Source organism: Anolis sagrei, chromosome 1, assembly GCF_037176765.1.
Source record: "Anolis sagrei isolate rAnoSag1 chromosome 1, rAnoSag1.mat, whole genome shotgun sequence".
Classification (NCBI taxonomy): Eukaryota; Metazoa; Chordata; class Lepidosauria; order Squamata; family Dactyloidae; genus Anolis; species Anolis sagrei.
The window spans coordinates 168,641,789-168,785,967 of record NC_090021.1 but is presented as its reverse complement, the minus strand read 5'-3'; the positions used below and the strand labels follow the sequence as shown (position 1 = coordinate 168,785,967).

Below are 144,179 nucleotides of genomic sequence, written 5' to 3'. Positions count from 1 at the left end.
TGTATATAATTTTTGTAGATTTGATTATTTGCAGATTTGATTAAAATGTTTTTTTTCTCCATGAATCTCTAAATCTTTAGCATAACTCTATAAGTAACGTCCACTGGACAATCTTATTATGATGGGGGACGTAGGCCCCTTTGATACTGTCATATAAAATCCAGATTATCTGCTTTGAACTGGATTATATGACTGTGTAGACTCATATAATCCAATTCTAAGAAGATAATGTGGATTTTTTGGTTTAATAATCTGGATTTTATGCAGTGTATAAGGGGCCTTAGAGATTCCTAGAAAAAAAACCCCTCTCTAGAAATCTTAGGCCCCATCTACAATTCATATTATCTGCTTTGAACTGGATTATATGGCAGTGTAGCCTCATATAATCCAGTTCCAACCAAATAATATGGATTATCTGATTTGATAATCTGGATTATATGGAAGTGTAGACTCATATATTCCAGTTCCAACCAAATAACATGGATTATCTGATTTGATAATCTGGATTATATGGCAGTGTAGACTCATATAATCCAGTTCCAACCAAATAATATGGATTATCTGATTTGATAATCTGGATTATATGGCAGTGTAGACTCATATATTCCAGTTCCAACCAAATAATATGGATTATCTGATTTGATCATTTGGATTATATGGCAGTGTAGACTCATATAATCAAGTTCCAACCAAATAATAACGGATTATCTGATTTGATAATCTGGATTATATGGCAGTGTAGACTCATATAATCAAGTTCCAACCAAATAATAACGGATTATCTGATTTGATAATCTGGATTATATGGCAGTGTATACTCATATAATCAAGTTCCAATCAAACAATATGGATTATCTGATTTGATAATCTGGATTATATGTCAGTGTAGACTCATATATTCCAGTTCCAACCAAATAATATGGATTATCTAATTTGATAATCTGGATTATATTGCAGTGTAGATCCATCTTAAATCCACAAGTGTGATTCTATGGTCAGCTTCTGCCCCCTAACCCCATTGAATGTGATGAGCTGACTGTAAATAAATCAGGCTTAGGGATCTATATGTATGGAAAGAATGTTCATTCACACAGATATACTATAATTATAATGAGATTTTTTTTGTATTATAAAGGACCTGGGGAAACTGCAAACCACATGTCACTAATGATATATTTGCTCACTTCCTCATATCTGATATATGGAGATCTGGAAAAGTTTGTTCCACAGGAAACTGATACAAGTTTGCCGTTAATATCAGCTTGTCATATTTGTGATACAGCAGTGAAATATTTCCAGCTTCCCAACAGTTTTTTCTTTCATTATACCACTAGGGAATTATCATCTTTTCTTTTAAAAAACAAAACAGCAAAAAACAACACACTGTGTTGTCATAACTTGTTAAAGAAGACCAGCTTTTCAAGGTGATCTGAAGCTCTTCCTGGGGTTTCCTTGGCCAGCCTGCAGCAAGATTGTGACTCTTTGATATGAGTTTCTTCTTTCTGAGACACAGTAGTTGGATGTTTTTAAGTATAAAGGTTTCTTATCTCTAGCCATATTCATTCTAATCCTGCTGCTGTATTTGCAAATATTTTGGATTCCTTTCACATTATACAATCATAGTACAATTATAGTATTGGTGCTGTTGTTTTTGTCGTATGACTTTAAATAATTTCTGATCCATGGCAATCTATATAAATAAAAATGTAATGTTCGTTTGCGGGATTATCAGAACTCAAAAACCACTGGACTGTCTGGACAAATTGACATCAAATTTGGACACAAGACACCTAACAATCCAATATATGTCCTTCACTCAAAAATTTATTTTGTCATTTGGAAGTTGTAGTTGCTGGGATTTATAGTTCACCTACAATCAAAGAGCATTCTGAACCCCTCCAACGATGGAATTGAACCAAACTTGGCACACAGAACCCCCATGACCAACAGAAAATACTGGGAGGGGTTGGTGGGCAGTGTCTTTTAGTTTTGGAGTTGTTGTTCACCTGTGGACTCAAACAATGATGGATCTGGACCAAGCTCTACACGAATACTCAATAGGCCCAAATGTGAACACTGGTGGAATTTGGGGAAAATAGAATTTTGACATTTGGGAGTTGTAGTTGCTGGGATTTATAGTTCACCTACAATCAAAGAGCATTCTGAACCCCACCAACGATAGAATTGGGCCAAACCTCCCACACAGAATCCACAGAACCATCAGAGTGGGCCACAGCAAGGCGTGGCAGGGGATGGCTAATAATAATAATAATAATAATAATAATAATAATAATAATAATAAATACCATTTATTATTATTAAGTGCTTTCATTTTAACTGCATCCTATGTACATTTGAGATTTGTAATTTGAGAATGTACCAAATGAGTTATCTCATTGAGAATTCCAAGTATAATAGGTCCTTGGTATTTATTGGGGTTTGGCGTCTCCTAAATAAAAGCATTGTCCAGTTGCGTCGTCAGTCATTCCATATATTCGTTTATGTCTAATTATGCTCCAGTCGAAAAAGCTTGCTCAAAGAGCCAGGTCTTAACCATTTTGTGGAATGTTAAAAGGGAGGGAGCCGATCTTATATCCCTGGGGAGGGCGTTCCATAGCTGAGGGGCCACCACTGAGAAGGCCCTGTCTCTTGTCCCCAACAAATGCATCTGCGAGGAAAGTGGGATCGAGAGCTGGGCCTCCCCAGACGATCTTAAAGTCCTAGCTGGTTTATAAGGAGAAGTACGTTTGGATAAATGGCAAACTGTATTAATGAGGAAGAATGCACAGGCCAGGTAAAACTGCAGCGGTTTGCTTTTCCCGGACCTTAGTTAATTTTGTTCACTTTGAACTCAGTTTGCAGTAATTCCAGCAAGCCAAGACACAGCCGAGAGAAAGCTCTGGCGTGGGCTGGTCCATGAGGTCACGAAGAGTCAGAAGCGACTGAACAAATAAACAGCAAAAGGACAAAGGGAAGAAATATGGATGGGGAGTATTGAGGAATTGGGTCATTATAAAATCAGGTTTAAAAATGGGACAACAAAGATTAATTGGGCTCTCCTTGCCAAGTCAAGACAGTTGGAGGATATGAGGTCCACCAAAACAAATGTTGTGTGTATATATACAGTATATCTTTGAAAAAAATGCATGAAGCGGCCTTAATGAATCCTTGACTTCTTCTATCTGTTTTGGTGTATCTTATATTGCCTGGTGAGGTGTCATGTGACCTGTGGCCATTTACAAAACAGAAAGTGTAATTCAGAATATAATAGCTGTCTACTGAATTTCTCTTTGCAAATGCAACCAAAATCATGGACAGCATTTTTTAAGGTATCTATTACCAGTAACAGTGGCCCACATGGCCCAAAGGCACCAGATCTCATCTGATCCTGGAAACTACACAGGATCAGCCCTGGTTAGTACTTGGATGAAAGACCGCCAATGAATTCTAAGTGCTGCTGGCTATACTTCAGAAGAAAAAACTGGCAAAAGAAACTCTTGACTAAGAAACGCCTCCATAATGGAATGGGTTGACATAAATTGACAGGAGACTTGAAGGCGCACACACATGCACACGTTGCCAGCATACTGCAAAAGCATTAATCATTGTTTCAAAGTTTTTCACATGTGCAAGCCTAGTATCAAGAAAGCTCAACTTTGGATGACCATATTTATGCCAACCAGTCCTTTCCAAAAGAAAGACCCGTCTAATGTGAAGGCATGGCACAAAGGGCTTTTGTGGGGAGGGGAATCTCATATTCTGAAGCATCCCCGGCTAGCAGGACGTGAAAAGTGTGATTTGAGTTATTGGCAACCAACCTGCCTTTTTGTACAAACCCAGGTCTGAGCGAGGCATGTAGCGAGGCATTATTCCAACGCTGCAGAATGAAAAAGTAGGTCATGGGAAGAAGGTCTGAGAGAACAGAGAATTGAACTTGTCACCTCAGAATCCATTGGAGTAGAAATTGAAAACTGCCAGCATGATCTAGTGAGTGGAGTTAGGAGATCTGCATTGAAAATATAGCCGTCAAGAAGCCAGACAGACCTTTACGTCTCCACAGGCTCTTTTACAGAGAGGTGAAGGGGTGAAGAAGCTGTATTTGGTCTTCTGAGATGCTTTTTGAAAGGTTTTCTGTTTTGAATGTTGGATTGTCATCTCCTGTGAATTTGTTCATGTTTCAATCCAAGGGAGCTGAAAGCGGTGAGGACAGAGATGCTGATATGTACGAAAAGGCATTATTTAATGCTTTTATGTTAAGCCACTTTGAGTTCCCTTCAGGAGAGATAAAACACAGTATAAATAAATAAAATACACTTTATTTATATTCTGCTTTATCTCCCTGCAGTGACTCAGAGCGGATTACAGTATACACATATAAGGCAAACATTCAATGCCTTTTTTACACAGTGAGCAACAATGACAAACAATACACATATGAAGGTAAAAACCTTCCCCTTCTATCTCTGGCATCTGGAGGCAATGCCCAATCCTGGCCATGAGGAGGTGGTCTTGTTCCATTTCTCCATGCCAAGGAGCCTATTTTCCATAGACATCTCCAGTCATGTTGCCAACATATCTGCATGTCTGCATGGAGTACCCTTTTGTCTTCTCGCTGAGGTGGTACTTATTGATCTACTAACATTACATGCTTTCAAAGTGCTAGGTTGACAGAAGCTAAGGCTGACAGTGGGAGCTCACCCCAACTTGTGGCCTCAAACCGCCAACTCCCTGGTCAGCAGATTTCTTGCAGCTAGTAGTTTAACCCACTGTGCTACCCTGGCCCCTAATAAATAATAATAATAATAATAATAATAATAATAATAATAATAATAATTTTGTTGATATTAGGAATAACAAAACCCTATATGTAATTCTCCAGAATTAAGTAAGATTTCTTGATCAAGAAAAACAATTGTTTTGAAGGATGGTATCAGGGCACTGAAGTGGGCTGAAACTTACAGTTGGATTCCAGCCTAATAGCTATAAATTAGAAGTTCAAATCTATTTTGGTTTGGAGGAGGACAGAATGCAGTTTTCAAACACTGCATCTCATTCTGCTCTGAGCTGTGGCAGATCTGAATTATACACGCTCGCTGCAATCCTTCCCAATTTATTTTACGGTAAACCAAAGAAAGGTCAGAAGTCTCAAGATGTAGAAATGAGCATTGGAGAGCAAAACGGTGCCATGTCTCCCTTTCCTTATTTCTCCCTGCCTGCCCTTTGTGCAAAGCTACTGTAAATGCAGCCGACTGGCATTGGCTGAAAGACGGGTACACAGACACAACAGCCTTCAAAGTCACCCGTGAGGCTGGTGACTAGAGCAGACAGGAAAACGCAGAAGGAGCCTGGTGCCAGTTTCAAAAACCAAGTCCATCCACCCGCATGCCCTCCAGCCTTCAAGCACACAGCTGCTGCACTTTCATCTCCAAAACTTCTCACTCTGTTTCTTTGCTTGCAAATAACATGCCTTGTTGGTGACACAGGGCTAGTGTAGTTCAGCCAGGAAGCCCTTAATCTGGTGACTTTTGCTTTGCTTTGAGATTAAATGTGGTGCCCCTTTCTCTCCCCGCTCCCTCCCTGCTCACCTCCCAATTCTCTCTCTTTCATGGTTTTTCTTCTGGCTAATAGCTTTAATGTGCCCTGAACAGATCTGGGCTGCCTCCCTCTACCCAGTGGGTCATCATTTATTCACACAATTGGAGACCCCAAAGCAGCCTTCTGCTGGCTGTCGCTCCGCAGGGGGTTCACGCAGCATGGCCACCTGCCAATCACTTCAGGAGATGACATCATTCTCATGTCAGGAAGCAAGGATCCACTGCAGCATTCAGGACCAGGAGCAAAGCACTGCACCGTCTGCTCCTAGATGTGTACAAAGCTTGGGAAAGCCACTTAAATAGGCTGGTTGTGGGAGGATATAGGGAGTTGCATTCACCCAGAATTCATAGCAACAAAACATATTTCTTTTCCATGTATTGGTTTGTTACTGTACTGTGAGCCTTGGATATCCTCTTGGGTTTAGTTCCAGGAATCCTCATGGATTCCAAAAACTATAGATATTCAAATCCCATTATGCCAGGTGGTGTAGGAAAATGACATCCCTTTTTTAGGGAAGAGGAGGCATATTTTCAAACCATGGATGGTTGAATCCATGAATACAGGATCTGTGGATATGAAGGGCTGAGTGTATTGTGCTACCAGCCAGGGCCGGGCTGGTAGCACAACTGGTTGATCAGCTGCAATAAATCACTGCCAACTGAAAGGTGACAAGTTCGAAGCCTGAGTCGGGGTTGAGCACCCGACTGTTAATAGCTGTTGAAAGAAATAGCTGTTAAAAAAATGTCCAGCTCACTGTCAACCTAAGCAGTTCGAAAACAGCTGTGAGCTGTGAGTAGAGGAATTAGGGACCGCTTAAAATGGGGAGACTCATTTATGATACCATAAAAATGCTGGAGAGCAAGGAGGAAATACTACGATCAAATAGGCTCGACATCATAGTGGATGAAGCGACGGCTCCCCCTGTGGCCGAATCGAGCAACCTCCAGGATCTGACATGGAAGAACTGCTGAATGGCCTCTATCTGTCTGTATGTATGTCTTGTATGTCAAAAATGGCATTGAATGTTTGCCGTGTATATGTACATTGTGAGTCCCCATCAGGGTGAGAAGGGCAGAATATAAAAATACTGTAAACTGTATTATATTAAAGAAACTACAGTCACCCTTCCACAATTGCGAGAGACTATTGCAGATTTTATTATTCACAGATTTAATTAAAATTTCTCTCTAGGGACTTCTTCACATGGGACAAATTTAAGCAGCAACTCCAGTTCCGCAGCAGCTTTGTCACAGAGCCTGTTGGCTCCCATCATACACTGGAGAAAGTACTTCCAGGGCAACTCTGTGGCAAAACTGCTGCAGAACTGGAGTTGCTATCAGAAAAAAAAGCAACACAGGAGGCTTCCCATGGTTGCATTGCCCTCAACAGGGCAAGCCGGCCAGTGGGTGCTTCCCCCCATATGATAAGGTAGGGGGAAGCTGGGATGGTTCGAGACATGGGGTGTCAGGTTCCCAAACCCCTGGATATGTTCCGTCAGAATCGCCATAATCCATGTCAATTCCAGCAGCACATCTGAAGAGGTCGGGGGAATCTCTAACTCTTCCAGTGTGATTCTATGGTCAGCATGCTTTAGAAGTGAATATACACTCGTTTTCACCTCTTTGAGAGGCTCTAGGCCTTCTAATGAGATTCTATGGTCAGTTTCCAGCAAAATTCATGGCAATGTTGTACTGGAGTAGAGGTGTTTTCTTGGATTTAAAAAAGGGATTTTTTAATTTGTAGGTTTTCACCAAATTTGCAGGGTATGTTTGGAACAATCTGTCTATAGGCCATGAAATATGTATAAAAATAACACGAGGGGTTTGGGAGTTATTATTTGCATTAAGAATAGTATACTCAGCAGCAGATCAGAAGAGGGCTGCTCTCTCTAGGGCAGTGGTTTCCAACCCGTGGTCTATGAACCACCAGTGGTCCACAAGAACGAAAATAGGCAAAGGAAGACTCAGAGGTGGTTTTGCCAGTTCCTTCCTCTGAAATATAGTTTTTAGCACCTCATATTGGTTGGGAGTCTCTCATCCAAGTACTAACTTGGGTTGACCCTGGTTAGCTTGTCACGATGAAAATGAATGTAGACACTCACAAACATGGAAGCCTTTTGCTTTTGACCAAGAAACAAAGTCAGTCATTGTCTTTTGCAGAGTTTATAAAAGAACATATATACATACGGAGTCCAAATGTTCTCTTTGAGACGTTAGCCTTGTAGAATAGGCTTGGGCGGTTTCATTCGTTAATTTTGTAATTCGTTATTAATTCGTATTTAAATTAGCTTACGATCCAATATTGAGCCATGCAGGAATTGTGTGAGGAGTAATAAAGATTTGAAACAATTTTTTCAATTTATTTTGTAATTATTTCGAAATTATTTCGTAATTATTTTGTAATTATTTTCGCATGTCTGGTGCAAGTCTTATAGTTGTTGTTTGTTTTATCACACAACAGTCAACAACAGAGGGAGAGGGAAGCTTCAGAAGTTCCTCCTGTCCCATTTGGAGGTTTTTTTAGCATATTGCGCAATCCCGTCCGCCATTAACGAATCGATTCGTAATTTTATGAAATTTTGTAAAATTCGAAATTTTTTAAAGGAAAATTTCGGAATTATTAATAAAAAAACGAAACGCAAGGGCCCCCTAAAAACAAAACGAGTTTAGAACCAATTTTTTCCGTGGTTACCCAAGCCTAGTAGAACTCTAAACTCCTTCCAGCGAACTCCTCCAAATGCACCGTCCTTCTCCACACTCCTCCAGCAATCCACTCCAGCAATCACCTCCAGCAAACCACTTCCACCAACACACACACAAAGGAGTTGTACTTTGGTTCCTTTATTCTGGAACTCTCTCCCCAAGGACATCAGACAAGCCCCAAGGTTGGCAGTCTTTAGGAAGAGTTTGAAGACCTAGCTGTTCCAGTGTGCCTTTCCAGAATAGGAAACTCCCAGCATCATGTCTCAAACGCACTTTATTAGAGATTTAAGATTGCCTGCACATCGCACCTACCCTAAAATCCTTATATTTCACCTGTCATGTCCAGGACTCTTAATTTTATTCATTACATTTGGCCCGGCCCTTTGCTTTAATGTTTATTGGTTTGCTTTATGAGTTTTATTGTTGTATTTGCTATGCTGTTGTTTTACTGAGGGCCTTGGCCTTTGTAAGCTGCACCGAGTCCTTTGGGAGATGTTAGTGGGGTATAAATAAAGTTAATAATAAGTTAATAATAACATAGTTTCCATGATCTGATGCCTTTAAATGCATATATCTGTGTATACTGGGATATATTTCCTTTATGTGGCAATGGTACATATTTCCTGCACATAAGATATGGTAAACTAGCTAAGAATACAAGTAATGAGTACTGAAGGCTCTGAGAATCTTTGGGTTGTATTCTTTTTTTGAAAGAATATAGTGTTGTCAACTGCTTTGAACTTTTCAAGCACAGGAAGCGCATTCACAGAGAGTGACCATTACATTCATGTCTTGCCAGACTTCCCATAGGTAACTAGATGGCAAGTGTGTCAACAGAAAGCTTCAGTCTATTCTGAAATGGCTCTTTTTATGTACTTACCCTATGAAAAAAAACAAAAACTTCTGAAAATACCAAAATGATAAAACCTTATTCTTGAAAAGAACAGTTCACATCGCTAATGGCAGTGTTTCAGGGTGCTGTTGACAAAAAGAGGAGCAGATGAACCAAGCAAAATAGTGAAAATGTCAAATAATCACCTACACGCACACAGCATGTGTGTACAGCCACACTTTCTTCTCAAAATCCATTGTCCAGTCCTATGCTTTGTCTTAACAAACACTATCCTTTGTCTATTTCAAATCTAACATCCTGTGCTCATGATGTTAGAGAAGGGTGGCTGTAAATACATCAGAGATTCTTTGGAGATTGATTTGTGAGTAATAAAAAGGCAGTGGCACCGAGAGATTAAGAGCTCCCTCTTCCTTTGTTTTGCAGACTCCCAAAATAACAGCCTCAAGGCTTTGTGATCAGAGGCTGAATTGAGACTCATAAGCTGAGTGAGTACCTATGTAGCTGCTCATCATGTAATAGATGTATTGGGGGGAGGAGGAGGGGAGTGGGAGAAGTCCAAATAAATGGAGAAAACATTGCTCTAAAAATGAAACCTGCTCAATCCAGACTTTGCTCAGAAGATACAGGGCTTTGAAACTGGCTGAAGTTAAGCTGATGTTGGTCTTTAGCTAGGTAGCATACAACAAGAGGAAGTCACAGAAAAAAAGGAAATTATAAGTTAAAAGTTACTAATCTCAAGAGTAAAATTTACAACACTCTCACAAAAGAATGCACCAGGGTCAGGCCCGTAGCCAGGATTTCGATTCCGGGGGGGGGGGGGGGGGGGCTGAGTTTTTTCAGGGGGGGGGTTCGGGGGGCTGAGTTTCGGGGGGGGGCTGAGTCTGAGTGAAAGAGGGTCTACCCTAGCAAACTTTTTGTATCGTTACCCCAATACCCCCATGCATATCGTTACCCCAATACCCCCCCCCCCCGGCTACATGCCTGACCAGAGTTGTTCAGAAGATGTGGGATTTTATAGCTAGGTAGTACTGGTATGGCTGAGAGTCTATGAGGCTACAACTCAAGAAAACAGGGATTGATTGCTTGCTTGGCCATGGAAACACATAGGTGACCTTGGGCAAGCTACACTCTCTCACCCTCAGGGGAAGGCTCCTGAGAACTGAAAAAAAAAGCAGGCAGATATATGGATCTGTGCATATGTATGTTTGAATTAGTGCAAGCATGATATATGTCTCCTATAAGGTTTTCTTTTATAAAACTAATGAGCTTTAATTACCCATTCAAGACTAAGCCACCAGTCTTGAATGGTCGATTAGTTAAGAATGAGTAATTAAACTCACCTTCTGAGTTTGCAGATACTCTACTGCATGGGCACTATAGTTTTGGGCTCCTTTTGCATCACCAAAAGGGAAAGCTAAAAAAGGGGGATGGTGTAGCTCTATAGCTTCCAAGAATCCCTCCTACACTAGGAAACAAGTTTGCTTATCAGCTGCCAAATGATTTGCCTATTTGGGTTTACAGATGGAGAGCAATACTCAGGAGGAAGCAGTTGCTAAAGTTTATTTAGGCTGCTTCTACACTGCCATATAATCCAGCTCAAAGCAGATAATCTGGATTTTATATGACAGTGTAGAAGGGGCCTCAGGTAAAATGAAACAGAGGTATTGGTGTTGGAATTTGAATGTGGAATTCACAGCTCTTGGTCCAGAAGTCTTTTCATAGGATATTGCAAATTATGTCATCATAGTATAATATAGCAAAGTATAATATAGTGTAGATCATGGGATATTGAACTGATAATCGTTAGTGACCACCTTCTCGCCTGTGGAATTCACCCCCCAGTGAAATTAGACTATCGACGTCCCTCTTTTACTTTAGAAAGAAGTTAAAAATGTGGATGTGGGACCAGGCCTTTGGGTAATCTTGCTCACAATGACAGTGAGAATGATGACAATCACTATGGAAATGGACATGCTTGATGGAGTCTCTAACTACAGAATTCAGCTCAGATAAGGCCACCAGGCTGTTACTGAAACAGAAACCGATTTTAATTCCTTAATGTGATTTAATGTTTTAAATGTATGCAATTATTGGATTCTATTATGTATTTTATTATGTGTACATTGGAGGCATTGAATTGTTGCTGGCTAGAATCTTCCACTTAGGCAGAAAAAACGAAATGCAAAGATACAGAATGGGGGGAAATGCCTGGCTTGAGAGCAGTACGTGTGAAAAGGATCTTGGAGTCCTCGTGGACAACAAGTTAAACATGAGCCAACAATGTGATGTGGCGGCAAAAAAGCCAATGGGATTTTGACCTGCATCAATAGGAGCATAGTGTCTAGGTCTAGGGAAGTAATGCTACCCCTCTATTCCACCTTGGTTAGACCACACCTGGAAGATTGTGTTCAATTCTGGGCACCACAATTCAAGAGAGATATTGACAAGCTGGAATGTGTCCAGAGGAGAGCGACTAAAATGATCAAGGGTCTGGAGAACAAGCCCTATGAGGAGCGGCTTAAGGAGCTGGGCATGTTTAGCCTGAAGAAGAGAAGGCTGAGAGGAGATATGATAGCCATGTATAAATATGTGAGAGGAAGCCACAGGGAGGAGGGAGCAAGCTTGTTTTCTGCTTCCTTGGAGACTAGGACGCGGAACAATGGCTTCAAACTACAAGAGAGGAGATTCCATCTGAACATGAGAAAGAACTTCTGACTGTGAGAGCCATTCAGCAGTGGAACTCTCTGCCCTGGAGTGTGGTGGAGGCTCCTTCTTTGTAAGCTTTTAAACAGAGGCTGGATGGCCATCTGTCAGGGGTTATTTGAATGCAACATTCCTGCTTCTTGGCAGGGGGTTGGATTGGATGGCCCATGAGGTCTCTTCCAACTCTTTGATTCTATGATTCTATGATTCCCTGAGTCCCCCCCCCCCCCCCCCGGGTTGAGAAGGGCGGGGTACAAATATCTTAAATCAATAAATCAATAAATAATGGTAAGAAATCATAGAATCATAGAATCACAGAGTTGGAAGAGACCTCATGGGCCATCCAGTCCAACCCCCTGCCAAGAAGCAGGAATATTGCATTCAAAGCACCCCTGACAGATGGCCATCCAGCCTCTGTTTAAAAGCTTACAAAGAAGGAGCCTCCAGAAATGCTGAGAACACAAGTGCAAAATATTTTGGGAATGCTACAGAATTCCTACACTTAGCATAGTTGTAACTAATTTAGATAAAATCAAGAAAAAGTATTAGTACCCTGTGGAGCAAGTGCTTCTGAGTTGGTTAGGGTGATGATAAATTCACTCCATGCTTTGGTATGCTTTTGAAGGAGCTGTTGAATCCCATTCTGCAAATACATTCAGGACCTGGGACAGCTCCAAAGGGCAAGCTGAAACCCATGCTCTGTTTTCCATATAAAAGAGTGGACCTAGAACTAATGTACTTTGACCCCACTTTATCAGCCATGGTCCAATACTATGGAAACATAGGATTTGGAGTTTTATAAGTGCTTTAAGCATCCTCTGCCAAAGAGTGCTGATTCAATAGCAATGAACCATGGCAGGTAAAGTGATGCCAAACTACATTAATTCTATGTATTGTCGAAGGCTTTCATGGCTGGAATCACTCAGTTCTTGTGGGTTTTTTCGGGTTATATGGCCATGTTCTAGAGGCATTCTCTCCTGACGTTTCGCCTGCATCTATGGCAAGCATCTTCAGAGGTGAGGTCTGCTGGAACTGGGAAAAAAAGGGGTTTATATATCTGTGGATACACCTTGACCATACCTGCAGCTGAATCATGCTTCAGCTTTAAGAAGTTCTCTGACAGTTGTGTAGATAGTCAAATAATTCAGGGAGAGATCTGTCCTTTGAGAAAGGGGATCACTGGAAGCATAAGAAGAGTGGGAAGGGGCTGCCACCCCACTCAGTATCTGCTACCTGAAGTAGATGCATTCGATAAAAGGCAACCTGATACTGCTCCTGCAACTAACAAGTGTGATTGAATCTGGACTTTCACAGTGAATAATAACCCAGGTTCATTAAACCGTTTCTGATATCTGGGTCCAGGAATAAATTAACCTCCTTTTTAGTTAAAGGAAACTTTTCAGGGAAAAGGCACCTGCCAGTTACGCTAAGCCTTTATGAGTGCTGCAGCAGGGAATGAGTAGTTAATTAACATATGTCACTGTTGTTAACCTCTACAAATAAGTCTCATTATAACAGATTAATGAAAAGAGCTTTTGGGCACATGGAAAAGAAGTTTCACCGAGGGGTTTCTTTCTGCTTAGCCATGTTTCATTATCTTCATATTCACCTTCACTCCGAACACATGCTGTTAAACATTCAGCTAAATATTGCCTTGCACTGGGCCAGAAAAACAAACAACCCAGCAAAGGCCTAGGCATAGTATGCAAAAAAGTTGAAGCCTTGTTGGATCTCATTTCATATCTGGCTCTTGCCAAATTTGCATGCTATAGTAGTAAATATTAAAATGTATAGCAGGAACAACACTGGCCAGTCAAATTACATAACCCGTGCTCAGCTAAGGAAGCAAGAGAATCAGGTTGGAAAGTTATTTTTCATGATAATAAATATCATGAATTGCCAAAACGCCATCCATAAATTGAGTATACAGAAGAGAAAATTCTGAAAGGCATCTGTAAACTCAGTTGGAGATTATGTATAATCCATCTCCTTCTTAACAGGAAAGGGTTCCCTGTTTGGGAAAGACAGAGCTGGAAGGGAAGAATTGGGGAGGTTATACATACCCACCTACCTTCGTGACGGTATCTCGCTCCACGTACCAGCCTGGGCCCTTCGTTCCTCAGGGGAGGTCCTCCTTTCGCCCCTACCAATCTCACAAACTCACCCCTACCAATCTCACAAGGGAGAGAGCCTTCTCTTCTGTGGCCCCCCGATTTTGGAACTCTTTACCTGGAAAGATCAGGAAAGCCCGTTCACTGGAAACATTTTTAAAAAACCCTCAAAACCTGGCTTTTCTGCTGCGCCTTTGTTGAGTAGGTGCTCAGCATGATTTTTTATACCCCCTCAACGTTTTTGGCTAATGGAGTCCGTGCCCTCCAAATAGGATGTTCTGCCCCACAATTCTGTGTGTTTTATGCGTTCCATTTAAACTTCATGCTCCTATTTTATCTCATCATAGTCTGTTAATTGTTTTTTATTTGGAATATGTGGCCCACCCATTGTCATCTCTATTGTGATTGTGTCTATTGGAATTTTATTTTATTTTATTTTATTTTTATTATTACTATTATTATTTTATTATTATTTTAATGTCATTTTGATAATGTTGTTGTTGTCTGATGTATATGCTTTGATTTTATTGCTGTATTATGTTATCCGGGCTTGGCCCCATGTAAGCCGCTCCGAGTCCCCATTGGGGAGATGGTGGTGGGGTAGAAATAAAGATTATTATTATTATTCGTCTTTTCAGGGTATATTGTATCCACGCTGTACAATTACAGCGCTTTCATACCATTTTAATTGCCTTGAGTTCATTCTCTGGAATGAACACACTCTGGTTACATCCCAAATAGACTACTGCCATGCACTCTATGTGGGGTTGCCTCTGAAGACAGCTTGGAAGCTTCAGCTAGACCAACGCTTGGCAGCCAGGTTCCTCACAGGAGTGGGGTACAGAGAGCATACAACTCCTTTGCTACACCAGCCCCGCTGGCTGCCTATTAGCTTCCGGGCTCAATTCAAAGTGCTGCTGCTCACCTATAAAACCCTAAACGGTTCCGACCCAGTTTACCTGTCTGAATGTATCTCCCCCTGAAAACTATCTAGGATGGTGGTTCTCAACCTGTGGGTCCCCAGGTATTTTGGCCTACAATTCCCAGAAAGCCCAGCAAGTTTACCAGCTGTTAGGATTTCTGGGAGTTGAAGGCCAAAACATCTGGGGACCCACAAGTTGAGAACCACTGATCTAGGACCTTAAGATCATCCGGGGACACCCTGCTCTCGGTCCCACTGCCATCACAGTCACGTTTGGTGGGGACGAGATACAGGGACTTCTCTCACGTTTGGTGGTGGCGCTTTGGTTGTGGAACTCCCTCCCCAATGAGGTTAGATCTGCTCCCTCCCTCCTGACCTTCAAGAAGAAGCTTAAATCCTGGTTATGGGATCAGGCTTTCACAGAATAGTTTGCTTACTGGGATAGACATGATTTATTGGACTGGACTTGGACTGCTTTGGATGATGATTTTAATTCTGGTGATTTCGATCTGGCGAGTGGGTTCTTATTGTATATTTAATTTTGTGGATGTATTTATTATGTGTTTTATATTATATTTGGCATCAAATTGTTGCCTGTTTGGAAGCCATTCTGAGTCCCTCCACGGAGGTCGAAAAAGACGGGGTATAAATGTTTTAAATAAATTAATAAATAAATATTGGGATCAGAGGTTTGGCAAAGGATTTGGAATTCTCCGCCAGAGAGCAGAAGTCTGCTACTTTAAACTACTATTCCAAGGTACTTTGAATGCTTGTCTTTGCTACAGAATTAAGCTGATAGCCTTCTCAGTCCTTTTCTTTTCAAGGTCTCTCCTGAATAGCTCATCCAACTCCAAATCCTGGAATTGTAGTATCAAACTGCTATAATTGTGCAATGCATTTAAGCTCTTCTGAGGACTTGATCCATCACAGTGTTTAAGCTCCACACTCTACCGCTCTATATATAGCTCTTCCCTTTTTGTTATCAGCTGGAATAAAGACAAAAAAGTATTTGTTACAGCTTCCAACTATGCAACCTTAATGAGCGGCAAATGAGGGGGAGCAACACAGTTTCAACCTCCAGTCCCAGAATTACTTTGTGCCCATTCTGAAATTGCTCTCTTGTGTTTATTTAGGGAAATTGTTTGCTTGTTTTCAAAGCTGTGCTTTGGAGACCTCCAGGAAGAAAAAGGTCCCTGGTATTCTGGAGTGCTAATATCTGGCGGGGGTTGTGTTTAAAGGGCAGCCCCTACATTATCCCTTCAAATCAATACCTGACAGCTGCTGTGGGGATGGCTGTTGCTATGGGTTATGGAGAGGCACATGGCAACTGTGGCCTTTAACGTCACATCCTCCACTGAGAGAGGACCTCCCAGGAGAGATGACCTTTTCTTTCTTCCCCCTCTTCTATTAAATTATATGTATGGATTCACTGTGGCATAGAATTGCCCTGCCACACTTTACATGCCCAAGCGGATGCATTTTGCAGTTAAAAGTACCCTGTTTGTTGACATACAACATGGCACAAGGATCAGCTTTACCTTACTCAACAAGGTATTTTGGGCAAGTATAAAGAGCATATTGTTCCTAAATAAAGAAACCAGATACTAGATAAGGCGATGCAACATTTATAGATGTTCTCTGTTTGTCACAGTTGTTTCCTTCCTTAGAGTTTAATGATACAGCTACATATGTTGTCCAAAATTATCTCCTAACATTTATTTATTTATTATTTATTTATTTGCTGCATTTGTTAACAGCCGCTCTCAGCCCTAGGGCGACTCGCGGCGGTGTACAACATATAAAAAACATGTTATTACAATAAACTACAACGACAAAAACAACATCCCTAATACACTATCATCTAATTACACTAAAATAATCCGCTACGTCTTATCATAGAATCATAACCAATCTCGTAGTCTATATTCCGTTCCAGTTGTCATTTCCAGTTACTGTAGCATTTAATTAAATGCCTTCTCGAATAGCCATGTCTTCAAGCTCTTCCGGAAGGACATAAGGGAGGGCGCCTGTCTGATGTCAACAGGGAGGGTGTTCCACAGCCGGGGGGCCACCACTGAGAAGGCCCTATCCCTCGTCCCCGCCAGGCGTGCCTGTGAGGCAGGCGGGATCGAGAGAAGGGCCTCCCCAGACGATCTCAAGGTCCTCGTGGGCTCATAGGCCGAGATGCGGTCCGCAAGGTATTTTGGGCCGGAACCGTTTAGGGCTTTGTAGGAAAGCACCAGCACCTTAAATTGGGCCCGGTAGCAGATCGGCAGCCAGTGGAGCTGGAACAACAAGGGCGTTGTATGCTCCCTGCGTCCTGCTCCTGTTAGTAACATGGCTGCCGCGCGCTGGACTAGCTGAAGCTTCCGGGCCGTCTTCAAGGGTAGCCCCATGTAGAGAGCGTTGCAGTAGTCAAGGCGGGATGTGACCAGAGCATGTACCACCGTGGCCAAGTCAGACTTCCCAAGGTACGGGCGCAGCTGGCGCACGAGCCTAAGCTGTGCAAATGCTCCCCTGGTCACCGCTGAAACCTGGGGATCCAGGCTCAACGATGAATCCAGGATCACACCCAAGCTGCGAACCTGCGCCTTCAAGGGGAGTGCGACCCCATCCAGCACAGGCTGTAACCCTATACCCTGCTCGGCCTTGCGACTGACTAGGAGTACCTCTGTCTTGTCTGGATTTAATTTCAGTTTGTTCGCCCTCATCCAGTCCATTACAGCGGCCAGGCACCGGTTCAGGACCTCGACAGCCTCCTTAGTAGCAGGTGGGAAGGAGTGACAGAGTTGGACATCATCTGCGTACAGATGACACCGCATCCCGAAACTCCGGATGATCTCACCCAGCGCTTCATGTAGATGTTAAACAGCATGGGGGACAATATAGAGCCCTGAGGAACCCCACAGGTCAAAGGCTGTGGTGTTGAACAGGAGTCCCCCAATAACACTTTCTGGGTACGGCCCTCCAGAAATGACTGGAGCCACTGCAAAGCAGTGCCCCCAAGACCCATTTCCGCAAGGCGCCCCAGAAGGATACCGTGGTCGACGGTATCGAAGGCCGCTGAGAGTTCCAAGAGCACCAACAGGGACACACTCCCCCTGTCTAGCTCCCGGCGCAGATCATCCACTAAGGCGACCAAGACCGTCTCGGTACCATGCCCTGGTCTGAAACCAGACTGTGCCGGATCCAGATAATCCGTGTCTCTCAAGAATACCTGGAGTTGTGAGGCCACCACGCTTTCCATGACTTTGCCCAAAAAGGGGAGATTGGAAACAGGCCGAAAGTTGTCAAATTTAGTGGGGTCCAATGATGGTTTCTTCAACAGCGGTTTTATAATAGCTTGTTTTAGGCTCGCTGGAATTTTGCCTTCCCGAAGGGAGGCATTAACCACCACCGTTACCCACTCAGCCAATCCCCCTCTGGCCTCCTTCAGAAGCCAGGATGGGCAGGGGTCTAGGATGGACGTGGTGGGCCTCATTCCTCCGAGAATCTTGTCCACATCCTCGGGCTTCACAAACTGAAAAGAATCAGTCTGTGAAGTAGGTTAGTCTGCAAGGTGATGACTGTCATAAGGTTTTGTGACTGATCGAGATTTAAATCCAGAAGCCAGGATGGGCAGGGGTCTAGGATGGACGTGGTGGGCCTCATTCCTCCGAGTATCTTGTCTACATCCTCGGGCTTCACAAACTGAAAAGAATCAGTCTGTGAAGTAGGTTAGTCTGCAAGGTGATGACTGTCATAAGGTTTTGTGACTGATCGAGATTTAAATCCAGGTCTATACACTTTGTAACATGGAGGTAACATGGCATAGAAGTAAGACCATCCACTACAGTGATCGTTCCTATTGTGCAAAGTTGTTGTTGTTCATTCGTTCAGTCGTCTCCGACTGTGCAAAGTTATGAGCAACCTATTGCTATCGAATGCATTCATGGATGGAATTACTGGGTTGCTGTGAGTTTTCCAGGCTCTATGGCCATGTTTCCAGAAGCATTCTCTCCTGACATTTCACCCTCACAACCTCTGAGGATGCTGCCATAGATGAGAGCAACACATCCGGAGAGAATGTTTCTGGAACATGACCATTCAACCCGGAAAAGTCAAAGCAATCCAACTGTCATGTATCGTGTTCTGCAGTTGATGGTGGTTGGTGGGGGTAGGCCTAGCAGTTGGTGATGGAAGGGTTAATGTAAGTCTTAGTTCTAAAGTGTTGAGTAATCTGTAAGTAAGAGTTCATGGGTGAAAGCAATTAAGGGTGGAGGTATGCAAGAGATGGGTTGCAGCTGGGTGTTTTTGGATATAAGGAGTTAGCCTTGGGACTGATCTTCGGGAGAAAAGTATTTGTTTTATTTTGGTGGTAGATGCTGCAGGTTTCCCCCCAGATTTATAGGTTTTTGGTATCCTGACCTGTCACCTGTACTCTTGGAACCCGGGAATCTTGAATCTCTGGACTGGCTTTTGCAGTGGTTCTCAACCTGGGGTCACCAGATGTTTTTGACCTAAAACTCCCAGAAATCTCAGCCAGTTTATCAGCTGTTAGGATTTCTGGGAGTTGTAGACCAAAAACATCCTGGGGGCCCCAGGTTGAGAACCACTGGTATAGACTCTTGATCCCTGGACTTTGCTCATTGAACTCTCGGCGTTTGACCACTGGACTGGACTTTTTGACTATGGTGTTATCTTGAGTGTGCAACAGTGTTTGCTGTTGGTTTTGTTTTATATTCTGTGGCTGAGTGCTATCTTTATGTTTTGGATTATTAAAACAGCCAGAAAGTAAGTTCTGTTTTAATTAAACTGTTTAACACCAACTGGGTGTTTGTTTGGTTCATCTCTACCTGAATAAGGCAGAGCCCTGGCATCGTGACACCATTTCTAGTTTTCTATATCCCCATGCAATGATTTCCCAGTCTGCTTCTATGCTGGAATACTGCTACAAAAGTGATTTCAGGGAGTGAGATTGTCCTGCGCTTCCATTATCTTGCACTGTAATTTATTGAATTATTATTATTTTAAAATTTGATTTCAATTAAACTTTGCTGCAATTGTGAAATTGTCTTATGAACACACACACACATACACAGACTTCCAGGGCAATGGAAATATAGAAGGATGGAGTTTCTCTGCTACCTGGAAGCATGGCTGCAGGACTGCAGATCAGCAAAGTGTAGTGTGATGTTTGGAGACATGTGATTGTGAGGGTCATCATATTGGTAAGTTGTTATAAACCCTGGTTGTGGGAATGTTGCAGAATAATGACTTCATGTGATAAAATTCCCTAGTCTGACAGGCTTATTATAGAATTGCTTCCTGTAGAAATACAATATATGTCTGTCTGTCTCCTAGTATTAATTATCCAAAAATACAAGTGTGGTAATGTGTGAGATTGCAGCTAAACGTCAAAAAAACCAAGATTATGGCAACAAGAATGATTGACAACTGGAAAATAGAGGGAGAAACCGTGGAGGCCGTGACAGACTTTGTATTTCTAGGTGCAAAGATTACTGCAGATGCAGACTGTAGCCAGGAAATCAGAAGACGCTTACTTCTTGGGAGGAGAGCAATGTCCAATCTCGATAAAATAGTAAAGAGTAGAGACATCAGACTGGCAACAAAGATCCGCCTAGTCAAAGCCATGGTATTCCCTGTAGTAACCTACGGATGTGAGAGCTGGACCTTAGGGAAGGCGGAGCGAAGGAAGATCGATGCTTTTGAGCTGTGGTGTTGGAGGAAAGTTCTGAGAGTGCCTTGGACTGCGAGAAGATCCAACCAGTCCATCCTCCAGGAAATAAAGCCCGACTGCTCACTGGAGGGAAAGATACTAGAGACAAAGTTGAAGTACTTTGGCCACATCATGAGGAGACAGGAAAGCCTAGAGAAGACAATTATGCTGGGGAAAGTGGAAGGCAAAAGGAAGAGGGGCCGACCAAGGGCAAGATGGATGGATGGCATCCTTGAAGTGACCGGACTGACCTTGAGGGAGCTGGGGGTGGTAACGGCCAACAGGGAGCTCTGGCGTGGGCTGGTCCATGAGGTCACGAAGAGTCGGAGACAACTGAACGAATGAACAACAACAAATGTGTGAGATACATGTAGGCATTCTTTCGGAAATTGTTATGGACTAACAGCTATTTCCTGATGAGGTTGGCTCAGGAAAAGCAACCATTTTGTGGGGCAAAAGGGAGCAATTTCCTCTTTGTGCCTGATTGGTGAGTTTTTCTCTCTGTGGGATTTTTTTGTGTAAAGTCGATAAAATATGAGAAAGACTGTATATCTGTGTGTTTGGGTTTATATGCCAACAATGACCCTCCAGTCTTCAATGTCCCCCTCTGTAATAATGCGCCAGCAGCTTCCTTTCATCAGGGGCCCTATGAATTTCCCTCTGCTTCCTCCCAAGCTTTATTTATTGATACAATCAATACTTCAGATTGTATTAATAAATACTTCATGTATTTATTGATACAATCAATACGTTCTCTTAAAATGCCTACAGTAAAATTTTACCCAAAGTGGTTTTCCTCTCCAAAGGAACCACATTGTTGATGGTATGGAATAGCAAAAGCTACACCTGTTCTGACATGTACAGATGAATACAAAGAAGTTTAGATGAGAAGAAATAATACCTGCCCCAGCTGGAATCATGTGGTTTAAGAGTAAAAACAATCACATTCAACATGGCTTACTTTTAAATAAACACAGGAGCATTTCTTTATTTCATTTCTTTATTTTGTTCTAATGAGGTCAAGGAATCATGGTTCTTTTCTCTTTTTACATTTCCAACAATCTTGGAAGTAAGTGAGGCTGAGAGAGAGTGAAAAGCCCAAAGATACCCCCAAATTGTATGTCATGTTTCATAGTCAGAACATTCCTGGAAAGATGGGCCTCAGAAAGGACCAGGCCCGTAGTCTAACTAATCCTCTAACAATGGATCGGGGGGGGGGGGGGGCTTAGTCTGAGTGAAAGAGGGTCTACCCTAGCAAACCTTTTGTATTGTTACCCCAATACCCCCATGCATATGGGATATATTGAGCATGGTGATCAGATCATGATATGAATAAACATAACAGTTTAAATAATGCACCAGTAAGGCCTTCTTGCAGACCACCATGAGAATTTGGGGGGGGGGGGGCTGAAGCTCCTCAAGACCCCCCCCCCCCCCCCCCCCATGCCAACATGCCTGGAAAGGACAATATCTGTAAGTGAAAAGTACTCAAAAAACACAGTTGGCTACTTTAGTGATGGGAATAAATAGGCCTCAAGATTTTTGCTGCACTACAACTCCCATCATTTCTAATCATTAGCTATGTTTCCATTTCACACTGCACACCATGTTCTACTGCATTGTCATATATCTTCAAGTCAACTATGACCCTATCACAGGATTTCTTCAGACTGCCTTCCTCTGAAACTGGGAGAATATGGCTTGCCCAGTCACCCAAGGTCAAAACCTAGGCCCCTTCTACACTGCCATATAATCCAGATTATCAAAACAGATAATTAAAGCTTTGAATTGTATTTTATGAGTCTACGCTGCCATATAATCCAGTTCAATCTGGATTTTATATGGCCATGTAGAAGGGGCCCTAGTCTCTTGGAATCCTGGTATTGAATAATTTCAGATACCACTAAGATGCAGGATCATGAGCCTGGTGTCTCATGCAGCCAGAAGGTCAAATGAGACACAGATGGGTGTGAAGGCAACAACAGAATCCCTTTAATCTCAATGGCCAAAGAGGATATCAGCAGAGCTAGTGCTCAATATCCACTAGATAATGGAGCAAGGCAGGGAGTTTTAGAAAAACATCTATTTCTGTATTATTGACTATTCTAAAGCTTTTGACTGTGTGGAGCATAATAAATTGTAGCAAGTTCTTAGTAGTATGGGGATACCAAATCACCTTGTCTGTCTCCTGAGGAATCTCTATAATGACCAAGTAGCAACAGTAAGAACTGATCATGGAACGACAGACTTGTCCAAGATTGGGAAAGGTATACGGCAGGGTTGTACACTGTCACCCAACCTATTCAACTTGTATGCAGAACACATCATGCGATGTGCGGGGCTTGACAAATGCAAGGCTGGGGTTAAATTTGCTGGAAGAAACATTAACAACCTTAGATATGCAGATGATACCAGTTTGATTTCTGAAAGCGAGGCAAAGCTGAGGAGCCTTCTAATCAAGGTGAAAAAAGAAAGTGCAAAAACTGGGTTGCAGCTAAACATAAAAAAATAAGATTATGGCAACTGGACTTATTGAGAACTGGCAAAAAGAGGGAAAAAACGTGGATTCAGTGACAGACTTTCTATTTCTAGGTGCAAAGATTACTACAGACGCAGACTGCAGCCAGGAAATCAGAAGACGCTTACTTCTTGGGAGGAGAGCAATGACCAATCTTGATAAAATAGTGAAGTGTAGAGACATCACACTGGCAACAAAGATCTGCATAGTCAAAGCAATGGTATTCCCCGTAGTAACCTATGGATGTGAGAGCTGGACCATGGGGAAGGCTGAGCGAAGGAAGATAGATGCTTTTGGACTGTGGTGTTGGAGGAAAGTTCTGAGAGTGCCTTGGACTGCAAGAAGATCCAACCAGTCCATACTTCAGGAAATACAGCCTGACTGCTCCTTGGAGGGAAGGATATTAGAGGCAAAGATGAGAAGACAGGAAAGCTTGGAGAAGACAATGATGCTGGGGAAAAGGAAAGGAAAAAGGAAGAGGGGCCGACCAAGGGCAAGATGGATGGATGGTATTTTTGAAGTGACTGGCTTGACTCTGAAGGAGCTGCGGGTGGTGACGGCCAACAGGGAGCTCTGGCGTAGGCTGGTCCATGAGGTCAGAAAGAGTTGGAAACGACTGAACGAATAATCAACAACAGTGCTCAAAGTACTGACATAAAGCATTGGAAAATACAGAGCATATTTATTTAGTTTGACAGTCATTCAGAATACCCATGCCAGCCTGTGATTGGCTGAAAACTGGCCCGGCTAGGACCCAGACTCCCATTGGTTGGAAGTACTGTGCAGTGATTTCTGTGATTGGTCCTCTTGATGCCAGGAAATTTGAGGAGCTGTCATTTGCTGGTTTGAAGCCTGGGTTGGGAGGTCTGCTTCCAGATGGGGTGTGAGAACCAGGAATGTTGTGTGGCAATGTTGTGTGTCTTGATGGACTTAATGGCTTAGTCCAGGTGAACACAAAGGGATAGTCTGGTAAAGACAATAAGCAAATTACAGGTGATCAACAGTTCACTGGACTAAGCTTTGCCCACAGCTTATGTGCTGATGCCTAGCAGCAGATAGTCCAGGTGGCATCAATGCAAGCTCCAAGCCCACCTCTCACAACAACTGCAGGAAGTGTCTCAATTAAATGAGAGTTTATCAATAGAAAGAGGTTTCAGTTCATGAGTACAGAAAAGACTGTGTCAATGGGACCTGGGTGTGTTTGGACTGTATGCATACATTAAGTGGCTTTTCCCGATCCCCTGATCCATTGTTAGAGGATTAGTTAGACTAAGTACACATGTTCAGGGTTAGGTAGTTTTCCAAAGGTGATTTGATTAACACCGTCTTGGGGAGGAAGGTGACACAGAGGGATAGTCTGGCTTTATCGAAATGGCAAAACATAATGGAGGCAATCTATTGGCATTGCAAGATTATCTGGAAAAGATATTCAATATAAAATCATTCATAATTATTTAGAGTTTATTTTTAGGGGGTTTGCTTTCTCAATAACATTAGTCCAACATACAAGTCACAACACTACACTTTGCAATTTCTATACCAGTTCATACTGTGCTATGTCACATTGGACCCAGTAGCGAACTGAAGAAATACAGGCAATTGTTTCCCATTGATCTCTCCAGCTCCTTCAGTAACCACTGATCTATTGGAGTACATCAACCCTGTAGAATTAATGCAGTTTAACACCACTGTATTCCAACAAATGCAATACCATTCCGCATCATTCATAAGGTTAGGTCCTACCGAAGTACTAAAATGCACTGAGAAGCAGCTTTATCACCATGGAAAGACGATGTAGTTATTGGTGCATCTTTACTGGAGAATTTAAACTGTTTGATATTACTTTAACTGTTGAGTCTCAATGCTATCAAATCATGTGAATTGTAGGTTTCAAAGTCTTTAGTCTTCTCTACCAAAGAGTGCTGGTGCCTCACTAAAACTACAGCTTCCATAACTCTATAGCATTGAGTTATGGCAATTAAATATAGTGTCTTACTGCATTAATTCTATGGTGTAAATGCCCCATTGGTTGCTAAAAAGGTGTTTCTCCAATATACGGTATTATGTTGTTCATACGATTGCTGGTGGATACTTTATCAAAACAATATAGTCATTCCAGGTACTTTTAAAAAGCCCAACATCCAAACTTTCAGATGTTTACATTTAGCTACAATTAAATAACATGTAAAACCTTGGTGGAGGATCATATTATGGGAATTTGAAACATAGCTTCCATAAATACCCACAAAGATGCAAACCTTCTTGTCACATTTACCAGTCCTATTATATAAGCCATTGCCATACATTTTACTAAGCTGGTTTATGTTTAGAACAGCATTTTATAACAAACTCCATGAGTGCTTTAAAGTTACCATTTGGTATTCAGAGTGATTAATGGCACCATATTGTATTTCAATTACTACAAGATAGGCCGTAGTAATAAACAGTGGCAATAATATTCACATTAAGCCAATAAAAAGCATCTGCAATGTGCAATGTGTAAGGACTGTGATCATACCATAATTTGATGGTGACACACAATGAATTATCCCTATCATTTTGGAATCAAGTGGTACATTTCGGTGTCAGTTGCTTAGTGTGTAAGCCTTATTTTTACTAACTTATTCTCATGTGCTGCAGAGAGGTTTTATGTAGAAGTCTCTGCTATATGCCAAGCTAAAAGAAATATGAATACTTTATGCCAGAGGTTCTTAAACTTTCTCCCCTCGGGCTCCTTGACAGAGGTGAAAATGATTACAAAATGACAATATGGGGCAGAAGCAGTCGCATAATGGTTGCAGATGCAGGTCAAGTTTACCACCTGGCAGAAACCACTATCTTTTTTTTAGTTGTATTTAGTGGTAATTGGGTCCCTTGACAGGAGAAAAGTGAGATATAATAAATGAAATTAACAAATAAATAGCTACATTCTTTGCTGCAACATTTCCTCACAGCAGGGAGTTATGTAGTTCAGCTTTCCTCCAGTGAAGTACAAATGTTGGCTGTGGAAGTATCATGACTCAGTTTCTGAGGTTTTGGGTGGAATTTGCTGACCCGCAAGACAACTAAAATTTTTTTTCCCATTCCTGTGGCATACACGGCTGTCAAATTGTTCTGCCCTGTCATTACTGCTTCCTTTCTTCTTCTACATTTAACTTGTACCTGGTCCCCAACTTGGGCTGTGGTACTGTTAGACCTAACTAGTAAGGTAAAGGGAAGGTTTTCCCCTGACATTAAGTCCAGTCGTGTCTGACTCTGGGGTGTGGTGCTCATCTCCATTTCTAAGCCTATACGACTCCGGCCCAGCATACCTGTCCGAACGCATCTCCTTCTACGTCCCACCTAGGAATTTAAGATCTTCTGGAGGGGCCCTGCTCTCGGCCCTGACTTTGTCACAAACGAGACTGGCAGGGACGAGGGACAGGGCCTTCTTGGTGGCGGCCCCCCACCTGTGGAATTCACTCCCCGGGGAAATTAGATCATCGCCATCCCTCCTCTCTTTTAGAAGAAAATTAAAAACATGGATATGGGACCAGGCATTTGGATAATCAGGCAGACTGATAAGGACAATGACAACTAAAAGCTTTGGAAATGGATTAACGGATTATGATATGCTGAATGGACTCATGTACTGATGAAATGATGGCCACCAGGCTGACCTTTATGAGATTGTATTGTATTAATTTAATGTTTTAACTATTGATGTTTATTGTTATGTTATTTGATGTATTGAAATGTAGGCATCGAATATGTGCCGGCTAGAAGCTGCCCTGAGTCCCCCCTAGGGGGTTGAGAAGGGCGGGGTAGAAGTGCTCGAAATAAATAAATAAAATAAATAAGCTGAAGAGCCGGCATTGTCCGTAGACACCTCCAAGGTCATGTGGCCGGTATGACTGCAAGGAGTGTTGTTACCTTCTCACCAGAGCAGTACCTATTGATCTACTCATATTTGCATGTTTTCGAACTGCTAGGTTGGCAGAAGCTGGGGCTAACAGCAGGAGCTCATGCTGCTCCTCATATTTGAACCTGCGACCTTTCGGTCAACAAGTTCAGCAGCTCAGTGCTTCAACCCACTCTGCCACCGGGGGCTCTCAGACCTGACTACAGTAATCGACTCCCATTGTCATTGCCATATTGATGCTGCAGGATCTTGGTCATTATTGTTTAAATATGCCACAGTTCAAGGGCTTACCTACTGAACTCAGTGAGATTTGCTTTTAAATAGACAGGTCTAGCTCCTCTTTAACTTCCAGTTGCACCAGAATAAAAGATTAAAATCCCAGCCCTAAACCATTAAGAGTGGCCCTCTCCAAAAGAAGCTCATCCACTTTTACCCAAATAGAAAGTAATATAGTAAGAAACTCTTATGTGAAAAACAGATCTGATATGAACAGATCTGGTGTACTGTCTGTGATACTTATGCCATAATAAAAGTGCTAGCCTTTAAGAGCCACAGGACTCGGTTTCCTGCTTTTTCTGACATTGTTGCTGCTTCCAAGGAAATTAAATTAGATCTAGACTTCTTCACAAAACAAACATTTTTCTTAATTCCTCTGTAGCCTTTGAGAGTTCAAATACACGTTGGATGCAAAAACATTGAAATGGAAAACAATCTGTTTCTTTCTGACAAAGTAACTTTAAAAAGGGGTGTTTTAGAGTGGGGAATCAATGGGTTGACTTGCTGATTTACATAATTAGGAAGGATTTGCATAATATGCAAAGTAGACTGCGTAGCTTTGGGGGATTAGAATAAAGCAATGGCAGCTCTGCACAAATGCCACTCCTTAGGTGGCACATATCTTGTGTATCTCCATGGAGCCCACTAACCCACTCCTTTAAGTAGGAGTCTCACATTAAGCTTGTTTTAAAGTAGAAAATAAGTTTGGACGTTCTTTTGTCTAGCATCTTTTATTCCGGTGTTCTCTGGAGATTTGAATCCTAGAGGAACAAAGAACCAAGTAAAAAATCTTTAAGAAGACACTCTCTCTTTAGCTGAATAAGAATATCCCTCAATTGTAATGGAAATTTGAAATATTCAGATTATCTGAGTATAGGCTAAGCCATCACCCTTTACTTCCAGATCCAGGAAGTCTGGCCTGATGGTGATCCGGGTGAAAAAGGCAACATTCCACAGCCATCCTGAAAACACTTGCTGGTACTTAACTCAGAGACAAGTAAAGATACAAGCCTTTGCAAAGAAAAAGCTACATGTCGGCATGCATGCCTGAGCAAGGCCTAACAGGAACAAGACTAAAAAAAAATGGATTTCTAAAAGTGCCCCAAGTTTGTGAAGATAAAGCTAGGTTTACTTCCCTGTACTTCCTATGACTCATTCTGTTATCACCAACAAGGAAGGGTCAACCCGGCACAAAGTGAATGACAGTCCAAGATCAGGCTCTCTTGCTGCATTTCTATCGAGATCCAGGTGCATTGATAGCAAACATCCAATTTCTTCAGGTTACTCAACTGTGCTGGCCCACATTGTCCACAGAACAGACACACCGCACAGTTGTACTATGGGAGATAGTGGTGCAACCTGTTCACTGGCATTTCTCCCTGTGCTTCCCCTTTCATGCCGAGGTGAATAGCTCCCATGTGAACAAGTCCAAAATGACCTAATTTGTGTTCTACAGCTTCCCTGATTTAGAGGGTAGTTTGGTTTATGGAAGGTGGATGAAATGAAAAAATGTTATTGTTCTATAATCATTCCCGCAGGAGCTTTATACACCTGAAGAATGTACAGGGGATTCATATTGATTTTTGAAAGTGGAGATAAAATTAAGAGGAGAAATGCATTCCTATAGAAAACTGAGTCAGCGAGAGGAGTGTATCATATTATCTACTTTCTGAAACAGTTGATTTTGGGGAGATTTTTTAAACTCTTTGACATCATTCTTAGTTGTAGCCCATTATTATGACATGGCTATCTGAAGTGCTACTGTAAATGGTTCTAGTCTGTCTCTAATGCATCAAAAGGGATTCAAAAAGTCTCCTGTTTTCTTATTTACTTGTATAACCTCAAGAATCTCAGCTGCAATACTTAAACTACAAGGTTATTAGCAGCAATACCAGTTTTTTTGGCCTTTTTTGCCATTAGGCAAGCCCCAACTCTGGCAGTCTTTAGGAGGAGCCTGAAAACGTGGTTGTTTCAGTGTGCCTTTCCAGAATAAGGAAACTCCCAGCAATATGTCCCTAAACACACTTTATTAGTGATCTAAGATCGTCTGCACATTTCATCCCTCTCCAAAACTTCTATCCCAGTTATATGTCACCTTGTCATGCCCAGCATTATTTTTTTTAAATTTTAATTATTACATTTGGACCAGCCATAGGTTTTTAAACGCGTCATGTTATTGTTAATGTTTATTGCTTATTTTTTGCTTATGAGTTTATTTATTGTTTTGTATTACTGTTGCTATTGTTTATTGTTGTATTGTGGGCTCAGCCTCATGTAAGCTGCACCGAGTCCCTTGGGGAGATGGTAGCCGGGTACAAATAAAGTTATTATTATTATTATTATTATTATTATTATTATTATTTCTTCCAGCCTCACGAATCCTAACATCATGGGCACAAGAGCTATGTCCTGTTTTCTAATCAGTTACTTACTTACTTAGGCGATCCCTCGTAGTCCAAGGATGATGGTCCTCCAAGGTCGGTGTTCTGTCGGTGGGTCTGTAGGTGACTGTGGAGCCCTATTCTTGATCTGCATCTTCTCCTGCAGTGAGGGCATTGGTTTCCAGGTGGAAGGCGGACCCAGTCGGGGTTGGCTTGACGCGCCTTCCTCTTGGCACATTTCTTGCTTTTGTCCTCCATTCGTGCCTCTTCAAATTCTGCAGCACTGCTGGTCACAGCTGACCGCCAACTGGAGTGCTCAAGGGCCAGGGCTTCCTAGTTCTCAGAGTTTTTAAGGTTGGCTTTGAGCCCATCTTTAAACCTCTTTTCCTGCCCACCAACATTCCGTTTTCCGTTCTTGAGTTTGGAATAGAGTAACTGCTTTAGGAGACGGTGGTTGGGTATCTGGACAACGTGGCCGGTCCAGCAGAGTTGATGGCGGAGGACCATCGCTTCGGTGCTGGTGGTCTTTGCTTCTTCCAGCACACTGACATTTGTCCGCTTGTCTTCCCAAGAGATTTGTAGGATTTTCCAGAGGCAGCGCTGATGGAATTGTTCCAGGAGTTGCATGTGACGTCTGTCGACTGTCCATATCTCGCAGGCTTATAACACGGTTGGGAGAACAATAGCTTTATAAACAAGCACCTTGGTATCCCTACGGATGTCCTGGTCCTCAAACACTCTCTGCTTCATTCAGAAAAATGCTGCACTCACAGAGCTCAGCCAGTGTTGAATTTCAGTGTGAATGTTGACTTTTGTGGAGAGGTGGCTGCCAAGGTAGCGTAAATGGTCAACATTTTCTAATGTTACACCATTAAGCTGTATTTCTGGCATTGGAGAGGGATTGGCTGGTGACTAATCAGTTACAGCATTCACAATGAATTATGGCAGGTCTCACCTTTTGTTCTTAGGAAGCCGCCTCACTTAGAATTGATGAGTGCGATTTGGGCAACATCTAAAAAAAGTTACTCACAAAATGTTAAGTGCTTGCCACAATTTTTAATTTACATATACAAAAACATGCTTCTGTAAAGGTTTAATAGCCATGAAAGCAAAATGTAGCTTTGCTAGTTGTTCCTTATCAATCCCTTAGAAATTGGAATGACAAAAGCTGATGACAAACTCTGAAACAAAATATGTAAGATGCAAAGGTGAGGGGAAACCTACATCCCAAAGAAGCATGGCCTCTAAATATGTAATACATGTATTATCTAATTTAATCCCAAAGAGGGTTTAGAACATTTTAGGCAGTGGAGAATGCTTTGGACAAGCTGGATTGTCTGGAGAGTAAGCCAATATGTGAAATCCAGGCGTATTTGAGCCAAGATGGAGCAACTGAAGTGCTCAATATTAAAGGAGAGAATGGATATCAGAAACCTGCAGAATGGAGAAGAGCAATGAGATACCATTGTAGGCATTTCTCTTCATCAGTTGTATTGACTAAGAGCACAAAAGAAGTTTTGATGTGGGTTTCATTATTATCTGCTTAGCAAAGTGCTTCAGCATTTTATGGCTGACTTGGTGATGATGTGAAAGAGGAGAGTTTAAGAATCACTATTTTGTGCTATATGTTTTCAGGCTCCTTCTCTCATTGGATTTGAGTTTTTATTATATAATAGCCATTTGAGAAGCATTTATTTTAAAATAAAATAAATATCACTACTAAAGGCAGAAGCAAAAACTAATTTTAGAACAGATTTCTCTTCTTTCCTAGAGGTAAAAATAAGTAGTGGCTATCACTCAAGGTAATTTTGTTGCCATGTCCATCTGTCAATGGATGTTTACTTAAGATACAGCATTCTGAGTGCCACAGAAATCTGTGAACATAATGGAAATCGTTTGCCAATCAAACCATCTCTCTGTTATTTCTCAGTGCTGTTACATCAAACTGTTCCAAGATTAAAAGTTGCTAGAAATGTTGCTTATTAAGAGCTTGATCTTAAGAGTAGTTTTCAACATTATGGTTTTACTGATAGGAGTGTGTCTATGAGGCTTGCATACATGAAACCTGACTGTGGGGACATACAATTTCTTTCTGGATATGCTAATCCAGACCTAAAATCTTGTTGTTATTATCAATTAAAGATATTGTTATCATTAAATAAACAAAAGAAACGTGTAACCCTATAATATTGTGGATGGATTTTATAGTTTTGTAACTCGCACTTATTTCCAGATATGTTTGGATAAGTGCCTTCAGATTGCTTATCAATTTATGGCAAGTGGCAACCCCATGAATTTCACAGGGTTTTCTTTGGCAAGGAATAAGAAGGGTGGCTTTCCAGTTCTTTCTTCTAAAATACAACTCACAAACCCCTAAGATTTGTTGGTGGTCTCTCATTCAAGTACTAACAAGGTCTGAATCTGCTTAACTGCTGAAATCAGACAGGATTTATGAAGTTGTTTCCAAATATACCTTTTAAAAAATAATCTACATAAGAAGTCACCATCCAATGAGTCAGACCATCTAACCCAGTGGTTCTCAACCTTCCTCATGCTGCGACCCCTTAATTCAGTTCCTCATGTTGTGGTGACCCCCAACTATAACATTATTTTTGTTGCCACTTCATAACTGTACTTTTGCTACTGTTATGAATTGTCATGTAAATATCTGATATGCAGGATGTATTTTCATTATTACACATTGAACTTAAATAAGTATAGTGATTACTCACAAAAACAATATGTAATAATACAGTGTTTCTCAACCTTTCTAATGCCGTGACCCCTTAATACAGTTCCTTATGTTGTGGTGACCCCCAACCATAAGATTATTTTCATTGCTACTTCACAACTACAATTTTGCTACGGTTATGAATCATAATATAAATATCTGATATGCAGGATGTATTTTCATTCACTGGACCAAATTTGGCACAAATACGTGATATGTCCCAATTTGAATACTAGTGGGGTTGGCAGGAGATTGATGTTGTCATTTGGGAGTTGTAGTTGCTGGGATTTATAGTTTACCTACAATCAAAGAGCATTATGAACTCCAACAATGGAATTGAACCAATCTTGCCACACAGAACTCACTTGACTAACAGAAAATACTGGAACGGTTTGGCTGGCATTGACCTTGAGGTTTGGAGTTGTAGTTCACCTACATCCAGAGAGCACTATGGACTCCCACAATGATGGATCTGGACCAAACTTGCCATGAATATTCAACATGCCCAATGTGAATGGACATTGGTGGAGTTTGGGGAAAATAGACCTTGGCATTTGGGAGTTGTAGTTGCTGGGATTTATAGTTCACCTACAATAGAAGATCATTCCGACCCCCAACAATGATAGAATTGGGCCAAACCTCCCACACGGAACCCCTATGGACCAACAGAAAATACTATATTTTCAGATGGTCTTTGGTGACCCCTCTGACACCCCATTGTGACCCCCCCCCATGGGTCCAGACCCCCAGGTTGAGAAACACTTATCTAACCCAATACCAATAGGGCCCTGGTATGAGTTCATGACATTTCACTTAAGGATTAAACAAACAATGCACTGCTTAACATCTGATATAGTGGCTTGCATTAAAATAAAATTAGCTTCTTTCTTTCTGAAGTTTCAGGTTTTGCCAAACCTACTGTCTGAATTCTTGTAATCTTGCCACCCTTTCTGCATAAAACCAGTTTTGTTTGTTATGCAGACAAACAAGTGAGATCAACCTGATTACTTATGCAACCTGAAGAAAAGAACAGGAGAAAAAAAGAGCAGGAAGTGCTTCATTGGTAAAATTTATGCAATTACCTTTGTGCCTGAAATGCCCATCACAGATCAAACACAATGATGAATGGTCTGTCACATAAAATCCAATACTTTTCTATGGGAGCATTTCACACTTCCAGGTCTGATGCATGACATACTGAATAACTGTCTGAAACAAGCTGAGCCAAATCTTAGGAGGCCAAGGGGCCCGAGGCCGAGCAGCAGCAGCAGGACCCCGCCAAGGAGGGGATATGTCAACAAGTGCTGCTCAGCCAAATTCTCAATCGGGAGGAATCCTGAGCCTCCCCCTCGCCCACCACCCTCAAATCGAGGGGTGAGAGGAACCCCAAGCCTCAGGCCCCGACAGAGGGGTGGAGAGCCGGGAAAAGAGCCAGGAAGGCCGGAAAAAGCGAAAAAGCGGAGAGGAGAAGGAAACACCCGCCGCCATTTTACCGCGGCCTACCTGCGGCCTGTTCTGCATTGCGGCCTGTTCTGCGTTGTCGGCGTCGCCGCCGGGACCCCGGGCTTGGCTGGCCGGACCGCCGCTGTTGCCGCCGCTGGCCCCATCGCCACCGCTACCGTTAGCGGGGCGACTATCATTGGGGCTGCTGGACCGCCGCCGCTGCCGGACTGACGGACCGCCGCTGCTGCCGCCCGCCGAAAGGTGAGACCGGGGGCGGCCTGGCTGCCGCTGGGCCGCCGCCGCCGAACCATCACCAAGAGTGTGACTAACCATCTGTGCTGCCCCACCCCCGAGTTATCATCTCCGGAAGCCCATCTGCTGGTATACCAACCGTCCAGAGACTCACTGGGGTCATAGCAATATTTAACTAACTACTACCAGGTCCACTCCCACAAGGGGGTGATCGTATACTACCAACTAGTTCATTCCTGGTTGTCATCTGTGTTATCTGTCGCCAATGTGATAAGAACGAAATAGAGCACTTAGGCGCCTGCCATTCGCTGCTAGATTGCACCAGCACTTACGCCCCTTCCCCGTCCCTCTGTGCCGCACTTTAATTATTGCTAAATAGAGCACTTTAGATCTAGCACTTTATTAATGTGCCCTTTATGAGTGTGTGTTGCTGCTGACTGAATACGACTACTGATGGGGTGCTCCTAAAACCCTTGCACTTTAAGAACTATACTTTGCACTTTAAGAACTAGCCTATTGGAGTAACCGGAACATCGACTACCACCTGCACCGCTGCCACCCATGTGGTCCCTCGCCCCTCTTTGTGTATTGTCTCTGTTGCTCTTGTGTAGCGGAAGGGGCAGAGGAGGAGGTGGGCTGGAGCCTGTGAATGAAGGGGTGGTGGGGAGGGGGGAGGAGGGGGAGAGGGGATGCTGGCAAGAACCAAAAAACCTAACAACGAGCGCAATAGAACGTAATCTCTTGGCTCTGGACTGCGGCATGGAGGGGGGGAGGTGTTCCACTGGCCGAGGGGCCCCCATAGAGGTCGTGGTGGGAAGGAGGAGATGCGGGAGAAGGAGACCTCGAATTCGGCCTAATTCGGACCGTTTATCCAAATTAACAGTTCCCAATCGGTCTCCTAAGGTAAATTGGTGTAACCAGGTGAGCGGGCCCTCTGGCTTGAAGGTGGTGTTGTTGAACGCCAGATCTGTCAACGGAAAAACGACCTGGATTCAGGACTTAATCCTGGAGGAGCGGGCAGATCTGGCGTGCATCACGGAGACCTGGCTGGATGAAGCGGGGGGCGTGAACCTCTCCCAGCTTTGTCCTCCAGGTTTCTCCGTGCAACACCAACCAAGAGCCGGAGGACGGGGAGGCGGTGTCGCAGTGGTCTATAGAGATTCCATCCATCTGACCAGGAGCCCCATCCCGCAGACCACAAATTTTGAATGCGTCCACCTGAGGGTGGGTGACCGGGACAGAATAGGGATTCTGCTAGTGTACCGTCCACCTCGCTGCACTACAGTCTCCCTACCTGAGCTAGCGGGGGTGGTCTCGAGCCTGGCGGTGGAGTCCCAACGGCTTCTTGTGCTGGGGGACTTCAACATCCATGCCGAGGCAACCCTCACAGGTGCGGCTCAGGACTTCATGTCCGCCATGGCAACCATGGGGCTGTCCCAACAAATAACTGGCCCCACCCACTGTGCTGGACACACATTGGACTTGGTCTTCTGCCAGGGATGGGAGCAGGGTGGCGGTGTGGAGGAGCTGTCTATCTCTCCGTTGCCATGGACCGACCACTTCCTGGTTAGATTTAGGCTCACTGCGCCCCCTAACCTTCGCAAGGGTGGAGGACCCATTAAGATGGTCCGCCCCAGGAGGCTAATGGATCCGAATGGATTCCTGACGGCTCTTGGGGAGTTTCCCGCCACCTCGGTAGGTGATCATGTCGAGGCCTTGGTCGCTCTCTGGAATGGGGAGATGACTAGGGCAATTGACAGGATCGCTCCGGAACGTCCCCTCTCAAGTAACCGAGCTAAACCAGCCCCTTGGTTTACTGAGGAGCTGGCAGCGATGAAGCGAAGGAAGAGGGTTCTAGAGAGCGTGTGGCGCTCGGACCCAAGCGAGCCAAACCGAACACGGTTTGTGTCCTTTTTAAGGGCATATGCCGCGGCAATAAAAGCCGCAAAGAAAACTTTCTTTGCGGCCACTATTGCGTCTGCAAAAAACCGTCCGGCGGAGTTGTTTCGGATTGTCAGAGGTCTTTTAACTCCCCCTATCTCAGGTGGGAGCCCTGACAACTCGGCAACGCGCTGCGAAGCATTTGCTCGGTTCTTTGCAGACAAAGTCGCTTTGATCCGCTCTGGGCTGGACGCCACATTAAATGCAGTCTCTGTGGATGTGACACAAGCACCTGCTTGTCCGATTTTGTTGGATTCTTTTCAGTTTGTGAAACCCGAGGATGTGGACAAGATACTTGGAGGAATGAGACCCACCACGTCCATCCTAGACCCCTGCCCATCCTGGCTTCTGAAGGAGGCCAGAGGGGGATTGGCCGAGTGGGTAACGGTGGTGGTTAATGCCTCCCTCCGGGAAGGCAAGATTCCAGCGAGCCTAAAACAGGCTGTTATAAAGCCGCTGTTGAAGAAACCATCACTTGACCCCACTAAATTGGACAACTTTCGGCCTGTTTCCAATCTTCCCTTCTTGGGCAAAGTCATGGAAAGCGTGGTGGCCTCACAACTCCAGGTATTCTTGAGAGACACGGATTATCTGGATCCGGCACAGTCTGGTTTCAGACCGGGACATGGTACCGAGACGGTCTTGGTCGCCTTAGTGGATGATCTGCGCCGGGAGCTAGACAGGGGGAGTGTGTCCCTGTTGGTGCTCCTGGACCTCTTAGCGGCCTTCGATACCGTCGACCACGGTATTCTTCTGGGGCGCCTTGCAGAGATGGGTCTCGGGGGCACTGCTCTGCAGTGGCTCCGGTCATTTCTGGAGGGTCGTACCCAGAAGGTGTTATTGGGGGACTCCTGTTCAACGCCATGGCCGTTGACTTGTGGCGTTCCTCAGGGCTCCATCTTGTCCCCCTTGCTGTTTAACATCTACATGAAGCCGCTGGGTGAGATCATCCGGAGTTTCGGGGTGCGGTGTCACCTGTACGCAGATGACGTCCAACTCTGTCACTCCTTCCCACCTGCTACTAAGGAGGCCGTCGAAGTCCTGAACCGGTGCCTGGCCGCTGTAATGGTCTGGATGAGGGCGAACAAACTGAAACTAAATCCAGACAAGACAGAGGTACTCCAGGTCAGTCGCAAGGCCGAGCAGGGTATAGGGTTACAGCCTGTGCTGGACGGGGTCGCACTCCCCTTGAAGGCGCAGGTTCGCAGCTTGGGTGTGACCCTGGATTCATCGCTGAGCCTGGAGCCCCAGGTTTCAGCGGTGACCAGGGGAGCATTTGCACAGCTTAGGCTCGTGCGCCAGCTGCGCCCGTATCTTGGGAAGTCTGACTTGGCCACGGTGGTACACGCTTTGGTCACATCCCGCCTCGACTACTGCAACGCTCTCTACGTGGGGCTGCCCTTGAAGACGGCCCGGAAGCTTCAGCTAGTCCAACGCGCGGCAGCCATGTTGTTAACAGGAGCAGGGCGCAGAGAGCATACAACGCCCCTGCTGTCCCAGCTCCACTGGCTGCCGATTTGCTACCGGGCCCAATTTAAGGTGCTGGTGTTATCCTACAAAGCCCTAAACGGTTCCGGCCCAAAATACCTTGCAGACCGCATCTCGGCCTACGAGCCCACGAGGACCTTGAGATCATCCGGGGAGGCCCTTCTCTCGATCCCGCCTGCCTCACAGGCACGCCTGGCGGGGACGAGAGAGCGGGCCTTCTCGGTGGTGGCCCCCCGGTTATGGAACACCCTCCCTGCTGAAGTTAGACAGGCGCCCTCTTTGATGGCCTTTCGTAGGAGCCTGAAAACATGGCTCTTCGAGCAGGCCTTCAACTGAGTGTATCATTGGAACGACTCTGGAATGGACTATGACTACGAAATTGACTATGACCCCAGGATTGGACGAAGCGGATTTTTAGCATAAGTATATGTTATGTAGTAGTAGTTTGGTATGTATTGTCATGATTTTCTGTACACTGTCTTTCTATGTTGTTGTTCACCGCCACGAGTCGCCCCTAGGGCTGAGAGTGGCGGTCAATAAGTGCAAGAAATAAATAAATAAATAAATAATTAAGGTGACCAGTGACCATGGCAGGAAAATTTACCTAGGTTCATATACTTTGTGAAAAGCTAATTCTTTGATCGGAGCCCTAAAAACAGGTAGTTGTCCCAGCCCTCCGATTTGAAACCTCTGAATAGAGAATACTTCTGTCAACTTCAGTCAGACCAATCAATGGAAGGGCTGTCATTACCTTTTGCTTTATAGCACTCATTTGCTTGAACCTGAAGCTCGGCATCTTAAAAAATAATGTTTAATGGGGCAAAGCATTCTGGGGAAAGAACAAAGCCTCAAGCTTCTCCAAGAAGTCAAAATGAACTCTGATAATACCATAAAATGTTCTAATAACTGCAACCAATGGAAATGTTGAAACCCAAGCTTTCACTTGTACAATCATTCTTTTCTAGTCTTAATAATGTTTTAAAAACATGTACAAAAACAACACTGTGAGGGTTGGCTCTTACATCACGGAATTGTACAGTCTTGTATTTGTGACAGAAGTAGGTGAGGAAAAAGTGGGTCAAAACTGAGCATTAATTCCATCTGGATTGATTTACATTTTCCTTAGGGAAATTTTGTAGAGCAACAGTTTGGAGAAAAGAACTATAAAATAGGTTGCAGTCATGTAGCAAGAACGATGAGAGCTGGAACGTGTTTCTGTCATGATGTTGTGCTGTCAACTCTAGGTAGAAATTGAATTCTGTCTCATAATAAATGTCAATTAATTTACAAAAGTTCCTAACCTCTTACACTTGTAAAAATTAGGTATGAAAATATATTGGAAAATATGTAACATTAGGGAAGAAGATTTTAGAAGAATTAAGAAATATAGCCAATAAATAGAGTGAAGCTTCCTTTCTTAGGGCTACTTCATACCACACATTTAGTGACTGCATAGACCTTTAAATATTGCAATTCCCATCAGCCCTAGATAGCACAGCAGCAGTGAAGGCTAATGTGAGTTACAGTCCAGCAACATCAGGACACATATCCCCTATCCTATGGCAAGTGCAAACAAAATATATTGTGCAAAATATTATATTATTTGCAGAATTTGGATTACATGTGGTGTATCTGGTTTGATGGTTCTAGAACAAACAATCTGGCATCAGAATTACATAAAACACACAAGCATACACACAGAAGGAGAGAAATGAGAAAGGAAATAGGGAAGGCATGACAGAACAAAATTGGAAGGAAGAACAAAGTTGAAACTACCACATCTGTACCATTCCTCTTCATTTACATTCTTCAAAGCTCCTTGTGATGGGCAGGGCCTCTTCCATGAGCTTCTGAGAAGCAAACCATGTACAGACCATCTTTCATGGTGAGATGTCATTTTACTTGGAGTGTTGATGGCAGTGGAGAGGTCTAAACAAGTGGAATTTGCTATGGCAGAAGACAGGGTACTTCTGAGCCATCAAAATATGCATGGATTTTGGAGAACCCAATACATCTATATATATAAATCTGTTAGGTTGGTTCAACCGGACAGCAAAACTCCACAACCCCCCAACGAAACTGTACCAAAATTGCCATGCCCATAACACAACCCACAAGGTACAAACATATCTACTCAAAATGAAAAACAACACAACAACACACTCACAAAATGGCAAAACAACAAAACTCAAAAAACCCCAATGAAACTTAACCAAAATTGCCATGCCCATAACACAACCCACAAGGTACAAACATATCTACTCAAAATGAAAAACAACACAACAACACACTCACAAAACGGCAAAACAACAAAACTAAAAAAAAACCCAATGAGACTTAACCAAAATTGCCATGCCCATAACACAACCCACAAGGTACAAACATATCTACTCAAAATGAAAAACAACACAACAACACACTCACAAAACGGCAAATCAACAAAACTCACAAACCCCCCAACGAAACTTAACCAAAATTCCCATGCCCATAACACAACCCATAAGGTACAAACATATCTACTCAAAATGAAAAACAACACAACAACACACTCACAAAACTGCAAAACAACTGAGCATGCACATTGGTGCCCAGCCGCAAGTCCCCTGGCGCGTGCACACAGTTCCCTCTGCGGAAGCCATGCCCACTCCAAGCCCCGCCATGCCGCTTCCTGCACACACACCCCCCCTGCTGCACGCACACACACAACCCCACGCTCCATCACTCCCCCCGCCGCACACACACGCAACCCCACGCTCCATCACTCCCCCCACCGCCACACACACACGCGCAACCCCACTCCCCCCCGCTGCCGCACACACACACGCAACCCCACGCTCCATCACTCCCCCCGCTGCCGCACACACACACACACAACCTCACGCTCCATCACTCGCCTGCCCCAATCTTACCTCCTTTTACTTCACGCCACCTCCAAACCCCACCCCGCCCCTTCCTGCTCTGTCAAAATCCAGGAAAGACAGGAAGGAAGGAAAGAAGGAAGAAAGAGAAAGGGAGATAAAGAAAAGGGGGAAGGAAGGAAAGTTAGAGAAAGAAGGAAGAAGAAAAGGAAAGAAAAGGAAAGATGGAAGGAAAGGAAAGAGAGATAGCAGAAGAGAAAGAAAAAGGGTGAAGGAAGGAAAGAGGTAGAGAAGGAAGAAATGAGAGACAGAGGGAGGGAAAGAAAAAGGGGGAAGGAAGGAAGGAGAGAAGGAAAGAAAAAAGGGAATGAAGGAAGGAAAGAGGGAGTGAAGGAAGGGGGAAGATGTAGAGAAAGAGGGAGGGAAGGAAAGAAGGAAAGAGAGAAGGAAGAAAAGAGACCAGAAGAGAAAGAAAAAGGGGGAAGGAAGGAAAGAGATAGAGAAGGAAGAGGAGAAGGAAAGATGGGAGGAAAGGAAGGAAGGAGGGAAAGAGAGAGAGAAAGAGGGAAGGTTGACCACAGCAACGCGTGGCGGGTAAAGGTTGTTATTTCTATGATTATTATGATGCTATGATTCCTATGAGACCCTGGGGGAATGGGAGAGGTGTCAGGTCCCAGAGGCAATGCATTGCATTATTGTTATTGTTATGATGGTGGTGAAATAAAAGGAAATAAAAAGAGAAAGAAGGAAGCAAACAGGGAGGGAAGAAAGGCAAAGGAAGAAAGGGGGAGGGAATGAAGGAAAGAGAGAAGGATGAAACCAAGTAGTGAAAGAAGGAAAGAAAGAAAGAGGTAGAGAAGGAAGAAAGGAGAGAAAGGGGGAGGAAAAGGGGGAAGGAATAGGTAGGTACCTCTCTTTCATAATAGTCCAGATATCTACCTCAACTTTGATAAGTTTTACTATAGGCCACAGCAACGCGTGGCAGGGCACAGCTAGTATATTATAATAAGATGGCTTAGCAGAGAGACAGAATTTTTCAGTCTACATGAGGTTCCCTCTCCAAAGAAGGCATGGGTCTGGAATAAGGGTAGATATTGGCTTCATGAGATGTTGGTCAATACTGCCAATGAATACTGAAAGGTCCTCCGACATCCAGAGGACCACTCCAATCTAGAACAATGTCATTCCATGTTCCTTCACATAATATCAGCCTCACAAGGAGTTTAATATCCATGAATGGGATGGAAGAAGAGGAGAAAAGGTCCTTCATGATAGTTGAAACCATATTGCATGAATATTAAAGTGTGTCCATAAGGCACAGCAAAAAATGAAATGTGAGAGAGGAGAGGGCACATCTCAAAGATCTTGACCAGTCATGCTGCTGTTTGCATGGTAGATTCATGCGCCTTGGAATAATCAGGTTGTCATTCTGAAGGAGTGTAGACTCAATTTCCAGACAGGACTGGCCTAGGGTCTTTATCCCACTTTACACTGCTGTTAAACATACAAGCAGCCAAATTAAACCCAACCTTCCACTGGCAAACATGGTGGATTTTCTTGTCTTCCCAAACTGCAGTCCGCAACATTCCTCACCATTGGCTATGCTGGATGCCTTATGGGGGTTGCATCCCAACAACAGTTATCGATGACTACTGTAGTAATATTGGAATTTTTGGGAGAATATGATGGAGAGAAATGTAGTGCCAAGAGAACATTTTGGCTGCAAGGAAATAAACCCTGCTTTCTGTAGATGTGTGCAAGGACAGAAAGTTTAAGAAAGTGGTAAAAGCATATTTAAAGTGAAATACCCCAGAGACAGACATTCAATTAAATAGCAGTCAGTTGAAATATGAGCCTGTAAGGATTTTCATGGCCTAGAAAACTAGGTTTCACACCAGGAATTTTTCGCTCTTGCTTAATAATGAGATGGTAGAATTCAGGCTCGCACTAGTACTACTTCTTTAATACTGTTTCTTCTCCTTCTGGTTGTTACACGATATGGCAAATTGCTTATATCGAAAAGAGTTTTAAGAAAGCGTTTTGGAAAACTTGACCCAGAACAGTAACTTGCACTTCACCAACATACTAAAAATCAGTTTTAGGGGAAAGAAGATATGGTTGTTGACCTCAATAAAAGTCATTTATGGAAGGGGAAACATTTAAAGTTTGACAGAGAGGTGAGAGGTTGAGGAGGAAGCTATCAAAACACCAAGGAAATTAGGGGGACTTCAAAGGCTTGCGGGTAGGTTGGGCGGGGGGGGGGGGGGGGGGTTGATTCACAAAAAGGAAACAGTGCCTTTTATTGCACTGTATTGTTTATTGAGATTCTAGCTGTCAGTTCAAATCAAATCCAAATAGGTGAAACATTCTCTCTAGAAATAAAGAAAGAAGCCTAGTCAAAGTAAGTAATACATTTATAAGGCCTGATCCCCATATCTTTTCATAACATTGTGAAAACAGTAGACCTTTATTGCAACTTGTAAAATCATCCCAGGATACTCTTTTCCAAATAATCCCTGTGATGTTTCACCTGAGGAGAATCTCCAAAGTAATTACAGACTTGATATAATGCAAAATCCAGAGAAAACCTAGCAGGGGATGAGTCACTGGTCTTATCAAAACTCAGTTGACTTACTTGAAATTCCTTACATATTTTGCCTGAGGCAAAGACCTTCAAATTCAAATTTTGCCAATTGTAAGCTGTAGCAGAGCATGGCATTTAGCTATTCAGAAACTGCATGTCGGTAAAAATTGAGAATTTGCTTCCAGAAAATTGTAGGACAGTGGAAGGAAATAGAACCAAAGCACAAAGTGTTTTTGCAGTGTTTTAGTCTGCAATTGGCTGCTTTTGACATAAAGTTGTAAGCAATTTTATCTGTTCTGGTGCTTCACAAAATTAATCCCTAGACAGCATGGGGTTGATAGGGGGTGCCATCCAATACATCTAGGGGTACTTACTTAGGCGATCCCTCGTAGTCCAAGGATGATAGTCCTCCAAGGTTGGTGTTCTGTTGGTGAGTCCGTAGGTGACTGTGGAACCCTATCCTTGATCTGCATCTTCTCCTACAGTGAGGGCATTGGTTTCCAGGTGGAAGGCAATCCCGGTCGGGATTGGCTTGATGCGCCTTCCTCTTGGCACGTTTCTCTCTTTCGCCCTCCATTCTTGCCTCTTCAAACTTCACAGCACTGCTGGTCACAGCTGACCTCCAGCTGGAGTGCTCAAGGGCCAGGGCTTCCCAGTTCTCAGCGTCTATACTAGAATTTTTTAAAGGTTGACTTTGAGTCCATCTTTGAATCTCTTTTCCTGTCCACCAACATTCCATTTTCCATTCTTGAGTTCGTAATAGAGCAACTGCTTTGGGAGACGGTAGTCGGGCATCTGGACATCATGGCCAGTCCAGTGGAGTTGATGGCGGAGGACCATCGCTTCAATCTAGGGGTCATCGGGATGAAGATCACTGCTGTATAATGTCTGTACATTTTGGGTTCCTTCCATAACCTTCCTGTGGACTCCACCATCATTTGAGAGGATGTTTTTAAATTTCATTTTTTGCAGTTCAAGAACATGTTGTGAGGGCATTCTTAGTATATGCTCTACACTTGAGGAACTCTGTCATGCTTTACAATGGAGCAGGGATTCCTAACCTTGTGATCCCTTTTTGTCTGAGAAATTTTTACGTGACTACAGGTATATGAGCATATAAAATATGTATAATTTTTTTAAAAAATACTGAAAATAAATCAGTATTTGCAATGCTTGCTGAACAGTCTCACAACCTCTGAGGATGCTTGCCATAGATGCAGGCAAAATGTCAGGAGAGAATGCTTCTAGAACATGGCCATATAGCCCAAAAAAACCCACAACAACTCAGTGATTCCAGCCATGAAAACCTTCGACAATACAGTCTTGTTTTCTTTTTGTGGAGTACAGCTGAAGCATTTTCTGCAGAGCCCACTGTAAACTCTGCATGCTGTTGAGAACAGAAACTTTTTACTGTTGCCATGTTTTGTGTGACCCCAACATTGAATGAAGGGGACCCCATTTGGGATCAGGACCTTAGATGTTCTTGGTCTACAAATCTCATCAACCCTAGCCAACTTAGGGACCTTCCACACAGTCCTATATTCCAGAATATCAAGGCAGAAAACCCCACAATATCTGCTTTGAACTGGGTTAACTGAGTCCACATTGCCATATATTACAGTTCAAAGCTGATAATGTGGGATTTTCTGCCTTGATATTCTGAGATATAGGACTGTGTGGAAGGGCTCATAGTCAATGTCGGGGATTACAATAAAAGCAGCCCCAAAATATTTGGAAGGCTACTGTTATCTATCATTGCTCCAGATTCACAAAGTGGAAAACCCATTGCTCAGTGAAAACCTTTTGAGAAAACTTCATGTTAGAGGTCTTGAAAATGGTACATAGAATACTGTATCTTGAGTATTTTGTATATTTCTGTGCCTTCAAGACTTGTGACAACCATATAAATTCTATAGGATTTTCATAGACAAGGAGGCAGTTTTGCCAGTTCCTTTCCCTGAAATAAAGCCTACGGCACCTTGGTGTGTGCCCTCACATTACTTCCAACTTATGGCAAGCCTATCACGAGTCATCTGGGACTACAGTTAGCTATATTCTTAAAAGTTTCCTTCTTTCTCAATAAAATTCATAAGACATACTTCAAAGTAAATGTACTTTGGTCTGGGCTGCTGGGAATCACCAGATGAGCCTTGAGATCCCTTTCAGTTTTAGCACTCTGAAAGGCCGCTTTCACAGAATGATAATTTAGTTTTAATGAAATCAGCCTGTTTGAAGTCACCAGGAAGTTCTACAGTAAACTGAAGTGCATTGCATTTTCTAATGGTAAAAGTGCCATTTTGAGCTTGAGTTTGCACTAAAATGTCAGAAATGTGGTGAGCTTTTGGAGCCTATAGGACCCTTTTCAGGTTGGATTAATAAGATGTAGCGGGTAAGGGAATCAATAGAAAGACACCTAACCTCCAGTCAGATGCTCTGTTGGTCATTAGAGAGGTGCAATTCAGTTAAACCCCATTCTGTTTTTGGATTTCAGTGACCCTCAGATCCATTTTTGGGAGCCTCCCAAATTTGGTAGGGGGAAAAAAAAGTCATTTTTTGATCCGGCAGCCAAAAGATCCAGGAAGATCTGGGCCATTGGTGGCAATGGGGAATGTATGAGGCTCCCCTTTCCATCATTTTTAGAGCATCAGACTTATGATACCGTAAATCACCGCCCCCTCCTGAGAAAAATGTATAATATCACAAAGGACTACCACCTCACCCGCCTCATAGGAAACCTGCTACAAAACGGGAGCTTTTTTGTTGAGTTCCAGGGCCAGAGAAGCAGATGGCGGAAACAGAAGAACGGCCTGCCTCAGGGGAGCGAGCTTGCTCCATCCATGTTCAACATCTACACAAATGACCAGCCACTGCTAGAAGGGACACAGAGCTTCATCTATGCTGATGACCGTGCCATTACTGCTCAAGCAGGGAGCTTTGAGATGGTTGAACAGAAGCTCTCCAAAGCTCTAGGTGCCCTTACTGCCTATTACAGGGAAAAACAGCTGATCCCTAACCCATCTAAAACACAGACATGTGCTTTTCATCTCAAGAACAGACAAGCATCCCGAGCTCTGAGGATGACCTGGGAAGGAATCCCACTGGAGCATTGCAGTGCACCCAAATACCTGGGAGTCACCCTGGACCGTGCTCTGACCTACAAGAAGCACTGCCTGAACATCAAGCAAAAAGTGGGCGCTAGAAACAATATCATACGAAAGCTGACTGGCACAACCTGGGGATCACAACCAGATACAGTGAAGACATCTGCCCTTGCGCTGTGCTACTCTGCTGCTGAGTATGCATGCCCAGTGTGGAACATATCTCACCACGCTAAAACAGTGGATGTGGCTCTTAATGAGACATGCCACATTATCACGGGGTGTCTGCGCCCTACACCACTGGAGAAATTACACTGTTTAGCCGGTATTGCACCACCTGACATCCGCCGGGAAGGAGCAGCCAATAGTGAAAGGACCAAGGCAGAGGCATCTCCAGCTCAACCACTGTTTCTGGGATCCTTTCTCCTTATATATTTCAATAAAACCTGGATTAAAGGCATCGGACTTAAGAAACCATCCTTTCTGGGATCATTTGCGCTCAACTCCCTTTTAATGAAGCTGAGATAAGGAAGGCAACTTTTTAAACACTTGTTTCAGTGGGAGCCACACCACCTAAATTACCTCCTCATTTTATGGCGGCTTTAGAAATGGCAAGATATGTCCTCTACCCCACATTTGAAGCTTGCCTCCTGTGAAGGGCACCATCGGTAGCAGTTTTGTAAGCATGTAGAATACATTGTTTATTTATTGCTATTTGAGTCAAAAAGCAAGCCAAGCCATACAGAGCTGTGAGTAATAATAATACAATATTATAATTATATATTTTATATTACATGTAATATCTACATAAATAAAAATCTAATGTTAGTTTGTGGGATTAACATAACTCACAAACCACTGGACGCAGGCCCATAGCCAGGATTTTGTTTTGGGGGGAGCTGAGTTTGATTCGGGGGGGGGGGGCTGAGTCTGAGTGAAAGAGGGTCTACCCTAGCAAACCTTTTGTATCGTTACCCCAATACCCCCATGCATATGGGATATATTGAGCATGGTGATCAGATCATGATATGAATAAACATAACAGTTTAAATAATATACCAGTAAGGCCTTCTCGCAGACCACCATGAGAATTTCGGGGGGAATCAAGCCCCCCAAGCCCCCCTGGCTACAACAAATTGACACCAAATTTAGACACAATACTCCCCTCAGGCCAACAAGTGACCATCACTCACAAAAACACTGAAAAACACAGTGGAAGATACTTGAAAAGCATATAATTATAATTATAATGCATGTGCAAAACCACACATATACACACAAACACACACATATATATACACATATACACAAATATATACACACACACAAAACACATATACACAGACTGGGCCACAGCAACACGTGGCAGTGGACCACTAGTTACTAATAATATTACAATATAATGGTGTAATACAATATAGTAATATCTAATACTGATATTGTACTATTCTAATAATTAAATGTATTGTGTGTGTGTGTGTGTGTGTGTGTGTATATACACACACACACACACACACACACACACACACACACACACACACATATATATATCTCTTGTAAGCTGCTCTGAGTCCCCCTCGGGGTGAGAAAGGCAGCATATAAATGCCGTAAATAAATAAATGAATAAATTTAGATCACCTATCTGTCTCTCTCAGAAACCTCCTTGCAACAGAAAAATGGAAGCCCAGCTTGGCCAAAAGACATGTCATGGCTTTCTTCTGTTCTGATTGGCTCAACAGGCAGGGCTCACAGGGAAACCCCATGTGGGTGTGTGGCTGCCCCTATGCGCTCCACGTGTAGCTGAAAGAAACCAAAAGCAGTTGTTTTTAGCAGCCACATGGTCTGTTCCAGCTGGAAAAAACGGCTGTGGAGCCTATGCTATTATAGCTGGCTGAAACAGCTAGAGCCTGTTTTGAAAAATGGATCTGTGCACAGCCCTAGTGGTCATCATTTCCCATGTTAGAGATTCAAAACATTTTCTGTTTTGGTGACTCTTCCCTCAAAAGATGCCCAAAAACAAATAAAAACATTGAACAAGCCATAATGGAAGATCTCTCTATTGGCTTCATAAAGATATACCAGCCCCTGTATTGGATTCAAAGAGGAATATAGAAAAATATGAGTCTTTATACTATCAAATGTACACACTACTCCAAATGAAAGGTGAAAATCATGTGCCCTTTCAGATGTTTTCAGATTGCAGCTCCCACCAGCCCTAGCTAGCATGTGTGAAAACAGGACAGCAAATGGGAAATACATGTTCAGGCTGGACAGATGAGAAGAGCTGACCGATCATGCATTGATTCAAAACAATCAAATTTTTGACAGGATGGTTAAATTTACCTAGAATAGAAAATAACATTTTTGTTTTCATGCTTTTGGAGTTTACATCTGGTCCTTCATTTGACCAGGGAACATGGCCTGCTGTTGTCATTGTTAATTACTATCCAATTGATTTCAGTATATGCTAACTCTATAAATGAGAGGGGAAAAGAAAGAGGGGCCGACCAAGGGCAAGATGGATGGATAGTATCATTGAAGTGACTGACTTGACTCTGAAGGAGTTGGGGGTGGTGATGGCCGACAGGGTGCTCTGGTGTGGGCTGGTCCATGAGGTCACAAAGAGTTGGAAGTGACTGAATGAATGAACAACAACATTTATGAGAGATCACTCTAAGCTTTGGGTACCAGCAGCCTTGTCAACTTAGGGAGTCAATATTGGTGGAGCCCTCTTCTTTTCCTACAGACTTCGATTTTACCTAGCATTAACATTTTCCCAGAACTATCTTATTTAACACCACGTGGAGTTTAAAATGACACATCTAGTTACAGAGTAACTTTTCTGACCAACCATGAAAAACACTAAAGTATTCTATATTCAAGTTGCCAATGAATTAACAATGTTGCATCCCACTGCTTGTTACATTCAAAGCTGTCACTTTGAACATTTGCCTTTGTATGTGGAAGCCGCCCTGAGTCCCTTAGGGGAGAGAGGGCAGGTTAGAAATAAAAAAATTATTGTTATTATAACCCAGTCTACTCAGTTTGGGTTTGGCGGGGGGGGGGGGGGGGAGGAGGGAGTAAATGAAAGATTCCTCGTTGCTTCTTTACTGCAAAATAACATGCCATGTTTTCAAATTTTGGATGTGCATTTTTAAAAAGTGTTTTGCCTATGAAATGGATTTAATTGTACTTTTATTGGTGTATATGTTGATAGCATCATCGGATGCTTACGTAAGGCTGCCCTGAATCCCCTTGTGGAGAGAAGGGTGGGATAGAAAGGTATGTAGTAGTAGCAGCAGCAATAATAATAATAATAATCTGTCCGTTATGCCCTGCCTCATGTACAGAGGAAGAATTGTTGGAGGCTACAAGCAATGCCCTTGCTGTTGCCCATTTTTGGTCAAAAGATATTTAGCTCCTATTTGAGGAAGAACTTCTATTTGAGGAAGAACTTCCTGACTGTGAGAGCCGTTCAGCAGTGGAACTCTCTGCACCGGAGTGTGGTGGAGGCTCCTTCTTTGGAGGTTTTTAAACAGAGGCTAGATGGCCATCTGTCAGGGGTGCTTTGAATGCAATATTCCTGCTTCTTGACAAGGGGGTTGAACTGGATGACTTACCTACAAAGTACTGGTGCTTGCCTACAAAGCCCTAAATGATTCAGGACTGCATCTCTGTGTACGAACCCACATGATTGCTTCGTTCATCTGGAGAGGCCCTGCTCACGATCCCACCTCCATCGCAAGTGCGATTGGTGGGGACGAGGAATAGGGCCTTCTCGGTGTTGGTCCCTTGACTCTGGAACTTGCTCCCCAAGGACATTAGACATGCCCAACTCTGGCAGTCTTTAAGAGGAGCCTGAAAACGTGGTTGTTCCAGTGTGCCTTCCCAGAATAAGGAACCCTAAGCAACATGTCCCAAATCGCATTTTACAAATGATCTAGGATTGTCTGCTCGCTCCATTGTCTCCAAATACCTATCCTAGTCATATGACACCTTGTCATGCCAGTATTTTTAAATTTTTAATTATTACATTTGGCCCTGCCATAGGTTTTTAATGCGTCATGTTGTTATTGTTATTGCTTATTGCTTTGTTTATGAGTTTATTTGTTGTCTGTATTGCTGTGTTGTTTTATTGATGTATTTGGGCTTGGCCTCTTGTAAGCTGCACCGAGTCCTCCGGGAGATGGTAGCGGGGTATAAATAAAGGTTTATTATTATTATTATTATCCATGAGGTCTCTTCCAACTCTATGATTATACTTTTATCAGTTTTATACTAATTGATGCAATGCTTTTGATATGAAATAAATAATCCCCAAGATCTGCTTTGGACTGGAGCCCACACTGCCATATTATGTGGATTTTAGACAGCTGTGTGGAAGGGGCCTCAGAGTGTGGTGGAGCCTCCTTCTCTGGAAGGTTTTCAAGCAGAGGCGGGATGGTCCTCTGCTAGGTGCACGCGCTCGTTGACTAGAAAAGCCCGCTCCTTTCCAAGGGAGAGGCGCGCGCCTAGGTGCGCCTCTCTTGACGGGCGCGAGACGCAGCGCGTGTCCTAGTGCTGGGCTGCTCGGCCAGCCAAGGTCGAGCGCGAGCTCTTGCCTCAAGGGAGGAACACTGAGGCACCAGCGGCTTGTTTCCCATTCTTTCAGGGAAATATATATTGGAAAGAGCCCTTGGAATAAGCGCTCCAGCCGCTCTCCAGCCTTCAAGATCATTTTGGAAATTTGCATGCAGCGGACTTAGAGAGCCCTTTGCACATCCTCCCTCCTTCGCTTGCTTGCTTTTCCTTGGTACCACGCGCCCGTCTCCCTTTCCCAAGCCGAGCTGCCCCGTTTATATAGCCCTCTAAAAATAGCTCCCCTTACACTGCCTTATAAGGAGGCAGCCGGCCGGGGCTTTGGCCCAATCCGCGCGGCTCTTCCGTGTTAAGCCCCGCCCCTCACCGCCGCTGCGGCTTGGGATTGGTCGGCAGTGACTTCACGCGCGGCCCCCTTGGTTCCCTCCCCTTGTTTGCCTTACATGGTCACGCGCGGCCTTAATGGACAGTTTCCTCAGAGGATCCTACGGCTGCGCGAGACACACAGAGAGGGAGGGGGGAGAGGGAGCGCGAGGAAGAAGGAACCAAATAAATAAATAAATATCAAAGATGGGCGCGCGCCTCGGGAGCGCGCGCCTGAGAGAAAAATGCAACCTCCCCAAAATAAAGCGCCAAGATTGCATTCAGCCGCGAGCAGCAATGCAGAAATAGATGGCAGTCTGGTGTCAGTGAGTTTGCAATCTCCCCCTCCTCCTCATTTCTTTCAGACAGGCAATTCGCTTCCTTACTACAAGTGGAGAACTTCCCCACTACACACCATTGACGGCTTCTACTCCACATTATTGGGTGCTGGATGGGTCCCTGTTTACACCTGATTTTTTTTGCCACTTTCTCCCAAAGTGTGACTACAAATCCATCTGAAACAAAAGCCAAGCTGAAGACAGACAGAGAGAGGTTGGCTTGACTGGGAGCTCTTTCTGGATCCCCCCCCCCTTCTCTTGGTTTTCATGAACAGGACTAGAAACCCTCCAGGAAATTGCAGATGCGACCCTAAAAGGACGAGGCTGGGTGTCTTTTGCAGTGGCTTCAGCTCCACCATGGATGTCTTGGCGAGTTATAGTATATTCCAGGAACTGCAGCTGGTCCATGACACTGGCTACTTCTCCGCTTTGCCTTCCTTGGAAGAGAACTGGCAGCAGGTGAAGCTTTTCTTTCCCTTCTTTCCTTTCATCCCTTCCATCCCTCAAATGCAGTGTTGCTTCCCTGCTTCTTTTTGTGTGTGTTTCCCATTTTCTCTCCAGTTCCTCTTTCCTTTTCCTGTCAAAAGCAGCAGCAGGCAGAAATGTCACTCTTGAGCAGAGCTTCCAAACACCTTCCTTATGGAATAAGCCTAAATTAGGCAAGATCTGAGTCTGGGGGGAAGTTCTTTGGAGCCCTTTCCATAGCATACCTTGTGTATTTTTGTGTCAAGCAGTATATGTGTGCCTATGTGGGTTTGTTTCCAGAAGAGTGTCAAATCCATCTGAACCGATTTGGTAAGGAATCAGAGAAAAAACGTGCTGAGGATATGCATTTTCCCCTAGTAAATGCCCCTTTCCCAAGCCCTGTGCCAAAATGATTTGATGCATTTTGATAGTTTTGATCTGTGCATAATATCCGACTCCTCGCCTAGAATGTGCTGCCATCCGTAATTCATTTTTCCAATTTTTGATACTTTATGGAAACTCTACATATTTTCGGTACTATATGGAAACTCTACACCTTGTCTCCTGTGCTATGCTAATAATATAATATAATGCAATATAATATATTGTATATTATATATACATATATTATTTATAATACGGACCCACAAGAATATATTGTATATTATATATACATATATTATTTATAATATGGACCCACAAGAATACTGGAAGACAATCATCCTCGGAAAATGAGGGAACGCCTAAGTAAAGTAAGTAATTGTTTACAATATTATAATGTAATACAATATAATTCTAATATTATTAATAAAATATTTAATATATAATATTTTATATTACATGTAATATTACTAATAATATTACAATATAATGGTATAGTACAATACAGTAATATATAATACTGATATTGTACTACACGAATACTATAAAATATTGTATGAATATATACTTTACTTACTTAGGCGATCCCTCGTTGGACGAGTAGGATAGTCTTCCATCATCAGTATTCTTATATTCTATATATACACCTTGTAAGCTGCTCTGAGTCAGTATAGTAATATATAATACTGATATTGTACTACACTAATAATATATTGTATGTATATATAAATCTTTTAAGCCACTCTAAATCCCCTTCGGGGCGAGAAGGGCAGCATATAAATGTCATAAGTAAATAAATAAATATACACATATATACATACCACACACATACATTATATGCACATATATACATGTACATGTGTGTACACATGTCTGTCTCTCTATCATACATCAATCTATCTTCCCTTTCTTCTTGTGTGTTTGTTTAGGGGGTTATTTTCAACCAGTGTTGACAACTAACAGCTGGTGGGATAGGCTTTTCTTGATTTTCAAGGTGATCAGGGTGACATTTCAAGCCAGGTGTTTTGTTGGAAAGACATGGGCCCTTCTACACAGCCATATAACCCAGAATATCAAGGTGGATACATCACAATATCTGGTTTGAACTGGATTATCTGAGTCCACACTGCCATATATTCGATTTAATGTGGATTTTATGCAGCCGTATGGAAGGGTCCTTGGCTGCAGGAGCCAGGAATGCAACTAAGCATCACCTCTGCAGTTTTTTTTCTCCTTAGAAGAAAAATACCAAATTGACTTTGAATGGTGAATCTGGGCTTAAACAGGGGGATGCTCCCAGCTTGTTTCTTTCTGCACAGCCAGCGAGCGCACGTTCAGATGCCAGAGGGGGTTAAGAAATACTTCCCAAGCGGGAAATTGGGTAATGAGGTTAAACTAAACAGGGAGGCAATGCTGTCAGGAGAGATGGGAGCTGAAAGAGAGAGGAGCGAAGGACTTGCATGAAATCTGTGATTAGCCTCAATACAAAGACAGAGAAGTGGGAATGATTAGAAAGAAAGGCATCAGCTGGGACTAGGAGCTGGTGGAGAGACTGAGAGCACATGCTGGAAAATGGGGCTCCTTGTTAAGAGAAAGAGGATAAGGCTTATGGTAGTGCTCTGAGTTGGGTTTGATGACAAAGTCAGGTGTGAATCTTTTGCATTTGGCAAACTACGAGAGAGAAACCCCTGGCCTGGGTGGTGAACTGGACATGCAAGTGTCCAGAAGCATGTGGCTGCTGTTGAAATTGACATCCACTCCCCATTTTATAGATATATCTTGGCTGAGATGGTAGATTTCTGGATTTTTTTAACCTTCCAGTGATTCAGGTACCCTCAGCATCATTATACAATATGCCTTTAGGTGTAACAGTGTGTATAAATATCTGTATATCTGGATGTTATTGCTCTAAAAGTTGGAATTATTTACAGCGTAGCTGCTCAGTGTTTTAAGGATCTCCCAGTAGGTTGTCCTTGTAGTTCCTGCTTTCTTTGTGCAGAAATAATGTGCAAATACATCTTAGCCAAGCAGACAGTTCAAGTCTACTTCATTCTTAAAGGATGAGGAGCTTTTTCTGTGGAGTTGCTTGTTAGGCATGCTCATTGATGAGTCACATCTGGTTCTCTTTATGTTTCTCCTTTGAGCAACTGATTCATTTGGAGAGGCGAATAATTCCCCACTTAACAGTTCTTCCAGTTTGCTTCCAACAGTGTCCTTGCCGTTGAATCAGTTGCATATTAATAACAGTCTAGACAGTTCAATGGGAGATAATCTGTTGACATAGCCAGCATGCCTGGGGCAGATACTGTATGCTACTCTACTGTAAAGAGAGGATGCTGGCTGTTTTCTACAGTACCAGCTCCAGTCTGCTGTGCATACACTGAGTTTGAAGGAGCAGTTTGCCACTGGTAGTGCAGGCACACATGTGCTCGCCATAAATCCTTTAGTCAGGGTTGGCTTTTGTAGTTCCACTAACCTTTCCTTCACATCTTTTTTGGTTTCTCTTTGAACACATCCCACGAGTGATGCTCTTCTCAAAACAGTTTACAAAACAATCATTTAAAAATTGTCCAGTGATATTGGCCTCCTGTTTTATGTACTGGAGGAAGGAGACAGTTGACACAAAACCTCCCATTATGACCAAAGTGAAATGTGAACTAGACATTTCCCATGCAGCACTTTTAAAGCACATGTTTGTTCCTCTGAGCGAGTCCCACTGAGTTTGATCCATCTTGCTTCCAGGGTTGTGGGTAAAGGCTTGCAACCAAAAGCCATTCAGTGATGGTGGGATGAGGAACAACCTGAGAGGGAAGCAGCCATAGGAAGCCATAACTGATCTGCACACAATTTATATATCTACTGATCTCATTTTACCCCATTTCTTATCTTTCACTACCTGCTTATTTTTAGAATCCATCTACTGCAATTAGAGTAATCATATTTCAAACATGTTTTAATAAAGGATTTTATAGAAGAAGATACAAATTGCATGGAAACAAATTGGAAATGGTTTATTTCCTGGGAATGGAAGGCTGCACAATTCACCCAAGAATTTCAGACCTTATTCTAGAGTTTTTCAAAATACTTCTTTGCCTTTTGTCCAACTGGTACATAGCAAAACATTGACATACACTGAGAGGGTGAGAGACACCAAGGGTGGGGGGAGAGTTGTCTTTCATTTCACCTTCCCTTTGTCCCCAAGGCCGGCTAGCTACAGAGTTTAGGAAAGCAGTTCTAGAGATTGCTTGAGTTGTATTTATGAAAGGTTCCAGCCAAGCCAACCCTTTTGTACTCTCCCAGTTTCTACACTCACATTCTGTTGTTGAAGGGCAACACTTCATTTGTGTCTTTTAACAATAACAACAGCAACAAAAAGTCTTGCTCAAATGACAGCAAGCAAATTTACCAGCAGAAGGTTGTAGATTAAAAATGAATGAGCTGTAAGATGGGAAGTCCTTGGTTCAAATCTTATCTCAGTCATGACCTCATTGAGTTGCTGTGTCAGCCTCTATTGCGTGTATGAAAAGATATAATAGTAGCCTACTTACGCAAATGTGGTAAGCATGAGTGAAACAAATTTATGTGAAGTGCTGCTAGACTGTCTGGTAAGCCCACCACATGAGCAATAAAGACGTGATCCAGTTAAGCACTTCTGTATCTGGCTCACATGAAGCATTTGCTTCCATCTCTTCCATTCAAACCAGTGGGAATTTCGGATCATTAACTTACTGGCTGGATTCTGTCCCATGCTGTATGATAACATGGGGACAGGTTAACTTGCATTCAATAAATGGTTTTCAGGTTGTAGCTTTTGTGATGCCTGCTTAGATGTTTGAGCGTGTGACAACAGAGGAGAATCACTACAGCAACAGTGTAGGATCCTCCCTCCTGGCCTAGTATTTTGTGTCTACCAAATTCAGAACAGGAAGAGTTACATAGATTCTGCAAATGTCATCACAAGGAGAAAGTCTCCACTTCTGTGGACTGTTGCAACAAGGCCAGCCAGTTGCTAAGTAATCTCTCCCTTCTCCCCTGCCCCCTCCTTTCCTAATGGCTTGGAGGAAGAGGAAGTTCTTAGGCCTCTGCTTCTGAGAATTGGTTGTGTGGAAAGTTACAATGAAATAGTTTATATATAACCCGGCCTCCTAAATGCACAGTGGGCAAACTTCTGGATGGAAAAATGTGAATATTTTTCTCTCTGTGTGCATGTGTGTTTATGATAGATTGTGAGGACAAATGCATTTGGCATGTACTCTTGTTCCATACTTACAATAGGTCTGAGGAGAATTTAGTTTGGATTGAGCCAGAGTCAAAGTAGACAAGTTCTGCACAACTCCTGATGGGGCAGAATGAAAATACAGCAGGCCCTCTGTATCTGCTGTTTGGTTCCAGGATTGTGGATACCAAATCCATGCTCAAGTCCCATGACATACAATGGCATCATAAAATGGCATCACTTATATAAAATGACAGAAACAAGTTTTGCTTTTTGATTTTTGATTTTGGAATATTTTCAAGTGGCAAATGGTTGAATCCATGGGTACAGGATCTGTGAATGTGGAGGGCCAACTGTGTACAGCATGTTCTAGCAAGTGATTTGATTTTTTGGTTGATGTATTGTTTTAGCATCTTTAAGTGGAGCCAAGTCTGAGACTTCCCCCAAGCTGAAGTAACTTCAAGTCTCCCCTTAGCCATGGACTGTCTGAGCCATTTACTTTCTCTGTCTCTGTACATTGTCCCATAGATCGGCTTTAGTTTTGTTGGAAGGAAGCAAGACCACTGTTTGCTCCATTGCTAACAAATATTGCACAAGACTCAATGGTTTCAAAGGAATGGCTACATTTGTATTGGATTCTTTGTCCAAATGTTACAACTTGCATGAAACCAAAAGATTTAGAAAGAACCTGCGTTGGGGGGAAAAAAAGAGATGTTTTATGGGCAGGAAGAGCTTGTTATTTCTGGCCAACTAGTGTATCATGCATTTAGTTTACCACATGCAGCTATTTTGGTCTTAATGGTCAGTGGAATCAGAATGAAAGTTCACCATGTGTGCAAGGAAGCTTTCTTATGTGTGACTTTAAGTTTTTGACTGGAATCTGGAATCATTGCCTATGATGTAGGGAGGGAAAAGTCAAAATCAAGAGCATTTTGCCCTTGGTCTCCCCCCCCCCCCCTTCAATATTTCAGCTGTTGGAGTTGAAGCAGATCTTAAGAGCTCTTTGAAATAGCCTAGGCCCATGCTAGCATTTATTTGAGCCTGACTACCTCTGAAATGGTTCACACTGTGCATTTGTCATTTATCACCTATTTCTGCAGTGATCAGTTCATCTCAAGTAATATGTTCTTCAAGTATAATTTGAGGAACATCTTCATATTCTTTGTTGACAGCTACTTTGGCCTGTTTATCTTACCCAGGTGTAACACTTTGACACCACTTCAAGTGTCATTGAGGGATAAACCTTGATCCCACTGTGTCATGATTGCATCCAATCCCTCTTGAGATTTGCAGTTTGGTTGGAGGCACCAAAGGCAAGTTCTCTGGTTGAGGATTCGAAATGCCCCTCCCTCAGTTGTCAATCCCAAGACTCCATAGGCTGTTGTCATGACAATTAGAAGGGAATCATAACACTATCAATACAAAAAGGTCCCTTAGTATCCACGGCAGCTCTCCATGGCCTTTTTATATTCTAGATATGTTGATTGCAACTCATATAATCCCTGTTATCATAGCATAAGATGATGGGAGTTCTGTGGCAGAGAATCTAAAGTACATATAGAGGCAAGCAAAGTCTTGTTTAGCTATTCATGTTTCAATAAATAATACAATCTTCTGTTTACTTGCTGGAGATATTCTGGGAACTGAAAATAGAATTCCCCGCAGTAATGGGACTGTATAGACACAGGAGGTGACTTACTGTAACAGCCTGCTTAGCGGTCAGTGTACTACAGACCACCAAATGAAAACATGGTGGGGATAAGCACTGTTCCCAGATTGTGGAATTCCCTCCCATAGGAGATTGTGTTCTTTTTCTGCTTGCAAGCAAGATGTTTCTATTTAGATTGCAATCTGGTCTTTAATTCATATGACAGAAGGGGCTTCTAATGTCATGCCCTGTACTTTTATAAAACCTCAGCAGATATCAAGGGATACTTTGTTTTAAATGTACTTTGCTTTAAATGGTTATAGGCTGCCTTGGGTCTTGTGCTTGGAGAAAGGTATAAAATGACATACATACATATCACAAAATGCTAGGATTTGGAGAAGTTTGGATTTCAACTTTCAGAATGCCTTATTCCACATTAGAGATTTGGAGGATAGTTTCTCAGACTCTGTGTGGTATGCATAGAAACAAGAGTTTGTCCATCTGTTTCTGGAATATAGACAGGCCATAGGAGAGCAGCACTGTGGACTTCCACAATCTTATCACTCAGGATATTTTTCAAGCACTGTTTGTAAGAGATTTTCTGAGTGTGAAACATCTGCTTTTCCACTGAGCTATAGAGTCATGTGGTGGGACCTCATGACCCGATCTTTTTTCATGCCCCTTATTTCAAGCACGGGATGCATCTTGAAAAGCAAAACAGTACACTCCAGTTTGCTAACTGCCTGCATATTTTCAATTTACTAAATGTGGAATCACTGGGTACAGAATTTGACAACACCGATGTGTAGCTGTGGGCACTTTAAAAAAAACCAAAGAAACTACCACATGGAATGAGTTGAAGGAGATGCACTGTTATGTGACTTAAGGAAGCACTGCTCCATGTGTTTTGGAAATTGCCTGTATCTTACAAATACCTGCAGAGCCCCTTGTAACATTTGTTGTTGTTTGCTATCAAGCTGGCTTTGACTTAATATGATTCTGTGAGGGAGAACCCTGATCTCAACAGCCTTATTCAGGCCTTGCTGTGCTTTCCTTGCCACAGCCAATCCATCTCGAATGTGGCCTATTCCTGTGTCTTCTATCTTCCACTTTACCAAGTGTTTTTGTCTTAAAACTGGCAACCATAACTGCTTACCTTTTGTTTTTTGGTCAGGGCGACATCTTACATACAAGGCACAATAGCCCAAAACTCCCATTAGTGTCCTATTTGATATTCAATCAAAACCAGGAAAGATAACTATATCTTGAACATTATGGGGAACAACAGACTATTTTTTTTCTGTAAAGTTTATGTGAATAGGTCCTTAGATTTGGATTTGAATTGAAAGGTACCTGAGGTTGGCAAGATATCTTAGGATGGTGTGTAATTTCCTCTGGGCCTCTCCTAAGAACTGAATTCATGTCAGTAAGGCAATCCAGTATACAGAATGAGGTACAGCATGACATCAGGTAAAGGTTTATCTGTTTTTTTTGAAGCTTCTGTGGAATCCCTCATTCTTTCTTCTCCTAGTCAGAAAGATGCTTCATCTATTCTCTTCAGATTTTTCCAATTCTCCCGAAGGCCCCTGCTTAGTGAAAGTGCTTAGAGAGGAATGAAAAGCAAAGTACACTTCTTCTACAATGTCTCTTTTCTCCTGTTTGCAATCCTTGTTGTTTGCCTTCAAGTCGTTTTTGACTTATGGCATTGTAAGGTGGCCCCATTATGGTCTTTTCTTGGCAAATTTCTTCAGAGGGGGCTTGTCATTGCCATCCTTCTAAGGGTGAGAGAGTGACCTCCCAAGATCACCCCAATGTGTTTCCATGCTCAAGTGGGCATGGAAACAATTAACTGATTTATGAGGCCATAAAAAATCTCCAGGAAGTATGCAAGTATGCAAAGAATGAGGAAACGATAGCTCCTCTGGTGGCCAGAAGCTGGAAAGTTAATAGCCTCTGAGTGTCTGTCTATATATGTTGTGTGTCTATGGCATTGAATATTTGTCATGTGTATGTACATTGTAATCCGCCCTGAGTCCCCTGCGGGGTGAGAAGGGCGGAATATAAATACTGCAAATAAATAAATAAATAAATAAATAAATAAATAAATAGCTCACACTCATCTCTAAAATCATCATCCAATACTCAAACAGTATTCAAGTTTTGTTTCTTCTTGTTTTGTATGTAAGGGCATGGGATGGGTGATATTAACACTTGATCTGATCCGGGGCTTTTGATCATACGGTGAATCTTAATCTTTTTTCTCAGACTTTGTGCTGGTGAGCTTCTCATGTCAAAGAGTGAGGAAGTAGGAAGTAGGAAGAAAAGCCTTCTTTGGCTAGCCTAGAGTGAGTGAATACAAAGTCACATCCTGCAGCTTGGCTGTTGTCATTTGGTGGGGATTAGACAAGACTGCAAATGAAGACAGAGGAGCCCTCCACAGGAAAAGCAAAATTAGCCTATCTGGTTGGAAGTTTTGTTGCATAATCATTTCTTAAATAGGTGTTGCTGGCAGCTTCTCTGTTCATTGCTTGTACTGGGAGAAAGATTGGATAAATACATATAAAGATATGCTGTATATAGTTTGGCAAGAAGAGGCAGTTGGCAGTTGCTTTGCTCAGTGCTATATCATCGCCATCCATCCACACCCCCCAAAGAGAGCTTCATGCTTTATTGTGAAAGGTTTTGGGGAAAGGCTCTGCATGGAGTCATGTGCTATCCCTAGACTATCATCTAGTCTTCATACTCACAAACTTGAAGGGAAGAGGAGAAGGCATGAGTCCAGATTATCTGAAAGACTTTTATCTCCCCATATGAGTCTGCCTAAATGTTAAGATCTTTGGAGGAGGGTTTTTTCTTCAGTACCACCACCACAGGCTTGTTAAGTAAGAATGAGGGAGAAGGGAAAAGATCTTTCTAATGGCTGTTACCAAGCTGTCAAGCTCTCCTGCAAGGCAGGGTTGGTTGTTCCTCTCGCTGCTTTCTTCCCGCCAGTAGGCAAATACTGTTTTGACGATTAACTATTCGTAAAAGTCTTTTAATTGGCCTGTGGATGTTGTTGTTATGTGTCTTTAACCAATTTTGAATTAATGTTTTTAATAAGAGCCCCCGGTGGTGCAATGGACTAAACCCTTGTCCTGGCAGGACTGCTGACAGAAAGGTCAGTGGTTCGAATCCGGGGAGCAGGGTGAGCTCCCACCTGTCAGCTCCACATTCTCATGTGGGGACATGAGAGAAGCCTCCCATAGGATGGTAACACATATGATTGTCCCCTTATGGATGGCCAATTCTCTCACACCAAAAGTGACTTGCAGTTTCTCAAGTTGCTCCTGACAATAAAAAAAGAACAAAAACAAAAAGACTGTTTATCAACTTGCTTGTAAACCTTTGTATTATCTATTGGTTTAGCTGTGTTTTGTTAGCCACCTTGGGTCTCTTATTGAAAAAAAGGTGGGATATAAATAAGGATCCAGAAAAACCCTCTGACTCCTTCACCTCTTCCCCCAAATGTCAGTTTCGCTATTGGAGAAGTCATAATTGTGTCTCACAGTTGTTTGCTTTGTATTTTTTAAGCTGCAATTCTGGACTCATTTCCTTGGCAATAACTTGTACTGGACATAATAGGACTTAACACTGAATAAACATGAACAGGACTGTCCTCTTGGTCTTGTTAGTTAAGTTAAAGGCAGTTATAATGCTGGGTATTGGAAACCCTCTCTAGTCTTCAATTGGTGTTACTGGACAATGGTAATATCATTGCAGCGGCTTAAAACCTTGATGTTCTGGGCAATATGGCTGTGGCTAATCTAGCAGAACTCCATTAGCCATGAAACTGTTTCACTTTTGGCATCCAGAGCTTCTTTTGCTAGCTGGCCAAGAACTTCCCGTTGCTGCTGGACAGGAATAAATCACGCTGCAGACATTCCTTCCTGCTTGCCATCCCCCATTGTTCTCGAAAAATGGCATACTTGGCTGCTCCATAAACAAAACTCATCTCCTTTCATATTGCCATTCTATCTTGGTTCCAATTGCTGCAAAACACATTTCTAAGTGCTTATTGCCCATCATGCCTCTCTGGGAGTTGACTTCCCAGAACAGCCACCTGTGTTGGAAATTGCTGCAGAAGAAGCAGACGCACAAAGAGCGAAGCATAACAGAAAGGCTCCTGGCAACCTTTCTGTTGCCTTTTGGCTACAGCAATTGAACTGGAAATTGTAAATTGTTTCCCAATCTTAGTAGTAGTCTAGAGAGGTAAGAGTTCTTCACTTTTTAAAAAGGGGAAAAAACAAACACTGCCCCCTGACTGAACAACATTCATATTCTTGGCTTGAGCCACAGAAGCATCCTTCATATGCACCATTTCTTCCTGAGAAATTAAATATTTTAGTGTTGTTCCTGCTGCATTTGGAAACCAGCCTCCTCTGGAAAGCCTGCCCATAATTAACTGAAATATTCTTGCAAAAGGCACACTCTTTTCCAACCTTTTAAATTTGAATAGTGTGTGCGCATGAAGGTTTAATATAGTAGGCCATTGATATCCACAGGGTTTGGTTCCAGAATTAGCCATGGATACCAAAATCCGTGGATGTTCAAGTCTCATTAGATAAAATGCTGTAGTAAAACAGAGTCATGGAAAATGGCAAAATTTTCCTTTTGGATTTTTGCAGAATATTTTCAAGCTGTGGATGGTTGAATCTGTGGAGGCAGACTGTATCTGTTCTGCCCACTCTCCCCCATACACTTCAGTCCTTTATTTAAAAAGTGTTTCTTTTAAAATAATATGGCCATTCATTGCCATGAGAATCTTTTAAATGGAAAAGTCCTTGTTATTAAAAACATCTTTTGTTCTTTTGGGTAGCAACAAGGCAAGCTATAAAGATATAATAGCCATGTTAGCAAGCATGTAAAGTACGTTGAGAAGCTACTCTGAAACATATAAGCTCCTTGTAATTGAAATACATAGAAACAGAAGTCCTTCAGGGCTTATCTTGACACCTGACAGTTCTGAAAGAACCATCCAAGATGCTGAACACAACTCCCATCGTAAGTTTATCACATCTCCTTTCAACTTGGAACTAATCCAGTGGGGGTTCACAGTTTCACTTGTATAGATGCCAGCAGCCAACATTGCAGCAAGTGCTCAAGAAAGAATCTAGACCAGTGGTTCTCAACCTGTGGGTCCCCAGGTGTTTTGGCCTACAACTCCCAGAAATCCCAGCCAGTTTACCAAATGATAGGATTTCTGGGAGCTGAAGGCTAAAACATCTGGGGATTCATAGGTTAGGAACCACTGATCTAGAGGTAGAATATGACGTATATGTAAGGTTATATAAAGCAAGTTGGTCCTTCAAATGGCATGATATCAAGGCACTTGGGACTTTAAATTGTGACTTCCACTTATAATGTATTAGCAGCTGGTACCAAATGGAGGTGTATGCTAAGATTCATAAAAATGGATAAAAGTAGCAGAAAGTAGGACCTGGATTTCCCTGTTTGGAGGCTGGTTTCCAAATGCAGCAGGAACAACACTATATTTCTTGTATGTAGTACAAGTCCTGTATCCACAGGGCTGGTACTCTCAGTTCCATTTATCAATGTCCAACATTTTCTAGGCATTTTCTTAATCCTCCAGTGCAACTGGATAGTGTTCTTAGGCCAGATGTACTTCATTACAATAGGGTTAAAAAAGTCCAGGAGTGTGTCCTTTGCAGATGCAAGAGTCATGCTGTTGTGTATTTCTGTAGCATAAGCATTGCTTAGTTGTTTGGCTATTAGGAAGATCATAGAATCCTAGAGTTGGAAGAGACCTCATGGGCCATCCAGTCCAACCCCCTGCCAAGAAGCAGGAAAATTGCATTCAAAGCACCCCCAACAGATGGCCATCCAGTCTCTGTTTAAAAGCTTCCAAAGAAGAAGCCTCCACCAAACTCCAAGGCAGAGATTTCCACTGCTGAACGGCTCTCACAGTCAGGAAGTTCTTCCTAATGTTCAGATGGAATTGCCTTTCTTGTAGTATGAAGCCATTGTTCTGTGTATACGATTTTGTATATCGTATATCTTAGATTTTGTATATCTTAAGAGTTTTGGCTGCTTAAAAAAATTGCTTTCTCGTGCACTGCTTAAATCTCAGAGTTAGGGCACTGTGAAAATGGGATTCTTCACTGCAAACATCTTGAGGTGTTGAACAAATGGGATTATCGTACCCTTATTATTGTACTTTTCTTGTTCCATTTGGTCTGGCAATTTTACTTTTAATCTACTTAATATATACTGTATAGCCCTGTTTGCTTCTTTGTTACCATGCTTTCCCCCCTTACCTATCCTACTCAGCTGCTTTCCTGAAATCGTGGGACAGCTCCTGCCTGCTGGAAAGCCTGAAAGCTTCTACCTGGAGCGAAGAAATCTTGGCCGTAGAGAGCATGGTTTGCATGGTTTTCCTGTCTGGATCCCTCTCTGCCTTACAGATTGTGCGTGAGTGTTCAGCGTGTGCTGCCTGCATGCGAGTGAGCAGTGGGCGGAATTCGTTTAACCTTCAGTAGCGAAATGTTGCAGGAAGGCAAGACAGAGTGGTGAATTCCATTTGGCAAGCAGTCAAATGTAAGGGGAGCTGTTCTGTTTGAGCAGGGCAGCTCAAAACCAAGCAAGTCACTAGAGCAGGCGATGGTCGGACAGAAGCTGTTGTGCTTACAATGACAAAATTCAGTGCCTTGATCCCTTATTTTCCCAGACACTGCAAATGTTTGCAGTAGGGGTGTTGTGACAATCTCTTTCCAGAACTCACCCCACATCCCATATTCTGTTTATATTGTTATAAACTCATCCAGGAGACCGGTTTTCCTGTTCTCTCCTCTTTGTCATCTCTAAATCAAGGAAACTCTGTCAACTGAGGATTCCCCCCCCCACATATTTTTAAATAGCAGGGACCCATTCACACCACACAGTTTATAGTTCTCTGATTCCAGTGCCAATGCTTTGTGGTCTGACCCTTCCCTTATCAGCCATGCAAGTTAAAGTGTAATCATAATGCTATTGAGCTCCCACTCAAATCCCAACAGTGTGAGTCAAGGATGGGAATCTGTGGCTCTCCAGATGTGTTTGGATGACAACACCCAGCAGTGCTAGCTAGCATAACCACTGGTAAGGGAAACTGGGAGTTGCAAACCCAGCAAGATCCGGAGGGCCACTGGAGTGATAGAGGGGCTCTTCTTTGAAGCTGAGTTTAGGAAGTTTTACCCCCCCCCCCCCCACGAATCTGTTCCATGCTTCTTATGTGGGCTGTCTTTAATCACAAATATTTTGGGGGGTTTTTTTTTGTATCCAACTGACAATTATAGCCTCTTGATACCACTTTTATTGCTATGATTCCATCCTTTGAATATCAGTGACTTGTAGTTTTATGAGATTGTTAGAATTCTCTAGTTTAACACTTTGAGTCATAGCACTAGAGAAGTGGTTCCCAACCTGTTTGTCCCCAGGTATTCTGGCCTACTACTTCCAGAAATCCCAGCCAAACAACTATACCACGCTGGCTCTCCCTCTTATTTTGGAGGTCAATGGGACCTTGGTGACTTGTTCCAACACTTAAGGCCGGTGTGTTGATTCACACAAATTTTGGAGAAAGCAAACCTGACCAGAACAGTCCAAACTCTGACTGAGAAGACTATAGTGCATGGATGTGAGACATTCTGTCTCAGTTTTTTTTTACATTTTTGTTCTTGTGTTATGTTCATTGGTGCACAGAAGCACGATGCATTTTTCCTAATCTCTTAATATATTTCTCTTAATTCATGCCCTTTTAGTATGCTGTACCTCCACCACTGACGAGCACATGTTTTCTAGAAAATTTCAATAATATCCATTTTGAGTGTCATTCACTGATTTCCATTAACATTAGAATCAGCAGCTGGGTGCAGAGGAACCAATTTACTCCTTGCAGTTCCTTCCCAATGCGAGAATATTGGAAGATACATGCACACTTTCACTATTGGCATCACAGAAAATGAATTTATGTTTCTTTAAAAAAGTGTTTACACTTCATTTTCATTTCCTGATGTAATGCAGGTATGGTTTTCACTGAAGAATGTCTATAAACTGCAGATAATTAACAAAATAGCTGATAGGTTGCTTACTGGAATCAGCTATTAGCATTTAATGAGTCTAGTGCTTGAAAACTGCAGTGCCCCCGGTCTGTTTCCAGGCATTTGAAATGCTGGTCCTTGCTTTCAAAGCTCCATACACTTTGGGGTCAGGCACTTAAAGGATTGCCTGTCTCACTAGCCTGTCCCTGTGTTAATACCTTCTTTGGAGGGTCTCTGGATGTCCTCACCATCTGTAAGAGAGGGTCTTCTCAATGGTGATGCCCTGGCTATGGATTCACTCAGACCCTACTTTGTCTTTTAGGTACAATCAGCCTCCCATATCCACATATTCTGTATCAATGGATCCAAAACCTCACAGGTTTAAAATATTGAAATAATCCAGAAACCTAGATTTTGCCATTTTATATAGGAGATGACATTTTACTATACCATTTCATATAATGGGTTTTGAGCCTCAATGGATTTTGGTATCCAGGGGTTTAGATTCCTGAAACCAAACCCTAACCCAGTGGTTCTCAACCTGTGGGTCCCCAGGGGTTTTGGCCTACAACTGCCAGAAATCTCAGCCAGTTTATCAGCTGTTAGGATTTCTGGGAGTTGAAGGCCAACACATCTAGCGACCCATAGGTTGAGAACCTCTACTCTAATGGATACCAAGTTCCCACTACATAAGACAGCGTGCTTTTTATTTTCCAGGTCTTTTAAATCTGTTGTGAAATTGGTCTTAGCCTGTTTTTAGAGGCTTTGTCTCAGCTATTATTCTTCTACTTCCATTGATTTGTGTTTCATTTTTATGTGTTGCAAAGATTCCCTTGAATTAAAAGACAACAACTAGGCTTTCTGTTTCCAAATGGCTGTTTAAATTGTTATATTATGGAGGAAAAAAGAGGCAACATTCAAAGCTATCGGAAAATGTTCCAATTATCATCTGAATGGTAAATTCTGTTCTTTAATCTTTCTAATTTAAGGCCATCTTAATTATATCATAGAATGGGAACAAAGCCTGAATCAGAATAGGAAAAATACTTCATCCTGTTCACTTCACTTTTTAAAAGATTGTAAGCAATTTCCCCATGTATACGAGATACCTAGAAGCTTGTCTGCTATGTTTAAAGGGCCAGTGGCTTAAGTCTAATTGTTAGACTCACTGAATCAATGGGAACTTCATAAGTCAACACTCATGTTAGTTTCATTAATTTAATGACTTTGTTCATATTGGAAACAGCAAATGAATTTAGGCTGGTATTTTTCAAAGTTCAAGAAATCCCTAAAATGCTGAGCATGGACGATTAAATATTTACACAGAAACCTACACATGATGGGTTTTAGTAATGACTCAATATACACCTTCATTCAACATTGGGGATCTTAATTACCAGTTCATTCTGGAAAGTTTTATTTCCTTTGCAAGAATTGTGAGATTTTGTGGTAAGCATTCTTCTCCTGCAGCTGACACATTTTTCTCATGTGCATGCTTTGTGATTTGCCTCTGGTGAGTTTGAGCATAGTTTCATGTGAGATTTTGAGTTTCGCCCATATCATTGTTGGGAGAGGTATTTAGTACTGTTTGCATTTGATGCCACAGCGAATATATTTGTGTAGGCTGAGTTGAATTGGAGAATGCTGATCAGTGGGATCACAGCAAAAATGTGATTCTTGTTCTAACATTGGAAAGAATCTACAGTTAGGGTCAATCCTAAAAGGCCTGGGATGCAGTCTAGAGCCATTAAAATCAGTGACAGCCTGGGCTTTGTTTTCAATGAGATATAGGTTAGATTAGAACCATGGACTCTGTAGTATCCCTACACCATGTCCTCTTGACTGGGTTTACTGTCTCGTTTGAAATCTGCCATTTCATATTTCCTTTCCAATGCTCTTCACCTGGAGATCCCAATGCTCATGACTCTGTGTTCCTGTTGTGAATGGGTTCCCATCTCATTGCTCTTCTTAACTTAATCAAGAGAACCAGCAAAATCCTTTTTTGAAATCTCTTGTGTATATGTGTAACTGTTCGACCCTTGAATCTCTGAGAAAACTTAAATGTCACGGGGAGGAACCTACAAGTGCACAGGGGCAACTGCAAGGATAAGAAAGGGAACAGTGGGCAGCGAGGGAGCACTTGGATTTGGTGCATTAAAAAGCATTCGTTGGTAATTGTTTTTCTTTGACATTTTGCCCAGAGAAAGTGGTGCTAACTATCTAATGGAAGCTTGGAGGAATGCCACCTAGGATGAATTTTGCATGTTTTAGAGCAGATTGGACTGGCAATGAAAAATCTGGTGTAAGCTTATGTGTGTTGAAGCGGCACTTGAAAATGAAATAATTGTGGAGGCTGTGTGTGGAGTCCTCCGTTAATGCAGTTTGCCTCATGATGGCTAAAAAAACATGGCAGAGCTGTTTCCACGTAAGTGGCTTTGCCAGGGCTCTGAAAGATGCCCAGAAGCACCTCTGATGTTCTGCGCCATGTTGTGTGACTCGAATAAAAAACCATAAAAGTGTGAAATGTCTTAAGGGTTGCTGCTCTGACTTGGAATGCTGTTGTGTGAAGGCAGGAGGAATAATATCTGATGTGAGAAGGGAACTTCTAACACTTTGCTTATATGAAGATATTCTTGGTTATTGTTACCTAAAATGTTTGGCAGGATGGTGTGAATCAAGCTGTGCATACATTTCTGTTCATGTAAAACAAAGGTGGGGACCATGTTGTTGCATGTCTTTAAATAGTTTGCAGCTTGTGGCTTCCTTAAGGTGGCAAAATTTGTTCATCAGGGGTTTGCCTTTCCCTTTCTCTGAGGGTCAGAGAAGATGACTTGCCTGAGGTCACTCAGAAGACTTCATGGTTGAGTGAGGATTCAGACCCTGATCTCTGGCATTGTACTTACTTTACTTTACTTACTTAGGCGATCCCTTGTTGTCTGAGTAGGATTGTCTTCCAAGATCGGAATACTGGAGGTGGGTATGTAGGTGACTGTGGAGCCCTATTCTTGATCTGCATGAGGACATTGGTTTCCAGGTGGAAGGCGGTCCTGGTTGGGGTTGGCTTGATGTGCCTTCCTCTTGGCATGTTTCTCTCTTTCACCCTCCATTTGTACCTCTTCAAATTCTACAGCACTGCAGGTCACAGATGACCTCCAGCTGTAGCGCTCAAGGGCCAGGGCTTCCCAGTTCTCAGTGTCTATGCCAGAGTTTTTAAGGTTGGCTTTGAGCCCATCTTTAAATCTCTTTTCCTGCCCACCAACATTCCGTTTTCCATTATTGAGTTCGGAATAGAGCAACTGCTTTGGGAGACGGTGGTCGGGTATCAGGACAATGTGGCTGGTCCAGCGGAGTTGATGGCGGAGGTCCATTGCTTCAATGCTGGTGGTCTCGAACACTGTGCTTCATTCAGAAAAATGCACTTACAGAGCTCAGGCGGTGTTGTATTTCAGTGTCAATGTTGACTTTTGTGGAGAGGTGGCTGCCAAGGTAGCGGAAATTGTCAACATTTTCTAATGTTACACCATTAAGTTGTATTTCTGGTACTGGAAAGAGATTGGCTGGTGACTGCTGGAAGAGAACTTTGGTTTTCTCGATGCTCAATGACAGGCCTGATCTCTGGCATTATAGTCCAATGTTCAAACTAGTATAACATCCTGCCTTTCGGATGCTGTTGAATTACAACTCCTAGCATTCCTCACTACTGGTTGTGCTGCCTAAAGATGGTTGGAGTTTCAGTCCAACCACAACTGGAGTTGTAACATGATTTTTGTTCCTGGGTTGTAAATAACATTTTTCAATTCATTCTACCATAAAACATGGAAAAAATAATTAAGCTGCAAAAACTTTGTTTTGGCAGGACATCCTGCAGCACATTTTGCTATAGTTTTTCATTGAATATCTCATAGAGTCTCAGCCAATTCAACATAGTTTGTGGCAGCCACAAAAATGAAGTTTCTAGAGTATAACAACTGCTTTCAAAGTAAGGACTGCACAATGAAACAGAAAATAACACTTTCAAACTAGGAACAGAAAAATTTCAAATTGTTACATATTGTAATTCCTTTATTGTGTGTACGGCCATTTGTTTGGTTAATGGGTTACAGTTCTTACCGCTCACTAGTGACCTGACAATGGCTTTTGACATTAGGATACACATATTACTTATTTTTAAATTTAATGTATTGTCGAAGGCTTTCATGGCTGGAATCACTAGGTTCTTGTGGGTTTTTTCGGGCTATAGGGCCATGTTCTAGATGCAGGCGAAATGTCAGGAGAAATGCCTCTAGAACATGGCCCTATAGCCCAAAAAACCCCACAAGAGACTATTTTTAAATTTATTTCAAGCCTGTTAGAGTAGATTAAGAAAAACAAAACGTGCCTTACCCTCAGCCTTATAAATAAAAAAAGACATGGTACTAATGGAGTCCACATGGGGCAAGGGAAAGGGGGGAAAGCAGACACCAGATCTTCATACTATAAAATTCCAAATATGCATGAGATTGGATTAAGTCTCAAAGAATGCTATCAGGTGCCAAACCTGTTACTAGTTTAGTATAAATGTAATTTTCCATGGGTAGTCAGCTGTAATTTCCCACTTACAAGAGACAGTGTTTTGTGACAACTGCGTTTGATTGATCCTCTGTGAAGCTAGACACATTTCAGCTAAAATATCTGTTGCTGAAAATGTGTGTCTTTGCAGTCAATCTTCGTATTTGAGATTTTGTTCCATTACTTGACATCAGCTACAAATGTTAGAGCTTAGGCTAATGTCTATTGCATGCAAAGCATATGAAAAAAGAGATAGCAATATATCTCTTATATATGAGAAGAAGTGTCAGTTGAAAACCAATGGGTGATTTAATTCAGAAGTGGTGCAAATGTGTTTCGTAGGTTAAGAATGGTGAGTGGAATTGACCCAGTTCTTTAAAGGAAGCATTGCTTGTGGTTTCTTTATATGCGGCTCATTGAAGAGGTTGTGCCAATATGTGAAGTAGAGTATCCCTCCATTGTGTTTTGCTGTCAGCTAAAGAAGCTAATCATATGACTCTTCATATCAAATGTACTCTCTAGGGCAGTGCTTCTCAACCTGTGAGTCCCCAGATGTTTTGGCCTTCAAGTCCCAACAGCTGATGAACTGGGTTGTTGTGAGTTTTCCAGGCTGTATAGCCATGTTCCAGAAATATTCTCCCCTGATGCTTTGCCTTCATCTATGACAGGCATCCTCAGAGGCTGTGAGGCCTGTTAGAAAAAATAAAAATGGGGTTTATATATCTGTGTAATGTCCAGGGTGGGAGAAAGAACTCTTGTTTGTTCAAGGTAGGTGTGAATATTTCAATTGGCCACCTTGATTAGCATTTAATGGCCCGGCAGTTTCAAAGTCTGGCTTCTTACTGCCGGGGGAATACTGGTACCAGCTCCCATGCTGATAAACTGGCTGGGATTTCTGGGGGTTCAAGGCAAAAACACTGGGGATCTACAGGTTGAGAACCACTGCTCTAGGCAATGTATCCTTTCATATCACAATATGACACTGTCTCTCCTGTCCCCTGTTAGTGGTGATGCAATTGCTATCCTTCTGGCTGTTTGGCTTTTCAGGAAGCTCATACGCTGCCTAAGTTACTATGGGAGGATTCCTCAAAGTCTAGTTTTGAAATGGTGAGTTGGGTTCTTGAGCAGCGCATAAGAAAACATCCACCGGCATGTGATCTGTGTCCTCTCCTCTATAGTCCATGTCTAGGAAACTGGTGACTTTCCTGATACTGTTGGATTCTGGTTCCCATCAAATTCATCAATACTAAAGGATGAAGAAGTGGCAGTTCTTAAAGATCTGGTGGGCTCTTGACTTCCTGGCCCTTCTTTAATCTCATGTACTCATGAAAACTACTGCTTAATTATAGTGCTATGATTCCACTCTAATTGCCATGGTTGCATACTATGAAATCCTAGTAAAATTGGCTGTTTGGTCAGAGGCACTGGAGAAAATTCTCCAGCTGTGGCTCTTATTCTAAAGGCTCTTCAAAAATGCCAACTTTGGGTGATCTCTTTGCATTTTATGGGGGGGGGGGTGTTCTCTTTGCTTACATCCCTTATCTAAGGGAATAGGAGCCGTCGTAGTGCAATGGGTTAAATCCTTGTGCCAGCAGGACTGAAGACCGACAGGTTGGAGGTTCGAAACCAGGAAGAGCGCGGATGAGCACCCTCTATCAGCTCTGGCTCCCCATGTGAGGACACAAGAAAAGCCTCCCACAAGGATGGTAAAACATCAGAACATCCAGGCATCCCTTGGGCAATGTTCTTGCAGACAGCCAATTCTTTCACACAAGAAGCAATTTGCAGTTTTTCAAGACGCCCCTGACACGAAAAAAAAAAAAACCTAAGGAAATGTCTTGTTGTTTACAGTAAAATGGCTTTTAATGTACACCTTCAGTTGGAAGCCTACAAACTAAAATGTGAAAAACTGGTGACCCTGGTTATAAAGTTCATGAGCAGAATAGTCTTGGAAAGCTACCAGCAGCTTCAGACGCAGAAATTATCTTTACATAACTTCAAGGTGACACTGCAAGAGTTTTTCTTTCACTGACCTCAACCTTGATTTGCAAGATCGTTTGCTCAGAACTTTGCCAGCTAATCTGTATTCTCTCTTGAATGCATTCAGACTGTAAATCTGTCTAGCGGTTCCACAGGCAATGCTGCTTTTTCTGGAGGAGATCATGCATCATCGTCTTCAGGTTTGAATCAGACCATGATGACCCCATTGTAAAACTTTCCATGTTGCTTCTCAGCCTCTCGCTGAAATTTTTCCAAATAGAAGTATTTTAATTTTATTGAAAGTGAGCTGAATTCTTAAATGAGCCTTACACTCAGTAAAAGGGATTAATGAGTTGAGCCTGAGGCAACTGATGTACATGGTCCTCCAATACTGAAGCTTGCATTGCTGTGTTCCCCTGTGGGGGGCATCTAGAAGCTTGACCATTATGAACAGGATTTACTGTGTGCAACAGTATAGCACCAAAACAACTTCATGCTTATATATTGCTCCCCTCTGTCACGCCCCCCCCCCCCAAATGAGAAGTTTAGTTTCACAGCCCTGTGTGTCTTTATGAGCTCCCTGCAAAAAACTTGCTCCTATTTTTATTTCATTAGAGTTTTCTAACATTTTATCCTGTACATGTGGTCCACCCACTGTTACTGGGATTGTGTTTATTGTAATGTTATTTTGTTACTGTATTCATATGTTGTTTTTTATGTAATTTTGATGATGTTGCTTGTTGTTTATGTTTTGGTTTTATTTTGCTGTAATATGTTGTCCGGCTCCATGTAAGCCACTCCGAGTCCCCATTGGGGAGATAGTGGCGGGGTATAAATAAAGATAATGATGATGATGATGATGATGATGATGGTTATACATGAAACTGCAGACACGGATGAAAGCCATTGAATTACCTTTCTTCTGGTCCCTCTGTATGAATCTTTAGGTCCTCTGGAGGAAGTATATCATAGAATAGCAAATTCCTAGGGAAACAATTTCACCCTCACCTTGGATGTAGGTTAGTAAAACCATGCATATATGTGTGGTGACCAAGGTGATCATACTGCAATAGTAATGAAAATAGTAAAGAAAATCTGGAAGTTGCAATGCAGTCCATTGTCATTTCTGGAGTTGGAGGCTTATGTACATAACCCTTTACAAAGATTTTCTATGAGAAAAACCTTCAAAATCTGTATGTTGACTATGGGTGAGGTGCCATGTTGAGAAGAATCAATCAAACATGAATAGAAACTTGCCTGTGGCAGACATAGTTGATGAGAAAGAAGGCCAGGATTTTCAAAAAAGGGATGTATATCACAGAGTAATGAAAGAGAACCTTGGATGGAATAGAGTAGCCCTTGGCTTGATACACCAATAAACTAAAAGCAAAACTGTTTATCTGTTGGGGTTGAATATATTGTACTTCCTCTGTCCAAATTGTGTCTTACCTTGGTTGTCCATGGGGCACATCTGGAGCCCCCTGAAGCTATTCTGTGTGGATGAGAAAGGACTGCTCTATCAAAAAAGGGGAAAGGCAGTTCTGTCCTTTGGACGTCCTGCTCCTTGCTACACCATTTTCAGATTGGAAAGGCTGTACCGGAAGAAGCTGTCTGCATATTAGGAATATCGGTTCCTTAGAGTTTTTCTTCTGTTTGCCTTCCCCCTTCTCTTACAGTTCTGACCATAAATTCTGTGGAGCAAGGTTTTGCTTGTGTAAGCACTATGTAAACGTATGTATTGATAATGCAATGTACTATAATGATCAGTAATAATGTAATGGTTAGTGATCTATGGGAAAGACAATCCGTAATTATTGCAATCCTAAAAGAGAAGGATGATTGCCAGCTTGTCGAGATGCTTTGTTCTGCAGCAGAGTACATGAGCCTGGACTTTAGAGTACAAGTCAGGCAAGTGAAGAGCAGGGCCTTATTCATGGTGTTCACTATCTGTGACCACATTGGATAGGTTGATGTCTCTTGCAGATTGCATGCTTCGACTGGCTGACCTGTCCTGTTTCTTTCCATGTTTGGCCTGCATCAATAGGAGTATAGTATCTAGATCCAGGGAAGTCATGCTACCCCTCTACTCTGCCTTGGTTAGACCACACCTGGAATATTGTGTCCCATTCTGGGCACCACAATTGAAGAGAGATACTGACAAGCTGGAGTGTGTCCAGAGGAGGGTGACTAAAATGATCAGGGGTCTGGAGAACAAGCCCTATGAGAAGTGGCTTAAAGAGCTGGGCATGTTTAGCCTGAAGAAGCGAAGGCTGAGAGGAGGCATGATAGCCATATAAATATGTGAGAGGAAGTCATAGGGAGGAGGGAACGAACTTGTTTTCTGCTACCCTGGAGACTAGGATGCGGAATAGTGGCTTCAAACTACAAGAAGGGAGATTCCATCTGAACATTAGGAAGAACTTCCTGACTGTGAGAGTATTCAGCCCCGGAGTGTGGTGGAAGCTTTTAAACAGAGGCTGGATGGCCATCTGTCTGGTGTGCTTTGAATGCAAATTTCCTGCTTCTTGGCAGGGGGTTGGACTGGAGGGCCCATAAGGTTTCTTCCAACTCTGTGATTCTATGATTCTGTCTGTTCCATGGACAGAGCGTTGCCAGGTTGCTGCGTAGAGATCTGTACCTGTCTAAATGTAAGTCTGTGTAGACTTCCCAGGGAAAGTCCTGTTGAGTTAATTGGGACTTTCTTCCCAATGAGTGGGCATAAGAATGCAGTGAAGCAGAAGATGAAGGAGCCATGGTCAATCTCATCTAGGCTTTTCTCTAATCCACAACTTAAATGATAAAATTGCAACCATCAGAGTCTCTACAGCCATCCTAGGCTGCATCTACATTGTAGAATGAATTCAGTTTGACAGCACTTTAACTACCATGGCTCAATATTATGGAGTTATGGGAGCTGTAGTTAAATACCTTTAAAGCTACACTTCCCAAGAACCCAAAGCACTAAGCCATGGAAGTTAAAATGGTGTCAAACCGCATTCATTCTACAGTGTATCTACATCCAGTCACTAGCTGTGAGGGCCAGAAAAAGGAATTTTCTGAAGTTCTGATCTAATAGATTAACATAATCTATCCCATTCCTACTCTTGGAATACAACTCCTCTTGTTGAATTGCCAGTGTGACTGTAAGGATGCAGAAGACTGATCTACACCCTCCACAGACTTCTGAGCAGGACTGTGGGCCTTCCATTCAATACAGCCACGGGGAGAGGAGGGTAAATAGAAAAAGCAAGGGATGAGTTGTTTCCTCTTGTGGCCATTGAGGCTCGTACACCACAGATCCTAGGGTCATCACAAGGCTAATTTTTGTACAGAAATTCTTCCAACTTTGCTGTTGACTTGAATGCTTATTGGATTTAGAAATCTTTATCTCCAAAATCAAAACCCAATTGTTATTTGCAACTAGAGTACACCCATTGAATTAGTGGGATTTACTTAAGCTTTGGCTTAACAGGTCCCATTCCTTCGTTGGGTTTACTGTAATTGGGACCAAAAACTGGATTAAGTTCTAAGCTTCTGTCTTTCAACAACAGTTTTCACAAGTGACACATTCCATATTGAAAGATGGTCTTGTCACCTGTGCAAACATCGTAGGAATAGCACTGCTAAGCCAAAAATAGAGAGATAATGAAGGTTTGTTATCTATATAAAGGCCATTAGAGTCAATGGAAAGAACTTCAGTGATGCTTTGTGCTGCAATGCAGAAGAAAAATCCATCTGTGGCCTGGCATTGTCTCAATCTGAGACAACTGTAGAGACTTGTGTGTTTAGCCTTAAGGACATGTACACTCTCCATTGACATTGCTTTATATATTCATTTATTCAATTCCGCCCAGTAGCTAAAACTATTTGGCTGATTTGCAAAATGAATCTTGAAACCATCCAGTAGAAATCATAATAAAACATAATGTAAAAGAACATCAGCAGCAAATTTAGTGAGGTTTAAAACATTAACAGAATACAAATATAGTGAGGCCTGGCAGACAGAGCAAGGGCTGAAAACCTAATACTTCTAAGCTGTTTTAAAAAACAAACAAACTCTTGAATGAATATATGGTAATGTGTATGATAAATATCTTATCAGAGCAGCCTAACAGTTATGAATCAGTGGAAAACCAGCCAGCTGCTGATGACTAGAAAGAGATATCCACGTTCAGTGTAAAAAATATAAATAATTTTCTTTACAAATTTAACGGCATGGTCTTTTGTCAAATCCACAGTAGCTAAGAGTCTTGGTCCTTCATATTTAGTAGGTTTTGATTGTATGGTAATTGGGGGAAGTGAAACATTTCTAACTTCTGATTCATTATGGAGTAAGGGCCAGAGGGGGGCTATAATGAAACAGATGGCTATAGTGTTGGCCCTCCATATCCATGTATTGTACATCCATAGGTTTAACCATTCATAGCTTGAAAATATCACACACACACACAAATCAACCCCCTCAAAATAGAACTTGATTTTGGCAATTTTATACAAGAGACACTATTTTACTAAGCTGTTGAGGATCCACAACCTTTGGTATCCATGATGGGTCCTGGAACCAAACTCCCATGGATACCAAGGGCCTATTGTAATCTCAGAGTTAGTTCAAAGGAACTCAAAGAACCTGCTGCATTTTTACTTATCATTTTTCTTAAAACCATAAAGTAATCTTTCAGTGCAGACTATTTCCCTGCAGTTCCTGTATCTTATTTCTTTTAATTCATTTGCTGCCAGCTCAGCACCCTGAAAAAGCTACATATATTCTTCTGGAGCATTTATGTATTCCTTTCTTTTCATACCTGCTGGAGAGCATTTGCCTTCCAGCTGAAGCCTCTCTGGCTGCTTTTCAGATAACTCTCCTAAAACTGTTTCCTTAAATGTGAAATCATCCATTAAGAAAAACTACCCTAATAAAATCTACAACGTTCTTCCAAGAAGCCACCACAATCAGGCAATGCCAGGACATGTGAATGATATTTGCCTTGCTCTTTCAACTGGGCTTCAGATTTCAAGATGAGATTCCCACCTAACAATGGGAAGGACTTGTTGAGTGTTAAGAGCTGGTCAACATTGAGAAAGTGGTGGATTCTCCTTTGGAGGGCTTTAAACAAAGACTGGATGGCTATCTCTTAGAAGTGGCTTGGTTGTGTTTCCATTCATGGCAGAGGACTGGACAAGGTGGCCCTTCCACTCCCACCTTCATAACACTATGACTGGCAGCAATGGGACAAAGAACTTCTCATAAGCAGCTAGAAAATTCCCTCATAGAACCTTTATATAATGTTCTACAGGTTGAGTATCCCTTATTTGAAAGGCCTGGGACCAGAAGTGTTTTGTGTTTTGTCCCCCCCCCCTCAGATTTTGGAAAACCTGTATTTGTATTTATTTATTTATTTATTTATTATTTAAAACATTTATATTCCGCCCTTCTCACCCCGCAGGGGACTCAGGGTGGAGCACAACATATATAGGGCAAACATTCAATGCCGGGACATAAAAGCATAAATATATACAAACATTCAAATCACTTATATTCACATTAAAAGTTGCTTAAAAACTATCTCAGGACACCATTTTGCCTCATTGCAATGCCCCAATGAGATATATAATGAGATATCTTTGAGATGGGACCCAAGTTTACACATGAAATATATTTATGTTTCATTGATAAGCTTCTACGCATCACCTGAAGGTAATGTTATACAATATTTGTAATGATTTTGTACATGAAGCAAAGGTGTGACGATCTTAGCCACCCATGTGGAGGATTCTGGCGTTTGGGATTCTGCATAAGAGATGCTCAATTTGTCTTAACTTTTAATAATCCTTTGATTGCTGAGAAGGAAAAACATTGAACTGTCTCTGTGCTGGTATGAGTTCAAAATTCTGCTTCTAAGGCCCCTTCCACACAGCTGAATTAAATTCCTCATTTTATGCTTTGAACTGGAATATATGGCAGTGTAGACTCAGATAACCCAGTTCAAAACAGAAATTGTGGGTTTTTCTGCCTTGATGACCTGGGTTATATGGCTGTGTGGAAAGGCCCTTAATTCAACTCCAATTACATCTAAACCTCAACACACATACACAGTCACAATGATCAAGGTGTTTCTTAATGTGTGTACTTTCCCCTAAATATCTCCTCCTCCTGCCCATTTTGTAGTCCCTGCTGCAGTTATGATGTAATTCAGGGGTCCTCAAACTTTTTAAACAAAGGGCCAGGTTACAGTCCCTTAAACCTTTGGAGGGCCAGATTATAATTTGAAAAAATATATATGAATGAATTCATATGCACACTGCACGTATCTCATTTGTAGTGCAAAAAACACTTAAAAACAATAAAATAATTAAAATGAAGAACAATTTTAACAAATATAAACTTATTAGTATTTCAATGGGAAGTGTGGGTCTGTTTTTGGCTGATGAGATAGGATTGTTGTTGTCATTGTGTGCTTTCAAGTCATTTCAGACTTAGGTTGACCCAGAGCGAGGGCCAGGTAAATGACTTTGGAGGGCCATATCCGGCCCTCGGGACTTAGTTTGAAGGCCCCTGCTGCTCAAAACCATCCAAATTTCTAGTTTTTTTAAAAGAATGGATGCCCCTCTTTAACTAATGGAATTTTGAAGCACATTATTTCTTTCTTGACGTGTCTTCTCTAATGAAAGGCTTCCCTCTCATTTGGTTTTGGAGTACCATAGTGTCACAAGTAAATACATTCACGAAGCATAATTTTTGTTCCTATGTACAATAGTGCATCTACTGAATTTTAATATTTGTTCCATGCATTTTGATATATGTCTCTTATGGAAATATATTTTAATAAATGCATTTTATTGAACAATCATGTATTTTAACTCTGTTGTGCCCTGTCTCAAGCTATAAGAGAGGTGGCTAACCAATAAATGATTATGATGTGCATGCCCTTAGTTGTTAGGACCAGCATTTTGCATAGTTGGATTTTAAGTGATTTCTTCAGTCCAAACCCTTGTTCATCACTATGTGCCTAAGAAGATAACACATGCATGTATATATTTTCAACAGAAGTTGTATATTTGGTCTGATAAAATACTGACATATTTTAAGCAGGTTGCACTGATATTCTAACAACAGATTTCTTTTTAAAAATTTCCAGGTTCATTCTCAACCATTTTGATTACTTAGTAAGTAGCCTTACTATTTGAGAGCCAATGTGGTGTATTGGTTTCCACTTGCAACTGGGATTCTGGAAACAGGGTTCAAATTTCCACGTTGCCATGGGCACTCACTAGGTGACTTTGGGCAAGTCAAACATTCTCATCTTCAGAGGAATACAAAGGCAAACCTCCTCTGAACAAATATTGCCAAGAATACTCCATGATGGATACATATCAGAGTCATCATATTGCAGAAACTTACTGAAGGCACACAGCAAGAAAATCCCATGATAAAGTCACTTTAGGACCACCTTAATGTAAAGGCAGACACAACACACACAGAGTAAATATGCATTAAGTTATTCTTTTCAAACTTAGTTTTTATCTCTTTGTTTGCTTCTTTTAACTAGAAGTACCTTTCCCTCTGTTTTATAAATTGACTTTTTTCCCCAAGGTTTTTTCAAAAATCTACAAGTCACGCAACAATATCTCATAGGACACATCCTCTGATGAACATGTTGGTGGCAATGCAAAGAAATTTGGCTGTGTGCTCTTTTGCATGTGACACTGAGGGGCATGGGTGTCAAACCCATTTTCATTGAGGGCCACATCAACCTTATGGTTGCCTTCAAAGGGCTGTTGAATCAATGGACAGAGAATCTGTGGATACAGAGGGCCAACTGTATTTTTTATACAGTGGTCAGTGCTCTTTAGTTCTTTTAAAATCCAATTTGGGTCCCCAGGAATTACTGAATTACAACTCCTATTACTTTTGATTGTCTGCCATGCGGACTGAGTATAATGGGAATTGCAGCCCAACAGACCTTGTGGTTTTGTTGTTGGGGAAAGATTAAAGAGCATTTTAAACTCAGACATAGTGATAATAATACTTTAAACCACTGAGCTGCTGAGCTTGTTGACTGAAAGGCCGCAGGTTCAAATCCGGGGAGTGGTGTGAGCATCTGCTGTCAACCCCAGCTTCTGCCAGTCTAGCAGTTTGAAAACATTGAAATGTGAGTAGATCAATATGTACCACACAGCGCTCCATGCAGTCATGCTGGCCACATGACCTTGGAAGTGTCTATGGACAACGCCGATTCTTCAGCTTAGAAATAGAAATGAGCACCACCCTCCAGAGTTGGACACAATTGGACTTAATGTCAGGGAAAAACCTTTACCTTTACCTATCCTGCCACCATCTCCCTGAAGGGACTCAGGGTGGCTCACAAAAGCACTCAACATTACAAACATGAAATACAACAAAATACATAAGCAACATAACACAATAAGAATAAAAACCACATAAGCAAGCCACTATTTTGACTAAACAGAACAAACTGCTGCCTTGCAAGTGTTCCTATATTACAACTGCCATCGGCTCTAGTCATGCCTAATGATGAGAAATATGGAGGCTGTAGTCCAGCATCTGGAGCCACATAAAATGACATGGCAGTCTGGATTTGGCCTGCATGACTTGAGTTTGATATATGCACCGAAGGGGATCTAGTTACTATGGAAGTTCTCTTTTTCTCTGTAGCCCTATAAATTTTTACTCCTCTTCTTGGATCTCATCACCTTGGGAGCATTTAATAGTTAACAGACCTTTTTTGGATGGCAGTATAAATTTACCTTGAAGGATTATTGTACTCCATGCATCTTGTGCGTGCTGGCATGTAGGGGCAAGGAATGCTCTTTCAACCCCTATTTCTGTTCACCTATTACCTAGCTTTTTAAAGGCGCATTTCTGATAATCAGGGAAGCATTGGCAAGGTGGGAGGCAGGCTGGCAAAGGTAACCTTGCTTTATGGTCTTGCACTAATAGTGTGTGGCAGAGCTTGTAATAAGAGATCTCAGACCCTCTGGTGAACAGCTTTGATTCAGTTGCTGAATCTACAAATGTTCGATTGCATGGTTTTTATGGAGCCAGATGCTCAAAATGGCATAAACCGATGGAGCTTTTCTGACTTCAGTAGCCCTTTCTCATAAATCTGAATGTTTATCGGGTATCGGGTATTTTGTTTCTGCTCTCTGACTAAACATTTTGGAAAAGCACCTGCCATGAAAAAGGCTTGTGATGCCTAATAACTACATCCCACAAATATTATTTTTGGGGGGCTACGAATACATGTCAAAGTATTTTCTTTTAAAATTCTTAGTTGTGGAAGGAAAATTTTTCCTGGCTTATTAGCATTGAGACCGGAGATAGGCCCAGTCTTTCATTTCCCAATTGAATCAACAATAGAGATTATAATAATGAGCAGAAACAGAGGCATAATTAATGCAGTGTAAACAAGGATTGCTGATGCAGAATAAAGATTCTGAAGAAACTACCACAAAATAACCTTGGATATCATTGACGATGAGCAAAATTGTCTGAGTTATTACTAAATTTCCCTTTTGGTTCTGCAGAGTGTCTTAGGAACTGCACAGCGTGGTAATTTTAGTTGTTAAACTTTTGTTTTGCAGAGTACGTTTTCCTGGAAGGGATCCTATTTCTGCTCATTTGAAGGTGCCTTGTTTTTTTATGCTCCTCACAAAGCTTCAGCCTTTCAAGTGTTCAGGTGTAACTAAGCCTCAGCTTGCTTATACGAGCTTTGTGAATTTTTATAAATTTGGCATATGCCTTTAGACTTGTGTAACTTCGATTCCCTCCACCCAGAACTCCCTGGTGTGTGGGGAAGATATCTGATATAATTTTTCCTATAAAATATCTTTTCTCCCCTGAACTCTCCTCAGGCAAATTCTTAGCAGATTTGGGGATGTAGGGGGGGAAACATTAATCTCCTTTACTTCTTCCTCTCCTATTTAGCAGAGCCTATATTGATTTTTTTTGAGGCAGGCCTTCTCAGCCTGGATATTTGTTTTTGCTTCAAACACTGTGTGGCTTTGAAACATACTTTGCATCTATCTTTTTAAAAATATAAGTTGGATTAGACCAGGGGTTGGATGTGGCCCTCCAGGTTGGATGTGGTCCTCCAAGGACTTTTACCTGGCCCTAAAGTCACCTTTAGAGTCACCTTCAGTATGAAACTACTTGATGGCCACAACAATAACAATCCTAATTGACCTTACTATCCCGTCAGCTAAAGCAGGCCCACATTTCCCATTGAAATACTGGTTTGGGTTAGTTAAAATTGTTCTTCACTTTAGATATGGTATTGTGCTTTCATGTCTTTTTTTCACTAGAAATGATATATGTGCAGTGTGCATAGGAATTGGTTCATGTTTCTTTCAAACTATAGTCCAGTTGGAAGCCGCTCTGAGACCCCTTCGAGAGGAGTTATAGATTACTACCAAAAGAAGAGCAAAATTATATTTAAAGGAACACTACCTGAAGAAGGACTTCATGAAACAAGGACAATTTACCCGGGATTACCTGTTGTGTTTATATCAGATATTAGCTGTCCTCTGCCATGCGTTCCTGTGGCCCAGTTTGTGTATATGTGCTTTTTGTGTGTGTATATATGTGTGTTTGCATATATATATATTAGGGCTGGGCAACCACGGAAAAATTTGTTTCTAAACTCGATTCGTTTTTTGGGGGTTTTTGCTTTCGATATTTAAAAGAATTCCGAAATTTTTCTTTAAAAAAGTTCGATATTTATGAAATTTTGTAAATTACAAAACAATTACGAAACGATTTCAAAACGAATACGAATCAATTCATTAATGGCGGACGCGACCGCGCAATACGCTAAAAAAACCTCCATATGGGACAGGGGGAACTTTTGAAGCTTCCCTGTCCCTCTGTTGTTGACTGTTGGTGTGATATTTATTATTTTTTTTCACTGATTAAACAAACAACAGCTATAAAACTTGCCCCAGACATGCGGAAATAATAACAAAACGATTTCGAAACGATTTCGAACTGAATACGAAACGAATACGAAGCAATTACGAAATGAATTGAAAAATTCATTTCGTTTTTTAGATGCTCCTGAAAGGTTCAAAACTGCTTCGTTATAAAAAAAAATAACGAATTTTTAACGAATTACAAAATTACGAAACGAAACCACCCAGCCCTAATATATATGTGTGTGTGTGTGTGTGTGTGTGTGTGAGTGTGTCTCTGTGTGTGGTTTTTTGCGTGTGTTGTAATGTGTTTTTTTGGCTTTTAAAATATATTCTGGTGTGTTTATCAGTGTTTTTATGAGTGATGGTCACTCATTGGCCTGATAGGTGTATTGTGTCCAAATTTGGTGTCAATTCGGCCAGTGGTTTCTGAGTTTTGTTAATCCCACAGGCTAACATTACATTTTTATTTATATATAGATTACAAACATTTTTCCTTTTAATATCTATGCATGCTGTACTTTATGTGTTCATTATATAGATGAGTCACTACCCGGTTGGGCCTTTAAGAGAGAGTTTCCCTAACTTTCTGACTAACACAGCTTAGAAATATACATGTCTATATAGATTCTTTATGACAAATATATATACTTATGCTTGAATGATAGAATGCATATTAATATTTCTGCTTAGACAGTATTATGATTATTTCTGCATAGACAATTAGGACCAACTTGAACCAAGAGTGGGGAATTTTAAAAGTGTTTTGATATTTTATTTCTACTTTACACCATTTACTTTGGATGTTGAGATAGAGCGGGGCAAAATACAGCAAATAAATAAATAAAAGTCTGAAACCTTAACTCTGTGGGACTGTGAACCGACCATCGGCTTAAAAAGTTTGGGAACCACTACATTAAAACATATGGCCCGGTTGTAAGGGTATCTCATTGTCCTGTCATTTTCTGTCCCTTAAGCACCCTGCTTTGCAGGGTTTTGTTTCTTGTTCCTCCAGACATGCAGAAAGGCATGTGGCTTTGTTCTCCTGGCTGCATTTTGAAGTATTATAGTTCTCTGCAATGTGCTGATTGTATACATCCCAACTGGTTTAGAGTAGAGCATTCAGGTTCACACATGACTCTCTGCCCTTGAGAAGCTCCCCAAGGAGGCAGTTAGAGAACACATTTCTGCTGCTGGAATGTGGATAAACACACCCTGATGGGAACAAGAGAAGCTTTTTTAAGGCAAGCAAAACAACAGTAGCAAGATACTCTGCATGAGAGCGTTCAAATGGTTCATTTTAGTGCTTCTGACCACGACTTTGCCTGAAAGATCTCTTGCAGATGGTTCATTTTGCAGTGGAGGTGGGTGGAAGGGAGATGGAGATAAACCTTTGGGATTTTCATTCTGTCTGTTTCAGCCTCAGTTCCCCTAGGTTCGGGTCTGACATTATTTTTTTTCAATTTATTCAAGTTGTAAGTAATTTTGGGGGGGGGGGGGAGACAAAAAGCAAAAGATGCAAGTCTTTCATGCTGGAGCTGTTGCTATTTTGTGTTGTTTTTGTCATTTTTATTTATTTCTGTGGAACTCCAGGCAGCTTAGAAAAGTTTACAAAAGACAGCTAAATATTCCCATTGCAACCTAAACATGAACTGCATAAACTCCTGCTAAGTCATCTGGACCAACTCAAGGAAGGCCTGTTCCCAACATTGGATGTGGTAGCACAGGCAGTAAAAGCCAATTCCAATATATTAAGTAGACATTGATTGCTCTGATTTTTTAAAATATGCATTTAGACACACAGATAATACCAACTCATCTGTTCATAGTCAGTCTATCTCCTTCTGTTTCTATTTATTAATTCATCTATTTCCTAAGATATAGTATTTATCATACTTTCTGGATTAGGTGCATGGAGATTGTGCTTCCCGGCATCAGATAAACAAGCAAATGGGTATTTATAAGCCTTTTATAAATACCAATTTTTAAAAAGGATACAGCAAATAGCATTTCATATGAGTGATTTTTCCTAGAGCTGAAATCACCCACAAATATTTAGAGGCTCCCAATCTGAAGAATGACTTCTGATTCTTTTCATTTTACCTTGGTAGATTAAAACAGATTTTGCCTGTATTGCTTCAAAGGACAGTGTCTGAGTTGTTGTAAATAGAGGCATCGTGTACTCTGCCTGCATAATTAATGCATCAGTGGCATTTCTCATAAGAGCAAATGGTCGTGCTATTATTTATTTCCTATAGCCTTTGCCTCAGATGAACTATTTGGCCTTGGAGTGAAAAGCAGAGAAGTACAGTAGAGAGAAGAATGACTGTTTACGCACACTCTCTCTTTATTTGTCTACACGTGGATTTCTAAACAGAAATGTTTCTTCTACAGTGTTACAGTAAACAGTATAGCCTCTACTGAAAAACACAAAGAAATCATAGAATTGGGGAATCATAGAGTTGGCAGAGACCCAATCCAACCCTCTACCAAGTAGCAGGAAAATTGCATTCAAAGCACCCCGACAGATGGCCATCCAGTCTCTGTTTAAAAGCCTCCAGGAAGGAGCATCCACCACACTCCACAGATTAAATACATACAGACAAATTTTAATTTAAGTGAATTCATGGAATGGGATAAGCTTGATACACTTTGATGTAACCTTGCAAATCCTCTCCACAACAAAGCCATACATGCTGTTAGGGAAGAAGTACACTTAATTCTGTCTGCTTACATTGGCAAACTTAAAAATAAATCTGATAGGGTCATATATTTTATGGTTTTCACTGGGACGTGCTCCAGAGAAGCTTTTGCTCATGACAAGAGGGGAGTAAAAAATTAAGTTGGACAAGTAGATTTCACTCATCAGATTTCTTTGCGTATGTTTTGGTTTCCAGAAAAAGAACTCAGCATAGACAGTTTGTGTCAGATTTTTCCAGATTAAGTTTACAGTTTGAATGCTGGACAAGGACTCTGGGAAAGTAGGACTTCAAATCCATACTTATACACCGAAAGCCATTGTATGGCCTTGGGAAATTCACACTAGCTCACCCTCAGAGAAAGGCAAATCTCTGTTAAATAAAGATTGCTAGGAAAACCTTATGGCAGGGTGCTATACATTAAGAGTCTAAATCTTACATTGACTGGGACAAAAATATCCCCAAAGCAAGGATTTAGTGAAGATATATGGGATTTTTTGATTCAGTGTATGGGGGGGGGGGGGGGGCTGTAAATGATAAAGTTGGCTGAAATCTGGAGACATTGTATACTATACCATTTAGGTGGCAGTTTCCAATATTCCAGGGCTCTGTATAAGTGATTCATGGACTGGCATTTGCTCTGCAATGATGGGTGAAGCTCTAATTTAACCTGAAGTTCTAAGTGTCCTGTTGAGATCTAGTGTTACCAGTTTCTTGCTTTAAGTTTATTTAATAGGGAAATAATCTGATATTTCAGTGATACCTTTTCTTGTCACAATGATACTATTTCCAGAATGTTTTCTGGAAGAAGAGTAGATTGCAAATTAAGTTTTAGTTGGGTCTCCAACCATGCTCTGAGATATTTGAGCATGTCTTGTGGACCCTCAAAAATGAGGTCCCACTCAGTCCTTTGAAGAGCATTGTGAGAGGTGGGAGTATAGGAGAAATGTGAAATGGTTGAAAAATGAGGGATTAAAATTCAATGTATTCAATTTTATTGGGAGACTGATGTATCAGTAGCTGTTGAGTCTGTCTACAGGTATTAGGTATTTGTAGCACACACCCCTTTCTCTGTGTTAACAAAACTGCTAGTGATTGAAACACTTGGATATGCCAGATCCTCAAAAACTAAGAAGATACATTACATCGAAGAGACTACAAATGTGCAGCTGTCCAAGGTACTCAAGTGCCTGGCCCTAAATATAAGAGGTAATGTCTCACCACTCTGATCATATACAATACAGGTTTATTTATTTCACATTCCTTAATAAAAAATGATAAGAAACATATTCAGTGGGATAATGTGCCCCCAACTGTGACCCCATTACATTGCTGTAGTGCCAGCCCAGATATTGTGTATCATCATGTGTTGCTTTTATACCCAACAATTTTCATATTGAAGTGAAATTTACAGAGTTCCTGCATTTGAAACTTTTGAATACAATAGGAGAATATACCCACAAGTTCATATACATATGAACTCTTATTTCCCAGACAGTATTAACCAAATAGTATATACTTATACAGCTTGAGTAGCCCTTATCCCAAATGCTAGGAAGCAGGAGTGTTTTGGGTTTGGGATTCTTTTCCCAGATTTTGGAATGCTTCTATTTGCATATATGTACATAATAAGATATGTTGGAGATGGAACCCAAGTCTAAACATGATGTTCATTTATATTTCATAAACACCTTCTATACATCGCCTAAAGGTTATGTTGTACAATATTTTAAAATAATTTTGTACATGAAACAAAGTGTTTTTACACTGAACCATCAGAAAGCAATGGTGTCACTATCTCAGCCACTTAACTGGACAATTTTGGATTTTAAAATGCCTGATAAATGCTCAACTTGAATATTCTTCTGATACGAGATAATTGTTCCTCTCCAAGGCATTCTGGAAGAGTGGGTCTGGTTGACTTCTGAGATTTGGGGGCTTTAAGGCATTCTATATATTTGGGGTTTGGGTGAGTAATGGATGTATCTGGACTTCATCTGAAGAAACTCTTCATTTCAAAATTGTGACCATGCACTAAGACATGGGACTGGGTGTTGGGTAAGGCCTTACTAAAGCAGTCCTCCTAATTCTGCTTGTTCATAGTGCCCTCTGTTGTAATCATGGTATAGCTTGTGTAAGAAAGTTTGAGAAAATTCCTCATGCTTTTAATGTCCCATCTGTTGTATATACTGTAAACACATTTGCCATCAAAAGTGTGAAAATGTTCTGATTTTTGTGTGTGAAATGCACATGGTTCTGAAGATATAGTTCCTGACATCAACTGCATTTGGCTGATGTAAAATAGTGAATGCTTTAATTCTGAGTGAATTCAAGTCCTCCCTAACAATTACAGGTTAAGTGTAGGTCACTTGCATTTTCACTGCATAATGTGCATGTATGTGTAGCCCAGCTATAACAACAGTCATGAATTTTATACATCAGTTTTGGTCAAATGTGCCAAAAACTGGGGGTGGGAATCTGAAATGGAAAGTCACATTTGAATTTGGATAATAATAATAATAATAATAACAACAATAATAATAATTATTATTATTAAACTTTATTTGTACCCCGCTAGCATCTCCCTTTATTACACTTTATTTATATTCTGCCCTTCTACCCATGGGGACTCAGAGTGGATCACAGTCTGAGTCCCTCAAGAGAGGTGAGAAGGCCAGTATACAAAACTTTTAAATAAAGAAAGAAATAAATAAACAGATAACAGGCAAACATTCAGTGCCTTGTTAGTCCAATACAATGAGACACATACAAGCAAAGGCAAAGGCTTCATCTTTCATTTCTGGCTTTGGAAGCAGTGCTTATCTCTGGCTCTGGGGAAGGTGCTGTTCTCAATTTCCAAGTCAAGCAGCCAGCGTTGTCACCTCCTGGTTGTGTGACTGGCATGACTGCTTGGAGCAACTTATGCCTTTCCTGCTGAAGCGGTACCTATTGATCTACTCATATTTGCATGTTTTCAAACTACTAAGTTGGTAGGAGGTAGGGCTAACAGCGGGAGCTCACCCCATCCCACGGATTTGAACTGCTAACCTTCAGGTCAGCAGTTCAGCAGCACAAGGGTTTAACCCATTGCGCCAAATGTCAAACTTGTATTTTGTGTGTGTATGTATGTGTGTTTATATACATGCATACAACTTATTAACAAGTAAATTATCACTTCTGGATCCTTTCCCCAGAATGTGGGGTTTCATGGGGCTTATACCCCGCCCTGTCTTAACTTTAACATGGTCATAACCTATTTCTTCTTCCTCATTGAATTTGACCCTTCTGCTATTCCTTAAAATTAGTGATAATATAAATATTCTACTGTCCATTAGCTCTTGTTGCAATTCCAGTTTGTTGATAAACACAAGGTTGATGTGGAGGACAAATGGAAATTGAAAAATAAATTGTTTTCAGGCTCAGAGAACTAAGCAGTAAGGAATGTGGAATGGAGGGAAAAGTGGGTCTCTCCCTTTAATTTCCCCGATGGTTCAAAAGCTCCTCTGTCTCAACTGAGAACAAACTGTGAGCCATAATAAAATGGCATCAAGTGCAATAGACACACCACACTTGGGACATAATTACTGGACTTTGATGTTATAAAGGGCAGGGATTTCCTGTTGTGTTCCATTTGAATGGTGCTGCTGCAAAAACAATTGAAACCCAGGCTAAATGAGAGCAGAGGATGCCATTAAAACACAAGCGACTGCCACTGAGAAAATAGAAGGCGACCTAGTAAAAAATTTAATTATACAATGGGGCGAATGAGGCTTTTCTCTGTGAATGTATTTTGCCAGCCTCTTTTCTTGACGGATGTGACAAAAGAAATAGATTTTCTTTTTACAGGGGTGCAAAGAAGTGAGTCAACTTTGTGTAAATATGGATATGTTAACATGTTTTTAACTGTCTTGTATGCTAAGCCTTTGGTTTATGATTTTAGAAGGTTTGGCATCAAACATTTTAAGTGTTTCTACAAGAATATCCTCTAACTTTAAGCAAGTGAAAAGAGATAACTCTGGATGGATGGATGGATGGATGGATGGAAGGAAGATGTTGTCAGTGCATTAATAAACAAAATATGTGTCTACCTTTGGGGCAAAGGACAATATGTTGACTTTCTCCACAATCCCCATGTGTGAAAAAGAGGCGAAAATGCATGCAGTCCCATCCTTTCAGCTTCATTTCTGACTAAGGCTCATCCAGCATTTATTTTCACTTCATTTCACGCTCCATAATTATAGCACTGTGATTCCACTTCCATGGCTTTCACCTTATGGCATGCTGGGGATTGTAGTTCGAGCAGATGCACTAAAGAAGTCCCTTATTGAGGATTCTAACTACTGCAGGAAACTACAAATCCCAGGATTCTATAGGATTATGCCATGGCAGTTTAAGCGGAATCATGGTGGTATAGTTGCGTACCGTAGTTTGAAAGCACTGAGTGTAATGTAGAAAGTTTCCTGCAGAAAGCCTGACCTACAGTTTATGACAGGGGTCCTCAAATGTTTTAAACAGAGGGCCAGGTCGCAGACCCTCAAACTGTTGGAGGGCCGGATTATAATTTGAAAAAAAAATAACATAAATGAATTTCTCTGCACACTGCACAAATCTTATTTGTAGTTCAAAAACCACTTAAAAACAATACAATAATTAAAATGAAGAACAATTTTAACAAATATAAACTTCTTAGTATTTCAGTGGGAAATGTGGGCCTGGTTTTGGCTGATGAGATAGGATTGTTGTTGTTGTTGTGGTGGTGGTGGTGGTGTGCTTTCAAGTTGTTTCAGACTTAGGTTGACCCTGAGCGAGGGCCGGATAAATGACCTTCGAGGGCCGCATCCGGCCCCCAGGCCATTGTTTGAGGACCCCTGGTTTATGATATGATTGATTCCAACCGTTAGATCTCCTATACTGTGTTGATATTCCTGATTCGTGGCACTTTAAATTTCATGCAGTAAATGTGTTTGTAATATATATGCCACATTGGACTTTATGCAGCATAAGTAAGTTGCTCATTTTCTCTGACAGAAAGTGTTCCAGATATGCATAACATGACTGTAATGTGACATAATGAAAAAGGACAAAACCACAAACAATATATTCTCATTTATATTTTCCCACTCAGTTCAAGTACATAGGTGTGGTTAAAACAACATAAACCTATTAATATGAGTATATATGCATAAACAGTTGGGTTCACTGGAACTGTGCAGCCTAAATTTTATTATTACATATTTGCTTTAGAGATTTTGCTTCTGGTAATTCTGTTTCCTACTATGTAACTGTGTCATTATATTTGGAGAATACCCCTCATTTGATAAAAAAGAAATCAAATTAGCTCCCACTGTGTTGTTTATTTATTCCCAAGTCCTGTTTTCCAGACAACTTGAATCTATTTGAGGAATATTTTCCCATTGGGATTGAGCTCTAGGGTGCAAAGAATGAATGTTGAGTTCAATCAGTTCCTTTTTGCTTCCCATACCTTCCTAGCCAGCCACCCCATCCTCTCCCTGCTCTCACTTTTAATTTTCCAGTCACCCCACTATAGGAGTATATTTGTTTGTATAAGACATATGCTTTTTATAGGCATTTTTGTACTCTTTTTAATTGGTTCCTTACTCTCCAGACTTTGGGGAATTGTATTTTATACCCCTAACCTCAAGAACTAGAATATAACTTCTCCTTCTCTCTCTTTTTTTTTTTTTAAAAAAAGAAGCTAAGATTTGTTTATAATTGCCTGTCTTCGAGCACAGAGCATTAATAAAAACATCAAAATTCCACAATAGAGGTAATAATATTGCAAGCTCTGATTCCTAGGGCCTTTTATTATGCTCCTGTGTGTTCCTGTGGTCTCTCTTGTCTTACAACCTCATCATGCAAGTCTAGATTTGGCAGCAAATGCCAATCTAGTCCCAGCCACCCAAGAAGCTGGTGGGGTCCCATCAAATGACATCATGCCAACTCCGTGGGTGCAGAGGAGCAGAACCGGAATGCTGCCACTGCAGCAGTAACATGGGAGGTTTCCAATGTTGCCCAACCTATGGGGGGAGCTGTGCGCACCATGCATACTCCTTGTTTTCCCCATGTGATTGCCCTCCCTGTGAGACCCGCAATGCAAAAGTTGCGAGATTCACCACGTCTCTTGAAAAAGCAGACCGCCACCTCCTTCTGCCGCCAGCTCTCTGATGAGGTGGTTACTCTTACAGATATTGAAAGCAATTTTCCTACTGCTTCTCAAAAGATTTCATCAAAGTTTGCCACCTGAGATTTTTACATAATTGACACAATGATTATATAAAGCACATGGCTGTGGGATTGTCATTAAAAGACCCTGACAGGCATCCTACATATGGAGACACCAAGGAGAGTTTTGTTATGTAGTGGAACATACCAGAGTGTAGGACATCTTTTAAAATATATATTATATTATGATACACACACACACACACACACACACACACACACACACACGAGACCATGTACCTATATTTACTCCAATCTAATGTGCCATCGAATTTAATGCACACCTCAATTTTCAAAGCCCTGAAAACAAAAATTGCTGGTGAATGTACAGTGGAAGAAAGTGCACTCTTTTGTAATTTGGCCAAAAAAGGTGTGAATTACAATGGCCGCCTGCTTAGAATTACTTCTTTAAAAACAAAAGTGTTAGAACACCAAAGCTTTCAGCAATGTGAAAAGAAACCTGGGGTGCATCTATGCTGTAGAATGAATCCACTAACTGCCTTGGCTCAATGCTATGGGGTCATGCAGACTGCCAAATAATACAGATTCCTCACCAAACTATAAATCCCAGGATTGCATAGCACTAAGCCATGGCAATTAAATTGAAGATGACGTCCCTCAAATAGGGGCTGCAGGTGCTCCTGAAGCAGCTTCCCCTTTTGCTTTGGCACTAAAATTCCCATATTCCACAGATCTAATGTGCATCCAACTTTTGAGAAGGTATTTTCGAGAAAAAAAGAGAGCATTAGAATCGAATAAATATGGTATATGAGACCATAATACACATTATATGGATAGAGGACAAAGATTTGGACAGAAACTATCCCAAAGATCCACACACCTCCTGCGAATGTAGCATTTCGCTTCCATGGGAATACATTGCTGTCAAATTGGCCACAACTGTGATCAGAAATGAAGTTATATCACTTCAGTTGCACTAAAAAATGGAGCCCCCAGTGGCGCAGTGGGTTAAACCTCTGTGCCGGCAGGACTGAAGACCGACAGGTCGCAGGTTCGAATCCGGGGAGAGGCGGATGAGCTCCCTCTATCAGCTCTAGCTCCTCAAGCAGGGACATGAGAGAAGCCTCCCACAAGGATGATAAAACATCAAATCATCCGGGCGTCCCCTGGGCAACGTCCTTTCAGACGGCCAATTCTCTCACACCAGAAGCGACTTGCAGTTTATCAGGTCACTCCTGACACGACAAAAACAAAAAAAAAGGTTGCACTAAAATATACAGATGCAGCCTGTTAGGCTGGAATTGGGTTTGAGGCAGTTAGCTCCAGCCTCCTTTGCAGTTGCTCCTCGCCCCTGTATTAAGTGTAGAGCCATGGCGATTTTAAGAGGACAGTGAAAATGTAGTATGCCATTGTGTCCATATATCAGGCTTGTATGCTTAGCATAAAACTACAGCAAACCCTAGCTCTTTGATAAATGTACATTTAAGATGAATCCAGTGTTACTGTAGTCTTCTGGATACAAGAGATTTATCTGGAATCGGTCTTTCTTTTCTTCCAGAACTTACAGGATTCAATAAGAGATATGTAAAAGTGCTTTCTGAGTGGCCTATTTTCAATATATATTTGAGTCATCCTGTGAAATGCACCAGAAACAAAAGCCAGATGTATGGTCTGAGGATTGCCTTTTCTCATGAGTTATTCATGTTGATCATGTTTTCAAAGAGACTACTGTGTTAGTTCATTGTACTAGAAAAGGGAAAAGAGAGGAGAGAGAGAAAGGAACTTAGCATGACTTGTAGGACTAACTGGTTTATTTTACTGTGAACTTTTGTGGATTTCAGTCCATGAAAATGGAAATTCATTGAAACTATATATCTTTTAATCTAAAATGGTGAACTTCACTGTTTACAATTTTAGATTAAAAGGTATATAGTTTCAATGAATTTCCATTTTCATTTTCATGGACTGAAATTCACAAAAGTTCACAGTAAAATAAACCAGTTAGTCCTATTAGCTTTCTTCACTGAAAGCTAATAGGAAGAAAATAAACTCATTTGAAACATGGCACTGGTGAGGGGTTCTTCAGATATAATGCACTATATGGGTCCTAAAGCAAAGAAGTGATGAATTTCCATAGCAAACAAGATGATTAAACTGACTTTTGTACATTGAACATATGAGAAAACATGACTCACTAGAAAAGACAATAATCTTAGTGAAATGAAGGGCAGTATTAGATGGATGGGCTCCGTCAAGAAAGCCATGGCTGTGAGCGTTCAAGGTCTGATCAGAGTGACGATCGGGAGACTTTGAGATATCCAGTTGATAGAATTGCCATTAGTTGAAATTGATTTGATGGCAATTAACAGCAGCAAAATCTGGATGGTGCTTGCAGCTCCCCCTTCCCCCATTTGATGTTATTATGTTCATTGTGAACCATTGTCATAATTCCTTTAAAAAGTAATCTGATATGGTTGAATGCCAGTGTGATTGCAGTCAAAATCATCATGCTGAGAAAAAAGGTGGTAAATTGAATCTCTGGGTTTGCAAAAATGCAAGAAAGACTTTAATCCTCTCTAATCACTATGTAACAAAATTTGAAAAAAATATCTGTTCCCAGTTTGAAAATGTTATTCCTGTTTAAAAGTGGTACAGTAGAGTCTTGCTTATCCAACATAAACGGGCCGGCAGAACGTTGGATAAGCAAAACGTTGGATAATAAGAAGGGATTAAGGAAAAGCCAATTAAACGTCAAATTATGTTATGATTTTACAAAGTAAGCACCAAAACATAATGTTTTACAACAAATCGACAGAAAAAGCAGTTCAATACACAATAACATTATGTAGTAATTACTGTATTTACAAATTTAGCACTAAAATATCGCAATGTATTGAAACAGCTGTGGATCCAGGCAGGAGGCAGACTGCGTTGGAAAATACAGAACGTTGGATGAGTGAAGGTTGGATAAGCGAGACTTTACTTCCTTTGAAAGTAGTTGTTATACTCCAGAAACTTCGTTTTTCTGGCTGCCACAAATTAGGTTGAATTGATTGAGACTTTTATGAGATATTCATTGAAATACTATAGCAAAATGTGCTGCAGGATGTCATGCAGAAACAAAGGTTTTGTAGTTTAATAAACTTTCCCCATGTTTTTATGATAGAAGCAATTTCGAATGAAATTTATAACCCAGGAACTAAAATTGTGTTATGTAGTGTAATCAGTCCTTGAGGGTTTATGTATGTTGAGTACATACAGAGTGTTGGTTCGGAGTGGGATAATAAAAAGTGAAAATGGAAGGTGATTACAAATTGGCTTTGAGATCTGAAGAGCTTATCTTGGTGGAAGACATGATTGGGTCATCTGCAATTAGGTGCAGATATGTGGGTATGTTCCTTCCAGTTGCCTGTTCACTTACTGCAACCCCATAAATGTTACAGGGTTGTCTTAAACAAGACTACTCAGAGGTGCTTTTGCCAGTTCCATCCTCTGAAATATTGTCCATTGCACCTGATATTGCGGTCTCCTATCCAAGTACTGACCCTACTTCACTTTCAAGATGAGACAGGATCTGGTACTTTTGGGGGATTTGGCCCCTTCAGGTAATGATACATTTGTATTTCATCACATAATAGTCTTCATCACATAATAGTTGCACCACTCTTTCGGGGAAGACTAAATTGATATTGTACTCTTCTCCACATAAGTTACACTCTGAGTTCACTCATCTGGGGGAATGAATTAAGAGTGTGACTGTCCTTTTGGTGCTGTGGGACTTGACTCAGCAGGGAGCCCCATCAAGACCCGCAGCATCAAAGAAAAAGGGGCAGGCGGGGGAGGGGGGAGTGCATTTACCTACCCACCCTCATCTCCCCTCCACAGTTTGCTTCACCCACCCACTCAGCTTCGACTTAAGAGAAACTATTACACAGTGAAAAAGCCTCCAAATTGGATTTTTCACCACGTAATCATCACCATCACATAATAGTCGCACCCCGCTTTTTAGACAGAAAAAAGGGGGAAGTGCCACTATTATGCAATGAAATGTGGTGTATTGTTGCAGACATCATCTTTTTCTTGCAATAGCATGATTGATCCATTGAAGTACACTTAAAAGGTGTTGATATATAAAAGGTTTGACACCTGGTTGAAGATGTCTCTGTACACAAAAATATGCCTATGCAACTTTATAGGAAAGGGCCCAGGAACTCCCCCAGCTGCAGTTTCTAGACTTAAACATGAGTACATACAATAATAGCTGCACCTAGTAGTGAATTTTCTAAATTGGCAGAGGCTTGCGTTTTTATATCCTGTGACCTTTCTTCCAAATTTGGGATTCTGTCACTCCTTCTCCTCTTTCCTTTTAAGGCGCTCAGATTCAAACCCCAGCAAAGTGTAAATTGTGTGACTGTTATAATGCACATTCCAGAAATACAGATCTAAGCTTTCCATTTGTTGTTCCTAAACTTGGAAATTCAGGTGTCTATTTCTCATTCCATTTGAAGGGGCCAAATTCCTCCTCAGACTCTGTCCACCACTTCAGGCAGTAACTCTGGCAATTAATAGTATGTACCAGTTTCCCTTTATCTTGTAGCTATTATCTCGTAGCATTTATCTTTAGTTGTCTTTTGCTTGGTATTAGTCATGATAGTACAGTCTGAGTCTTCCTTAGCTTATGCTGAGCCATACTCTTATGTGAAACTGGTATTTTGCTAGGTTGCTTTGGTTCGTTTACTCTTCTACTTGGTAGTGACGTAAAGAACTGATATCATCTAGATTAAGGGTGCATCTAGTCTGTAGAATTAATGCTGTGTAACACCAATTTAATTGCCATTGCTCAATTATTTGGAATCATAGTAGTTGTAGTATTATGTGGCCTTCTCTATCAAAAGTGTTGGTGCCTCACCAAACTACAAATGCCAGAACTCCAGAGCACTGAGCCATAGCAGTTAAAGTGGTGCTAGGTTTTCCCTTGACATTAAGTCTACTCATGTCCAACTCTAAGGGGTGGTGCTCATCTCCATTTCTAAGCCGAAGAGCCGGCGTTGTCCATAGATGCCACCTAGGTCATATGATTGGCATGACTGCATGGAGCACTGTTATCTTCCCACCAAAGTGGTACTTCTTGATCTACTCTTTTTTGCATGTTTTTGAACTGCTAGGCTGGCAGAAGCTGGGGCTAACAATGGAAGCTCATCCGTTGTGCAGATTTGGACAGCTGACCTTCTGGTCAGCAAGTTCTGTAGCTTAGCAGTTTAACCCGCTATGCCACTGTGGCCCCACTTTTTTGTTGCCTCCTAAAATTTTACATCTTGCATGTTTTCGAACTGCTAGGCTGGCAGAAGCTGGGGCTAACAATGGGAGCTCACCCCGTCTGTGGATTTGAATCACTGATCTTCAGATCAGCAAGTTCTTCAGCTTAGCAGTTTAACCCGCTGCGCCACCACAGCCCCGTGAAGTGATGTTAAACTGCATTAATTCTACAGTGTAGGCACACCCTAAAAATCCACTAGAAATTAGGCCATTTTAATAATGTGAGGCACTCAAATACAAAGCTCATAATACAAAAGCCCCTCTTTAAAAAATAACTCTGATTTGGTTTCTCAAGATTTCAACTTAAAACCAGGAGTGCAATGGATAAACAAGTTTCCAAGTATCTTATTTAGGAAGAGTGGGCCATTAGTCAATGTTTCCTTCCAGTGGTTTATAAGGAAGGGGGTTCCAGTGCATTTGTTCTACGTATAACACAGTCTCAGTAGCCAGATCCTTGTTTCACTGGTGATGCCAAAGTGAGAGGAAGAAAAGTTATATAAGGTATTTATCATGCTGTCTTTTCCAGAGAAGCAAACTGGCACGTGAAGGAAGCCTGCCCATAATGCATGAAAAAGCATCAACCTGTTGCATAGGAAACAGCAGGCGGGGCATGAATTTGGGTTCAGAGGAGGACAATAGTATTGTAATTCTCTGATGGTTTGTTTTGCAAATGTTTTATCCTTCGCACTTCCCTAAAGACACAGGCAAAGGAAAGGGCAGAAAGGGCAGTATTGGGAAAATCTGCATAGAAGGAATTTGCATGTTTGGCTGCATATATTTGATGTATGGCTTTGAAGAAACCACAGACACATGGTGCGTCATCTCTAATGTTCTAACACTGCCAACTCACAATTGATTCTTGCTTTATCCCATGGGGCATACTCAGTCGTAGGTGGGTGCTCGATCACCGCCAGTTCTGTAATTTTTCTCGAATTTGGAAAGATCCAAGACAGCGCCGACTTTGAAACTATGGCACTCAAAATGGTGCAAGCTGATTAGCATTCTGGTTGCTGCAGTGTTTTCTGAAGATATATAACCTTTTAAAAACCGAATGAACGACTATCATCTGAATTCTGACAGTTGCCCTCAGCCATCGGAGGTGATTTGAGAGCCACATGTAGTGTTCAGCCGCTGTGTCACTCACCCCTGCAGTTTAGATTGAAGCCTTGTCAAACTGGGCTTTTTTGTAGTTGTTTTGGAAGACCGAACCTTTTTCCCCATATTGCTTTTTGTCAATATTTCGGGCATTCCCTCCCCACCGCACTGACACTTCCCATTTTTGTTTTTTAAGGGCTGATGGGGGGATTTGATGAGGTGGTTTTGTATTTCAGAGGCAGAAGGCAAGGCTTGACCAGCTGGTATCTTGACTGACACAGGTGCAAGGACCGCAGGGGGTGGGATCCAAGAATAATTACAGGTTTCTGAAGCATCAGGCCTTGCCCGAAAGGGGCTTACGGAGAAACTCTGCTTTATGGGAAATTAATGACAGGGCTGAAAGACTGTCAGGACAACTATGGCCATCATAAGAGGAGTAGTGCCTTAAAGGGACAACTCCCCCTTGTCCGCTCTGCAGGAAGTTAGAAGGCTGAACACAGCATTTTAATGTTCAGGCAATGGAGATTGCATGTGACTGGCACTAGCTCTTTCTCTGCATCTGTCTCTTTTTTGTTTATAACATATAGATCATGTGCTATATATTTTTGGAGTAAGCCTCATGTTTCCTACTCTGGGGGCTACATAAAAAGAAGGTGAATGTTTCATTATGAGGAAGAGGATTTGTGAGTTTGGACTCTGCTTCTTAGGTATCCTCTGGCTATTTTGGTGATAACAAACTTGGTCGTCTTGCTGCATTTCCTTAGCAATCTGCATTGGTTCCAGTTTCAAAAATAGCTAAAAAGCTGACTAGTGTAAATGGATGGGCTATGAGGCTTTAAAGAGCCTGCCTGCTTAGCTGGCCTTGCATTTCACATCTTTCTCTGGCCAGGAATTCATTTCACAACCCCATAAAGCATAACGTTTTCCTAAAATGGAAGTCAGGCAGCTTTAAGCACTTTTTTACCCATGTCAGGAATGACTTGAGAAACTGCAAGTCACTTCTGGTGTGAGAGAATTGGCTGTCTGCAACGATATTGGCCAGGGGATGCCGGGATGTTTTACTATCCTTGTGGGATGCTTCTCTCATGTCCCCGCATGGGAAGCTGGAGCTGACAGATGGGAGCTCACCCCACTCCCTGGATTCAAACCACTGACCTTTCGGTCAAGTAGTCCTCCTGGCACAATGGGCTCCGGCTTTAAGCACTGATGCCCAGGCATCTTTTAGATGAACTAAATGTGAATACAGTCTAACTAGCCAAACCTGGCAGTTCTGCTGACTCTTTACTTCTGCAGTCATGCTTCAGTCAGGGGTGCTTTGAATGTGATTTTCCTGCTTCTTGGCAGGGGGTTGGACTGGATGGCCCACAAGGTCTCTTCCAGCTCTATGATTCTGTGTGATTTGACTAGCAGTATCTCAGTCCCAGCAAAATTGGAATTAAAATGCCCTGCTTATGTACTATATAGGCATATGTATGTGCAGTTAGGAGCCCCCGGTGGTGCAGTGGGTTAAAGCACTGAGCTGCTGAACTTGTTGACCGAAAGGTCGCAGGTTCAAATCCGGGGAGTGGCATGAGCACTCACTGTCAGCCCCAGCTTCTGCCAACCTATCAGTTCGAAAACATGCAAATGTGAGTAGATCAATAGGTAACGATGCTCCTTGCAGTCATGCCGGCCACATGACTTTGGAGGTGTCTACGGACAACGCCGGCTCTTTGGCTTAGAAATGGAGATGAATACCACCCCCCAGAGTCAGACACGACTGGACTTAATGTCAGGGGAAAACCTTTACCTATGTGCAGTTATGAAGATTTATTTATTTACTTTATTTCTATACTGCTTTTCTCAGCCCTCAGGCGACTCAAAGCGGACGCAAAGATAGGCCAGTAAGGGTCTATGGGGTGTGAGGCAGCAGTGTGGGGTTTTAATTTTCATTTGGACACAGTACCACAGTCTTTTGGGTTATTCCAGTGATGTAGAAGCCCCCACCCACCCCTGAGCCTACAAATGTCTTATGGGGAAAGCCATTTTGGATAGGAAAATCATGAGAGGAAAGGATTAAATAGACCATCTTTACTCCATCTTAAATGTGTCTGGACTTTTTTTTTTTTTGGTGCTGTGTCTTCTATTTTAAAAGCTGAGTGCCATACAGTTATGGGTCAGAGTTTTGTCTTGACTTCTGTCTCAGCCTGACTGTAAATGGCTTTCCCTACAGGCCTAAGAAATACAATTCTTGACTTCTGCAGTCATGCTTCAGTTTCCAGATGGATGTTGTACTGGTCTGCAAAAGGAAGGCTGGAAAGAATATGTTTATTTATTTGTTTGTTTAACATATTTGTAGTCTTGTATGTCTGCTGAAATCATCCAAGGCAGCTAATAAAAAATGCTGTTGCTTTGCATTGAGGGTTTGCCTCCGAACTGATTGTGGAGCACTTTGCTAACATTTGGGGGTTGATATGTGATTTCTCCTTTGGTTGCTAAGCAACTGGAAAGAGCCCTTTCTTTTGCGTGTGTGTTCCCCTTCTTCCTTCTCTACAATTCAGGTATTTCAATATATAGAAATCCCAGGAAACAGAATAGAAAATGAAGAAAATGACACTCATAGTTTTTGTTGTGTGGATAATGTCACAATGCCCGGTTTTATGATAGGGATAATGCCTCACTGCATTTCTTTCCTTATGATTATTTTGGCCTGACTTCATTATTCCTCCAGTAGGATTTCTGACATATTCACTCATTAGATTTTTGGCAGGGGATCTTGTTGTATTTAACCATCTAATGATGGCTTCTTCCTCCTTCTGTCTCTGCAGACATGCCTTGAGTTGGAACGCTATCTTCAGACAGAGCCCAGGAAGATCTCAGAAAGCTTTGGTGAGGACTTGGAGTGTTTTCTCCATTCTCCCTCAGCTCCGGGTACAGAAGACGGTATCCCGCGATTGGACCCCCTGTTGTTACCGGTAGACATGAGTACTTGTGACAAAAATGCCAACATAGACGTTATTCTCTCCCGGGACAAGCTATTGTCTGAGACTTGCCTCAGCTTGCAGCCAACCAGATCCTCCACGGAGGGCCATACTGCTGTCAACCAGGCCCAACTCAACGCTGTGACCTCATTGACGCCTCCTTCCTCGCCAGAGCTCAGTCGTCACCTGGTAAAAACCTCACAAACTGTCTCTGCTGTAACTGATGGCACAGTCACCCTGAAACTGGTGGCAAAGAGATCTGCCCTCAGCCCTGTAAAGGTTGGCATAGTGGCACCAAATAACACCACAAAATGTGTGCTCAGTGACAGTGAGCAAGGAGGGGCAGGGGCCGATGCATCCCCAGAAAACAAGAAGAGGGTTCATCGATGCCAATTTAATGGATGCCGAAAGGTTTATACAAAGAGTTCACACTTAAAAGCGCACCAGAGGACTCACACAGGTACTTGCTTTGGATGTTTTGGGTTTCGCTTTCATTTATTTGTCACATTTTGTATTTGGGACTGTGATCCCCAGGTGACAATTCTAGGTCTTGGTTCCTGGAGGATGGATTGATGTGATGCGCTGTGTGTTTTTGTCACAATGGGATGTGAACTTTCTGTCTGAGAATGACCTTGCTAATCTAATCTCACACAGTTCTCATGTTTTTCCACAATTGGAGCACAGCTCAGAATTCCCAAAACCGCTGGAAATATGAAAAATCATTCACGTCACTTGGGTGAAAGGTTTGGAATGGGAGAATTCCTTTCAACCATTAGTTAGTTCTGACTGACCTGTGTTTCTTAGACAGGGGACCTCTGGCATAGCATATATTTGTGTTTCTGTGCATTCTTTTAAAGAATTACATCTGAACTACTTGACCATTATCTTTCCAGCTTTATAACAGTTACCTCCTGCATTTCACATAGCGAAGCAGCTTAACTAATAGGAGACTGTTGCTGTCTTTAAGATAAACATTGAAGAAACACTCCTTATTCTCAAAAATCTGAACTGCTAAAGAATCTAGTGTACCTTAAAACTGTTTGGATGCCTGCGTTCAATATATTAATGCTATACAATATTATATAAATAAATATAGGGTCTAGAGACCATGCCCTATGAGGTGCATCTTAAAGAACTGGCTGTGTTTAACCTGCAGAAGAGAAGGTTGAGGGGAGACAGGATAGCCATGTATAAATATGGAAAAGGATGTCATAAGGAAGAGGGAGCAGACTTGTTTTCTGCTGCCCTTGAAACTAGGACTAGGAATGATGAGTTCAAATTACAGGAAAGCAGATTCCACTTGAACATTAGGAAGAACTTCTGACCATACAAGGTGTTCAACAGTGGAACTCTCTGCCTTGGAGTGTTGTGGAAACTTTTAAACAGAGGCTGGATGGCCATTTGTCATGGCTACTTTGTTTTTTTTTCTCCTGCATGACAGGGGGTTGGACTAGATAGCCCATGTGGCCTCTTCCAACTCTGTGATTCTGAATTTGGCTTCTCACTGCCTTTAACTGTTACATGGAAGATAACATTTGTTAGCAGACTGCTCGTCCCACTCTACCTCAGTTTTTCATATTCATGAGGCTGTGAAGGCACTTTGAAACAGAAGCTTTGTAAAAGGCTAGAATATATATCTTTGTTTGATGTCAAGTAATATAAATATCACAACTGGGTTATACAGAATAGAAAAATGTATGGTAAGCATTCTACTATTTGTGTATCAGAAGAATAGAGAATATAGAGGCGCAGGTGGCTTCAAAAATAGGCTGCACAGAGATGTAAACACACCTTTTCCAAAAATTGCAATCTGTTTGAGTTCAGTACAGGCCCATGAGAGTCTGGACCAATTTTTGAAATGAGTTAGATGTTAACAACCTATCAGATTTCTTTCCATTTGCAAGCCAAGCACACACACATGGATACACTTGAACAATTCATAGAATCATAGAGTTGGAAGAGACCTCATGTGCCATCCAGCCCAACACCCTGCCAAGAAAATTGTATTCAAAGCACCCCAACAGATGGCCATCCGACAGATGCCCATCCAGCCTCTGTTTAAAAGCCTCCAAAGAAGGGGCCTCCACCACACTCCAGGGCAGAGAGTTCCACTGCTGAACGGCTCCCACAGTTAGAAAGTTCTTCCTCATGTTCAGGTGGAATCTCCTTTCTTGTAGTTTGAAGCCATTGTTCCATTGTGTCCTAGTCTCCAGGGCAGCAGAAAAAAAGCTTGCTCCCTCTTCCCTATGACTTTCTCTCACATATTTTATACATGGCATTCTCTTCTTCAGGCTAAACATGCCCAGCTCCTCATAGGGCTTGTTCTCCAGACCCTTGATCATTTTAGTTGCCCTCCTCTGGACACATTCCAGCTTGTCACCATCTCCCTTCAATTGTGGTGCCTAGAATTGGACACAGTATTCCAGATGTGGTCTAACCAAGGCAGAATAGAGGGAGAGCATGACTTCCCTGGATCTAGACACTATACTCCTATTTATGTAGGCCAAATTCCCAGTGGCTTTTTTGCTGCCACATCACATTGTTTGCTCAATTCCTACTTTCACATGAGATGGATTACTATGGATGGGAAAGAGCTCTAACTCACAAACATGGTTTATAAATTTGTTTACTAAAGTATGTATGAAAGAAGTGCCATTTGATGAGAGAATATTGTGCTTTATATTTGGGATACTGATATTTCCTCCCAATTGGAATATTTCTTAAGAAGGCTCTGAAAGCCTCTTAAAGTGTTTTCCAGAATTCAAAAGGGATTGGAGAGAAATGAGAGGGAAACATGAAAATGATGTTCATCCTCATCTAGGGATACATTACTTTGGAGACTAATTTTGTGTTGCCATTTTATTCTGTCATTGGTGCAATTTTCTTCCACCATTGCTGTAAAACTGTAAAACTCTGCCTGGCCTTTTGTGTCCATTCTGCTCTGAGAAGTAACATTGTAAGCTAGGTCAGTATTTCTTCCTATATTCCAGTTGCAGGGTTGAGAGGTCATTCTGCTAATAATAACAAAGATCACAAATTTGAATCCAGGTGACACTCTCATAATTTAGTACTCTGATATCCATGCTACACCCTCTGCTCAAACTATATATTTTCACTCTAGAAAGTCAAATATCTGATTTCAGATATTCAGAGAGGCATGTCCTGCCAAGGAACAATTCCATATTAGTTTGTACACCAAGCATCTATTTGTTTGGAAAAGCTCCCATGCCCCATGTGTGGGGCAATTGATCGGAGTGGGATTTTGGTACGAACGTGGAATTATGCAACCAATGCCTCTATATGAATTCTGTGGTAGTGTAGTCCCTAGGGAGAGAAAAGAAATAACCATCGATTCCCTGTTACTTAGAGACTTTCCAGCAACTACATCACAGTTTCTATAATTGGTGTTCTGCAACTTACATTATAAGGATGATACAATTCTACTCAATGCTAAACTGTTCTTGGTTTCCAGAGGAGGTGCTGTGTCAGTTTCCATTGTGTTATTGTCTTTGATAGTGATACATGTAAGCCATTTATCCTGTCTCAATACAGAAGAGTCCCTAGGTATAGGGTTTCCACCTCTCAATATAAATTTATTGAAGTTGTGAAATAAATTAATAAGAGACATACTATTTTAAAGGAAGGGGCCAACCACTATAGACTATAATTGACGTGGTACTGTGGCTTAGTGTTCCTAACTATCTCAACTATCCACTTTTCAAGGTGGTCTCAGACAAGCCACTAGCTAGGTTTTTATACCACGCAAGACTATGGTTTGCCTTGACTGTATCCACATCAAGTTATAAGCTCCATAATTTGAAAAAGCAAGCCATGGATTATAGTTGCTTATCTTTTGTTTTTCGTCTTCTTAGCACTCAGATTCATGAGTGTTTTTATCATGTCTTAATGGTCCACTGGACTCTAAAATTGGTGTGGTCCTCCAAACTATGACTTACCATTGCAACATGCCAAGTATAATTTCTGCTTGTGTTGGCATGGCTTAAAGGATATCTGCACTCAGTTACTGAATCTGAAGTCCTGAATGTGCAATATGGATATATGTAAGGCTGTATTTCCATAATGAAATAATGCAAATAAAGTTTGAGAACTGTCAGAGTGCTATATATCAGTTCTTTTTGTGCAGTTGCATAGAATGACATCAGTTGAAACCTGAGCCCAAAATAAATACTAGAAAAATTATGTTAAATGCATGATGAATTCAACAACAAAGAACTGGTGAAGTGAAAGCATCTTTTAAAAGTTTTCAGTGAAATGCATCTCCTGAAGATGTAGGAAGTCAAACTAAACCTTTCTTTCTATAGCATTTGTAGTAGAGCAAGTAATTTTGAGCAGCAACCCAACAATTTCTGCGTCCTCTGCCCACATGCAAAACACTAACTTTAAAAAAAATTATGACTGTGTGGATGAAAGGTGGCACTATTTATAACATATTCATAGCCAAGATATATATATGCTGTTTCACTGGTCAAATGTTGATAACATGCATGTCTTCTTACTCAAATAATGGTTAAGAAGCATGTTACCATATGCCATGTCAACTTATATAATACAGATCCCCATCTCTTTCTGTTCATGGCATATTTGTGTGGATGTAGGAAGCTATCCTGTCATTTCTGCTTCTCAGCTTTGATAGCTTACTCAGAAAAATTCTCCCATTTATACTTTTTCTCCTTCCTTACTCTACACACAGGTGCCCAGACTAGCAGCTGGGCAAGCTAAGGACTCATTACTAGAACATCTTCTCATCCCACTCCTACTGCTAGCTAAAAGCTTTCAGTTTAGATTAAACCTGTTTTAGAGCCTCTGAGCACTTTGGGTAATTGTTTAGCATGGGAAAAACCTATAATGCAATCAATTATTTGTTTTTGTCAGTGATTCCATTTGCCCCTATGGAGACAAATGTGCATGTACATGCACACATATCAAACCCTTGAAGAGGTTTAATTCTGGTGTAAATAATACACTTACTCAGAATTAAGTGTGCTGGGGATACTCTCTTCATTGATGGTTAATACACTGATACAGTCAAGCAACTTTGAAAGGTACCTTTTAAATAAGTTTACCATTTTATTGCTCAAAACTTATGGTGAGGTTGTCACATCAGGCTGGAGTTTTTGTATGATGCATTGTCATTCCATTGTGCCAATATCTGATCAGAACTGAGCAATGAAATGAGCATTGGGGACTGGAAGAGGGTATGGTCAGTTCTGGTTCTCTGCAGGATCAGATTGCCTTCTATCAAAACTCTTGGCCTGCGGTTTAGAACCAAGTGCAATAGGGGCTAAGGGACCAAGCACACACTTAGGATAAAGGTTACTTCGCCAAATGATCTGCAGACTCAGCCACACAATCTGTTTCCCATTCTTTCCATTTCTAAACACAAGGAATTTGAATCCAGTGCCAGATATACGCTGTTACCCAGAGGTCTGCTCTAGGATATGTGCTACACATTTCAGTCTCAAAAACATAAAGAGAGTAATGAGAGCTATTAGAAAATATATGCAGGCCACTCATTCTATATTTAAAATGTCTCTGACGCCTTAATGGTCTACTTTCTGGCATTGAAGCGCTCTATTCCTCTCTGTTTGAATTCTTGAGTCTGAATACGTAGGGTAGATTTTGAGCTGGGCAGAGTTAGAGTCTGACCCAGAACAGCTGTGCTTATGTTTACACGGCTTCTCTCTTTCAATCTCTACTGACTGATCTTTTTAAACAATAAAGCTAGCATTACTTATGCAAGTACGTAGCTGAATTGCCACCAAAACCAAAATAGGAAGTATTAAAGGGGCGTGGCTTGGAAATTTTGGGGTGTATTGTAAAGGTCCCGAGTGCACCTACCCAAGATTATAGACATGAGGCAGTCATTTTGCTGGGTCCTTTGTCTCAGCACACAGCCGTAGCTTCTTGGAACTGTCATCAGTGCAATACACTGTCAATTGTGAACGTGCTTGGCAGTGCCAATGGCTGCCAGCCACTTGGCTTGGGTGACAGCTGAACTGGATTGTGAGATATTATTTTTCTCCCTTGGCTGTGAGTAGCTCTCTCTCATGTGCCGGGGAAGAGAAAGCTCTCTGTGCCTGAATTGCTTTGCACTTCTACCATAGAGCCAAAGGACAAAGATCCTTCTCTCTCTCCCCCCCCCCCCCATCCCTCCCTTTTCCCTTGAACAGGAGGTGGATGGGTTTTCATCTCAACAGTAGTAGCCACAGAGTAGAAGAAATGTATACCAAGCAGCTGAACTCTGATGATGACCTGATCAGATTAGCTGAGAGGGTGATAGAATAGGAGGGTTAATTTCCCCCCATTGGCTGACATTGAATGATGAAGTTCCACATGCATTCCTCTACAGGCTTAACTGCAAAAGCCATAGTATATTGCATAAAATGTTGGAAGGGGGGGGGGGGCGGGGGAAAAAAGGGACAGGATTTACAGAGGTAGAGTATGTTGCTTGCATACAGTGCATCCCAGATTGAACCCTTGCTTTCTCTAGTTTCAAAAAGAATAGCTGTTCACAGGTCAGGAAAATACCTCTATTCTTGGAGAGGTGCTGCTAGTTGGACAATTCAGTTCTGGCTGACAGTGTATGCCTTTTGTTGTTAACTGCCCTCAAGTTGATTGTGACTTATAACAACACCATGAGTGAGAGATCTCCCAGTCATCCCAGTCATCCAGTCCTCAACAGCTCTTCTCTGGTCATGCAGGCTCGGGGCTGTGTCTTCCTTGGTTGAGTTTATCCATCCAGAATCCAGTCTTCATATTTTCCTACTGCTTTCTGCCATACCAATCATTATTGGAATTTCTAGTTTTATTTATCGTGTCAGAAGCAAATGGAGGATACAGTTATAATGCATTTTTTTTAAAAAAACACAAAGTTACAAACTTGGCATTATACCAGATTTCTTTTGACCTGAAGCTGATTACTTGGAGTGCCTCTGGTGTTGCTGTGAGAAGGTCCTCCATTGTGCATGTTGCAGGACTTAGAATACATTGTAGTTGGTCTGTGGTTTGCTCTTCTCCACATTTGCATGAGGGAAGCCTCCCCGAAAAATTGTAACACATCCGGGAATCCCCTGGGCAATGTCTTTGTAGATGTCTGATTCTCTCACACCAGAAGCGACTGGCAGTAGGCATTTCTATCTTGTCATGACATGGCCAAAGTACAGCAGTTTTAGTGATTATTGCTTCTAGGGAGAGTTCTGGCTTGATTTGCTTTAGGGCCCATTGTGAAAACAAGTAGTCGGATCTCACGAAGAGAGATGTCCTATTGGAAAGGTCTCATCTGTTGAGGTCAATACCAACATGCATTTGTGATGTTCCATAAATGGGTAACTATAGTGTATCTGGGAGCCGGTTTTCCAGTATACCTTGGCATGAAGGGGCCACACGGACTGCCAAAAGTATCACACAAATAGCAAGGAATCACTGGAAAGTGGGGTCTTTTTAAAGAAAAGGGTGTTTTTTAAAAGTTAAACTGTGTAAAAGACTTCTAGGAAAAACATTTTTGCCCCGTTCTGTTGTCAGTTCAGCTAAACAGCCGATCAAAAACAAACATGCATTTTGTCCACTCCTGTCTTTTCATCAAAAAGAGCCAAACTGTAGATAAAGATGCCATAGGATGATGTTGTATAGACCAGGGTGAAGGAAGAACATGGCAATCTAATCAAATCTAATGGGATGGAGTGGGGTTGAAGGAAATGGCTTCAAAAGATACTTAGGCCCCTTCCACACAGCTGAATAAAATCCTATATTATCTGCTTTGAACTGCAATATATGGCAGTGTGGACTCAGGTAACCCAGTTCAAAGCAGATATTGTGGATTATATGGGTTATATGGCTCTGTGGAAGGGCCCTCAGATGAGAAGGAGAAGAGATTTCTATAACATACACACATGCTTTTGTATGTGGAAAGTCAGAGGTTTGGCCTTTGGCATATAGCTAAAACTCTAAAGAGAGCCACTGCAAGTCAGCACGATTGATTTCTACTCAGTGCAATGTAGACATTTTTGTATTGGATGGATCTATTATATGCCTTGGCATGAAGAGGCATCGTTTGGCTTTTGTGACTCTTCCAAGAGGAAGAAGAGCAAAGTTTAGCTCTTCAGTTGAGCCACTATGTACAGGAAGAGGGTTAATTCAATGGAGAACAAGAAGCAGTCTTCTATTTTTGTCCCAGTTAACTGCAGGATTTTTCAAAAAGTTATGGTGTTAATTTATGTTGTGCCAAGGAGCTGTCGTTAAAGACAAATGTGTAAAAAGGTGGAACCAGCTCTTGGCCTGGAGTAAAATGGAGGAGCCGCTTGTCACATGTGAAGATAATGTGTGAAAGAGAACTTGAAGTGCAGGAAAAGGTGAAGTCTGCAGTTAAGGGTGAAAGAGCACCCAGTTCATGGGTGTGAGGCAGATCTGAAATAGAATAGAGATTTAATTATCTGGGGATATAAATCCAGCTTTAACACGTTTGTCCCCTTTTAATTGTGCAGCAGATTCTTCATCTCGCAGTGACAGTTTGGCTCCTAAAGAAGTGGAGAGATAATTTTTCAGTCCCATCTCAGCAAATGGCAATGAGGCAAGTGACAGAAGGAGAGCTAATTTAGATCAAACAAAAGCACCAATAAAAGTGTGTAAATTCGTCATTGTCTAAGATGGGCAGCAAGATGTCTTGATGAAAAAATATGCTTTAAAAATTAAGTGAAGGAGATTTTTTTTCTCCTTGTAGAAAGCTTAGCGCAGCTGCTGCTATAATACAAGCCTTGTTGGAGACCTAGAGCAAGCTCTTGGATGGAGCAGTGCTCATTTCCACAAATGTGTGGATGTGGAAAGCGCCCTTGGAGCAAAGGGATACAAAACAGGGTAGAAGTCTGGAAGAACTGATGCAATAAAGAGGCAAGTAATAAGCATGCAGACAGTGAGCTCAGCCCCAGAGAGGAGAATTCATGTTGTGCGTGTGTGAGTGTATGACTAGCTGCTCCCTGTTGGGATTTGCAGTCTAGAGTTCTCAGAGCATGGAGCCAGGATAATTTACAAGAGGGAATGAGGAATGAAAGGGAGCTATACATGGGGATATCCTGCCCCACATGTGGTGGGAATGCCCAAGGACAATAATTTTCTGGGGGGAAATAGTAAAGAAAATTTAGAACTTATTTAAAATACCAATCCAGGTAAGTATGGACTTTATGTTAATGGGAATACTTAGAAACAAAAAGATCAATGCAAAACCACCCCCCCCCCCCCCCAAATTTATTTAGAAAAATGATTTTAGCAGGCAAGGTGGTACGAGTATGTGGAGAGAAGGATGGAATATGGAATACTGGAATATCTGTTTGATCAAGAACTATCAGATATTATAGCATGCATAACTCGAGGTGATGTGCAGGAGGACAAGACAGAAGAAATTTATGAGAAATGGTGGATCTACATGGAATGGATAGAAAGTGATGAAACCAATACAAAAAATATACAAAGACTAAGAAAATGGTGTCCATAGTTGAATATAAAGGTATAGAGGAAAATGTGGTCGGGGAGGGGGAAAAGTGAAAAGAATAATAACATTCTAAAGAGGTGAATAGATAGTATAGATATGCGCCATTGTATATAATATGTATATGCAATATCTATTACCTAGTCCTAAATTATGTTATTATTTACTTAATAAAAATACTTTTTAAAAAACACTAGCTGTACACATCACACGTTACTGTGGCCAACGTTCCCTCCCTCTTTCTCTCCTTCTTTGTTTCTCTCCTTCCTTCCCCTTTTTCCTTTCTCCTCTCCTCTTTTCTTCCCTTTCCCTCCTTTTCTTTCCCTTCCTCTTTCTTCTCTTTCTTCCTTCTATACCTGTTCTTGGGCTGCAACTCCCAGCAGTCCTCCTTATTGATCGATCGATCTACCTACCAACCTATCTCTATCTAATCTATCTATGTGGAGGATTGCTGGGAGTTGCAGTCCAGGAATAGGAAATATGCAAGGATTGGAATGCTCTCAAATAAATCCAAGGAGAAGAAAGCTTGCATCTTGGAAGCAGTGCATTTGGATCATCCTCCTCTCCTAAAGGGCCTGGTCTAGGCGATGCTGGGAACTGTAGTCCGGAAGAGAGTGTAAATATACTATTGTGTGTTTTGTTTGCTGGGGGCATCGTTTTGCGCATGCGCTGTAGCATCTTTTTGCTTTTTTTTTGCTTTTTAATTCCCTTCCACTGTGTTTTTGAGTGTTTTTTATGAGTGATGGTCACTCATTGGCCTCATAGATGTATTGTGTCTAAATTTGGTGTCAATTTGTTCAGTAGTTTACATTTTTATTTATATAGATGGGGATATTCTGCCCCTCTTATCTTGGCCATCGATTGTGCAAGAAGAAGTTATAAGTTAGGACGTGGGCTCTCTATTCCTTTAGCATTTTCACCAAATTCCTTCAAGAAAGTTATGTATGGCCCACCCTTGGTATACATAGATTCTCCATCAATGGATTCCACCATCCACAGCTTGAAAATATGAGTCAATAGTTGCACTGACAGGCATGTGGCCCTCTATATTTTGTGCTCCTGTTTCCATAAGCCTTACGCACACTAGCCAATTACAAGGTATGATGGCAGCAGTAGTTCACCAACATCTGGAAGGTCGAATGTTCTTTATTCTGATCTATATTTTCCTCAAAATAAAAGGGCCTTTGTTTTAAGATGTACACCACCTTACAGGGTACTAGATAACGTAACAAAAGTGAGCCTAATAGCTTTCCACTGGAAATGACTGGGATATGATAGGATATAGAAACATGATCTCAAATGGCATTTCATGTTAAGCAAGCCTATGCACTGTTTGTTAAGATATACCTATATGTCATGGAGATGCACTGATTATTGCATCAGCAAAATGTCACATGCGAAGGGTCTATAGCGAGTGTTAAAGTACACATTTCTCACAGAGCACATTTTCCCGATGGCAGGTGGAAGGTGGTGTGAACGCCCTGTCAACCTGGAGAGAGCCTGATGATAATTGGGCTCAACAAACATCTAATCTTAAGATTAAGCTGCTTGAACATTTTGGGTTGGAAAGGGTACAATCATACAGCTAAAGCCAGTCCTTTCTGTGTGCCAAGTGTTGCCAGGAATGTGTGTGTGGTGTTGGTATAGAGAATCACTAGCGCAGTCCATCTGATTCAGGTGCTAAGAGTGTGCAGATGCGACAGCCTCATGTGGAGCTTGTCTCAGTACAGCAGCCTATGTGTGCGCTTCTGCTGCGTCCATGACTCTGTGAATAAAGGCCAGTGGTTTCAGCACTGAATATCAGTTGCATACCCCCACACTTTTTTTCTTTTTCTTCTTCTTTTACCCCTTCTGTCTATTCAGATATGCAAGAATACTCTCTGCAGCTTGATGTTTCTTTTACAAAGTGGAAATCCACAAGATATCGCTTTATCTCTTGGTTCATAAAGTGGAAATACACAAAATATTTAATAATTGCACATTTATGTATTTATTTATATTTATTTGCCACCCTTCTCACCCCAAAGGGGACTCGGAGCAGTTTACAAGATAGATATACATACAACATATTAAGTTAGTATAGTAAAATATTAGTATTAAATATATTAAATATTGCAATATTATTAGTAATATTACATGTAATAGAAATATATAATTATAATACATTATTAGATTATATTGCATTATATTATATTATTATAAATATTTTATATCTATCTATCTATATAAATGCTCTGTACCTTAAAAACAAAAGAACCAATGAACGAAATCACACCAAATTTGGCAACAAAACGTCTCACAACACCAGGAGTGACCATCACTCAAAAAAAATATGATTTTGTCATTTTGGAGTTGTAGTTGTTGGGATTTATAGTTCACGTACACTCAACGAGCATTCTGAACTCCATCAACGATGGAATTGAACCAAATTTGGCACACAGAACTCCCATAAACAACAGAAAATACTGGAAGGGTTTGGTGGGCATTGGCCTTGAGTTTGGGAGTTGTAGTTCCCTTACATCCAAGAGGACTGTGGACTCAAACAATGATGGATCTGGACCAAACTTGGCACAAATATTCCATATGCCCAAATATGAACACAGATGGAGTTTGTGGAAAATAGCCCTTGACATTTGGGAGTTGTAGTTACTGGGATTTATAGTTGACCTACAATCAAGGAACGTTCTGAACCCTACCAACGATGGAACTGGGGCAAACGTCCCACACAGAACCCCATGACCAACAGAAAATACTTAAGGCCATCGAGTCCAACTCCCTTCACCAGGGCAAGAAAACATAATCAAAGCCCTCCTGACAAAGAACCAACCAATCATAGATACAGATAGATATATATGATCCACACACACATACACACACACACATATGACAGATATAGTATAGATTTGAAAGGGACCCCTAAAGAAGGACAATTATATGTTGCATGTTCCGAAGTAGACAAACCAGACACTCCCCACATCAACACTGACAAAGAAACAACAAGAAATACTTTTAACCCACAAGCATTACATACAGTATATTAGAAACCAACACTTTCTCATTACTTTATTTTCCAGATCATGAGACTGGGCCACAGCAACGCGTGGCAGGGGACCGCTAGTATTATTATAAATATTATATGTATATACAATATACACATAGAGAAAGAGCAATGGCTATCTTTTGGAAGCCTGAATAAAATGCAGTAAATGATGATGGCAGTATTGTTACTGCAGCCAAGGAAAATCTGAACACAATGAACTGCAATCTCTCCATCGCCCTGCTCCTTATCTCTTGCTTCTGCAGCTGTTGCCTTGTCATGCATCCGGAGCTCTTAGCACTAAAGTGAATTTGAAACTAAATGCTCTTATTACTGATTTTTTAAAAAGTTCTCCTAACCTCTCTCGGGACAGAAAATAATGGCAATTTGAGGCAGCAAAGAGATGTCAATTAAGGCAAGGCTGATGGAGGCAGGGGGAGTAATGGTTCGAATGGGGGAGAATACGAGGAAAGTGAGCAGCAGGTGGACTTGTGCATCCTGTCGCTAGGAAACCGCATCCGTATTAAATACGGCGTGCTAATTGGCTAGCTTGTCAGGGGCTGGGTACCAGTCCAGGCCTGCTCCACAGCTGTTTCTGCTGTTTGGTTGCTAGGCAACTGCATCTTCTCTCTCTTTCTCCCCCCCCCTTTTTTTCCTGGCACCTAATTGTCTACTTGTGCTGCTGGTGTTGCTGCTGGAGACCAGTCTGGACCTGCCGCTCTGCTGTTCTCCCGAGGGAAGGGTCCGAGATGGGCAACGAGAGCTGCCGGGAGCCAGAGGCCATTTTTCGGGGAGGGGGGATGAGGATATGTCAGCAATTAATGGAGCAGAAGTGTACATGCTACAAAAGGCCTGGCACCTGTGTCCCCTCATCCCCCCACAAACGGCCCCCAAATCCTTCTGTTTTGAGCACACATCAGGTGCCTCCAGCTCCTTTCTCTGCTAAGCTTGTAAGAATAGGTTTTAAGAGAAATTGGAAGTGAGGAAGCTTTGTCCTTTTCAAGCAGGGACAGTGGGGGGATAATGTATGCTTTCTCAGTGTGCTTTCTGTTGGGAAATGAATCCTTTCTTTCTTAGGAGCAGGCAGGGGGTGGGAGGCGAAAGGATCGAGAGTGTTGCTTTCAAACCTTTTGAGGCTCTTCCTACTTAGTAAAAGCCATTTTTTTTGCTAACCTTAGAAGGAGAGTCTTGTTTTCTTCATTTTTACATTCCCTTTGATGCTTCAAAATATAGTCAGCACTATGCCAAGGCTGTTGTGGGTACTTAAATGGGAAAAACACACACACAATTCAGGCTTCTTTTCCTTGTTGTTATACTTGAGCCCTGAACCACCTTTCCCACCATACACCACACTATGTCCAAATAGCCCAGTAAGATAAAGTTTATTAAAAGATGAGCATATAAAGAAATCAGTGACTTTATTAAGGAGCTTCAAAGTTCAAAAATCCATTCCAAAAGAATCTCAGAAGCCCAAAATCCATTTAAAACACAACTCTCCATAATTAATCCATAAACATGATAGCAGGGGATCCAAGGCAGGCAGCCTAATACACACAGAAACTAGAAACAGGAACAAACTTGAAAACTTGGATACATGAAACAAAACCTAAGAACAGGAACCGAGAACTGTTTTCCCCTTGAATTCAATGTTGCTCTCACAAAGGATTGTACCAGAAGAAACCACCTAAAAGACCTCAATCCCTCCCATGATATCACTTCACACACACCTGCTTTTCATGTCCATATCTCTAAGCTGCTGAGAAAACCTAGTCTGTCATTGTTTAGCATTTTGCCTCCAGAGTTCAAGACGACTTGATCTGGAAAAACATTCATCTCCCATATCCCTTTCAGACTACAACTCCATCAGATTCTCATGAGAACTGATATTGCTTTCTCCAGTCACCTGGGAATGGTCATGGGAATCCATCACAACACACTCCAAGCCATTTCCCAGTCTCCATCTCAGCATCCCCTTCCTCATCCTCTGAGTACTCAGACTCTGACCAGGCTACACTTGGTTTATCCAGTTCAACCAAAGCAGCACACACACACACATTTAAATATTTCCTTTTAGGACACATTTGGGGGGGGGGGGGGAATCCTGGACAGTAGATACCAAATGTCATCACAAAGCAGATAATCCTACTGACACATGGATAAAGATAACCTCATGATTGCACCATTGAGCATGAATGTGGGAGAACATGCTGTTGCTGCATAGATTAAATGCCACCAATGAGAATTAAGAAACCAAGGAATGTGTGAATTGATCCAAAGAGTCATTTCTACACCTGCAAACCTCTTGAATGTGAGGATGTTTTTTACACAGTCCTTCACATTCACTAGCCATTGGGGCAAAAGACCCCCATTGTTTTTGTTGCTGTAGTAGTAAAAACATTTGTTATATTTATGGCCCGTTTTATCTCTCCTGAAGGGGATTCAAAATGTCTTAACATAAAAGCATGAATACACAATTTAAAATATCCAAATATGAAAACATTAAAACAGGATTAAATATAAACAGTATTTAAAAATTCACAGTTAAAAACCATATTCAAGAGAATATCAAAATGAAAAATAACAAATTAGGAAATTACTATTTTCAAACCTAATAGAACAGTTGTCTAGGAATTTCTAGCGTGATTCTGTGGTCTACATCTCCTTGAAGCTGATCATAGAATCACATTAGAAGATCTAAAGATTCCTAGAGAGGTGTTTGCACTAAAAATCCATAGGATCTCCAGCATCACTGGAAGATGTTGCCCATAGAGCCACACCAGAGGATTTAGAGATTTGGAAATAAAAGATTTTAATCAAATCCATGAATAATCAAATCTGCAAAAGTCAAAACAGCAAATACAGAGAGATGTATTTGCATGGGATGGATAGATGGATAGTTAGGGATAGATGTGTTATGCACATACATACATAACACACAGGTAAAATGTGATTTATCAAGATAGGAAGTACATCTACACACACATATTGCATATACTGTACACATCCCACCTTTTTCCAGTATGACAATTACATCCATGATTGATAATTCCCTTTACTCCAACTGCATCTGAACATATGCCTGACTACTAGGGTGATAGGAAGTTAGAATAACTCTTGCTCTGATGTGTTGTATATAATCCTATCCTCCTTAATGCTGTCCAGTCAGAGCTTTATATTAAGCGCTCCTTCTGAGGCGGGCAATAATATTAAGCTTAGTATGTTGGCGCTGTGTCTGCCTGCACTGTGGCTTAACGCTCATTGATCTACTTGTCAAGTCTTGCAACAAGAGACTGTGTGCTCCCTCTCCTCTAGATATTTTGAGCGGTTGGGATACAAATTACTGCAGGGGTAGATATGCTGAGGAGAAGCCTAGTTGCAATGACCTTCTCCTGCCTTTCATCTCACATGGCTTCTGACCTGTTTCTCCTCTTCGTTTTTCAGCCGTCACTGCGCTTATGGGAGTTGAATAGCTTATCTTTGCTTTCGTTGGGGTTTGCTAAATGTGACCCTTCCAACATATCATTCTTCATTTTAAGAAAACAGGACTACTATGACAAATATTCTCCACCACTTTCATACATTAGTGAGATATTTAGCTTTTCTTTTTCAGTTACATAAATTAAAGACACATTTAAGAAAGTCAGGCTGTTAAACTGAAATCATTTAAAAAATTAATTTTATTATGACTGTTTCAATTTTTTTGCAGCTTCAGGTTGTAGTTATGAACTCCGGCTGTGTTCTCCATCTCATTGACCCCCAGCTCTCATTTTCACTCCCCACCTCCTCCAATACTCCATTTGAAAGCAACAGAGCCTCTTGTTCAGTGTAAGAATACTATTTTTACCTAAGCCATTTAGGACTGAATTAAATTCCCTGACTATTTTGTATCAGAATGTTAGAGGAGGTGATTAGATTGCAAATCATTAACTCCTGGTACCTTTAAAGCATGCATTTATTACCATTGGTAGCCCCTTCAATAGCTTCAGTGTTGTAATTTTAAAATACAACTCCATATACCGTACTAAGGTTTTAAAAAGTACAGCTTTGGAACTATATGGTAAATATTGTATTTGAAAGATTTTCAGCTGAATAAAAGTATCAATCGAAATTACATTCATCTTTTGCAATGTAATAGGACAAATATTAGATACACCATATATTAAGGTATATCAATTAGAAGAAATGAGTGGCATAAAATGGATTCAAGTGTTTTAATTTAAATAGCTTCCATTTTGTTACATTCTGGAAGGGAAGGTTCATTCTACCTTTCATTTCTGCTATTATTTTGACAAAAAATACCCAATAATCTTGATTGTAATGTACAAGGTTGCCTATTAAGAATTCAGACTATTAGTCTATCCGATATCTGACAAGAGATGGATTTCCAAGGCCTCAATTAGAGATCTTTCCCTGTAGTCCTGAGATGAACTGGAAATGCCAGATACGGAGCCTAAAGATCCTTCATCATTGAGTATGGAAGTCTTCAATGGCCCATGGACTTTGGAAACCTATGCCCTCACTCTGTTTTCGTGTCAAGTTTGACTGGGAGAGTTAGAACCATTGGATAGTCACTGGTTACATAACAAAATGGAGGTTTATGACCTGTTAGGATCATAACATATTGGATTATGACCAATTGGGAAAATCATAATATTTATTGTCGAAGGCTTTCATGGAAGGAATCACTGGGCTGTTGTAGGTTTTTCGGGCTATATGGCCATGTTCTAGAAGCATTCTCTCCTGACGTTTTGCCTGCATCTATGGCAAGCATCCCCAGAGGTTGTGACCTCACAACCTCAGGATGCTTGCCATAGATGCAGGTGAAACGTCAGGAGAGAATGCTTCTAGAACATGGCTATATAGCCTGAAAGACCTACAACAACTTATAATATTTATTTCAGAAAAGAAATGATATCCACATGTATTTACACTTGGCAATTGGTTTTCAGCTCCTAGACTGATTTCCAGGTGACTGAACTATTATGAACAGAGAATATGCCAATGCATAATATATATACGTATTTAGCAAATCTTCAGAAGGGTTGTTAAGTGTTCAAAAAACTTCTACTCTCCCTTAAATATCTTGTTTCTTTTTCATGCTCTCAATAGACAAAAATTCAAGTAGACTTCTTTAAAATAACATGTTTTACTCACAACTTCATGCATTTAAACATGCAGGCACACTTCTTGTTAAACTTTAAAACATTTCAGTTTGGGTCTTTAACTTTCAGTCTTTATCAGTCTCTTCCAACTATCATTCCTCAAATGTCATCTTTTAAATGAGTTCTGAACAGTCCCCGGTCTGGTCACATGGTCTGCAGCCCCTCCCACAACCTCAAGAACATAGAATTAGGAAAATCTGCATACCAAAGAACACATATACACTTCAGTAATCAAGCAGCATATTATATACAGACAAAACATTAAACAGAAGAGGCTGGGGAAGGTTGCCTGAGAAGAACTGAACAGATATCAATTACGGAATGGGAATAATGGTGAACCTACATCATCAGGGTTTTTTTTATAGCTAACAAACCACTTAAAACCATTATAAACAAGCATTCTAAATAGCTAGGTCTTTGTATGTGGATATCACATGAAAGTAGTTCCCACTCCTGCTATTAACCAAATTTTAATTCATTCAGTCTCTATTGTAAACATGTACTTAGGTCTTTTTATGAAAGCACTTGGTTGAGTATGGTTGAATATTACATACAAACTTTATTCAGCTCAGTCCCAGCTAGAGCAGACCTATTGAAGTGAGTGGTAGACACTACTTACTGATTTTTTTCGATTCTAAGATGCAAATTGCATGCTCATTCAGTACCACCAACATAGATACACACACACACACACCCACAACCATATAGCCTGAAAGACCTGCAACTTATATTTATTTCAGAAAAGAAATGATATCCACATCTATTTACGCTTGGCAATTGGTTTTCACATACATATACACACATACACACATACATGCACCCGTGATTCTAAGACATAATTTGTTTTTCAAGAAGTTTGTCTGGATTAAAATTGTCTTAGAATTGAAGTAATACGGTGTATGTCTCATTCTTTTCCTTGAGTCTGTTGCAATTGGATCTAACATTAGATTTGGCCCCATATGTGTGGTCAAGACCCTGTTTGAAGAAAATAAACACAGATGTTCTTTCATCCTCCTTTTCATGTACACCCATAACACTGCTCAACAGACATTTTGGTGCCTCAAATGTTAGCATTGATTCTGGGAATATTTGACATGCAGATTCCAAAAATTACACCATTTTTTTTCACCTCTAGTTTTTGAGATACAGAATATATGCCATATGTCAGTTGTCATCTGCTTCCCAATAGAAAATCATGATAACAATATCTAAGAAACTAGAGCCGATGTGGTCTATCCAATGCAATGAGATAGCCAAGTTGTTGTTGTTTCTGTAGTGATTCTTTTTTGAACAATTCCCCAAAACGATTTACAACTGTATCAGGAAAAGTGAAGCAAAACTGAACGCATTCTCTCTCCCTTCTGTCCCCCATGTTCTAAGATGATCTTGGGTATCTTTCCTTATTTTTTAATACTGTAATGTTTGGAGTCAGGAGGAAGAGTGGAGCAGCTTAATCTTTGTGGAGGTCGGCAGGTCAAGGATTCCTTTAGACTTGGCTTTTAAAGGTCATCCTTTCCTTTGCCTCCGTATTTTTGCTTTGCATTGCCTACTGTAAGCAAGGCTACAATGCCTGGAAACATAAAGAGACTCTGTCTGACATTTGGCAGCAAGCAGCTTGTATTACAAAAGAAGAGAATCTGAAAGGAAAGCTAGTCTCTGTGCTTTGCAAAGCCATTCTGGAATGACCCTGGAGCTCAACTATCATATTTATTTAAGGTATAGCTGAGGCTATGATAAGAATACACTCTAGATAGGGTTTAGCAATATCTGCTTCAAATAACACGTCCTACTGCCAAAGCAGTAGATATTTATCATTTAAACCATAGAGCCTTAATATATTTTGTTTGCTAGAATAGATCTTGACTGTTAAATTAGACATTATGGAGATTTGTTACAAATAATAATAATAATAATAATACATTTTATTTATATTCTGCTCAGAGCACATTACAATACACATATAAGGCTAACATTCAATGCCTATTGCACATGGACATACTACACAAACAAAGGTAAAGGCCTTCCCCTTTTTCCATCTCTGGCGTCTGGAGGCAATGCTCAACTCTGGCTATAGGGAGGTGCTTTTGTTCCATTTTTCCATGCTGAAGAGCCTGTTGTCCATAGACATCTCCAATTGTGTGGCCGGCATATCTGCATGGCGTGCCTTTTTATCTTCCCACTGAGGCAGTACCTATTCATTTACTCACATTACATGCTTTCAAACTGCTGGATTGGCAGAAACTAGAGCTGACAGTCAGGAGCTCACCCCAACTCGCAGCTTCCGATCAGCAGTTTTTCTACAGCTAGCAGTTTAATCCCGCTGTGCTACTGTGGCTCAATACCAACGTAATCCATTTTTCTCCTATAGTCTGAAATTTGTTTAAGGAATTATGCTTATATATTTGTTGTGCACATTGTATACACCAGGCGTGATTTTCATGGATAAATGGATGTTAAACTGGTATTTCCTGCCATAAAACCTGTAAAATATACATTATATTGTTGCGCCTTTATATTCCTGCCCATGCGTATTTGAACACAGATAAAGACATACTCTTCAACTGTGGAGCTGTTCTAAATGAGACCATGTATTATATCAGACCTTGTATCATAGGATCTCAGTGCAGCTTACAATAAAATCAGTTTAGAATTAGTAATAACATTAGAAAGGAAATCTTTTAGTCCTTTTTTTCAGTGTAAATAACCATGCACATATCCAATCTCTTACCAAGCAGGGCCTATTCACACTACGGTTATAGCACAATGATTCATCTTTTAACTTCCATGAATGCATCCTGGGGAATCCTAGAAGGAAAAAGGAAGAGGGGCCGACCAAGGACAAGATGGATTGATGGCATCCTTGAAGTAACTGGCTTGACTTTGAAGGAGCTGGGGGTGGTGATGGCCGACAGGGAGCTCTGGCGTGGGCTGGTCCATCAGGTCATGAAGAGCCAGAAACAACTGAATGAATGAACAACAACAAATGAAAGTTTTCTCTTCTTTCAGTAGGACTTATGTGGTTCTTGTTCCAGGTACTTTCTCCAGGGCCTAAATTTCTGGTATTTCCAACTATTTGCCCTGGTTCCATTTCAGTGTCTTCATTCCTGTATAGCTTTGAGTATGAAATCAAAACCAAAGCAGAAGTTTATGTGGGAAGCAATTGATGTGGAACAACAACAAAAAGGAAGTGATAATTAACTAAATTTATATGACTTTCTCCTGGGTAGTCTTTCTATAAGGATGACAAAATACATGATCCAGATGCTTCAGAAGTAGCAATTTGCAGCTAACTACTTCATCACAGTAGGGCATGAATCCCCTTTAAATTCGGTTCCTGCCTCCTGCAGAATTCTGGGGTTTGTAGTTTAGTGAGGCTGTTAAGGGGTCTTCCCTGAACTACAAACCCCAGATTTCTGCAGGAGGCAGAAACTGGATTTAATGTTGATTCATTCTCTAGTGTGATGAGGTTCTATGACTTGCCGTCTTGTGCAGAACTGCTTTGACTTGGAAATTCTTCCTGGGAAGACATTGAATGAGCGACATATTACTGTTTATTATTATGCTTTCTTTGAAGACACATTTTGAGACCCAAAAGATTTTACTGTGTAAAAGGGAGGGCATTCTATTTTACATAGGCACAAAGTTCCTCCTGTGTTGAACAGATATGCAAATATGGAGCAAAAGTAAATCTGCACCCACTGTATTGATATGGTTTGTCAGTCTGAAGAAGAGATACCTGCTGCTTGTTGTCATTTGTCAGAGACCATATTATCTATATGCAGCACATGAAGTAAAGTCTTCAATAAGTTTAATCAAGTCTATTTAGGTGTTACTGAAAAAAATCAGGGTCCCATAGTCAAACCATTGGTGCTTTTTGAGTTTGACTAAACTGCTATCCTTGGCAAATTCAAAGTTCTTACTTGGTTTTCCACCTTTAAAAAATGGCTCCATCCTTTAATCTTTTCAGCATTCATCTCCTAACTGCTGGGCTGGTAGATCAATGGATATTTGGCTTTACTGCGCCTGCTGCAGTTTTATATAAGGTTTCCTTGTTGCGTTGCTTTGTTTGGTTTTTTAAATTAGTCCGCTCAGCCCACTCTCATGTCTTTTTCATTTTGAACCCCGTCGGAGCTTGGGATAAAAGGTTTTGGTTGCTGAACTATAGGAGATATCTCTGCCCATTCTCCTCTTCTGCTTGTGCCAGATTTCCACTTTATCTTTCAAGCAGCAGGGCCGAGTTTGTAATCAATAACGTTTAGTAAGCGACGAACCACACAGAAGCTTTTCCTGCCCTCCTCAGGCTCAGATGAGAGATGCTTATGTTGGCTTCATTATAAGTTCAAAACAGAGATTGATGTCATCCCATTTCTTCTTCTCACTTATCTTCATTTTAATGACACTTGCTGTCACCGCAAATTTGGCCTGTAAAGCTACCAGAACCCCCATTTCTCCCCTGCTTTTGTGAAAATAACGTCAACAACAATGAGAAAAACAACAAGAAAACAACAGCAACACAGAAACCTGCATTTAGAATTAAAGCAAACTGCAATCAAGTGATTATTCCTATATCTATTTGAAGTTAATGCTGAGTGATGATAATGGTGACATTGATAATATTTCTCATATTGTTTTTAAAGCTGTTTCCCCTCCCTGGTTCTTGCAATTCTTGATAGTGGAAGGTGTGCATTTCTATTTCTGACTATGCTCATTCTTCCCTGAGTCTGTCTGCAGTGTTCCCTTAGGGTCCCTCCAAACAGTCCTATAACCCAGAATATCAAGGCAGAAAATTCCACAATATCAGCTTTGAACTGGGTTATCTGAGTCCACACTGCAATATATCCCAGTTCAGGCCTGTAGCCAGGATTTTGATTTGAGAGGGGCTGAGTTTGATTCGGGGGGGGGGGGGGGGCTGAGTCTGAGTGAAAGAGGGTCTACCCTAGCAAACCTTTTGTATCGTTACCCCAAAATCCCCATGCATATGGGATAAATTGAGCATAATGATCAGATCCTGATATGAATAAACATAACAGTTTAAATAATGTACCAGTAAGGCCTTCTCGCAGACCACCATGATAATTTCGGGGGGGGGGGGGGGCTGAGGCCCCTCAAGCCCCCCCCCCAGCTACATACCTGCCCCAGTTCAAAGCAGACCATGTGATATTTTATTCAGCTGTGTGGAAGGGGCCATACTTTTGCTTTGTTGAAAAGTGTAGAATTTTACATGTTTCATTTCAAGAGCCCCCCTTTAAAAACATATATAGACAAGGAGCCATACTCATTTGTAACGAAGTTGGCTGCATGACAAGGAGATTGAGGGAAAGACATGAGAAGTGTATGTTTTGATTTTACTTTGTCCCTGCCTGGGAAGCTGGAGCTGACAGATGGGAGCTCACCCCATCTTGCGGATTTGAACCGCCGACCTTCAGATCTGCAGTTCAGCCGGCACAAGTGTTTAACCCACTGCGCCAGCGCAGCTCAACAGCAGTTGTTGTGGGAAATGGATAAGTGGTTGATCTTTCTGATGCTCCCTTCCATTTGGGGCACATTTGTCCTCTGAGCAAGTTTGGATCATTAGTCTCTTTTTGACAAAAATGTTCAAAGAGTTTAACTGGGGTAGTGATTTGCAGATTCTGGCAAAAGAAGGAGAAAATGGAATTGTTTCTCATAAACTGCAATGAATGCCTCTATTTTCATCTTCTAGATTGACATTATTGCCTGCCCTAAAACTATACTTCACCTACTATCCTTCACCTACCCTGATTTTTTTTTAATTTTAGCTATGGATAAAATACACAGCCAAACTAAAAAATATATCTTCATGTCTTGGTTTTGGGGCCTGGCGTTATTTGGGGCGCTGATTCAGAAAATTGCATTGTATAGACTGCATCAGCTCTGGTTTCTTAGATATAGTTATTATGATTTTCCATGGGAGAACAGATGGTGACTCAGAGATGGCATATGTCGTGTATCTCAAAAACTTATTTTTAAAAAATCTTGATAATTCTGGTATGTTTTCCGGCCACAATTCCATGGCAAACTACAAAATACACTAATTGTGTAATTGACTAACATTATAAACTGCTTTAATCCAAATAGAAAACTTTATTTGTAGGGAAACTTGGTTTCACAGCACATTGTGACCATTTAACATGGCCAATTACCTTAACAGAAAAAGGAAACATTTTCTTTGGAAACCTTGTTTTTGCAGGCATTTCAAAGGATAGCTGCCATTTTTTTCGTGTCTGAAGCAACTTGAGAAACTGCAAGTTGGTTCTGGTGTGAAAGAATTGGCCATCTGCAGAAACGTTGCCCAGGGGATGCCCGGATGTTTTACCATCCTGTGGGAGGCTTATCTCGTGTCCCTGCTGAAGCTGGCAGACAGGAGCTCACCCCGTCTCGAAGATTCGAACCGCCAGCCTTCAGGTTAGCACTTCAGCCAACACAAGTGTTTAACCCACTACGCCACCATGGCTCAACAGCAGCCAAATATAATTTGAAATGTCACTGAACTTAGGAAGCACCCAAACCAATGGGAACAACAGCACCACTAGCATCCAAATGCTTGTGGTGCTGTTGTTCCCATTGGTTCAGATGCTTCCCAAGTTCGGTGGCCTTTCAAATTATATTTTAATTAATTCAAACAACAGTAGAATAATTAAATTAATTTTACAATAAATCACTTTAATGCTAAAAGCATTGTAATTAACACAATAATATATCATACATTAAAACAAATTAATATTTTCAAATAGCAATTAATCTTAATAAAATCATAGTAACTTCATTTATTTATTTATTTGTTTGGTGCATTTGTTAACCGCCATTCTCAGCCTTAGGGTATTACATGTATTATTTACTAGTATTACATGTATTATAACAAATACATGAGTATATTTATAATAAATAATAAATAAATTTACCCTATTTTACTATATATATGGAGATAGATAGATAGTAGGGCTGGGCAACCACGGAAAAATTTGTTTCTAAACTCGATTCGTTTTTAGGGGGTTTTTGCGTTTCGTTTTTTAAAAGAATTCCGAAATTTTTCTTTAAAAAAGTTCGATATTTACAAAATTTCGGAAATTACGAAACAATTTCGAAACAATAACGAATCGATTCGTTAATGGCGGACGCGATTGCGCAATACGCTAAAAAACCCTCCAAATGGGACAGGGGGAACTTCTGAAGCTTCCCTCTCCCTCTGTTGTTGACTGTTGGTGTGATAATTTATTTTTTTTATCACTGATAAAACAAACAACAACTATAAAACTTGCACCAGACATACGGAAATAATAACAAAATAATAACGAAACAATTTTGAAACAATTGCGAAACAATTACGGAATAAATTTTAAAAATTCGTTTCGATTTTTAGTTGCTCCTGAATGGTTTAATATCGGATCGTAAGCCACTTTAAACACGAATTATTAACGAATTATGAAATTAATGAACGAAACCGCCCAGCCCTAATAGATAGATAGATAGGGTAAAATATGTAACTCCCTCTATATATTTTATCTACCCCTTCCTTCCAAACCTTATACTAAGCCCTACTTCTAATTAGACCATGACTTTTCACCTATGTAGCCATTGAGTCGATGGCCAGCCAGGGAAATTATTCCCAGCTCTTTGAATATTCAGATATTTTTTATTATCTATCCTGACTGTGATGAAAAAGAAGCATGTTCCTTTGTTCTCCTAGCAGAATTATTTTCATTCATCCATATACATAGTAGCTGTTACTAGCAGGGAAAATACAGGGAAGTCTTAACAAATGCTGCCTCATATTCAGCCTTTTGATTTTACAATATTTCTGCAGAAATAAATAAATGAAAGTCTCTTCCTCAAGGTATGAGGTGGAAAGCTATTGCAGTCTCGGTACTGCTAGAAAGAAGAAATTTTCTTTGCTTGCCTAGAAAAGGAGGTATAATGGGAAGGAAGAAGCTGAATTTATGCCTTGGAGAAGGGGATCACTTTGCCTACTTAGAAGGGAAGGGGATAAAGACATTAGAAACTTTAATTTTTTGTGGGACTGTAAGGGGTTTCGTCGTTTGCTTATGTGTGGAGGAGTGATCAGCCAGGTGTTATCACCTGAAAGTGAGGGTTTTAATCTAGCAGCTTAAATATAAAATTTGATGTATTATACTTTAATATTTTTAAAAAATATTAGTGAATTGAATAAAAACGTTAACTTTGTGGTTCCATCAGAATGCATCCTTGCAATTATCCAGTGTTTCCTTATAGTTCCTCCCATTTATGTCAGACTCAATTTACATCACAAATCTAAGAAAATATATAGACGTACCAGTATAAGTCACCCACCTGTTTATGAGGATATGACATCTTAGTGGGTACTATTATACTGAGGCCAGGCTTTAACACAACACGTTAATCACCAACTGTAGTAAATCTTGCCAATCGAAAGATTGACAGTTCGAAGCCTGGGTTGGGGTGGGCTCCTGACCTTTAGCTCAGCTTCTGCCTACCAAGCAGTTCGAAAACAAATGTGAGTAGATAAATAGGTACTACTTCAAAGTGAGGAGGTATTTAAGGCACCCATAAGGAAAAATGCCAGAAATTCGATCAAGGAGGAAGTTTACGAACAAAGCTCTTTGGTAGGGAAGATGGAGCGATAGCACCCCTTGTGGTCGGAACCGAGCACAGCCTCCAAGATGCCGAAGATGGGGAAGCCTATACACACACACACACACACACACACAGAGTTGCTTGTCTTGTCAGTGTATAACGGCTTTGAATGTTTGCCGTATATGTGTTCTGTAATCCGCTTTGAGCCCCCTTTGGGGTGAGAAGGGTGGAATATAAATACTGTAAGTAAGTAAGTAAGTAAATAAATAAATAAATAAATAGTGAATTACAGCCCATTATATATTACATTATGTAAGCAAGCAATTAGGAGTTCCTTTGAAAACCCAGAAAGATATCACATAGAAGCAAGAAAGACTTTCGCAGAGCATTTTCAGTTTAATTGAAGCAATGGCAATGACAGGGATAGAATTTTTCTGAAAAGCTCTTCTCCACACTAGTTTTTTTATTCAAGATCCTCTGCTCCAGCTGTTTTCCCCTTCCTCACTTTGCTGATGTGAACGAGAAGGGGGGGGGTTGGGGGGGAGAGAGAAAGTGGATAGAGGTATCTGAGAGGGAAGTGTTGATTGAGAAAAAAGGGGGGCCGAAGTGTTAAAATGCCTCCTCTCTTGCGCTAATCAAATTGGCCAGCATGCCCACATGGCCATTAGATAGAAGAAGACACGTTGGTTTTAATAATTTGAAGAAAGATTTAATTAAGTAATGACTCTAGTTAAATGACACTTTGAAATATTTCATCCTTGAACGAGCCCACTATTGTGTACTTGGTCTGAGTGTCCAATGATCACAATTAGTCACACAAGCTGTCAGTTGGTGCACGTCTTGCCCCATCCGTGCAATTTGCCAGTTGCTTTGTGGAATCGGAATGAAGCTGAAAAGGAAATTCTATTAAATTACTGTTTTTAAAAATTGGGGGAATGATTTAAATGTTAAAATAATTTATTTCACTGCAGTGATCCTTTTTTAAAGGAATGTCATGTTCAGGCTGTGTGAATATGCTGTAAGTCCCCACCCCACACAAAAATGCCAACTCTGCAAGATGAATAAATCATGTAAATGAAGAACATATGCTGCATTTATGCAAATATTCATTGCATTTGTGTAATATTTCATATGATTGTCATAGGAAAGGATCAAGAACTATGAACATCACTGAAACTTTGTCCTTGGGTGTACACTTATTCTTTTGATGGTGATTGAAAATTCTGTTTTTGAACCTTGACTAATTCTGCAATCAGAAGCACTAGAAGGATTTTAAAAAGGGAGGAGCAGACTATCAGAAACAGTATGAGGGTGGAATGAAAAGTAATGCTTCCACCTTTGTACCTCCTCAACAGAAGGCAGTACTGGTATGTGGCAGGTACTGGCTTATTCAGTAGACTCTCCTCTACCGTTTCATTTTGGTGGGAAGTCTTAGCATTGAACGGTTGTGTTGTTAAAGTGCAAAGTATGGAACCCTGCGCAGAGGATTGGTCAATGCGACTTAAGCAACGTGCAGTTATTGAATTATTGACAGCAGAAGGTATCAAATTAAAGGAGATTCATCAGAGAATGCAAGCTGTTTATGGTAATTGTCTTGATGTGAGTACTGTGCATCGTTGAGCGAGTAAGTTTAAAGATGTTGAGGTGGGAACATCTGACTTGCGTGACAAAGAGTTGGACGCCCTGTGACAGCAACCACCGAGTTTCACAAGCAAAAGTTTGACATATTGATTCAGGACAATTGTTGTATTACTCAGAGAGAAATTTCAAGCATAATCGGCCTTTCACAAGAACATGTGGGTCGCATTATTGCTTTGCTTGGCTATTGGAAGATCTGTGCACGATGGGTACCCAGGATGCTGATGCCTGAACTGAAAGCACACAGACTTGAAACTTCAGAGACTGGATCTCACCACCGTGTGACATCCTCCATGCAGTCCAGATTTAGCACCGTCTGACTTCCATCTGTTCCCAATAATGAAAGAAGATCTGCAGGGACATCATTATGCTTCTGATGAAGGCGTTGAGAAAACTGTGAGATGCTGGTTGTGGAAACAGGGTGTCGACTTCTTCCGTGACAGTTTCAGAAAACTTGTTCATCGATGGCAGAAATGTATGCAATTGTCTGGTGATTATGCCAAAAAGTGAATAGTGGTAGTTAAATAGCACATTCTAAGGAATACTTCTGTATTTGATTTATTAAAATATTCCCATCCAAACCCAAGTAATGAGGGTAGAGACATTACTTTTCATTCAATCCTTGTACATCTGTGAGTAGTTTTCTGTGGTAATATGCTCTACATCTGCTCCAGTTTGCTACTGGGGCATTTTATGCTGCACAGTTGCAACACTTTATCTACTTGTCTGCATCCTACTATGGATTGTAGGTTGGTCAGAGGTACCTAAATGCCCTGAAGGCACCAGAATCCCATCTGTTCTTGGAAGCTAAGTAGGCTTCGCCATTCTTAGCCCTTGGAGGGGAGACCATCCATGAATGCCAGCTGTTGTAGACTACGTATTCGAAGGAAGCACTAACAAAACCACTATGGATTGTAGGTTGGTCAGAGGTACCTAAATGCCCTGAAGGCACCAGAATCCCATCTGTTCTTGGAAGCTAAGTAGGCTTCGCCATTCTTAGCCCTTGGAGGGGAGACCATCCATGAATGCCAGCTGTTGTAGACTACGTATTCGAAGGAAGCACTAACAAAACCACTATGGATTGTAGGTTGGTCAGAGGTACCCAAATGCCCTGAAGGCACCAGAATCCCATCTGTTCTTGGAAGCTAAGTAGGTTTGGCCATTCTTAACCCTTGGAGGGGAGACCATCCATGAATGCCAGCTGTTGTAGACTACATATTCGAAGAAAGCACTAACAAAACCACCTCTAGGTATTGCTTACATTAGACAGCCATAAGAAATTCATGGACTGCCATAAATTGACAAGTGACATACACAGAGAGAATTCAACATATCTCTCCATTACCTGTCAATAGCAGGATTCCTCAGGGCGTAGCCATGGAGGTTCACTATAATTGAGTAGCCTCTGACACATAGCAGTGCTGTCCAATATGCAGTATAACCGAGCACTACAATTGAGTAGCCTTTGATGTGTTGTATTGCTGTTGAATGTGTTCATCTCTCACACTCCCGTTGCTGGGACATTGGGAAAGGCAGAGTCAGGTGAGGTTGGGAGTGGGAAGTGAAAGCTTTTCATCTCATTTGTGGGATCCAAACCATTTGAAATGGCTATACTATCACAGCACCCCTAACTATTGATTTATTTTTGGCTCAGCACTGACATGACCCCTTTACTGTCTTCTGCAGGTGAGAAGCCTTACAAGTGTTCATGGGAAGGGTGTGAGTGGCGTTTTGCGCGAAGTGATGAACTCACGCGGCACTACAGGAAACACACGGGGGCCAAACCCTTTAAGTGCAACCATTGTGACAGGTAAGGATTAATATTTTCTCTCAACTTTGACCCTGTCTTGAGGTGCAATCAAATCATTTTTAAAATGCTCACTTTATATGAACTCTTCTATTTTGGGAAAATATCTGAGAGGGAGGAGGTTATGGGAGGACCCTGTAGTGCAGGCCTGGGCAAACTTTGACCCTCCAGGTGTTTTGGACTTCAACTTCCAGAAATCCCAGCCAGCTTACTGACTGTTAGGAATTGTGAGAGTTGAAGTGCAAAAAACCTGGAGGGTCAAGGTTTGCCTATGCCTGGTGTAGTGTTTTCTTTCAGCTCTAAGTTATATGCTCCAATCATTTCAAGAAACATTTAACACGTTTAGAAGGATGTCTGGTGGGAAAGTGACTTCCTGCTTACTGGACAAATAAAGCCTTGCTCCTGAAAATTCAAAAGGCGTATTGTAGCGCCATCACCAAACACGGTCTGTACAGACTCTTCGTTTCTAATTGCTGCCTTGAATGGTTCCTTGCATATTTAAGAGTATAGGTTTGCATATTCTTTATCCAAAGTCCTTAGGGGCCAGAAGTGTTTTTGATTTCCCCCCCTGCTTTTGGAATATTTTCTTCTAGATAAGTAAATGTCTTTGAGATGGGAACCAAGTTGAAACACAAAATTAATTTATGTTTCCTATACATCTTAGGTGCATATCATATATCTCTTTCCAGTCTCAAAGCACTAAGCTAATGCATAAAAGTATCAAGCAAGGCCACTAATACAAATTGAGTCTTTCATGCTATGGGACAGCTGTTGATGTTTGGCCTTGATGCTAACCAAGCCCATCTGCCTGGTGGCATAGACCCAGCTCATTATACAGGGTTAGTCAAAATGCATAGGCCAATAAGCCATTCAATTGAATGGCTTATTGGCCTATGCATTTTGACTAACCCTGTAGTTGTCATATCTGTTATTCTAGCTCTTTTTATTATTTTTGTTTTTTAAAAAACAACCCCAATAACATTTCTACTGTGCCTGATCTTTGGGGGAATTTCCCTGGACCAGCAACAACATTTTATTCCCACCCAGAATGTGGGCTTATTTTTAAATCCAGGATATATTACAGAAAGAAAGGGGGGATCAACCCAAATTACTTGTATGGTTGAAAATTTGCAAATCCCAAAAATAATGTTGATAAATAGGCAACTTTTTAGGAATCAGATTATCGAGGACATAAAACGTCAGCGTGTTTCCATTTAAAGCTTCCTCTTCAGTGCTAAAATAAACAAGAAGTCATATTTCAAAACATGGGATGGTGACAAATACCAACTAACTTCAAAAATATGTACACAATGAAAAATATTAATGAAAACAAATCTGGATACAAACTGTAGTGAAGCTGCTAACATAAAAGTGCAATGGAGAGCAGAAACCATGTCGAAATGTCATATGGCCCTGTCTAATAATTAAATCACAAAACCTGCACATTATATCACTTCTTCTAAACAATAAAAAATAGAAAAATTTGAGAGTGCTATCTGCAGAAGGGATGACATGGTTACAAACCCCTATGATTCCTAGCCTAAAAGGTAATGCAGCTAATCATTGTCTTGTAAATACTGTTTGATCTTGGAGGCCTAAGCAGGGTCAGTCCTGATTAGTACTTGGATGGGAGTATGCCAATGAATGCCAGCTGTGTGCTACATGAGGTTCTGTCAGCTGTAATTCAGAGGAAGTGACTGTCAAAACAATGTCTGAGAATTCCTTGTGTAGGAAAATCCTACCAAATTCATGAGACCACCATAAGTTGAAGGTGCTCTCTCACACACATTTAAATTTCTCTTAGCACATGTATGTAAAAGCAAACAGCAATGTGTACTATTAATAGTCATAGGTCAACAGATATTCTTTGGGTCTCTCTTTCGCACAAACTTTTTTTTTTTAGAAAAGGGGCTCTCACTCTCCCAGTCTCCAGACAGAGCTTGGAAATCACTAGCTGTAAGTAACACAGACACCCTAAACTATTTACTCTATAATCCAAGCCCAAACAAAAAGAGCTGAATAAAAATAGGTTTCAAAAGTAACAATAATGAGCAAAAAGGAAGCTAAGTTTTTTGATGTTACAAGTTACGGTTTCTTGTTACTTTCAAAAGTTACTATAAATTGTCATTTTTAGAAATGTCCAGTCTTCCAGGTTTGATGGCATTCAAGGAATCTGACAGTATTTTTCAAGTCTACAGCCAGCTTTTCACATTTGCTGAGGACTCTCGTGAATGTGGGAAAAAAAACGTTGAATAACAACATTACAAGATAACACCTAATTAGGAATTTCTAGGCCTTGCAGCATGACTCCATGGTCAACATTTGCTGAATCTTGACCATAGAATTGCACTGGAGGACACAGAGATTCCTGTTGTTGCTGTTTATTCGTTCAGTCACTTCCAACTCTTCATGACCTCATGGACCAGCCCACGCTAGAGCTCCCTGTCAGCCGTCACCACCCCCAGCTCCTTCAAAGTCAAGCCAGTCACTTCAAGGATACCATCCATCCATCTTGCCCTTGCTTGGCCCCTCTTCCTTTTTCCTTCCATTTTCCACAGCATCATTGTCTTCTCCAAGCTTTACTTTTTTCTCATGATGTGGCCAAAGTACTTCATCTTTGCCTCTAATATCCTTCCTCGAATGAGCAGTCGGGCTTTATTTCCTGAAGTACTGACTGGGTGGGTCTTCTCGCGATCCAAGGTACTCTCAGAATTTTTCTCCAACACCTCAGAGACTCCTAGAGAGGTGTTATTTCTAGGAATCTCTAGGTCCTCCAGCATGAACTACAGATTCCTAAACAGACCATTTTAACCACATCTTTGAATAATCAAATCTGCAAAAGCCACAACCAGAAATATGGAAGGACAACTGTAATTAATTTATTTTAGTATGATCTTGCATGGCTCTCTGTGTATTTCCAGAGATGTGTTCAAATGCAAGGAAGAACAGGTTTCCCAGTAATGAAACCCCCCAATAGCATTGTCATGCCAATCAGCAAGCCATCTAATTGGAGCCATTGGCCATTCCCAGTCTATGGCTGAGATCCTACTGAGGCAGTAATCGAGTAATGTACTTACATCTGGCAGTGCCTTCTTTTAAAACCCTATTTATATCTGTAACTCTTAGCTTTTAGAAAATTGCCCATCTTTTTAAAGCAGCCTGAAGACCTCTGCTGTAATAAGAAATTGCTGATAATACAATCAAAGATCTATTTAGCTCCCGACTGAGCCCATTAGACTGCTGCAGCATGGAGAAGATGATGCACTGGACATAAACAGGGACACATCCTTTAATGGGAAAGAAATCTGATCATTTTTCACATCCTGTCTGCCTGAGGCACCCCACCAGTTTGCTCTCCTTCTGTTCTCTGCCAGGGATCTTTCTTGCCTTCCCCCGCCTTTTATCTGTGGACACTCGCCTACGCTTTCTGTTTGTTTAGCAAGAGGGATAACATCAACTAAAAGACATTCTTTGGAGCCTTGCCTCTTCTGTACGTTTCTTTGTCTACCAAAGCAAGACGTGTCTTCTTCTTTTTGAGGGCAGTGGGAGAGTTGTACTACTATTGATGTTGGTGGAACTGCACTCAGTGCAAGCAGCCGGGGAATTGCCTTCTTAGAGTGAAGCCAGTTGCTTTTGTCCTGTCATCTCCTTTTATGAATTAGCCAGGAAGGTTTCAGAGGTAGATTTCCGCAGTTCTAGGCTTAAAATTAACCCTTTCCCTTTTGTTCGTTTGTCATAATATTATTCAAGCCATTCAGCATACCGCAAAACAGAATTCAAGGAACAACATCTAGTTCTGAATGCCCAAGGCTGATATTCTTTGAATTAAAACTTTTCATGCATTTGGAAAGGAAAATGTCTTTGTGCATGTTTGCTGCTCTTCACAGAGATTTTTTCTGTATTTTGGTGCCATGTAATCAGGCTACTGAACTGGGCGGTCTTGCTTGTGATTCACACACATACATATTGTAAAGGTAAAGGTTTTCCCTGACATTAAGTCTAGTTGTGTCCGACTCCAAGAGGTGGTGCACATCTCCATTTCTAAACGGAAGAGCTGGCATTGTCCATAGATGCCTCCAAGGTCTTCCATGGTGGACTTGGTAGCAGTGCTTGCTTCTGGAAATGCAGCAAGCAGCCAAGATGGATACCTAACTCTAAAGGACAAAAAAAGCCATAGAATCCTAGATTTGGAAGAGACCCCAAGGGTCATTCAACCGAACTTTTTGCAGGAATAGCACCTATTGATCTACTCACATAAGTACTGTTTCCCTCAGAAACAGTACTTATTGATCTACTCACATTTGCATATTTCTGAACTGTTACATTGGTAGAAGCTGGGGTTAACAGCGTGAACTCACCCCGCTCCCCGGATTTGAACCATCAACCTTTTGGTCAGCAAGTTCAGCAGCTCAGTGGTTTAACCCGCTGCACCACCAGGAACCCTACATATATGTACTACATTTTCCTGAGGGGTTCAGGGCTAATTTCCAAGACCATAAAGGAGGAGGTTTCATTTACCTGTATTTGTGCCTCTGTGTTTTTAAAACACTTTTTAATGAGGCAGCTCCATGGGGACAGGGACCCTTTTTCTCTCTGGCTTTCCAGTGGATGATACCAGTTCTTCTTGGCACATATAAAACCCCTTCCTAACACCATTTGAGGCTGGGTTTAGTCTGGGGGAAAGGTTCGTAAGGTTCTAGAGCAGTGGTTCTCAACCCGTGGGTCCCCAGATGTTTTGGCCCTCAAATCCCAGAAATCCTAACAGTTGGAAAACTGGCTGGGATTTCTGGAAGTTAAAGGCCAAAACACCTGGGGAGCCACAGGTTGAGAACCATTGTTCTAGAGGAATAAAGTAATGAAAAAAACCATGTTGGCAAGTTTGGGGCCATTTTTGAGCCCCTAATTGCCTGGAGAATGGGGGAACTGGGGGAAGCACGTGCGGAATAGCCTTCAGAGCCCACAGAAGTGGAGTTTATGGACTGCATACAGTTTGCATGCTGCAGATTCGCCATCTTTGAGCTAGAGCAAAATTGAATTCAGTGTATTGTCGAAGGCTTTCACAGTTGGAATCACTGAGGTGTTGTGTAGTTTCCGGCATATATGGCCATGTTCTAGCAGCATCTTTATCCTGACATTTCCGAGGAACCTCAGAAGAAGCCAGCCACAGATGCAGGTGAAACACCAGGAGAAAATGCTGCTCGAACATGCCCAGAAACCACACAACACCCCAATATTGAATTTCCCATTCAGCAGCATAGGATGCGCCTGGACCTGTCTGATACATGGGTTGTGCTCTCTCTTTATCTTATCTAGGAGTGGAGGACCATCTATACCATTCCATTACAATGTAATAAAAGCATACAAGCAGGCTGTATAGGGTTTTTTTTTACAACCCACTTGGTCCAATCTCTTGAAAATACTCTGGTGCTTGGTGTAAATGCAGAGACCAAATGAGCAAAGACATGAAATAAGCACTAGCAATCTAATCAAACGTGAAAAAATAAGCATCCTGGGACGCTTCTGCCCCATTTCACTCATGGAGCCCACACTGCCCATCAGATGATGTAGGCTGGGTTCTGCATGTAAACTGGGGTGGCAGCGTGGTAGGACCTCATCTATGTGATGAGTGAATCTCCACCTGCACAGAGGGATATAATACAGAGAAATGTCTTTATGTGAATAATGACATTTCCCCCCCATGAAACGCATCCTGTCCTTTTCTTTTTCACGTTAGATTATCTGTGGGAACGAGAGCCTTGCTGCTTACCCAGAAACTTACTTTATTCAAATTGGCAGAATGATGGTTTTCTTTATTTAATTGTGCCAGCTTTGATTGTAACATTTGCTTTCATTACTCATCCCCTTCCTTCCCTATTCTCAAGAGCATGCAGGATAATCTCTTTTGAGCTCTCATTTGTAAGAGAAAATAAGTGTGTGATTAACTGGATAAGGATGTTTTTCTATTTGACAAATCTGCTGATAAAAAGCCCTGCTTCATTTTATACCTGGAATATGACTTGTGATACCTTGCAATTTAACCTTGTTTTTTCTGCTCTAAATTGATTGGTTTCCAATATGGTCGTGAAGAGTGAAACAGCATATACTGTGTGGCCATTTAGACCTTCACCTAAATCCTCTAGTTAGACTCAACTGGAGTTGACCCTCTGAATCAATAGGTTCTTCTTCTAGGTCCACATGTTTAAAATGCCATTATTGTCGTTTGGAAACTAATTTGCTCTTTGGTCTTGATTCCTTTGGGAAATGAACTGTGAAGTCCAGAAAGAATTAGTACATTGATTTTAACACTTTGCTTGTGGGAGACCTAGTCAAACATAGGTTTCCTGAGGGGTAAAACACAACTATGAGTTCTTTAGTGGAAAAGCAAAATCCAAATCTTAAAATGTAATGAATGTATTTCTGCTGATCATGGCAAATGTACATGGGAAGATGACAGATAGTTGTGAGCCACTATTCCAGTCGTTCTCAACCTTCCTAATGCAGCGACCCCTTAATACAGTTCCTCATGTTGTGGTGACCCCCAACCATAAATTTATTTTCATTGCTACTTCATAACTGTTATTTTGCTACTGACCAACCAGTCCATACTTCAGGAAATAAGGCCTGACTGCTCATTGGAGGGAAGGATAGTAGAAGCAAAGATGAAGTACTTTGGCCACATCATGAGAAGACAGGAAAGCTTAGAGAAGACAATTATGCTGGGGAAAAGGGAAGGTAAAAGGAAGAGGGGCCAACCAAGGGCAAGATGGGTGGATGGGATCCTTGAAGTGACTGGACTGACCTTGAAGGAGCTGGGGGTGGTGACGGCCGACAGGGAGCTCTGGCGTGGGCTGGTCCATGAGGTCACGAAGAGTCAAAAGCAACTGAACAAATGAACAACAACAAAGGAATTGTAATGTAAATATTTGATATGCTGAATATATTTTCATTCAGTGGACCAAATTTGCCACAAATTTGAATACTGGTGAGTGTCAGGAGCCGGTTTCCAGGCCTTGGGTTTTGGCGCTAAAAACCAGGATCCTGACATGCAACGCTGATAAGAACTGTGCAGCTGGTGACCTCGGAGGGAGTAGTTGGCATTTGGCGGGAATGTTGCGCGGGACTCTTGGCTGGCGGGAAAGGGGATTTCAAATGTGGGGGAGGGTATATAAGGGTTGACCGGCGGCTGCTAGTCAATCCTGGCTTTCTTTGTGTCTGAACGTCCAGCAGTAAAAGTTTCTGATTGATTATGGATTGGAGTCCTGTGTCATTATTGGGAACGGCTGTTGCGAGCTGACAGGTGAGATTGTGGGGGATTGATTTTGTGATTTGAGAGTTGTAGTTTTTGGGATTTATAGTTCACCTACAATTAAAGAGCATTCTGAACTCCAACAACAATGGAATTGAACCAAGCTTGGTACTTAGAGATGGTGGTGGTTATACAGCACATTTCAGGTTCACACAGCACATCATATATCATCTCACTGAACCTTGTAACAGTCCTCTGTAGTTCAAAGCTAAGGTGGGAAGTAATCCGTTCCCATTCATCACCAGTATCTAGTGTCTATTGGCTACTGTGGTATCCCAGCTTTCATATGTAATCACACATCATCTTTTCCTGACATTATATTTGGTCTCCTCAATTTAACTGTAAATGAGCAATTGCTTCTTTTTGCTGAATGCTGAAATGGTTTTCCCGTGTGCTACTTCATTTGGCTTTAACTTGATGAGAATGAAAAGCCATTGCTTCCCTCTGGATGTAAGAGGCAGTGTTTTGTGAGTAATTTTGTTCCAAAGCTGCCGTCCCAAAATGCCAAGAGGGGCCTATCTCCCTGGCACCCACTCAGAATTGCTCTGTGCCGTGGCCTCGCTCGGTGCGAGACTGTGTTGCTTTGTCAAATCTTGCAGACTGGAGGGATTACTGTGCCAGGACTTATTTGGTATGCTGCTGCTTGGAGAAAATTCTTGCGATGGCAAGCCTGTTGAATTACAACACATTGGTTATAATAAGGCTTTGTTGTCTCCCACCAAAGAAGGCAATATACTGTCTTTTCTTGGAACACAAAAGAACGCACGATTCCAACTTTCTGGCTCAATAAAGCCTATTGGCTCTGGTGTGTTAATTTCTAAAATGGGAGAAGTCAGAATTCAAGGCTTAATGGAAACTCTTTTCCCTGATTTGAACTGCAACTTTCTTCAGTTGCAAATGTTTGGTACTAGCAGTGACACTTTTTTTTAATTTAAAGAAAACAATTATCTCCTTCTGTCTAATGTCACCTGTTCTAAAGCTAAGATTAAAAATCCATTTCATGATTCATTGCCTAGATTCGGCTTCAAATTTCAGTGAGGCTAGTCAACATTTTGTTTTGTTTTGATTTGCAGCAATGCAGAGCAATGCAAGAAAAAACCCTCTGACTTTGCAATTATACAATAATGTATTGAACATGTAAGCAACCAAATTGGCACAAAACAATGGGCCAGTTTTGGAGACAACTTTTTCAAACAAGATGTTATGAGAGTGGCTATTGTGGAGGTGACACTGTTGGAAGCGGACTAAACATTGAAGTTGTGACATTGTTGAAGAATGATATATTAGAAAATATTCCCAGATATAAGCTGCCTGGATGCATATAATAACATTGAGGAATAAAATAGCATTCAGATGATGATGATGATGATGATGATTATTATTATTATTATTATTATTGAAACACAACAAGATGAGTCCACATCAGACATTCTGCTGGCTGTTGTAGTGGATCACACATCGGACACTTCCCAAGTGTCTACGACTGTGTGATGTATCAGCGAATAATGTGTGCTGATCCCAGTAAGATGGTCTTCTGCAGCTGGCAGATGATAATTTTGTCAGTGTTGATTGTGTTTAAGTGCAGGCCAAGGTCTTTAGGCACTGCACCCAATGTGCCAATCACCACTGGGACCACTTTGACTGGCTTGTGCCAGAGTCTTTGCAGTTCGATATTATTATTATTATTATTATTATTATTATTATTATTATTTAAATAAACAATGTATGCATTTAATTGCAACATGGAACTTTGCAGAGGAGATTCCATGTTGCAGTTAAACAGAGGTTGGAAGTAAACAAAGATGGGAAACATTTGAGTGATTTTCCTTTTTTTTTAAAGAAATATTTGAGCTTTGCTTATAGATATTCATTGTCAGTAAAAACATACACAGGTTTTCCCTTGAAGAGTGAGTATAGGTAATATACTAGTATATAAAGTGCCTGAAACTGCCTCTTGATAAATGTGATTAAGTCTGTGATTTTTTTTTCTTTTGTGATTGCCATTCTCCAAACAATAGCCATTCTTCCTAGGATTGTTGGTTCCGGATAGGACCAACATCACTGACCTGACAACCATTTGGTTCCTGTATCCAGCCTTCTATAGCAAAATTGCATGATCTTGGCTTTGGGTAGCAATTTTTTTTTAACCTGCCAAATGAAGATGGTATTTCTTAGACTAATGTAAATCATCCATATGACATTTATACTCAATGCAACGTTGCTTTCCCTACCCTTTCCCCCATTCTCCCCCTTTCCTACATAAAAACCCATGCTTTTTTCTGAAGCATGGTGTGTCAAATTTATTTGAAGCTGTATACAAAATTCCTAAGAACTTAACATTACCCAGTCTTGCATCTGAGTGGGTTAATATCCAAGAAAATAAAATAAAAACCATGTGCTTCCACATTTATTTTTCTCTTCCCCTGTCTTCCTCCTTTTTAGGCCACAAGAGACTAACTCCTCTCTTTCTCTGGAAATCTTTGTTACTTCCAGAGTTCCCAACAAATACCAGATGCTTTGGCTTTTTAAGGCACACTGGTCAGCAGGGAATTTTATCGATGGTTGATTTTCTTGTCTTCTATGAGAAATAATGTTTGAAAAAAATGGTGTTTATTCCTGATTTCACATTTGTACCTTACTTTTGCAGGTGTTTTTCAAGATCTGATCACCTTGCCCTACATATGAAGAGACACATCTAAATCACCGAACGTACTGCATATGGCCCCGAGTTAGACTGAAGCATCATGGAAGAATGGATGGAACAGGATTGTCTGTCTCTTGCTGCCATTCAGAGGAAGAGAACTTGATTACATGAAGACCTCTGTACACGAAACGTGCAACCAACTCTACTTAATTACATACGCCTGTTCTCAGTACATTGCCTGTCTGGAAGGCAGAAGACATGTGAGAGGGAAAAGGGTGGCAGAAGAGGTTGGTAAGACATGCCGTTGCTTCCGACACAATGGGATCCTTACATTTTTTTCCCCTTTTTATTGCCAATGGAAATCAAAGCAGAAGGAAGAGGATTTAATGCAGGCGAACAGCAGTAGCAGAAGCATCTATAACTTGCTTTTCCATGCAACTTGAGGAAGTGGGACATGGTTTTGGAATTGCCTATTTGTAGCACTAACTTTTCCTTTTAAATACATTTCGGAGGGGAAATTAATGACCTAGAAAAACCAAATCCCAGTTTGGTAGCCAAAACATTCATGTCTTGGTTCCTTTCTGTTTTTGTTTTTGAGAAACCATTATGTACAAGGATGTATCAAGACTTCTCAAGGACAGTTTTATCTGCTCCAGTTCTTCATAGAAGTGACTTGTCAAGATCTGTTTGAGACAAAATACCAATGGCCTTAATTGGCAGTAAACTGTGCAATGACACCTGAGACACGCCTACCACTTTCCTGGCTTGAACCGATGGACACTTTGTCAAGGATATATATTTGTTTTGTTCATTTTCTTACATTTTGATATTGGGTTATTGCACATCATGTGCACTAGAGGACTAGGAAGACTGCTGATGTGGTTTCACAGCGCTTGGCCAGTGAAGTCCCTGACCAGTACCACAGTATATCTTGGAGGCATCACCATGCTGCCATAGTTCAGACTTCCTATTTAATTGCCTAATGAAAACTTGAAAAAAAAAGCTTGTTTGGAAGCTTTGAACCTTTTTTCCTCTGTGTTCCTCAGAACTCTTGTAACACACCTGGATATCTGTCTTGGATTCTATCACTCAGGCATGACTTCAGGTTTTCCTTCTGCACCAATGGGAGGCATGCTTGTTGCAACCCATACTGAATGGTTTGGAGTTCTGGTTGCTTGTTCTTGCTAGCCCTTTTAACCCATTTGGTAACTTCCTCGTGCGACTGGCACCTGCAAAATATAAATTTGGGGGTTGGGCAGACATGTAGAAATCTTATTATGGTTATGAGTGGAAAAATGAGAACCCTTGTCCAGTTAAAAATGAATAACACTAAACTGTTCTGCCCTAAAGGAAAGGCCCTCCTTGCCAAGGGTTTCCTCCTCCATTTGTCAACCTGGTACAACTTTCCCATTCTAAAAGCATTCAGGAAAGGGGTTGGTAAATTTTTTTCATGTGCACCGACCTTTTTTCCAAAGCAAAAATAATGTGTCCACTTTGGCCATTGGTAAGCAATGGATTTGTCAGGCTCACTTTTGAATCTTGTAGATAATTTGACAGTTGTACTTCAGATTGGATCAGTTTCCCCTGTACCACACACACACACACACCTTCTACCTTTATAATGGCTATTTCTAGCTAGTTGGAACTGGCACTGATTCCAAAGACTGCCTTTTCAAACGCACTCTCTCTCTCATGCAGGTGGAGAGCTAGTCATTGAGAATGGTTGTGTATAGTGAGTAACGTGGGACCATCCCTCCGAGATGAGCTGAGAAGTGAAAACAGCATGTAATATTCCCTTGGTTGCTGCTCTTCCACTCACAAAACTAGCTCACTGCCCTCCTTTTGACTGTTTTTTGACTTGCTGACTGTTCGGTAATTTCCTAATTTATGTTTAGGATGCAAAAACTTAAAAAAACTTTTAATATAAATATATATATAATGTATACATATACACACATATACATACACACACACACAAGATATCTAAAATTGTGTAATGTAAGTACAAACACAGGGATTCTTAGCACTTGGCCTTTGGGTCTTTCTTTCCATCTTTGATTTCACCAAACTACCAGATTTTCAAGCAAAGCTCCTTCCTTTTTGGATCAGAGTTTCTAGGCACACTGTGACTGTCAGTGGCCGTTTGTGCTGCAAATATAAGGCCTGGCCCTTAACCATGGGAAGAGAAATGGACCAAAATAATGCACCATCTCTGCAAGGGCAGTGAACGTTTGCATTTAAGAACAAGGGAGAGATCTATGTTTTATTCCAAAGAGTTATGATTAACAATGATTTAGAAAATATTGGAGCACTGTTTGCGGACAATCTTGTAATTCTCTATATGTGTGTTTTGCATATTTTCTGTCCTACCCAAGTGTCTAGTGGGTTTTGCAAGAGCCATCTACTTTGGGATTTGAATATCATGTGACAGTTTTGGAATATCAACTGAGGGAGATGACAGAACACCTACATGTGAAAAATCTATACAGTTCGTGTGGCATCCTACATAATGTGCAAACATACTTGTCATGACAATAATCTTTGGGTAATATCCATGAATGTCATCACCCGAAATGTTGTTAAACCTTGTTGCTTCTGGTATTCTTTGCGATCATCTGCAGGAGTT

At 41.3% G+C, this 144,179-nt stretch overlaps 1 protein-coding gene across 1 annotated transcript; it reads left to right on the top strand.

Annotated features, from left to right (window-relative positions):
- The first annotated feature begins 51,137 nt into the window (after nt 1-51,137).
- On the top strand, nt 51,138-143,458 carry KLF7 (KLF transcription factor 7). Its single transcript, XM_060782701.2, has 4 exons — nt 51,138-51,814; nt 101,719-102,331; nt 131,483-131,606; nt 141,557-143,458. The coding sequence occupies exons 1-4, from the start codon at nt 51,623-51,625 to the stop codon at nt 141,606-141,608; spliced, it is 981 nt and encodes a 326-aa protein (XP_060638684.2). The 5' UTR covers nt 51,138-51,622; the 3' UTR covers nt 141,609-143,458.
- Nucleotides 143,459-144,179: the final 721 nt, after the last annotated feature.

Excerpts from the sequence above, each read along its gene's own strand:
- KLF7 (XM_060782701.2), top strand. The coding sequence starts at position 51,623 with ATGAACAGGACTAGAAACCCTCCAGGAAATTGCAGATGCGACCCTAAA. Across the intron at positions 102,332-131,482 it reads GCACCAGAGGACTCACACAG|GTGAGAAGCCTTACAAGTGT; the intron begins GTACTTGCTTTG and ends TGTCTTCTGCAG. Across the intron at positions 131,607-141,556 it reads AAGTGCAACCATTGTGACAG|GTGTTTTTCAAGATCTGATC; the intron begins GTAAGGATTAAT and ends TTACTTTTGCAG.